Source organism: Eptesicus fuscus, chromosome 21 (genome assembly GCF_027574615.1).
Source record: "Eptesicus fuscus isolate TK198812 chromosome 21, DD_ASM_mEF_20220401, whole genome shotgun sequence".
NCBI lineage: Eukaryota > Metazoa > Chordata > Mammalia > Chiroptera > Vespertilionidae > Eptesicus > Eptesicus fuscus.
In genome coordinates this window covers 49,157,487-49,300,098 of record NC_072493.1, presented here as the reverse complement: position 1 = coordinate 49,300,098, position 142,612 = coordinate 49,157,487, and the positions used below count along the sequence as shown (strand labels likewise).

General features: G+C 50.0%; 3 protein-coding genes across 12 annotated transcripts; 2 read left to right on the top strand and 1 right to left on the bottom strand.

Annotated features, from left to right (window-relative positions):
* Positions 1 to 38,236: 38,236 nt before the first annotated feature.
* On the top strand, positions 38,237 to 88,330 carry PEG3 (paternally expressed 3). Of its 10 annotated transcripts, XM_028138120.2 has the most exons (10): positions 63,393 to 63,561; positions 70,322 to 70,393; positions 74,163 to 74,236; positions 76,773 to 76,938; positions 77,576 to 77,656; positions 78,600 to 78,833; positions 78,917 to 79,026; positions 81,375 to 81,477; positions 82,262 to 82,351; positions 82,679 to 88,330. In XM_028138120.2, the coding sequence occupies exons 4-10, from the start codon at positions 76,911 to 76,913 to the stop codon at positions 86,869 to 86,871; spliced, it is 4,839 nt and encodes a 1,612-aa protein (XP_027993921.2). In that variant the 5' UTR covers positions 63,393 to 63,561; positions 70,322 to 70,393; positions 74,163 to 74,236; positions 76,773 to 76,910; the 3' UTR covers positions 86,872 to 88,330. The 10 variants fall into 10 exon arrangements, with proteins under 10 accessions (XP_054566377.1, XP_054566381.1, XP_054566375.1 ...); XM_054710402.1 differs by lacking the exons at positions 63,393 to 63,561; positions 74,163 to 74,236 and adding an exon at positions 38,237 to 38,270 and having other exon boundaries at positions 76,466 to 76,938; XM_054710406.1 differs by lacking the exons at positions 63,393 to 63,561; positions 74,163 to 74,236 and adding an exon at positions 52,619 to 52,737.
* Positions 88,331 to 104,472: 16,142 nt separating this feature from the next.
* ZIM2 (zinc finger imprinted 2) lies at positions 104,473 to 119,264 on the top strand. The gene is made up of 6 exons (XM_054710096.1): positions 104,473 to 104,767; positions 107,343 to 107,446; positions 108,977 to 109,024; positions 111,408 to 111,534; positions 114,350 to 114,442; positions 118,432 to 119,264. The coding sequence occupies exons 1-6, from the start codon at positions 104,473 to 104,475 to the stop codon at positions 119,262 to 119,264; spliced, it is 1,500 nt and encodes a 499-aa protein (XP_054566071.1).
* A 15,556-nt stretch (positions 119,265 to 134,820) lies between these two features.
* On the bottom strand, positions 134,821 to 135,750 carry LOC103303900 (olfactory receptor 10AG1-like). Its single transcript, XM_008160878.2, has one exon. It carries the CDS (start codon positions 135,748 to 135,750, stop codon positions 134,821 to 134,823), a length of 930 nt encoding a protein of 309 aa, XP_008159100.2.
* Between the last annotated feature and the right edge of the window lie 6,862 nt (positions 135,751 to 142,612).

Genomic DNA, 142,612 nt, shown 5'->3' with positions numbered 1-142,612 from the left:
AGTATTTGCTGTGAGGCGATTCCACAAGGTTATTAACTATTCCTCCAAACAGGGGTAACAGTTATACTACAGCAGCGCACACAGTAGTTATGCGGAAAGGCGCACAAACCCTGCGAGGATCGGTGTCTGTGTGTGTGGACTTAATTTAAGCCGGCACAATAAGGGGAAGCAGTCACAATAAGTTCCTTGGCTTTAACAAATTTATTGGGATGACATTGGTTAATAAAATCACATGGGCTTCAAATGTACAATTCTGTGATCCGTCATCTGTATATTACTGCGTCGCATGTTTTGATCATTTTTGTTTTGCACTAATTACAGAAACTTAGCTCCATAGTGTACTCAGGGTTAGGCAGGAATCAAAGCTGAACATTGGAGAACCAGGAAATAGGAAAAGGGAAGGGCCCTCGCTGGTGTGGCTCAGTGGAAAGAGCATCGGCCCATGGACTGAAGGGTCCCGGGTTTGATTCCGGTCAAGGGCATGTACCTCGATCCCCAGTAGGGTGTGTGCAGGAGGCAGCTGATCAGTGGTCCTCTCTCATCATTGATGTTTCTATCTCTTTCTCCCTCTCCCTTCCTCTCCCAAATCATAAAAATATATTTTAAAAAAAGAAGGGAAGGATTTCCACTCCTCTTCCCCCCAAAAACCCCACTGCCCCGAAATGATTGCTGACGGGGCCGGGACATGTGACCTGCAAACCACAAGCAGGATGAGTCTTTGCATGGTTTGCAAATAGAGGTCCCCACAGCTTGGGCCAGGTCTGTGGCGTTGGGAGGAGAAGACTGTTCCTTCCTGAGTTTGAATGGCGGCATCGCCACTGCTTGGAGCCCGCCTGGCGGTCCACGGGGGCATTGAACGGAGGGCTATCTGTCAGCTGACATTCTGCTTGTTCTCAGGGACCTGGGTATCTAGTCAGAGATGTCATTCCCTTCTGACCCGCTTTTCATTCTTTTTTGTTGTTGTTAATCCTCACCCCAGGATATTTTTTTCCATCGATTTTTAGAGAGAGTAGGGTGGGGGTGGGGAGAGACAGAGAGAGAGAGAATCTGCGTGGGGTGGGAGGGCAGTGTTCGGGTTGAAGGGCCAGTGGTGTTGTCCTTTTCTCTCTCTGGAAAGAGCGCAGGTGAATATTTGTGCCATCTTGGGGTGGCCGAGGCAATGCCAACAATAACGCTGACGTTAAGGCCATAAACAGAAGTGCTGACCCAGGCGACTCCATAGCAGTTGGACATTGACACCGGAGCGGAGGGAAATGTGAACGACAGGCGTGGCCATGGGGAAATGGGTGCCATGTGTGCAGCCATTCAAAGGCATTCTGCGCCGATGCACAGCTGTAATGACCAGGCCCCGAGAACCAGAGGAGCGGCCAAATGGAGAAGGTGCATACATGGGAACACAGATGAGAGTCAAACGCAGTGAAAGGTGAAAGCTGGTCCATCTCATGGCAATCCAGAGAGGGGACAGCTAAATCCATGGGAGAAGTCACTTTATGTTTCTTAAAAATATATGTTTTTATTTCAGAGAGAGGAAGGGGGAGAGAGAGAGAAACATCAATGATGAGAGAGAATCATGGATCGGCTGCCTCCTGCACGCCCCCGCCGTAATGGAGCCCACAACCCCGGCCTGTGCCCTGACTGGAACCGAATTGGCGAGCTCCTGGGTCCACAGGATGCCACCCAACCACCTGAGCCACACTGGCCGGGCAAGTCATCTGATCTCTATGTAGTTGACAGGCATGAAAAGAAAAAGGACAAGACTTGGCAAATGCCTGAGAGAAAAATCTTGAAATGGTGATAGAAAGGTTGGATGTGGATCGCAGCAGTATTCATAACAGTCTGGAAACCACCCAAATATTCATCAATGTATGAGATACAAATAAAATGTGGTCTGTCTACAATAATCATTCACATTGCTTTACAAATAAAAATAATATTTTCAAAACAATAGCACTGCACCTTCCATGTTGAAGTTTTCTGTTGTTTTGGGTTTTATAAGTGAAATTTTGCTCAGGAAGATCCTCAAAGGGATGTGAAAGACCTTGTTATTCAGGAAGAGAAAGTGGGAAGACGCCGGTAGACGGTACATGCAAATTGGCTTCTTGACACCATTTGAATTGCAAGATGCGACATGAAATATTTGTACTAACTGAAAAAACAAGTGGCCTGTCCATACAATGGAATGTTATTAGCTACGAAGAGGAATGAAGTACTGATACATGTTACAACATGGATGAACTTGAAAACATCAAGCTATGTGAAAGAAAGCTACATGAAAGAGAACGTAACGACAGCATAGGGAGTATAATCAATATTGTTGTAATAACTATGTATGGTGCTAGGTGGGTACTAGACTTATTGGGGGATCACTTCATAGATTACGTAAATGTCTATGCTGCACAACTGGAACTAAAATAATATTGAATGTCAACATTAATTGAAAGGTATTTAAAAACATAATTGCATTTGTCCCCTCCCCCAAAGTCATATATATCGCTCAGGTGGTGTGGCTCAGTTGGTTGAGCATCGTCCCATGCACCAAGAAGTCACCGGTTTGATTTCCAGTCAGGGCACGTGCTCAGGTTGCGGGCTAGATCCCCAGTAGAGGGTGCGCAGGAGGCAGCCAATCTATGGTTCTCTTCCTCTCGCTCCTTTCCTCTCTCAAATCAATAAAAAATATATTTAAAAAAAAGTCACACATTGTGTGATTCAGAATAGGAAAATCCACAGAGACAAAAAGTAGATTAGTGTGTTGAATAGGGTTAGCGGGGTTGGGAGGAAACGGGGAGAAACTACTTGGAGGCATAGAATTTCTTCCTGGGGTGACGCGTATGTTCGAAAATTGATCTTGGTAATGGTTGTACGACTCTGAATACACTAAAAACCATTGGAGTTGTACACTTCAAATGGGTGAATTGCATGGCATGAATGATACCTCAATAAAGTCGTTACTAAAAAATAAAACAGTGAATTCTTATCTACTTAGTGTCGCTCCGAATGTATTACAGAATTTTCTTCCATGTGCATAGGCTGGTGCGATGCCTCAGTGTCAGACACTCACCCACAGCCACCTCTGCACACCCTCCCGACAGACCCTGCTGACGGGCCCAGAGAATGAACGGGGAAGGGGGGCGGGTGAGTGATGGCCGGCAGGTACTCGGCCTGCAGAACAGACGGCCAGTGTTGGCTGGTTGTCATGGTTCGGAAATAGAGGAACACTGGCTGGGTTGTGCTCTTTCCGAGAAAGCCGGGCCCTTCCTGAGCCGGATGGCAGCGTCTATATGTTGCTTGGACTCCAGTCCAGCATTTAGCTCATTAATCAGGGAAGCATTCCGCGGTGGGTTGTTGAACTGAGGTTTTATCTGGCAGCAGGGCCAGATGTTGACATTCAGACTCCTTCTCCAGGACTAAGCGTCTCCAGTGAGAGAGGTCTCTGCCATCCGAGCCTCTCTTCTGTTTGTTTAGGTTGGGCCCAAATCTTTCCTGCAGCAACCCAGGCCGTGTTGAAGGAGCCTAAATTTTCTAACAGCTGTGGCTACTCACTCTCTTTATTCTCTTTTTGTAATTAAAAGAGATAAGTGGACTTGATTTTATTTATCTATCTATCTATTTATTTATTTATTTATTAAATACTAGAGGTCTGGTGCACAAATTCGTGCACAGGTGGGATCCCTCTGGGTGGCCTGCAGGGATCAGGCCAAAACCCGCAGTCCAATGCTGCCTGCAGCTCCTACCTGCTGTTCCCGCTCATCCTGGCCCCACTGTGCCTGCCGGGGCTTGCGCCCATTCATTCCCAATCGGGAGAGGCTCGAGCTGCCACAGCAGCGCTTGCCAGCCATGAGCCCTGTGTCTGGCACCTTCCCAAGGGGAGTGGTCTGTGGGATTGGGCTGAAACTGCCTCTCCGACATCCCCTGAGGGGTCCCGGATTGCAAGAGTGGGCAGGCCAGCTGAGGGACCCCCCCTGCCGCTCCCGTGGTCAGTACACATCATAGTGAGCGGTTGAACAGCCTTAGCATATCACTAGCATATTACACTTTGATTGGTTATTCAGGTGTTCTGCTGCTCGATCTATTTGCATATTACCCTTTTATTATATAGGATATTTTATTGATTTTTTACTGAGAGGAAGGGAGAGGAATAGAGAGTTAGAAACATCGATGAGAGAGAAACATCGATCAGCTGCCTCCTGCACACCCCCTACTGTAGATGTGCCCGCAACCAAGGTACATGCCCTTGACCGGAATCGAACTTGGGACCTTTCAGTCTGCAGGCCAATGCTCTATCCACTGAGCCAAACCGGTTAGGGCAGGTGGAATTGATTTTAATACTATAGTTCACTTAACCCAATGTGTCAAAAATATTACCGTTTTTCCCTGGCCGGGCAGCTCAGATGGTTAGAACATCATCTCCATATGCTAAGGTTTCAGGTTTGATCCAAACAAAGCATTGTTCTTTTCCTCCCCCCCACTCTCGCAAAATCAATAAATAAAAAATTTAAAACATTCATTAAGAGTGTACTCTCACGTTCAGTGTCTTTATTTTCCACAATAAAATGATCTGATAGAGAAGTGGGGGAAAAAAGAAACCAAGAGTCAAACTCTTTTCGTTTTTCCAGGTGAAGCCATATTTGAAAGTCTGTTTCATGATGCGGAAATGCTCATGGAGTAAACAAAAAAGGCATTGCATTGGGAATAAAGGACCATGCCCGTTTCCTGGAAAACTGTGTAGCGATGTGCAGAAGGAAAGACTAGACCACGCAGCAGAGCAGAACCAATAGGTTTCCACTGGGCTGTGGGTTAGGGAAGAAAGTGTGATCCCTGAAGGCCAGAGCTCTGACCACGCTCTTTGTCTCTGACCGGTTATTGGAGATTCTATGTGTGGACACACCTGTATGCACATAAACATAAATATTTCCTGTCCCCAGGACGTAGCAGGCCGGGGAGGAAAGCATGATTGGATCGTGCCCTCCCACCCCCTTAAATCACATTGATGGATCCCTTTTACCCTCTAAGCAAAGACTCTGTTCCCCACCGCGACCTGCAAGCGGTTAGTTGTCTGGTGTCCGCGAAGGCAGCGCTGGGGCAGGTGGGGCGCCCCGCTGGGGAGGGGCTGCCTCTAAGATTGATTTGCGGGACGTTTGGACTCTCTCGCGTACCGCCTTAGGAAAATGCAAACACTGCCTTTGGATATACGTGCCTCCACATGTGTGCTCAGAGGCACGCACTGGAATTCTTCGTCTTGACACAGCCGTGATTTAGTGCCCCGAGTAATTTGGTTCAACCGAGCGTATCCGGAACCAGATGCTGTGCACATTCGCATGGTCAGTGCACACACACAAGCGCCAGTTTGGGGCCGGGACCCCCAAAACAGGCAGCCAGTGTCTCAGAACACCGGGAAGCCAGAGTTTCACCCCCAACCCTCCATCCCTCGAAACAAATAAACAAGAAGCTACAGCTAAGAGAGAACACAGAAGAGAACAGCCTAGAAAGGAGATCGCATGTTCAGCATGTTCATGATTGGAAACTCATGTCTGCGAAACGGAGGCCGACGCTGAATTGTTTCCAAGAAAGTCCCCGGCTTCCGGCGGGGGAGGCGAGGCCCGTGCTGCTTGGTTCCCAGCCGAGCCCCGGGCTCCCTAACCACAGGGAGTCTTTGACCTGAAATGCAATCTGACGGTTGGCCCAGGAAGCCACCTCCCAATTACTTCTTTTCCGGGACCACACGTTTCCAATTAGACATGTGCCTCCCAACTGCATGCAGGTCTGGCCAGAACCCCCCCTGCGGCACGGAGAGACGGGCCTTCAGGAAGCGTTTCCGGGTGCAGGGAGTGGGCGGGGACAGTGCCCACAGCGGGGAGGGCTCTGTTCTGAGCCCCACACAATATCACACACGAGGAGGTTTTCGTAATCCTGGGGGGCGATGCCTTATTCAAGACAATCTGCACATCGACAGCGCGGAATGAGAGAGCGTTAAATTAGATTACCTGGACACTAGAGTGAAAGGGCGTGAGAACCACTATCGCAAACGAGGTTTAGTAGTCAGCGGGTTGAAATAATCGCATTGCACACAATCGAAGGAATTTTTAAAAATATGTTTTTATTGATGTTAGAGAGGAAGGGAGAGGGAGAGATAGAAACATTCCCTGTGCACTGACCAGGGATTGAACTGTGACCTCCTGGTTCATAGGTCGAAGCTCAGCCCCTGAGCCACGCTGGCCAGGCACATCTCTGTTTTGATCAAAGATCTTTCATTCATTCACTCCCACATGCTCTAGAAGAGCGCTATTCAATAAAAACAGAGTATAATGTGGCCTGGCCAGGTAGCTGAGTTGGTTAGAGCTCATCCCTACACACCAAGGTTTCGGGTTCAATCCCTGGTCAGGGCACATACAAGAACCAACCAGTGAGTGCATAGATAAGTGGAACAACAAATTCTCTCTCTCTCTCTCCCCATTCCTTCCTCTCTCAAATCCATAAAAAGAGTATAATGTAACAGCCACAGCTGCCAGTCCCTTACCTAATTCTACATTCTCCAGTGACCACACACCCGGTAACAGTAAAGTAAGTGGCACGAATCACCGCAAGACACGTTAACGAGGGGTTCAGACAGACACCTGTTTGCGGTAACGCCTGGAAATCCAGTGCGCACTCTGCCACGGCCGCGCATCCCCAGTGGCACGAGCCACATCCACTGCTCAGCAGCCACGCGGGGCCCGTGGCCGCGTGCGGGATGCCCAGGCCTCGCCTGTGCGGGGACCTTTTTGAGCCCCCATACGGCAACCTTAGAGCCCAGGGGATCCCACCCTCTGCGGTTCTGTCTCCATTTCCACAGCCCGGCTCCCGGGCCTTAGCCGGCTACAGTTTCCATGGCAACAGGCAAAGCCAGCCGGGGCGGATGGTGAGAAAGCTTTTGACGGCTGACCACCGCTAATCTAGGAGAACAGAACAACTGGATTGGGGGCAGGGCGGGCTGGGGGAGGGGCCAGTGGACACCCCCCTCCCCCTTAACACCTCAGGCACAGCATTTCACCAGCTGGTTTGTAAAGGAAAGCAAAGCTGGCGGCTGCCCGCACCCCTGTTAGAAACCACAAAGCTCCAGCAGGCTGCAGCGATCCGGCGCTTTCTGTGCAGCCACTCATACGTTCGTGCATTTGTTCGTGTCGTAGACATGGGCTGGGGGCCCTCCAGTTTGCCAGACTCAGTGCTTGGAGCTGGAATTGCAGATAGAAACCAGCAGGCAGAGGCACGGCCCCAGAGAGCACGGGAGAGAGAGTGTTTCATTCAATGCGTTTCATTCATGATTTGGTGCCCACGTTTTCATGGAGCCTTGGGGTTCTCTGAGGCCTGGGAGAAAGGTCTTGGCTCACCACCTGGAAGTGAAGTTCTAGCGGAGGTGGGTGGTCACCAGATACATAGGGTGGTGATGGAGTGCTGGTCCTAAGGGGCAGGCTGCCTCGGGGTCATGGAAGAGAGAGTGAAGCCAGGGGTGATGGCTTAGGCCAGAGGTCCGGGAAGATCCCTCCGGGGTGGCAAACTGAGAGGCGAAAGAAGCGAGGAAGCGGACCGAGGGAAGGCTTCCCTGCACAGGGCACAGCCGCGCAAAGGCCCTGGGGCCGGGGCTGGCGTCGACCACCTCGGGGAGCCTGCTGGAGTGAAGCGGAACATTAATCGGACTACACAGTGTCTCATCCCCACCCAGCACGAGGGGTGAGTCCTGGCAGGGTAGCTCAGTGGGTTAGAGCATCATGCTGATACCCCAAAGTGGCAGCTTCGATCCCCAGTCAGGGCACATGTAAGAAGCAACCAATGAATGCATAACTAAATGGAACAGCACGTTGATGTTTCTCTCTCCCGCCTTCCTTTCTCTCTCTCAAATCAATAATTTTTTTTTTAAAGAAAGAAGACTGGCAGGGGCGTAAAATAGGAAAATAACTGAAAACCCTATTAGACAACATCATGGTGAAAGGGAGAGAAGCCTGACAGTCCAAAATGGAAGGGAAGCGGCTGCAGGAGGCAGTTCTTTTCTTATAAGAAGCGGGACTCTTCCAGAAAGGAAATTAAAAGCAGAAGGAAGATGGGGATGGCGACAAAAGGAAAACACAGTTTGTGCATCAACCAAAGAACATGGCAGGCGGTGGGCTCCTTCCTGCCGGCCAGACGAGAGCTGTGAGTTACGGTCAGGGCCGGTCAGGGCCGGTCAGGGCCGGTCAGGGCCGGAGGGCGCTTCTGCCGTGATGAGCTGATGAGGATGCCTCCACCCAGCAATGTGGAAAAGCTGGTTTCGGCCTTCCTCACGGCCGGACAGAGACCCGGGCAGGCAAGGACAGCACAGTCTGCGAGGGGCCCCAGGTCAGCCTTTTTGGAACAGGGACGGTTAACGTACCCGGTTTGGTTTAAGGAGATTTCAGCCAGAAGCGCTGTTCCGGCAGGCGGGGGCTCCGGCGTGCGGGGGGCGCTCAGGCCCAGCGGCGGCCTCTCCCTCGCATCTTACTCAAATGGGAACGCACTGGACTGGACAGGAAGGAAACTTACTCTTCAAATAACAACAAAAACATTGGTTTCAGACCAACATGTGTTGATTTATTTAAATGTAGACTTTTTATATATTTTTTATTGTTGATGGCATTACAGATCTCTCCCATTTCCCCCTTCCCCCCTCCTTACTGATTTTTAATTTGTCTCTATTGTTGAAAGTATTACAGATGTCCCCTGTTTTCTCCCCATGGGAGTTAGGATTATACTCATCATGTGTGTTTAGCGGGGGTGGCGGGGGAGTGTCAACATGAGAAAACAAATGGGCCTTATTTCAACAAAACTGGATACAAAGAGTGAATTAGCCCCAGCCAGTAGCTTAGTTGGTTGGTGCGTCGTCCCCATATGCCAAGGTTGGGGGTTCAATCCCCGGTCAGGGCACACACAAGAAGCAAACAATGGCCCGGCCAGTGTGGCTCAGTGGTTGAGCTTTGACCAGGAGGTCAAGGTTTGATTCCTAGTCAGGGAACATGCCCGGGTTGTGGGCTCGATCCCCAGTGGGGGGTGTGCAGGAGGCAGCTGATCAATGATTCTCTCTCATCATTGATGTTTCTATCCCTCTCTCTCCCTTCCTCTCTGAAATCAATGAAAAAAAAGTATTTTAAAAGAAGCAACCAATGAATGCATACGTGGAACACCAGGTCATCGTTTCTCTCTCTTCTGTCTCCCTTTCTCTCTCTCTAAAATCAAGAAATGAAAACTTAAGAAAATAAAAAAGGATCCATTGAAATAGTGGGGAAATGTTGACAAGTGGAACACTCTTGGCCAGATGCTGAAATCCAGCCCCACTGTCGGATTCCTCACCGAGGGACAGGGCGCCCGGGCGCCGTCTCCCGGGGTTGGTTCCGAGGAGAGGTTCCTCTGGGAGCACGGCTCTGCCTGTGGAAAACCGTCTTTGGGGAGCGTTTCCTAAGAGCGGCGAACACGTCCTGAGTGACTGTCCCCGCAGGGGAACGGCCTCTTGGTCACAGGTGACAGCGCAGCTGTCCTCACAGACTGCTCAGCCTGCCGACTGCGGCCCGGCCGCTCCTTCCCTCCGCCGCGGCCGAGGCGAGCCGCCTCCCCGGGCTGTCTGCCTGCTTCCTGCCTCCAGTGTTACAGCTGTTCTGCATTCCCTCTCGGGCTTCGTCTCATTTTGTAAAAATTCTAAATTGTAGTCAGGGGATTGAGCCGCACAGGTGGGCAGCTACAGAATAGTCACCCGATGTAAAGCCCGCATAGGGAACACAGTGATAGGGAGATAGCTGTGTGTGGGGCCAGGTGGGTCCTGGAACGGGGGGGGGGGGGGGGGGGGGGGCTCTGTAAAGTACATGATTTTCTCACCACTGTGCTGCACACCTGAAACCAACACAGGACAATACCGAATGTCAGCTGTACTTGAAAATGTGTAAATGAGCCCCGGCTGGGTACTCAGTTGGTTAGAGCATCATCCTGATAAGCCAAGGTTGTGGGTTCGATCCCCAGTCAGGGCACAACACAGAATCAACCAATGGATGCACGAATCAGTGGAACAACAAGTCGATGTTTTTTCTCTCTCTCTTTCTCTCCCCACCCCTCTCTCTCCTTCCCTCTCTCTCTAAAATCATTCAACAAAAACAAATATATAAATATAAATTAAGATAAAAACATTTTAAATCATGGTAAAATACACATAACATACAATTTATCATCGTAACTTTTTGTTGTTGTTGTTAATCCTAGCCTGAGGATATTTTTTCATTGATTTTTTTTTTTTTAAGAGAAAGTGTAAGGGAGAGGGAGAGACACAGAGAGAGAGAGAAACATCGATGTGAGAGACACATTGATGGAACGCAGGACCCTTCAGTCTGCAGGCCGATGCTCTATCCATTGAGCCAAACTGGCGAGGGCAACCTTTTCTTTTTTTGCTGCAAAAAGTTTTATTTCCATTTGGTCCAATGCATGGGAGAGGCTCCAGGGCGGTTCAAGGAATGGCTGGTGGTTTCGGGGAGAGGCTCTGGCAAAAGCCTGACACCAGGGGATGCAGAGGGGCCCTCACAGGCTCCTCGTCCTGCTCGAGGGCGAGCCTTTCGAAGAGACACTGGCCCAGCTCAGCCTGGGGCGCGGCCTGCGGTGGTGAGTCAGGCGTGGTCCATCTTCTTGCCGAGTTTCACCTGCTCACCCCGGAAGTGGCTCTCCGGGAAGCCACAGACGAGGGGCTGCGCACGTAGACCAGGCCCTGCGGCTCCGCGGGGGCCGGGGCCAGGCTCCCTCCAAGGCCAGGCGGCTTAGCCGTGCGTTTAGTGTCCGACCAGCAATGTTAAGTACATTCACCCTATTGTGCAACCAACCTCCAAGTTTGTCGTCTTGCAAAACAGAAACTCTGACCTGTTAAACAACGACCCCCACCAGGTCAGCTACCGTCCTGCTCTCTGTCTCCAGGAATTTGGCAAGTCCGGGCGCCTCCTAGCACAGGGTGCGTTATCCTCCTCCTGCTCTCTGGAAAAAGAACAGAAACAAACAACAAAGGCCATCCTGCACAATTACCCTCGTAAGAGACGGCAGTGCACCCGGCACCAGACCAACCGCGCGGCGAGGAGGCCTGACAGGCGGGCCGGGGCATTCATGAAACGTTCGTTGTCCTTTTTTGACGTCGTGGAACTTGATGGTGTTTGGGCAGTTGAGTGGTACTTCGAGTGAATTATTGTGATTTCTGGACCCACGCATTCGGAAGCAAATGTCACTTTTGTACCGAGGTTTTGTTCTTGTCACTTGGTGTTCTTTTCGTCCACGTGGCCCAGCCCGGAGAGCGTCACTGGCCCTGGGCCGCGTCCGCGTCAGGTGTGGGCTCACAAGAGCGGACGCCACCTGTCCTGTGTCCCGACACAGACTCCGAACCGAAACGCGGCTCGGTGTCCCCCTCCTGGGGCAGACAGAGAGGAAGGAAGGGAGTCCACCCAGGGGGACCAGAAGGTGACCAAAAGCCATCTTCACCCTGGCCGGTGTGGGTCAGTGGTTAGAGCGTCGGCATGAGCACCCAAGGGTTTGATTCCCAGTCCAGGGCACGAGTCTGAGCTGTGGGTGTGTTCCCTGGCCAGTTCTGGTCCAGGGCAGGAGCAGGGGGCAGCTGAGCCATGTGTCTCTCTTTCTCTCCCCTCCACCCCCCTCTCTCTCTCCCTCTCCCTCTTCCTCCTCCCTCCCTTCCACTCTCTCTAAAAAAAATCAATGGAAAAATACCCTGGGTGAGGATGAGCAACAACAAAAAGAACTTGATTTATCGCATAATGAAAGGAAGTCACAAAGAAGACGCCCGCCCACCCGCCCGCTGCCATCTCGGCTCCCCGAGCCCTGTCCCTCGGGCCCTTGTTGGGGACGATAGATCGATAGGTCGATAGGTCGATGGGTGTCTTTCTCGCCCGCCCACCGCCCCTGGTCGTGGCTGCGTGGAGCAGCTCTGGTGCAGTGAACACGGGCAGGTGAGCACGCCTCCGGGGCAGCCCAGGGCCCTCCCTGGATGTCTGGCCCTCGGTGGAGTGTGTGCTCACTGGGGGCACTGAACTTGCTCCCTCTTTCAAGAAGCGTAGAGACATGACAACAATGTGCTGAGATTTTAAAGAAAACACACCTGAGCCCGGCTGGTGTGGCTCAGTGGTTGAGCATCGACCTACGAACCAGGAGGTCACGGTTCGATTCCCGGTCAGGGCACCTGCCTGGGTTTCGGGCTCGATCCCCAGTGTGGGGCGTGCAGGAGGCAGCCAATCAGTGATTCTCTCTCATCATTGATGTTTCTCTCTGTCTCCCCCTCTCCCTTCCTCTCTGAAATCAGTACAAATATATTGTTAAAAAACAAGCCCTAACCCGTTTGGCTCAGTGGATAGGGCGTCGGCCTGCGGATTCAAGGGTCCCGGGTTCGATTCCGGTCGGGGGCATGTACCTTGGTTGTGGGCACATCCCCAGTGGGGGGTGTGCAGGAGGCAGCTGATCAATGTTTCTCTCTCATCGATGTTTCTAACTCTCTATCCCTCTCCCTTCCTCTCTGTAAAAAAAAATCAATAAAATATATTTAAAAAACAAAACAAGCAAACAAAACACACACACACACACACACACACACACACACACACACACACACACCAGTGCATGTTTACATCTCCACAGCCAGGAACATGGCAATCTCTGAAGCTCTCTACCAAGGCCACGGCTGCTTCCCCCTGCCCACGCCAGCCAGCAGTTTCCATGGCAACAGATCAGCCCCTGTAGGTACTGAGCAGAACAAAGAAAATTGCCTGGGCGGGGAGAGGGGGGTGGGGAGTGGAGGGGTGGGGATGGGGAGGACTTCTGGAGGACGGAGCCCCCATCCCCCCAGCCGCTTCTCGGCTGCTGAAAATCCTAGGCCCTCAGAACAGCATGCGGTGGGAACTCAGTGAATGGAAGGAGGAGGAGGAGGAGGAGGAGGAGGGAGGGAAGGCGGGAGGGCGTTAGTGACGTGGGGCCACCATCAGCTGCTGCACAGTGGCTCCCTCAGGGGAGTGTCTTGAAGCAGCAGCATTGGCACCGCCAGGGAACTTGCTAGAAATCCAGCTTTTCAGTCCCCACCACAGACTTTAAATAAAAAAAAACAAAACTTTATTGATTGATTTGAGAGAGAGAGAAATGGATTTGTTGATTTACTTCTTTAAGCATTCGTGGGTTGATTCTTGTGTGTGCACTGACTTAGTCAATCAGAAAGTCATGATTCTCTTTGGACCAGCAAGGCCCAAAGGTATACACAGGAGTTAAAAATTTCTAGTAGCCATGCCTTTAAAAGGGAGAAAAAAAAACCAGTTAAAATTAATTTTCGTAATGTATTTTATTTCACTCACCATGCCCGAGACCTCTCCCTCATCTGTCCTCGGAAAACCATGAACCTCAGTGCCGACTGTCTCCAAAGCCCTTAGCCGGTGATCCCGTCTGGCTGATCCTGCCTCAGAAACGGGTTTCCCATCCGCCCGCCCTGTTTCTGTCTCACTCTGTTACTGCACGACAACCCGAACTGTTCCTCCTTCTCAAAGGAAATCTGGCCCGTCCTCCCCTTGCTGACCCTTTCAGTCGATTCCTATTGCTCTTCTGGTTTTTATATCTATTGTTATTGACCTCAGAGAGGGAGGGAGGGAGAGAGAAACATCCATGATGAGAGAGGATCATTGACTGGCTGCCTCCTGCACGCCCCCCACTGGGGATCGAGCCAGCAACCCTGGCATGTGCCCCTGACTGAAATGGAACTGTGACCTCTTGGTTCATAGGTCAACACTGAACCACTGAGCCACGCTGGCTGGATTCCTATTGCTCTTAAGATAAGTGCCATCCTCCTCAAGACAGCCTACAAGCCCTGGTGACCCCCGATTTTCTTTTTAGAGGAATTTGGGGGTGCCAGCTATTGTCAGGAGGAGCTCTGTGGAATTTCCCTCCAATTTGGGAAATTCTGAACCATTAGACTCTATACTTGGGGGGGCAAAGAGCCACCTAATAAATATTTTAGGCTTTGTGGGCCATACGGTCTCTGACTCAGCTACTCAACTTTTCCATGAAAGGAGCCATAGACCATATTTGATGAATGGATGTGTTCCTTTATCTGGGACCGATTCTCCGTCTCCCTGGCTGCCCCATCTCATCCACACTGCCATCACCTCTCTCCTGTGTCCCCCTTGTTCTCCTCCATCTCCGTGAATTCCTTTTCCTAGATTTAGCAAAGGGATACCTTTGAAACCCTCAGCAGATTCCACTGCTCCGTAGATACACACCCAGTTAGTTTTTTTATTTAGTATTGATTTTAGAGAGAGAGGAAGGGAGGGAAAGAGAAAGAAGCATCCATGTGAGAGAGACACATCAGTTGGTTGCCTCTCGTATGCGCCCCAACCAGCTGGGGATTGAACCCGAAACCTAGGTGTGTGCCCTGACCGGGAACCAAACCTTTGACCTCCCGCTGCAGGGGACAATGCTCCAACCAAGGGGCCACCCGGCCAGGGCCACCCCAGTTCTTCTTGAGGATTTCCTCGCAGCAGGGGCTTGGGTGGGACAGTCTGGCTGGAGTGGGCAGGCGATGGGACTTCTCTCGCAGGGGGGTTGGTACGCGGATGGTCACTGTCACAGAGGAGGGAAGAGTGAAAGTGGACACACTGTTTGAGTTATTATTTCAGTGTTTATGGGATTTAGTTCAACACGCAGACATGGGAGGAGATTGCCATTATGCACCCACACTTGAAACCTCGTCCGTAAGGAAAACTGTGGGCCGTGGGCTGTGATAGGCACTTGGCACAAACACCCAACTCACCTCAAAACGAGAACAGGAGCCCAGCCAGTGTGGCTCAGTGGTTGAGCATTGACCTATGAACCAGGAGGTTCGATTCCCGGTTAGGGCACAGGCCCAGGTTATGGACTCGATCCCCAGGGTGGGGCGTGCAGGAGGCAGCTATCAATGATTCTCTCTCATTATTGATGTTTCTGTCTCTCTCTCTCCTCTCCCTCTCCCTTCCTCTCTGAAATAAATAAAAATATATTTTAAACAAAAACTACAACGAGAGCAGGAGATTTTCACCCCCAGAAAACCAGAGAGACCCCACCTGGGGAGCATGACCCCAGGACTGGATCTAAAACGGATGGCTGGCGTTCACTATTTTTATGGTTTAGGAATGGACGTCGCCAGAATACTGGCCATGCTGTGCCGTTTCTGGGAAAGCCGTTCGCTTCCTGAGCTGGATGTCAGGGTGTATAGAGCTTGGAGCCGCGCCGGGCGCTCGTAGGCCATTAATCAGGAAATTCCAGGGTGGGCGGCTGCCCTGCGTTTTATTTGGCAGCCGGGCCGCAGCTGACATCCTAGCGGCCAGCGCTCAGGGCCGGGCGTGCTTCTCCCCAGAAACAGTCCCCGCCAGCGGCACCGGCCTTGGTGCTCAGGGTTAGCCCCATCTTGCTTGTGGCACCTGCCTGCTGAGGGGACTGGGCGGGGTCGGAGGGGAGGATGGAAAAAGGTGTTTGGAGCACAGAGAGGGCTCCTATGCTCACTTCAGCATAAGGAAGGGGGAGGGAGGGAGAGAGAGAGAGAGAGAGAGAGAATGAATGAATATGAGCAATCATGGGTGTGTGTGTGTGTGTGGGGGGGGCGGGGGGGATGCCCCAGTAGCTAACCCGGGAGCCAGGGACATACAAGGAAACCTTAAGGAGTCTGTGTCCCCAGTCTGAAAAATGAGGCTGATCACAAGTAAGACTTAATGGACAGCTGAGAAAAACTACCACAAAATACAGATCAAAGCGTATCTATTTAGGCATCGAGCACTCAGAGGGCCAAGAAATTAAAAGAAAAAAGCCTTAAAGCAGAAATGCAGGCAAAAGATAGGCAGAGGGAGAGAAGAGGAGGAGGAGGAGGGACAGAGGAGGAAGAAGGAGAAACTCAAATATTGAAAACCATGGAACGTGCTATTTCCCTTGGGCACAGAGGAGGCCACAGGAGCGCCTGGCAGGGCCGCCTCCGCTCAGTGGGAGGTCAGGGCTCAGGGGGCGAAGGGGGCTCAGGGGGCCTGGGAGACAGATTCCGGCTCAGCCCAGCGGGAGGAGCTGCCACTGCCCCTTGCTCCCAGGTTGCTTGCTCTCAGGGGTCCCTTCGCGGTCAGGGGGCCCTCGGGGTGGGAGGGGGGCGCTGAGAGCGGTGGGGGAGGGAGGGAGCCTTCTTTTTTCTATCTTTTTAAAAAACATCTAAATACCCTGTTTTCAGGCCATCAGATTCTGTCAGACAACTTTGATTCCAATCTGGGCCTGCTCCCTCGGAGCCGCTGGCATGTCCTTATCTCACATGAACTGTGTCCCGGGGAGAAGCCCGCAGATGACGGCCCATCTGCACATCTTGACGAGCGAGCCGAGCCGGGATGCGGGCGGCCCCGTGGCGCCAGCGCCAGCGCCCGGCCCTGCAAACCAGTTCCCAAATGCGGGCTTTGGCTGCGGGCGCATTCCCGGGATGGCTTCGCTCCCCGCCTCCCGCCTCCACGGCTGCACCGGCAGGGAGCTGGTTCCTTCCAGCTCGGCCTCCCAGGTCCCTCAGGCCCGGGGCCCCTCGGAAGGAGCTACGGGCAGCTGGGCCGGCCAAGTGGGCCCCCTGAGGTTTCCGTTCACTGTGGGGGCGTTCAGTTTAGCTCGGATTCCCGTGGGCGGCCGCTGTCTGGTTGTGTCCTGTGTCCTGCGGGTTATTTTTATTTTTATTTCTCAGTAGATGGTCCTGGAAGGCTTTTGTTTTTTCTTGATTTTTATTGTTGAGACGATTACAGGTGTCCCCATCCCCTCCGCCCCCCTCGCCCACCTCCTCCCAGCCTCGCCGCCCCCCTCCCCAGGGCTGTTCTGAGGGTTTTTATAGCTTAAAACGCAGCATTTCTGGGCGTTTCCAGAGGGCGCGTTCCGGGGGCTGCAGTGCCCGGGGCGTGATGAACCATGTTCCCGCCCGTTTTCATGCCTGTCTTTTGCCTTTTAAAACCCTCTTAACATGCAGGCATGTCACCCGGCACGATCGCACACATGTTTTTGACATGTTTTAATCACCGGTCGGGGGTTCCGGGCCTCCAGGGAGAGTCACACCCACAGCCGACGTGAGGCCGAGCCCACCTGCCGGCCCGGGGAAGCGAGAGCGAGGGCGCAGCCAACATGTGGCCTCTCCTCTCCGCCGAAATGAAACCCAAACACTGACCCCCCCCCCCCCCCCCACGGGAGAAGCACTGCCCGGAGGGAGGTGGGGTGACGCCGCCCCCACGGACCTTGTCCGGTGGCCAGTACCCTTTCCCAGCCTCTCCCCACGGCCGCATCCCGCCACTGCTCCAGGTGTTGTCTGGCGGAGCCGGTGTGGCTCAGTGGGTAGAGCGTCGGCCTGTGGACCAAAGGGTCCCGGGTTTGATCCTGGTCAAGGGCATGTACCTCGGTTGCAGGCTCCTCCTGGGCCCGGGCCCTGGTCAGGGCTCGTGCAGGAGGCAACCCATCGATGTGTCTCTCACATGGATGTTTCTCTTTGTCTTTCCCTCTCTCTCCCACTCTCCCTAAAAGTCAATGGAAAAATATCCTCAAGTGAGGATTAACAACAACAACAAGCCCTAACCGGTTTGGCTCAGGGGATGGAGCGTCGGCCTGCGGACTGAAGGGTCCCAGGTTCGATTCCGGTCAAGGGCATGTACCTTGGTTGTGGGCACATCCCCAGTGGGGGGTGTGCAGGAGGCAGCTGATCGATGTTTCTAGCTCTCTATCCCTCTCCCTCTCTGTAAAGAATCAATAAAATATATATATTTTAAAAGAGACAACAACAAAAAAGATGTTGTGGGACAGCGTCTATCTCCAGCGCCAGCTGCGCGCCCCCCCTACCAGGTCCTTCCCCCAGCGTGCAGGCGGCTGCGGCGTCTCCCATAATGAAAAGCAGTGGTTTCGCAGGGCCCCTGTGGCTCAGTGGTTGAGTGCGACTTAATGAACCAGGAGGTCAGGGTTGGATTCCCGGTCAGGGCACAGGCCCGGGTTGCAGGCTTGATCCCAGTGTGGGGCGTGCAGGAGGCAGCCCATCAATGAATTTTATTTTGTAAAAACAGTGGTTTCCACACCCTGAGTCCCTCCTAGCTGCTGCCCCACGCAGGCCAAAGGCAACTCATATGAAGAAGCCCTTGGGTTCGATTCCGGTCAGGGCCCAGGCCCAGGTTTCGGGCTCCATCCCCAGTGTGGGGCGTGCAGGAGGCAGCCGATCTATGTTTCTCTCTCATCACTGATGCTTCTATCTCTCTCTCTCTCTCTCTCTCCCTCCCCCCCCCCTTTCCTCTCTAAAATCAATAAAAATACATACTTTTAAAAATCACACACACAAAAGAAAAGCAAATACTGATTTATATCATTTTAAGAAAAGGAAAGACAATGAGTGCAAAGCTGTCAGATCCCGAATGTCAGCGAGGAAAACCGCCTGAGAACAGGGCCAGGGACATGAGCGCAGAACAGATGGCGTGTTGTCATCTGCTGACGGACAGGAAGGACAGCTCCCAAATGCTGGCCACATGGCCGGGGGCCCCAGGAACCCCGCGCCCGGCCGATTGCACGGCAGTGTCTGTATTTCTTGGAACCGGCCCTGGCTGCGCAGCCGGAGGGAATTCCCAGGGCAGCGCCATGAGCCGAGTCTGCCTCTGGACCCCGGGCCATGTGTTAAGACTCAAACGGCTCCGTCTCGCTGCGCACCAGCGTTCCCGCCCGCCCAGGCTCAGCGAGCGCAGACCCATCTTCCGCTGCTCCGCCGAGATGTGAGAGGGAGGCCCATACGTCTTGTTATCTTCAAAGCTGCGTTCCTGTCACGGCGAGATAGGGAGCGAGGCGCGCAAAGGCTGCGGGAGATGAAAGGGAGGCCTGATGGAAACCACCTGCTCCCTCGTGCCTGGGGGAATGAGCAACGGGGCTCCCTTTCCAGCACCTCGGCTCCAGTGGACAGGCATAATCCTGTCCGCCTAGCATGCGTCTATTTACTTATTTATTTATAACAGATTTTTAGAGAGAGAAGTGATAGGTTTGTTCCACTTAGTGATGCATCCATTGGTTCGTGTATGTGCCCTCAACCTTGATGTATCAAGACACTGCTCTAACCAACCGAGGTGCTCAGCCAGGGCTTATAGCATCATCATCATCTCCTCCTCTTCCTCCTCCTCCTCCTCCTCCTCCTCCTCCTCTTCCTCCTCCTCCTCCTCCTCTTCCTCTCTCCTCCTCCTCCTTCTCTCTTCCTCCTCCTTTTCCTCCTCCTCCTCCTTTTCTTCTTCTTTCCTCTTCCTCCTTCTCCTCCTGCTCCTCCACCTCCTCCTCCCTTTTAATATTTATTGAATTTATTGCGTTCACATTGATGAATAAAATTATATGGTTTCAGGTGGACATTCTATAATACATCCTCTGTGTATTGTATTGTGTGTTCACCACCCCAAGTCAAGTCTCCTTCCATCACCATTTATCCCTCCTTTACCCTCTTCTACCTCCCCTTTCCTTCTGGCAATCACCGTACTGTTGTCTGTATCTATGAGTTTGTTTTTTGTCTTAATCCCTTCACCTTTTTCACCCAGACCCCCACCCCGCTCCCCTTCCTCCCTCCCTCTCTCTACTCAGGGTCAAAACCTCCATCAGGTTCAAAGGCTCTCCCAGCTTCCCCAAGCTTCCTCCTCAGGTCATCCCCACAAGGGTTCCCCTTAGAAATCTCTTGCGTATCTAACACTTTCGCTGTCTACTTGTTGAAGAACCTAAAACTGACAGAGGACAACCACCAAGGCACAGCGTTAATGCTTAAAAGTGAACCTGCGAGATGGTGTCTACCATGTGCCCATGAGTGTGTGTGTGTGTGTGTGTGGGGGGGGGCAAGTATAAGCATGTAGAAAGAGCCCTAACCGGTTTGGCTCAGTGGATAGAGCGTCAGCCTGCGTACTGAAGGGTCCCAGGTTCGATTCCGGTCAAGGGCATGTACGTTGGTTGCGGGCACATCCCCAGTAGGAGGTGTGCAGGAGGCAGCTGATTGATGTTTCTCTCTCATCGATGTTTCTAACTCTCTATCCCGCTCCCTTCCTCTCTGTAAAAAATCAATAAAATATATTTTAAAAAATAAGCATGTAGAAAGAGATATATAAGCTGGCGCATGCTCAGAACATCTCTAAAAAGGTAAACTGATATGGTCAGTTCATGTTACGCATTGCAGTTACGTTCTATGAAACTGCGGTGAGCGCTGCATTAGCCAGTACCGAACCACAGCATCTCCACCCACGGACCCACACAGAAACCGGTGTTCTGTGTGTTGTTATTGCAGGCACCTTATTTAATATACAAGGTTGACTCGTTAATAATGAAGCATGCCCAACAGCACTGTCACTCACGCCTGAATAAGTTATACTTACAGGAACATAGAGAAATGCTATTTAAAACACTTAAAATGTTACAAAGCATTTAGCTAAAATATTAAACAAATATAGAAATGTCATCTGAAACATTTCCTCTGGAAGGCACGTCACGGCCTCCTTGCACTTGGGAATGCTAGACAGCGCTTCAGCCCTACGCTTGGGGGACATTTAAAACAGGCAAATCACCAACAAAAATAACGAAAATGCAAAAGAAACGTGGCACTAAATAGATTGCAGAAAGGACCCGTGTTTGTAGCATGAGAGCTGAAACCGGGAGGCAGAGCGCCGTCACCTTATTCAACCTCGGCTGGGGACGTTCACATGCACACGTCCCTGGAACTCCCAAGTCTTAATTTGGGGGTTAAATACATAACTTATTTATTTATAACAGATTTGTGACGAGGCAAAGTCACAAATGTAGAATCTGAATAATGAAGAGGAACTGTAACCGTATACAGTCAGTGTCTCTGGGGAGAACTAGAGATGAGAAAAATGGACTATTTAATGGATATTCTCTTTTACTTCTTTGATCTTTTTTTTTTTTAAATCCTCACTCAAGGATATTTTTTCCATTGGTTTCTAGAGAGAGTGGGAGGGAGGGAAAGAGAGAGAGAAAAACATGAAAATGGGAAACGTGTTGATTGGTTGCCTCCCGTACCTTCTCCTACCGAGGCTGAGGAACCTGCAACTGAGGTACATGCTTTTGACTGGGAATCAAACCCTCAACCCTTCCACCTGCAAGCCCATACTCTAACCACTGAGAAAAACTAGCCAGGGCTTCTCTGATCTTTTAAAAAAATGTTACTGATTTTTAAAGAGAGAGAAAGAGAGAGACATTGATCGGTTGTCTCTCGTACAGGATTGAACCTGCAACTGGGTATGTGGCCTGACCGGGCATCGAACTGGCACCCTTTCAGTGCACAGGATGATGTTCAACCAACTGAGCCACACTGGCCAGGGCTACTTCTTTGATCTTTATATCCAGTACGAGTAGCCCATCGTGCGATACCACACCCCTTAGGCCACCTGCCGCTTCTGCGGAGGCGGGCCTGCGCTTGGGTGTGGAGGCTGCGGGCCGGCCCCCTGTCCCCGTCCGTGTCTGCTCCGGCTCCGGGTGGGGGGGACAGGACTGGCCCAAGCCAGGGCACGGCAGCTCACCGGTCCCCCGTCTCTGTCTCCATCTCCGCTCTGGGCCTCACCTGCGTTCGCAACCTCCTTCTGTCCAGTCATGACCCGTTACGGCGTCCCAGCCTAATTTGCATATTTCCTCTTTATATATACATGTTTGCTACGTGTTCAAAATTTTAAAAAACGAACAGTTCCAAGAACTTGCAACGGTAAGAAGTGTTAGTTAACTCCTGCAAGATTTCATTCTGCCCTTTGTAAAAGCCGTGGATGATAATATTTCTATGAGTTGGTGGTTGATGATGTTTCTATGAGTTGGTGGTTGATAATGTTTCTATGAGTTGGTGGTGGTGAGAGGGGTCGAGAAGACTAGTTAGAAAAGGGGTCAGGGTGGTGTCTGAGCCCTAATAGGCACTTGGTAAGGAAGAGAGGTATTTACTTAATTCCCTCTCTTTCAAACCTTGACTCCTAAAGTGAAAAGGTCTAGAGACCCTCTCAGTTTCTGTGAACCATACCCAGTTCTTTCCCAAGTTCTCTTCCCACTCCACTCTGGTTACCTATTCGATAGCCATTCTACTCTTAAAAAAACACACCCACAACTCTGATTTTTTTTTTTTAGCACAACAATGTGCTCAGTTAAAAATACTGCCGCCTCAGAAATCCCCTTGAAGCTCCATGAATGGGGCAGGTGAGCCAGTTCTATCCATGAAACATGGCAAAAATAATCTTGGCACTCATTCCCGAATAAAGAGCAAAAGCTTCATGAAGAGAACATATATGGCCTTTCCCACTTTTTTCTGCCTGGGATGTGGATGTGATGCCTGGAAGTGTAGCAGCCATCTTGTGACCATGAGGAAGATGGCCTTACACTACAAAAGGTGAGGAAGACAGAGAAAAGGAACCTAGGTCTTTAATGAAGTCACTCAGCCTTAACAGTCCATCCTCAGTTATGGAAGAAAAGGAAATCCTTATTCATTGAGGTCATTGTCAGGGTCGCTGAAGGAGGAATGCATGAAGCCAAAAGGGGTAAAGAATTATGAATTTGTTAGTTCATCTCGAAAACCGGATGTGCCAATCCCCAAAATGGCACCAGCACCCAGGGACGGGGAGTCAGAGGTCTTAAAGGGCTCTCTGAGGATTTTGTTTTCCCTTTTTTTTTTCTGGACAGAGAATTCTCTGGGCAGGTCCTGAGGGGAAAGATAATGGTCTTAGCAAGTGAATGTGGTCTAAGCAAGTGGAATGTGGTCTTAGCAAGCAGAATGAGGTCTTAGCAAGCAGAATGAGGTCTAAGTGGAAGAGAATGTTGGCTGTGATGGGGTCTTAATGTCAATTCCCAGGGGAGGGGGTGTTCATTCAACTATTTGATCCGACCTCACCGTCATGGTGGTAGGTTTTTCTCGGGTGCACAGTTGACATCAGCCTGAACTGACTGATACTCCTACGAACAGAACCAGGTGTTCCATAAAGGGTGTGGAGGGTCCTTTCCTCACTAGCCTTCCTTCTGATAGAACTCAGCGAAGGCAACAGCTCGGTCACCACAGTGGGTACCAACAGCAGCCCAGCTCTCTCTCCTCGACCCCAGCCCCGAAATACGTCTGACTGTGGGGTCTCAGATCTCTCACACTCAGGTTACTGCTTCCATCCTTCCAGCCCCCCCGATCAACTTCTCTTTGATCCCTCTTTTGGGTCATGGTTATCATTTTCTCTGCAAAACAAAGTGAATGTCACACCCAACCTTGATCTCTTCTTAACAGCTCGGTGCCTCAAATCCATCTATAAACTGAAATGATTAGACAACTAGTTTCACACGGGGTGGGGTGAGGGTTACAAAACATCGTTGGGCTTTTAGCTGATTAACTGGGAAGAGAATGTGCTGACCAAGTGATGCATAGATCCAAAGGGGCTTAGCAGTAAGTCATGTCCTTGGACACAGCTGCCGAGATACATGTGTATGCATGATCTTGGCAGACTTCAGTTGTTCTGCATTTCAAACCGACAGCAGGGGCTGTGGGCTTTGTTTTAGCAAGAGGGAGCTGGGGTTTAGATTTATTCAAAATACTATCTGAATGTCTACCATGTGCCAGGTACTCTTCTAAGTATTTGGGATAAAACAAGAGAACAAGCAAGCAGTCAACACCCACAACCTGTGCTGGAGTGGTTGGGGGAAATAGAAACGAACAAAGAAGTTGATACACAGTGTCAGGTTGTGAGACGTGGCATGAAAGAAAGGAAGCTGGTGAAGGTCCGAGAGAAGGGGCAGTGTCTGCTGTGAGGATGGACTCCGCGAAGAACTCTCTGCGGAGATGACTTGTGAGCCGAGACTTCAAAAGAACCGAGAGAGGCTAGAACTGCCAGTCGCAGCAAATGAAAACACGGGACACCTCGTTAAATTTGCATTTCAGATAAACAACAAACACATATACTTATGGGGACATACTTACACTAAAAATCATTCAGTACGTCGCCACGCAAACTAACTCAGGGTCCTGTGAACCATCCAGAAGGATGTAAACATACACACACACCACATGAGCCAGCCATTCCACTCCCAGATAACTGCCCAAAAGAAAACAAAACTCAGTCCATACAAAGACTTCTACATGAACGTTCACAGAAGCTTTATTCTTAAGTAGCTGGCAACTGGCAACAATTCACATGCCTACCAATAGATGAACGGGTGAACAAATAGTGGTGTATCCACAGTGGAATACAGCAATGGGAAAGAACAAACGATTGACACCCGCAGCAACATATAATTACCTAAAAAGAACTGAACGAAGTGAAAGAATCCAGGCAAGAAGATACACATGAGGTGCTTCCATGTATATAAAACTGTGAAAATCCAAATTAAACATAATGGACTGGTAGTTTCTCGTGGGGGAGGGGTGGGAAGCACATGGGGAGTCTGTAAAGGAGCAAAAAGAACTTCTGAGGGCAGTAGATGAGTTCACTGTCTCGATTGTGGTGAAGGTTTCGTGGATATATTTGCCTCCACAAAAAATACATGTGCATATACTAGTGTGTGTTTGACTACTTTGGAGATCACATATAAATGGAATCCTGCAGAATTCATCTTTTTGTGACTGGTTCACTTAGCACAATTCCTCAAGATTCATCCATGTTTTAGCACATGTCAGACTCCTCTTCCTTTTTAAGGTTGAATAATATTCCATTGTATGGATGAACCATACATACAATGTTATCAACTCATCCACTGATGGACATGAGTTGCTTCCACCCTTTTTTCTATTGTGGATACTGCTGCTATGAACGTGGGTGTGCCAACGTCTCTTTGAGTCCCTGCTTATCATTCCTTTGGGTCTGTACTCCGAAGTGGAATTTCTGGGTCAGATGGTAATTTCATGTTTATGAGGAACCTCCATATTGCTTCTTCCTCAACTCTAAACCTGGTTGCCCGAGCACTCAACAAACTCCAAACCAACACCCACTCTCCCTCCCTTCACCCCAGCCCAGAGCAGCCTCTGCAATGTTTCTGTCACCATCAACCTGAATCATGGGATATCCAGGTCCCTTCCGGTCCCTTCCTCTCCCTCACCCAGTGGGCAGCCAAATCCCCTTCCTTCTGTCTTGAAATATCACTTCTCTCCCTTTCATCTCATCCTCCTCAGAGCTGTCCTTACTCACAGTGTGAACTCTCTCAGATCTAGACATGTCTCCCCATCCCCACTGCTTCCAGTTTAGGCTAAACCATATGCCCCTGGCTCTTGAGTAACTATAGCAGCCAATGGCCTTCCAAACCCTTCCTGAACCTCGAGTTACGATTACCAACCCATTCTCTCTGCTGCCCATCTGCACAGCACCTGTCATACAACGAGCCTTCAAAACACGGTGTATAAAACATCGGAATATTCATAAAATACTTAAGTTGATTGATGATTACAATAATTTCTGAAAGGTATTTTTTGAAGAATTTTTAAATAAAAAAATATATGCAATCTTTGAAAAACTTCAAACTATACGGAAATGTAGAAAGCAAAATAGTGAAAATCTTCCCCAATTCTACAGGGCCTATCACTATTAACGTTTTGTTTATTTTCCTTCTAGAAGTTTTTGTATATTCAAAGGTGCACATGTGTACACACACACAGTTTTATTTTCATAGGGATGAATTCATATTCTAAACATTGTTCAACAACTCGCTTTTTTTGTTTGTTGAATCAACAGGCTGTCCTGGACAATTTTCATCCCATAGTGCTAACCGCTATTAGCATTTCATTTTTCCTGCCAGAAAAATTCTTTTTGTGTACAAAAACTAAGTAAATATAGATAAACATACACATACATATACTTTTTAATAGGATCAAGTTCAGACTCTACATGTGGTTCACCAACCTGATTTTCTCTCTTTTTGACACAACAGTTCATCCCAGGAAACTTCCCAAACATCCCAGACGCACAACTCTGCACCCAACTTTCGGACAGCCACTTACGATTCCACAGTAAGGATGCAACATCATTTGTTCTTCCCATCCTCTATTGATGGAAAGACAGAATAGCTTCAATATTTTGCAATTTTCAAATAAAGTGTGCGCTTCTGTGAGTACTTCTGTAGGATTAACGGAAATATGTTTTCTGTGTCAAAGGTTACGCATATTCAAAATGGTGTTAAGTCCTACAAAATCACCCTCCAAGAGGTCATGCCCTGAACCCTGGCTTACTGTGGATGCTGTCCTCATCAGCCCTGGCCTTTACCAATATTTTAATTTCTTGATTGGTCTTAAAGTTGATTCTGGCATCCTGTTACTTTGATTTCACATTCGATAATCACCCAAGAAGTTGAGCCTCCTTCCCTCACTTTCCTGGCCTTTTTCTCTTCTGTTGTTTATCTATTTATCATTGTTCTCCTCTGTCTTATCTTTTTGTTGTTGTTAATCCTCACCGGAGAATTTTTTTCCATTGATTTTTATTGAGAGTGAAAGGGAGGGCAGGCCGACGCTGTAACCATTGAGCCACTCCGGCCAGGGCTCTTCTTCATTTTAACATTTAGGTACCCATCCGTCTTGTGTCTAAATTTCCCGCCAGTCTTCTCTCCAATTTCCCACTGTAGGCGAACCCACTTGTCACGAATTACAATTTAAACATCAAGACGTAGGAAGGGCCGTGAGACCAAAAGGGCCGTGTTGCGAGTGTCCGAGTGGAAACGGGGCCCCGGGCAGGATCTCCGGAGAGAAATGTGCCCAACAGCCGCGAAGCCGGGGATTAAAGTCTTTCTCTCCATCTGGAACCTGGCGTCTACCAAACAGCGGCCACATTGTGCGTCTTCCCAGAAAGCGCCGCGTTGCCTGGCTACGAGGCAATGTATATATATGACTTGGCAGCTGGCCTGGCTTTGCAGCTCCGAGGAACATTCCAGGGTGGGATGCAGGCTGGGGTTCCAGGGACGAGCGGGATGAAAGGCTTAACCCCTTCTCCTTCTCAAGGACCTTTCCGGGCTCAGATGACCCAGACCTGGTAATCCCACATCCGCGGTCTTCTGTTTCCTTCCTTGCAAAATGGCGCTTCCCAGCATCCAACATGGCGGCGAGCAAGGCTGCATCCGGGAGACTCAGAACCCATCTGGCACTTCCTGTGCCCCACTTCCGGCTTCCGGGACGTGGTATTCCCAAACCGGCATTCGGAATTCAACATCCGAAAGAGGGTCTTGCTAGTTCAGGCACAGCCTGGCTCAGACCCTCGCTGGGGTTGTGGCTTTGGGATGCTGGTTTCTTGTCACAAACCGAGGACAGTTAGACTTACCTTGGTTGGGGTTGTGTGGGACAGGGAACTTACAGGAACTGCCTGGACAGAGCGGGGAGATGAAGTAGCCACGTCCTGCTTCTCTTCCCTCCTCCACGGCTCTTTAGCACACTTACAATGAGGTGCCTCTCCGGTAACCCCCACAGCTTCAGCGACACCCCACTCTACCGATTCTGCTTATGACTTCCCTGTGCTTCCCGTGCTAGTTAATGTTCAAGGAGGGGTTTGCCAGCCCACAAGGTCCTGCCTCCCAGCTCCCTGTGGCTGACCACTACGCTTTGGCCTCACTAGTCTTCATTTTGTTTCTTGATGTACCAAGGTTAATTCCCACCTTATACCCACTGCACCCATCCGAAGCATACCTTCAAGGTCAAGTTCAGGCTCCATGAGGCTCACTGTGATCGCCTCTGCAGCCATACTCCACCGTACCCCACCACGACTACCTCCACACACAAGTTAGAACAAACTACTTCTGGTTCCTTCCACTTTCCCATCCTTAAACTCTTGCACATGCCCAATCTGAATTCTCATTTCTCCCATTTCCTTTTCAACACATTCCTGCTCAGCTTTGAGGCCTCATTGCATAGGTTACTTCCTCCAAGAAAGGGGGTCTGGAGGCCCCACAAAAGAGATTTTAATGGTTTGCTCTATGTAACACTCCTTCTTGTTTTTTGGGGGACAATAACCCTACCCCTTCTTTTGGGGGCTGCTTATCTTCTACCCCTATTCTCACCGAAGGTGGTCTATTGTATTATTCTGTGTTCCCAGGCCACGGGGTTAGAGTGCGGCCCACGCCAGGCCAGTTAACCTTCTTCTTGGGACAAGGGAAGCAAGACTATGCCTTGCAGATTGATAACCTAGGAATAGCACTGTTCTGACCTCATGGGGAAGTCTTGCATGGCAGCACACAGCCAACACGTAGACTCGAGTGGTAGAGAGACAGCTGTTGGCTGCATCCCATCACCCTGAGCACAGCTACACTCCTTCCCTCTCTGGGATTTGGTTACTGGAGCCAAGACATTCCCCCTCTTTGCCTAAACTAGTTTGAGTTGTCATTGTGACCCTCTCTGACCAGCTGCACCCCCGCCATTCTGCAGAGGTTGGCCAATTGAAAACGCTCATGTGTGGGGGAAGCTTAATGTGAACTAAATTGGGCTTCTTACCCTTATAACCAGGAGACTACCCAGCGGGAACCACTGCCACAGTGATGCTCCCTCATTCATGCAAATCAATCTTTAAAATAATTTTTTTAAATTAATGATAGAGAGAGGGATTTGTTGTTCCATTTATTTATGAATTCATTGGTTGATTCTTGTATGTGCCCTGGCCAGTGATTGAACTCACAACCTTGGCGTATTGGGACGATAATATACCCAAACTGAGCTACCTGGCCAGGACCAAACCCATCCTTCTTTAGGGAACTACCTATAAAGGGACATGTTTGCTCTCTGATGCCCTGCTGGATGAGAATTCTGTTTAAAATGAACAGAATCCTAGAGACACAGCATAACATATGGCAGTTGAGGATAGAATCTGGATTTATTCTGTCTGGACCTCAATTCTGGCTCCATAGATTACTCGCTATGTGCCTATAAGCAAGTTACCAAACTTCTCTGTACCTCAGTTTCTTCTTCTGTAAAGCAGAGGTGACAATTAAAAGTATGACCTCATGGGATTGTAAAGAGGATAAAGTAAGAAAATCTATGCAAAACACACAAAACCATGTCTCACGTTTAGTCAGCCCCAAATAAGTGCAAACTTTGACTAGCCCCCACATGCTGAATGTCGAATAGAAGGAACTGGGCAGAAATATTTGCTACTCCATGAGAAACATGTGAGGAAAGAGAGAAAGCATGAATGTGGATCTGAATTAAGCTGACCTGTGTGTTTCAGTATCTGAACCCAGCTGCACTCCTTGGCTTTCTTATAACAGCTACCGTGTATCCAACCGCATATGTTGTCTTTACCCACAAAGCATTCACTACATCTCTTCTGAGATGACCCCGTCTCTCACATTCATTTCATGTTGCAGGCAGGGTTAATTCCCCCCACCCCCGGGTGACTCCAGGAGTGGGCAGAGGACCCAGGTCTGGCCAAGGAGAGCCATATATCCTCTTGGCCCCATGATTATTTCAAGGATGGGCCAAGCAAGGCCACCAGGGAGTGAATACCAGGAGGTGAGGATTATTGGGGGCCATCTTGGACACTGGCTACTACAGTGAGAAAGGAAGAAAGTCAGGGGAGAGCATCATCCAGGGGGTCTGGTGATACCAATCCCCATTGCATCCTGATTTTATTAAGAAGGAAGGGATGGGCCCTGGCCAGGTAGCTCAGTTGGTTAGAGCATTGTCCTGATATGTCAAGGTTGAGGGTTCAATTCCTGGTCAGGGCACATACAAGAATCAACGAATGAATGCATGAATAAATGGAACAACAAATCTCTCTCTCTCTCTCTCTCTCTCTCTCTCTCTCTCTCTCTTTCTCTCTCCCTCCCTTCCTCCCTTCCTCCCTCCTTCCCTCCCCCTTCTTCCCTCTCTAAAATTAATAAATAAATAAAAATAAGAAGAAGGAGGAGTACTTGATAAACTATCAAGTACTTCTAAGTGCTGAAACTCAACCATTGTATTTGTCACTGTGGCGTTATTGGTGATGCAGGAAAGGAGAAGAATGCTATAATGATGCCCTTGAACAGAGAGGAGAATGGGATCCAAGTGGAGAGGGTGGCCTTACAGAGGAGCATGGCAGCTCACATGTGGCAACAGGAGAAGGAGGACTCTCAGGGTCGTGATGCTGGTGTGAAGGTAGCGTTGGAAGAATGTGACTGTTCCCTTTGGATTCCAATGGTATCTGAGAAGAAGGTTCTGGCACCAAGTGGAGCACCAAGTTGCAACACCTTGAATACTGGGCTTCAACTAACGCAACTCCTCAGGGATGAGGCAATACAATGCTGTGGTTTAAGAACCAGGACTAGCATTCCCAAACCAGCTGGGTTCAAATCTGGGCTGGGCTGTGTATCCACCAAAGGGTTATCGTCAGAACCCACTGTGAGAATGCTTAGCTCACCTACTCATCTTTTTTTAATATAGTGTTTTTTAAAAATATATTGTATTGATTTTTTACAGAGAGGAAGGGAGAGAGGATAGAGAGTTAGAAACATCAATGAGAGAGAAATATCTATCAGCTGCCTCCTGCACACCCCCTATTGGGGATGTGCCTGCAACCAAGGTACTTGCCCTTGACCAGAATCGAACCTGAGACCCTTCAGTCTGCAGGCTGACACGCTATCCACTGAGCCAAACCGGCTAGGGCTCACCTACTTATCTTTGATGAATGGTCCTTACTGCGAGAATGAGACAGTATTCAGTGACATTCAAGAAGCAAGGTATCAGGAATGTGTAGGGCTTGCAAAAACATATGTCCCTTACTTATTGTATATTCTTATTATGTTATAAATAACATACATAATTAAATATATAATATTATATACTAACATATAAATAAATGTTTTTTTGAACCATTTACTAGGTATTTATATATTTTTATTCCACAATGTTTATATCCATACAGTGAAACTAAATTTTAATGACTGGATGTCACTAGTTTATTATAAAAGAGAAGCTGAAATTACTTACATGATAAAAGATTTTAGGACTTCAATGGATTGGGCAGCTTCACATGATGCCATTTTCTTTTTTAAATTTAATTTTATTTCTCCTGTCACCATTTATCCCCTGTATGCCCTTTTTCACTTCCACCTCCACTCCCACCCCCGTGATGCCATTTTCCACTGTGATTTATTTCAGTCTACATACTTTCCAAAAAGGTCACCATCACTAAATAAGAAAGAATCCTTGTCGTCCAGCCCTAGCTGGTTTAGCTCAGTGGATGGAGCGTCGGCCTGCGGACTGGAGGGTCTCGGGTTCGATTCTGGTCAGGGGTACATGCCTGGGTTGCTGTCTTGATCCCCAATGTGGGGTGTGCAGGAGGCAGCTGATCAATGATTCTCTTTCATCATTGATGTTTCCATCTCTCTCTCCCTCTCCCTTCTTCTCTGAAATCAATAAAAATATATATATTAAAAAAAAAAAAAAAGGAATCCTTGTCGTCCCAAACTTATGGGTGCCTCCGTATTCTGGAAGAAGAACTTTATCTCCAACTTTCACGCTAACTGGAAAGCTCTCCGCCCTTCCCTGTGGAGCTGGATTCAACAGCTACATCCTACTGTGGCTTGCAATGTTTTTCCTTGAGACTTTTCTGGAAGCATAACGCCTCCTTTGGCTACCGTTTCCAAAGCACGCCTTTCAACTAACGCTCAAAGTGGGGAAGAAACGCTCTAAACACCCGTCTTGCCACATCCAGGCCACCACAGCTCAGAACTCTGCTCTCGAACCCCGGCTGCAGGGAGGGATTTTGCAGCCCCGCCCGCTGGACACGTGGACTTCTAGATGTGCTAATCTTTTTCTAAAATTCATTTTTATTGTTGAGGGTGTCACAGATGTCCCCCATCCCACCCCATCTTTGTCCCCCCTCTGACCAGCTCCCATCCCACCCCATGCCTTCATCGAACTATTGTCTGTGTCCATGAGCTATGCATTATATACACACTAATCTTACACACAATTATATGTAAGTAATGTTCTACATAATAATAAATATTAGCCCTATAGAGTAATCTTGTTGTAGAACCCACACATGGTCGCCATGTCGGATGTGGAACCCTGTTAGGCAGGGGTACACCAGCAGAGAAACGACTCACAGCGAGTTGCAGATTGACTGATATCGAAGAGGGAGCTACAGCACTCGATTATCTCCTGTCTTTCACCGAAAGCTAGCGAGAGCCTCTCTCCCACATAAATGTCCTGGGAAACAGAAGACCCTGCACGATCGCCAACGTGTGCCTTCTATTGGACGAGTTAACCTTCCTGGGCCAGAAGCAAATCCTGGCATGTTCACTCCCTCCTAATGGTCTGGTTTGGGGATCCCGAGGATTTAAAAAAAAAAAAGAAAAACTTTTTTTTTTTTTTTTTACGTCCCAGGACAATGCGCCTCCCTAAGATTAGGGGGTCGGCGAGCCGTCTGCCATTCATTTGCAAAGTGGCTGAAGGGCCACCGCGAAAGGAGAACCAGAGGGCCCCTCGCTGGGAAATTGCTTCTCATAAACAAGCCTCCTTTCTTCCGCCCTCGGAGGGCGTGCACGCCTGCCTCCGGGTTACCAGCAACCTAATTTGAAGGCCACCGCTCTAATGACCTCCAGGCCCCAGATTGATTTGGGAGCCTCCAGCCCTCTGGCCCACCCCGTCTCTCCTGGGACGCTCCCCGGCAGCCACCCCAGACTGAGGGACGCCAGGAGCCTCCTTGCCTTAATCCCTCCAGCTGGGGCGAGAGGCCCTCGCGAGGGCTTGGAAGGAAGCCGGCCTGTTCCCCTGACCCCTCCACCCTCGGTCTTCCACCTCGGCGGAGGGGGGCTGCCCGAGCTCCCTGCGCCACGTGCAGAAGGGACGGGTGCACCAGTGAGGCAGGGCACGCGATCTTGCTTAGGAAGGCAAAGCAAGGATGACTGTGTCCACATCCAAGAATGGGGGAGGCCTCGACCCGAGGAATGTCTCCATATTCGGGAAGGGAGTGAGCACCTAGCAAATGTCTCCATATCCAGGAAGCGGGTAGAGACCTTGCCTCTCCTTACAGCCCCCCCCCCCGCCCCGCCCCCCGCCCCCTTTCTGGAGCAGGCCACCCAATCAAAAGCTGTCTCCAGCTGCAGCGAGAAAGATTCAGGAAGGGTTCAGGCAAGAACCTGACCTTCCCACCTCCCCGCCTCCAGCCTCCTCCAGCCCCAGCCTCCCCTAAGCCCCCAGAGGCCTCAGGTTTCTGCATACCAAAGGAGGGGTGCGGGGAGCGAGGGGCGGAGGGGTTTCACCTCATTAACCCTGCAATCAAAGAGCAGGAAGGCTCCCACGCTCCCGCCGGGCGCAGAGCCCTCCGGGGCACCTGGAGCTACTTTCTGTTTCTTAGATGCCATATTGCAATACGGGGACTTGGTGGGTCTCCCCGGAAGCTCCCTTTCTCCCTTCAGGGTGTCGACCAGAAGAACTGAGAGACACCCCCCACCCCCACCCCCCGTCTTGGGAAAGTTAGGTGTAAACTATGAATAAAATTCTATGGGACACCAAACAATGGATCATTCACTCTTTCAACAAGTATTTTGCACGCCGACTTCCCAGGACTCAATTCTGGGGAGGCATGAGAGCTCATGAAGATATATGTTCCTTTTCCTCTACGGGGGTGGAGCAGGGAGTGAGGATCTGACTAAGGAAGTCAAGGTAATTTTTAAAGATAATTGGAGATAACCAATGATTTCTTGGATATGACACCAGAAACACAGGCAACAAAGGCAAAAGTAGACAAGTGGGACCTCGAACAACGTTTATGCATCAAAGGAAACCATCAGCCTGTGGAATGGGGAAAAATATATTTGCAGCCCTGGCCGGGTAGCTCAGTTGGTTAGAGCATCATCCCTAAACGCCAAGGTTGCAGGTTGGACATACAAGAATCAACCAATGCTGCCCTAACTGGTTTGGCTCAGTGGATAGAGTGTTGGCCTGCAGACTCAAGGGTCCCAGGTTCGATTCTGGGCAAGGGCATGTACCTTGGTTGCAGGCACATCCTCAGGAGGGGGCGTGCAGGAGGCAGCTGATCGATGTTTCAAACTATCTGTCTTCCTTCCTCTGTAAGAAAATCAATAAAATACATTTTTTTAAAAAAGAATTAACCAATGAATACATACATAAGTGGAATAACAAATTGATCTCTCTCTCTCTCTCTCTCTCTTTTCCTCTGCCTTTCTCTCTCTAAAATCAATAAGTAAAAATTTAAAAAGAAAATATTTGCAAATGATATATCTGACAAGGAGTTAATATTCAAAACATATAAAGAACTCCTAAACTCAACACAAATAAGTAAACCCGATTGAAAAATGGGCAAAGGACTTCAATAGGCATTTCTCCAAAGATGATATACAAATGGCCAACAGTACATTATGCTCAACACCATTAATTATCAGAGAATGCAAATAAAAACCACAATGAGATATCACATCCATTAGGATGGCTATTATTAGGAGGAAAGACAGAAAGGAAGGAAGGAAGAAACAAAGAAAGAAGAAAGAAAGAGAAAGAGAAGTGTTGCCAAGGATGTGGAGAAATTGAAACCTTGTGCACTGTTGGTGGGATGATAAATGGTACGACTGCTATGGAGAACAGTACGGAGAGTCCTCATATGGAGAACTGCCGTATGACCCAGCAACTCTACCTTTGGGTATCTATCCCAAAAAATTAAAGGCAGGGTCTCAAATCCACGTTCACAGCAGCCTTATTCACAACAGCCAAGCGATGGAAGCAACTCAAGTGTCCATCAATAAATGAATGGAAAAACAACATGTGGTCCATCCATACAACAGAATTTCGTCCAGTCTTACAAAAGGAAGGAAATCCTGACACGTGATACAACATGGATGAACCTGGCGGAGATTATGCTAAGTGGCTTAAGCCAGACACAAAAGGACAAATATTTAATGAATCCACTTATGTGATGTATTCAAATTCATAGAGACAGAAAGTGGATACTGGGAAAGGGGGAACAAGGATTAGTGTTTAATGGGTTTATAAATAGAGAATGCATCCATTATCCACAGCAAAGAATGGGTGTTAATTATGGAGATGGAGGGAGTCGGGCATTCTCGGAAAAGACCCCAGGAACGAGGTGACATTTACGCTGAAACATGAATGAGAATTCGGGTGAAGCTCGGGGGAAGAACATACAGCAGATGTGGAGATGATGGAGAGAACAAGGTTGGAAGGATGGAGAGAAACCTAGGATGGACAGGGCTCAGCATGTGAAGTGGAAGGTCGGAGGAGAGGAGACTAGGGTAAGGGTATTGGCAATATTACAATCCATCATAACATCTAGAATCATTATTTCTATCGTAATTATCATCGATTTCCAGAGAGACAGACTGAAGTGATGGTGTCCATCAGCAGGGGGCGGGGTGAAGCAGGTCCCCTCTACACTACACGCCGCTCCCCTCCTCCCCCCACTCACCAGCTGCACCCCCGCCCCTGCCTTGGTGAAGTTTACAGTCTAACATGGATGAGTGATGTCACAACAGCCTATGAATGACCTGGAGGGTAGGGTACTTGAGTAGCACAGAAGGGGAAACCACCCAATGGGTAGCTGTGGCTGGGCAGAGAGCTCCTCCAGAGAGGGCCACCCACGTGTTTCCCCATTTGCTGACCCTCCAAAGTGTCCTTGGATCAAATGACAGCCGTGGGGGTGGAGAGGGCTCCAGGCAGGAAGAATCAGGAAGAACGAAGGTAACCGAGTCCATCCCTAATCCACCGCAGTTGTCCTGGCTTTGAGAGGAATAGGTTATCGGGGCTGGCCTGTCCCCCACAAGTTCTCTCTTTTAGATAAGATTGTTTTATTCTCTCACGCTACTCAAGGAAAATGTGCCCATTGTGGCTACTTTAGAAATTACAGAAAAATATAGGAAGGGGGAAAAATATGGAAGTCACCAGCAAGCGGACCCAGCAGGGGTAGTCTGGAAATAGTAGTTTCACCCATTCGTTTCAATGCAAACATAGTCATGAAAACCACTTTTTAAAAATGTATTTTATTGATTATTTACATAGAGGAAGGGAGAGGGAGAGAGAGTTAGAAACATAGATGGGAGAGAAACATCCATCAGCTGCCTCCTGCACACCCGCTATTGGGAATGTGCCCGCAACCAAGGTACACGCCCTTGACTGGAATTGAACTTGGGACCCGAGTCCGCAGGCTGACGCTCTATCCACTGAGCCAAACCGGTTAGGGCATGAAAACCACTTTTAATGAAATTGTGAGCATACCATTCATTCATTCATTCATTCAACATTTTTTTAAGTGAGTGCTTCCTATGTGCAAAGCATTGTTTTAGGTGCCAGGTCTGTCTACAGCAGCGAACAAAGCTAAGTTCCCAGCTGTTACGGAGCTGGCATTCTGCATGATGTGCATGTCAAGTTTTTAACTTAACATAATCTCATCAGCACTTACACCTTTTAAAAAATAAACTTTAGGGAGAAAGGAAGGGAGAGCGAGCGAGAGAGAGAGAGAAACATGGATTTGTTGTTCCACTTATTCATGCACTCATTGGTTGGTTCTTGTATGTGCCCCGATGGAACCCGAAACCTTAGCATATGGGGACGGCACTCTAACCAATGAGCTACCCAGCCAGGGCTAACCATTCTTTAGAGACGTAACTTGTACTGACAGCTTAAATATTCATCTTTGGGATACACCAAAATGTATTTGCCATTCAGAAATGATGGGGCTTTCAGCTTCTTTCTAAATTTATTTTCATCAATTTAAAGAAGAGCAGAATGACAGTGCTTGTACATGCATTGTTTGGGGCCCTCCTTGTTGTTTCTTTCCTAATGAGGACTCCCCAGGAGCACAATTATTTGGTCAATGGGAAGAAATCGTTGCAGATTCTTGATATAATTAAACACCAGAGGGTTAACTGCTCTTAAGGTTTAGGGGTACTTAGTCCACCTTTTTTTCTTCTATATTACAATTTTTAGCCCTGGCTGGTTTGGCTCAGTGGACAGAGCGTTGGCCTTCGGACTGAGGGGTCCCAGGTTCACTTTCGGTCAGGGGCACATGCCTGGGTTGTGGGCTCGATCCCCAGTGTGGGGTGTGCAGGAGGCAGCTGATCCATGATTCTCTCTCATCATTGATGTTTCTATCTCTCCCTTTCCCTTCTTTTCTGAAATCAATTAAAAAAATTTATATTAGTCATAACTAAAGATAGAGTATTTCCTTGTTAGAGTGCTGCTACATTTTAAAGTTGTGTTTATTAGTTAATAACATTAATTCTGATGGTATAGTAGATCTTATTGTCTTAGTTATTCAGTTTATAAACATGAACTGAGTTCGTGGCATGTGTCAGGTATGGGTTAAGTTAAGTTTTTTTATGTTTGCTAGTTTTTGTTCTTAAACAGTTTTTTTGGGGAAGGTAACAGACAGCTAAAAAAAAAAAAAAAAAAAAAGTCCAAACTTCTGAATGTTTTCTCAGACTATAACCACATTTTAAAAACTTAAAAAAAATAAAATGAAACAGCTTTTAAAATACTTAAGGTTGAAAATATGAAATATTTTCTAAAGGAAAACAAAACTGATTTTTTTCAGTCCGTTTAACATAAGTAACTGAAAGAGTGTTCATTCATGCAACTAATTTGATTGTCGACTTCCTTTTCTTATTTATTCAGAGACTAGAAATGAAAGGCGAACTTTCTTGCCTTTTAAATTGCCAAGCAACTGATTAGTTTAGAATGTCTTATTTTTTTTCTATGCGTATCCATCCATCCATCCATCCATCCACCTGTCTACTTGTCTATCTATCTATCTAGACTTTGTCACAGGGGAGGGTGGGTGGGAAGAGATCAACCAATGAACTTGTATGCATATATGCATCACCCAGGGACACAGACAACTGGGTGGTGAGAGCCTGCGGTGGGGGATGGAACGGGCTGGGAAAGGTTAATGGGGGGAAAAGGAGGACCTATATGATAGTTTCAACAATAAAGATTAAAAAAAAAAAAAAGAAACTGCATTGTGTCTGCAATCTTGATATTATATAGTTTTTTGTTTTTTCTCATCACTAGCCCCTGTCCCTCCAGGTCTTCCCTTCCCCCACCCACCCACACAATTCACACACAAAATTCTGTGACCTTATTGGCACACTCAGTCTACGACATCTGAGTTTACGTCCCTCCTTGTCTAATTCAGATCCCATGGTCCAGTCTGACAACAGCTCTGTATTAGGGTTCTATTTGTGTGTGACAAATTACCACAGACTCAGTGGCTTCAAACAACACCCATTTATCATCTCACCGTTCTATAGGTCAGAAGTCCAGGCACATTCGATTGGACTCTTCGTTTAGGATCTCACGCCTTGAGGCTGAAATCAAGGTATGGGCTGGGTTGAGCTTTTATCTGGCGGCTTCGGGGAAGGATCGCCTTCTGAGAATCCACGTTCACACCCCTCCGTCACCATTTCTGATTGTAATAACCAGCCTCCAAGATGGCGCTCGGCCATCTTCACCTCCTTGTAAAGTACTCTCCCACCCTGAGCAGGGATGTGTCACCAATTGCAGAAATGACCAGGTGGGACTGCCCGGGCTAAGTCGGAAAAGACACTGAGGCTCCTGCTTCGTGCTTTCTTGGATCAGACACTCTGGAGGGAGCCAGCCGCCATGTTGCTAGGACACTCAAGCAGCTCAGTGGCGATGCCCTGAGTGGGAGAAGGGAGGCTTCCTGGCTGCAGCCGGCATCCACTTGCCAGGCACTTGAATGAGCCATCCCGGAGGTGGATCTCCTTCCCCTCATCATGCCTTCTGATGACTGGAACCTTGACCTACATCTTTTAAAAAATATATATATATTTTTATTGATTTCAGAGAGGAAGGGAGAGAGTTAGAAACATTACGATGAGAGAATCATTGATTGGCTGCCTCCTGCATGCCCCACATCGGGAACTGAGCCCGCAACCCGGGTCTGGGCCCTCACCAGGAATCAGACCGAGACCTCCTGGTTCATAGGTTGATGCTCAACCACTGAACCACACTGGCCAGCCTTGTCCGACATCTTTTCTCTTGTCATTTTTGTTATTGTGGCAAGATACATGTAACGTCAAATTTTCTATCTTAACCATTTTTTAAAAATATATTTTTATTGATTTCAGACAGAAAGGGAGAGGGAGAAAGAGATAGAAACATCCATGATGAGAATCATTGATTGGCTGCCTCCTGCTCGCCCCACACTAGGGTTGGAGCCTGCAACCCTGGCTTGTGCCCTAACTGGGAATCAAACTGCGATCTCCTGGCTCATGGGCCAATGCTCAACCACTGAGCAACACTGGCTGGGCACCACCTTCACCATTTTTAAGTGTACAGTTCAGTGGTGTGAAATACATTCATAATGTTGTGCAGCCATCACCACCACCGTCTCCAGAACTCCTTTCATCTTGTAAAACTGAAACTCTGTCTCCATTAAACCGTCACTCCCCTTTGTCTCCTCCCCAACCCCTCCTGGCACCCCCACCACCCACCATTCTACTCTCTGTCTCTGTGCAGCCAAACAGAAAGAGAGTTCCTCCGCCCAGCACACAGCAGAGCCAAACACTGAACCTTGACCATCGCAGTGGAGGAATCAGGGTTGCTCTATTGTGGGAGCCACACAAGGAAAATGGGAAGCTTTTGCTTAAAACCCAGACCCGACCCCCCCCCCCACCAATGGCTTACAATGTGTGTTGGGGGGTGTTGTTTATAAAGGCAAAAAAAAAAATCATGAATAATCATGAGTAAAGGGTTCAGGGTCATGGCTGTGTCGATCGGTTCGTTCTTGTGCAAGCTTCAGCAATTTCACCTGATTTATTTAGTGCTTAGTGGCATGTTGTCCGGGGTCTCATGACTATGGCCAGGTGGTCTTTCGTGCTTACAGAGTTCTGCAAGACATCTTGAGGATTATAAGTCAGTGATGTTATCTTAAGGGCAGAAAAAAACCAGAGCTATACATCCTGTGTTTAAAAGACTACATTCTTCTGTTATCTTAAGCGAAGTATATTTTTTATGCTTATCCCTGAAACTTGCTTATCCCTCAGGGCCCCATGACAGGACTACATTCCAGTGCGGTTACAACCCTTAAGGGAACCAATTTAATAATTTTCGCTAAAAGCTAAGTTCTGGTTTTCCTAGTCTCTTCTGCTTTGCTATCAGTTTCAACTGTAAGTACCTCATATAAATGGAATCATACAGTATTTGTCTTTTTGAGATTGGCCTTACAAGGATTCCAATTTCTCCACATCTTTGTGAACATTTTGTTACTGGTTTTGTTGTTTTGTTTTGATTTGACAGTAGCTATCCCTGTGGTGTGAGGGGTTGGGGCAATACTTTGCTGTGGAAATGTGTGTATGTGGTGTTTATTTTTTAATTTTTTTGTTAATCCTCGCCCGAGGATGTTTTTCCATTGGTTTTCAGGGAGAGTGAAGAGAGAAGGAAAGACAGAAACATCGATGCGAAAGAGAAACACATCGACTGGTTGCCTCCTGCACAAGCCCTGACCAGGGCCCAGGCTGGGGAGGAGCCTGCAACCAAAGTACGTGCCCTTGACCAGAATCAAACACAGGACCCTTTGGTCAGCAGGCCAGCACTCGGTCCACTGAGCCAAACCGGCTAAGGCTGTGTGCGTTTTTAATCCTCACCAGAGGATATGTTTACTGATTTTAAAGAGAGAGAGTGAAACATAGATGTGGAGAGAAACATCCATCAGTTGCCTCCCGTACAAGTCCTGACAGGGATTGAACCTGAAACCTAGGTATGTGCTCTGACCAGGCATTGAACCTGCAACCTTTTTGGTGCATGGGACAGCATTCCAACATGGCTGGAGCTGCTATGGAAGGGTTTTGTTTTTGGTTTGTTTGTTTTTTTCATCCTCACCTGAGGATACTTTTCCATTGATTTCTAGAGTGGAAGGGAGAGGGAGAAACAGAGAGAGAGAAATATTGATGTGAGAGAGACACATTGATTGGTTGCCTCCAGCATGTGCCCAGACTGGGGGCAGGGATCAAGCCTGCAACCGAGGTATGTGTCCTTGACTGGAATTGAACCTGAGAACCTTCAGTCTGTGGGCTGACACTCTATCCACTGAGCCAAACTGTCTAGGGCTGTGAAAGGGTTTTAAGATGGAGAGACACGCATGTGTATTCACATTCATCCAAAAGCTGATTGGAGAATGGCTGTGAGGGGTCTGGGAGGATGCTGGGAGGCACCTAACATAGCGGTCACCAGAGAGAAGATGGCAGTTGCCTCCACAGTAGGAGGATGGGGATGGAGAGCAGTGAAGAGGTTTGAGGGTGATCTTGATGGCAGGGATAGAAAGAAAAAAGACTGCAGTTGGGAGAGAAATTTATGTCTGGAAATCTCACTAGAACATGAACACAAGGCCCAGTGTCCAGATGAAAATTTTAGGTCAACATCCTCCCATGGAATTTCCCCCTGATTCACGAGCTGACTGCCGGCTGGAGTCCAAGCTACGTATACATCAATGTCTAATAATTAATGAAGGGACCTGTGTTCTTGGACGGGCACAATGTGCCCAGTATTCCAGAAAATGCCCATTTACAGAACGTAAGAAGGTGTGAAGACCAACCCTCTGCTATGCAACTGTGTCCGTGGTTCCTTGTTTTAATATGTTTTCCCTCAATAGTCAGGGTACTGACCATCTTACACCAGCATTTTCTAATGCATTGAGTGTGTTTCATTTCACTTAGCACCAAGTAGGTCTATAAAGGATGTTTCTCAAGCTCAATATAAAGACAAATTTAATTATAAACCAACGAAAATAATTTCACTTTTATTGCTTTGTCATCTCATTCTGTGACTATGACTCTCAAAAGAGGGGCGATTTGGGCCCCCGGGGGACAGTTGGCAATGTCTGCAGGTAATTTTGGTGGGACAACTGAGTCGTGCTGTTGGGTGGATGCCAGGGATACTGCTCAACATTCTATACCTCAGAACAGCCCCCACAGCAAAGAGTGGTCCCAAATGTTAGTAGTACTGAGGTTGACAAACCCAGCTCTGTGGCTACCTAAACACACACACACACACACACACACACACACACACACACAGCAATATTCATAGCCATGGTCTGTTTTGCAATGAATTATATGGCATCATAGTTAGAAAAAACTGTACAAACATGGCTTCAAGGAAAACTCTACAACTCCCAAAGCTTGCAAGCCTAATGGACGTTAGTGAAGGAGCTTGGTTTTTTTGTAAGGGGACGTGCTGGTTGCTTTGACATAGAGTGGTAAAATCTTATTTTCGTAGGGAATTCATTGTGGGGTGGGCAGGAATGGGAGCAGAATACCATCAGGAGACCAGTGGAGGAACCCAGGAGAAAGATGGGGAGGGGAGAGGTAGACTGGAAGTCCTGCAAAGGAGAGGGAGAGAACTGGTCTGAAGGTGGTGTTTGGGGGAATACAATCGACAGGACCGTGGCTTGTGGGATAGGGAGACTGTGGACAGGGTTTGCACTGACATCCATGCTTTTGCCTCCATCCATGCTTTTCCCTCCCCCAGGAGACGGGTAGGTAAGTCTTGGATTCCCAGAGACTTTGGAAGTTAATGAGCAGCCAAGGTTTTACTCCCCGAGAACAAGAAAGTCATTCCTTACAGAGTAGGAAGACCAGCTCAAACAGGATAAGTCTGGAAGCAGCTCAGGCCATTTTTACTGCGCTCCTTCTCCTACACTCCCCTCCCCAGGAGGCAGATTTGGGGAGAAGATTGGAAATGGCCAAGAACAAGTTTCTCCTGGAAGTGTGAGCCAAGGCTTGGCCCCAGAGGGGCCAGGGTTCCCGCTGTCACCCTACCGAGCTTGAAGTACCCGGGGGCCTGTTTTGCATTCATTGTGATTTCTAAAAACCTTGGTTGAAATATTATTTCTCTCGACCACTGAGTTCTTTGGTGCCTGCTTAAGCTTTGGGAGACCTGGCTCACCCCAGCCTAGACGCTGATGCTGTGAGAAGTACAGCGCACGCTGATTCTTACTTTTCAACTGGGAGGGCAGGATACGTGGACAGAACTGACCCAACTCTTTAGGAATCTATAACACGCTGAGGCAAAGGCTGGCTAGAGCACCATGTATCCAGAGCCTCACGATTCTCCATTCCGCCTTTGCTCAAGGAACATTAGGTTCCCCACGTTGACACTGTCCCTGGTGGGAGGGGCAGTCCAGCAATGGGTGGGCAATCCAGAACATAGAGAATTGATAAGAAATTGGTTCATATGGAGAACTCCTAGCATGTATCCAAAATCTAGAGATAATAAGGACTTTGCATCCCCCATTGGAGGAAAGAAACACATTCCCAGGAAAGCACAGAGAGCTTAGAAATGCAGAAATAATCTGAGCCATATATGTAGTTGTGCATTTACTTTGTCAAGATACAAAAAGCCCTAACAGATTTGGCTCAGTGGATAGAGCGTCGGCCTGCGGACTGAAGGGTCCCAGATTCGATTCTGGTCAAGGGCATGTATCTTGGTTGCAGGCACATCCCCAGTGGGAGGTGTGCAGGAGGCAGCTGATCGATGTTTCTCTCATTGACGTTTCTAACTCTCTATCCCTCTCCCTTCCTCTCTGTAAAAAAACCAATAAAATATATTTAAAAAATAAAATACAAAAAAAAAAAATACAAAGAGACTACTACTCTGCTATAGGCTGAATTGTATCTCCCCGCTCCCCCAAATTCATATGTTGAAGTCCTAACCCCTAGGATATCAGAGTGTAACTGTATTTGCAGTTAAGGTAAAATAAGTCACCACAGTGGATTCTAACAGAATGACTGGTGTTCTGATAGAAAGAGGAAATCTGCACACATTCAGGTTCACAGAGGGAAGAAGTCCCTCACATGATCTACCCTCTGTGAGGACACAGGGGAAGACAGCCACCCACAAGCCAAGGGTAGAGGCCTCGGGAGAAACCAACCCTGCTGACACCTTGATCTTGGACTTCTCGAACTGTGAGGAAACAAATTTCTGTTGTTCAATCTGCCCAGTCAATGGCACTTTATTATGGCAGCCCAAGAAGACTGAGAAAAGAAAAGAAAAAAGACAGTGCTGAATTTTTAAAAAATGTACACACACACACACACACACACACACACACACACACACACTAGAGGCCTGATACACGAAATTCGTGCAAGGGGTTCAGCTCTTGCAGCCCCGGCTTCGTCCTGAAGGTCATCCAGACAGTTGTTCTGCTGTTTGGTCTAATTAGCATATTAGCTCTTTATTATATAGGATTATATAGGATATATATATATATATATTTAAATGATTTAAGAGAGGAAAGGAGAGAGAGATAGAGATAGAAACATCAATGATGAGCTCTAGCCAGTTTGGCTCAGTGGATAGAGCGTCGGCCTGCGGACTGAAGGGTCCCAGGTTCGATTCCGGTCAAGGGCATGTACCTTGGTTGCGGGCACATCCCCAGTAGGGGGTGTGCAGGAGGCAGCTGATCGATGTTTCTCTCTCGTTGATGTTTCTAACTCTCTATCCCTCTCCCTTCCTCTCTGTAAAAAAATAAATAAAATATATATTTTTTAAAAACACACCAATGATGAGAGAGGATCATTGATCGGCTGCCTCCTGCACCCCGAACATTGGGGATGAAGCCCGCAATGTGGCCGCGAGCCCCAACGGGGAATCAAACTGTGACCTCCTGGTTCATAGGTTGACCCTCAACCACTGAGCCACGCCAAGCTGGGCACAGTGCTGAACTTTATTTATTTATTATTTTAATCCTGACCGGGTGATATGTTTTTTCATTGATTTTAGAGAGAGGAAAGGGCGGGGGGTGGGGTGAAGAGAGAGAAACATATATCAGTTGTCTGCTGTAAGTGCCCGGACAGGGGATCAAACCCAAAACCTAGCTATGTGCCCTGACTGCAGCCTTTTTGGTGTATGAGATGACGTTCCAACCAACTGAGCCACCGGACCGGGGCCTGGATTTCATTTTCTGTCGCAGTAAGGGAGATCTGTGCTAGCCGGGCAGTATCTCTGCAGGTGGGCCCATTTCACAGGGGGTTTGGAGGTCAGAGGTTGGAAGGCCTTCAGACACGTGGACCGGTTGACGTCATCTCTGGAACTATTGGTCTCCCCAGGGCGGCCCTTGATGATTGGTTGGCGCCAGGGAGGCCCTTGTTGATTGGCTGGCGCTCAGAGGCTGGGTATCCTCACTGCTGGGCTGGCAAACCCGCGTCCCCCGAGGGGCGCCCTCATTGATCAGCTGAGCGGGTTTTAGTGGATTCCGAAGGCTGTTTGTTCCCTGGGCTGCAGGCCACTCCGTCTCTAAACTTGTGGGAACTTTCTTAAATCTCAACTAATTTGACAATCGACGCCCCACGGGACTGTCAGCCCCAGGAACACAGGAACGTGATCTCCGTTGCCCGTCTACATGTATCCCGGTAATGCCCGGCAGGCTGGCTCAGTGGTTGAGCTTCGACCTATGAACCCGGAAGGTCACGGTTTGCTTCCGGGTCAGGGCCATAGTTGCAGGCTGGATCTCCAGGGTGGGGTGTGCAGGTGGGGAGGGAGTGGCTCATCCATGGTTCTCTGTCATCATTGATATTTCTGTCTCTCCCTTTTCTTTCCTCTCTGAAATCAATAAAAAACAAAATAAAATAAAAATAAGTAAATTTTAAAAAAATGTGTCCCAGTAACTTGAACATGACCTGCATAGATTAGCCACTCAAACACTGGGAAATAGTATTATTCTTGCTCAGTGCTATTATTATTCCCTCAGAGTAGACATCTAGGTTCCTCAAATGGGAATGGGCAGGCCTAAGGACGTGTACATCTTCAGTTTCAATACCTAAAAGTAGAAGTGGGCAGGAGACAGAGAGAGAGAGAGAGAGAGAGAGAAGGAAAGGTTGATCTGTTGTTCTATTTCTTTATGCATTCATTGGGTTGATGCTTGTATGTGCCCTGACTGGGGATCGAACCCGCAACCTTGGCATATGGGGATGAAGCTCTAACCAACTAAACTACCCAGCCAGGGTCTTGGAGGATTTTAGGTTGAGGAATGACAGAGTCAGGTTTTCAGTCTTAAAAGGCTATGGAAAGCCGGGCCGGCATGGCTCAGTGGTTGAGCATCAACCTATGAACCAGGAGGTCAAGGTTCCATTCCCAGTCAGGGCACATGCCAGGGTTTCGGGCTTGATCCTCAGTGGGGGGTGTGCAGGAGGCAGCCAATCAATGATTCTCTGTCGTCATTGATGTTTCTAACCCTCTCTCCCTCTCCATTCTCTGAAATAAGAATATATATATATATATTTTAAAGCCATGGAAAATGGACTACAAACGCAAGGAGACAGGATGTGATTGGAGGGATCCAAACTGAGGTAGTGGTGGCCTTCGCAGTATGGGACACAGTGATACCGGGTTTGGGTAAAGAGCTATTTCAGGAGGCAGAATTGCCAGGGCTGGTGATTGATGGGCCGTGTCAGGTGGGGAGGAGATTGACAAGGGCAGCGAGTCTGTACCCTGGGCCCCCGAGAAGAGGCACAGTTAAATATACGTGGACGGCGGGCGAGTCCTCGGCAAGGCCAGGATCACGTTACCACGTCCATAACTGGTCCGAGGAGTTCGTGCAGAAGGTAAAGCCAAGTGTGTTCCCCTCCGGGTAGAAGGAGATTATCTCCTGCAAGCAGGACTGGCTACATGGTTTACATAACTCAGTGCGGAATGGAAACTTCAAAAAACATCAGAGATTTGCCTTGAAGATACTAAGATGTAATGCTTTTTCCTTGCGTCTGTGGTCTCTCTCATGACCGGTCCTGGTATTTGTCCTTTGGCTAATTAATGCCCGGCTCCCTGGGGTGCGGGGATAGCTGTGGGGGGAGAGCGGGCCCTCCCAGGCGGTTGGGGGTCCTCTCTCTGATTCAGACACATGTGCCTAGCCCACCAGCAGCTAGGTCCCTCTTCCCATCGCCGGCAGAGTGAAGCTGCATGCCCCAGACAGGGCAAGGGCGCGCACCAGGTAGTTCTCCTTCCCAGCCCAACACGAGGCGGGTGAGCAATTCTCAGAGGTCTGAACCAGAGGTGGGTGAGTCCTCAACGAACTGCCCCCTGCCTCTACCTCCACACCACCTCCTCGTCTGTGTGTCCAATCGCCCTCTGCCTCACTCTCGTAAGGATACTTTTCATTGGGTTTAATCAGGGAATCCGGGACGGCTGAGCAGGCCTTGGTCAGATACCAACTAGTTTCTCATAGAAAAGAGGGTTTTGGCGGCAAGAAGCAGGAAAAAGGAGTGCGGAGCAGAACAACGATAGAGGTCTGCCGTCATATAGAGTACGTTTATAAATACCGATGCCACTAACTATGCCTTTGCCATTTTCAATGAATTAGGCCAGTGGTCGGCAAACTCCTTAGTCAACAGAGCCAAATGTCAACAGTACAACGATTGAAATTTCTTTGGAGAGCCAAATTTTTTAAACTTAAACTTCTTCTAACGCCACTTCTTCAAAATAGACTCACCCAGGCCGTGGTATTTTGTGGAAGAGCCACACTCAAGGGGCCAAAGAGCCGCATGTGGCTCTCGAGCCGTAGTTTGCCAACCACAGAATTAGGCCAATACATTCTCCTTCTTATTTAAGCCCATTTGAGTTAAATATCCTGTTTACTGTCACGGAAAGAACACTATCTGATTCATTCACTCATTTTTCCTTTTTTTCTACCAGAATGTAAGCGCCATGAGAATGGCTATCAAGTCCCTTTGCTTTATCGGTGTAGTCCCTTTGCCTAAAACAGAGCCTGGCGCCCTAGCAGGTGCTCAGTAAATGTTTGCTGTGATTGTGATTATCCGTTTAACATCTAACATCAATCTCACCAGGTCATTTCCAATATATTGTTCTATTTTTTAAACTCATCTCTGTATCCCACACCCCCCCCCCTCCCCAGACTCTAATATAGGTCTCATACATAATGGGCTCTCAGAATATGCTGAGGAATAAACAAAAAAATAAATGTATCCTTGTTGGATTCTAAGAAACAGGAAGGTAGAGAGGTTAAAGGGGCCAGAACACCAAGGGGCCTCTTGGACACGTGGACGATTTTGAGCTGAAGGCAGCAATCCAGATTCTGCACACTCAGGGGAAACTTCTGCTCTTCCTTTAACTACCTACAAGAATTTAAATTGCAGGTCTTTCCCATAATAAGCATGATCACCAGAAATAACCTTTTGTGACCTATCTATAGGGCAGGGCAAACTTCTTATGATGGAACATCTGCTGTTCTGATCATCCTTCAAATGACCTCCTCCCTTTCAGAAGGTCCAGGGCACCTTACCTCATTCCTTAGCCCAGAATGCCATACTTTAAAATATTTTATTATTTCATTATTTTTATTTTACAAAGGAGGAAAGAAGCTCCGAGATAGGAGGTCGCTTGTTCAAGTTTCCACATTTCCGTTCAGTCACCCCAAAAAATATTCATTGAGAACTGTGTGCTGGCCTTTTTCCTTTCTGTCCTGGAACCTCTTATGTATGTGGGGTTCCCATATGTATGTGTGTAATCAAGTCTAGTTGATTTCCTTTGTTAATCTGTCTCATGTCTATTTAATAATTAGAACAGCTGGAAGAATCTAGAACGGTATATCTAAAACTTTTTAAATTTTGTTGATTTGAGAGAGAGAGAGAGAGAGAGAGAGAGAGAGAGAGAGAGAGGAAGGTAGAGGGGGAGAAACATCAATTTGTTGTTCCACTTAGTTATGCATTCATTTGTTGATTCTTGTATGTGCCCTGACCAGGATTGAACCCACAACCTTGGCGTAACGGGACAACAGTCTAATCAACTGTTGAATCAACTGAGTTACCTGGCCAAGGCTAGATGAAAACTTCTTCCTTCCCCATAGGCCATGAATATTTTGATAGCAATTATATCTTCAGGGTTTTTCTAGCATTGTCTAAAACAGTGGTTCTCAACCTTTCTAATGCCGTGACCTGTTAATACAGTTCCTCATGTTGTGGTGACACCCAACCATAAAATTATTTTCGTTGCTACTTCATAACTGTAATTTTGCTACTGTTATGAATTGTAATGTAAATATCTGTGTTTTCCGATGGTCTTAGGTGACCCTGCTAGCAGTTCTCAACCTGTGGGTCTAAGACCACTGGTCTAAAACATGGAAGGCCACCTTCCCTTCAATTATTAGTTGAATGATAGATTAATGAATTAATAAATGGTAAGGATGCATAATGTGTCACTGGTGTTTGCAGCAGCTTCTGAACTGAAAACCTATGCCTCTGTGGAGTCTGCTGGGACTCACGTAGGCAAATTTTTGTTCTGTAGAGATCCCATCAGATCTTCACACTTGCACAAAACGCTGATGGAGAAGGCTTCAGGGCTTCTGGCAGTTCCCCCATCCCCCAGCCAGGCTAAGGTCAACGCTAATGGTTCTGGCTTGTTCCTCTACAAGTGCTCTTAACTCTTGTTAGCTACAGAAAGCAGGTAGCTCTGTTACCACGGAAACTGCAGCTGCAGTGGGGAAGGGGAGGGAAGCTGAGGAATGGGCAGAGACTGGAATTTTCCAGCTCTGGAGGCCGACTGTGTGTGAAATCAATAGACCAGACCAGCACACAGTTCTCCATAAATATTTTTGGGGTGAACTGAATGAAAATGTGGAAACTTGAACAAGTGACCTCCTATCTCTGAGCCTCTTCCCTCATTTGTAAAACAAAAATAATGAAATAATAAAATATTTTTTTAAATGGTCCTATTGCATAGGATGTTTCCATTGAGATCATGTAAATACAATCCTTGGTACAGGGCCAGGTACTTTATAAATCAAAATTTCTCAAGTGTGGTCTTCAGGCCTGCTTCAGAATTGTTTGGAGGTACTTATTTGTAAAATCCAGATACCATTTCCCCGCCAGTCTCTAGTTTTCTTTCTAAGAGGTATGAAATCATCTTTCTTTCCTACCTCAACACTATGGTGCCAGATAAAATATAGGAAACCCAGTATGCCCTAATGGGACATACCAATGCTAAAAAAATATTTGTTCACCCAGCCAGTGTGGCTCAGTGGTTGAACATTGACCTATGAACCAAAAGGTCATAGTTCGATTCCCGGTCCGGACACATGTCCAGGTTGCAGGCTAGATCCCCTGTAGTGGGGGTGCGGGAGGTGGCAGATCGATGATTCCCTCTCATCATTAATGTTTCTATCTCTCTCTCCCTCTCCTTTCCTCTCTGAAATCAATAAAAAATATTTTTAAAAAGTATTTGTTGATCATGGTTGGGTAGCTCAGAGTTTCATTCTGATATGCCATAGTTGTAGGTTCCATCCCCAGTTAGGGTACATACAAGAATAAACTAATGTAGGCATAAATAAGTGGAACAACAAATCCACGTTTCTCTCTCTCTCTCTCTTCTCTCTCTCTCTCTCTCTCTCTCAAATCAATCAGTAAATACATAATTATTTGTTAATCTGAATTCAAATTTAACTGGGTTATCCTGTACTTTTACTTGACCACACTAGGCTAGTTTGTGACAAATGAAAAGTTGATTTTTATCAGCTAACCTAGCAGATGATTCAACTTGAACAGTAATTCTAACTCCGACACAACCCCTTTTTAAAGTCTTCAGTCATTCACTTGAAAAATATTCACAGATCACACACTCTGTACCAGGCACCTTTAAAGGTGGGGGGGGATGTTTGCAGTTGAAGTGCCTGCCTTCTCAGCACTTGTTTTCTTGCTTGTCATAGAATTATATCTTTCCCCCAGAACATAATGAAACCTAGTCAAAATATGACCTAATAGAATTCTGAAATGGAAGAATTTTTAAAAAAATGTGAGGGAATGAAATCCAACAACTTTATTTAATGAGATGCATTTCCTAAATTTAAAAAATTTCTCGTTTTCATAGTTTTGAAAACAAAATGTGGCACACTCCCATTTCCCCATTTCCCAGAGGAACTATAAAGATGATCTCTACAAGGGTAAACGTTGTAAAGCCTGAAGCTCAATCAATTGATGTTGAAAACTCTCAAAGGGATAAAGGCTTAATTTGAATGGTAGAACATTTACTGTAATTTAATAGCAGAGATGGTCGTCTTAATATTTAATGATTTAAAAGAACTTCCCAGTCCATGGGAAATGTACAGTCCAAGAATAAATCAAATTTCTGAGTGCATTTTATGCTACATATGTGTACTTTGCAATCCTCACATGTTTGTGGTGAATATCCTCTCAGCAAGTCCAGACGTGAAATTTATTTTTAAAGAATTAGCTCTTGCCCTGGCTGATGTTGCTCAGTGGTTAGAGCGTGGCCCCACACACCAAAAGGTCACAGTTAGATTTCCAGTCAAGGGCATCTAGTCAAAGGCACCCACCTGGGTTGCAGGTTCTATCCCGCCCTGTCAGGGCACATGCGGGAGGCAACCAACCAAACATCGACCGTTCTCTCTCTGCCCACCCCCCCTTCACTCTCTCTCTAAAGAAAAAAAGAAAAGAAAATCATCAATGGAAAAAAAATCCTTGGGTGAGGATTAACAAAACAAAAAATAAGAATTAGCTCTTCCAGCATTCCCAACTTTCCCCAACACTATACAAAGAAAGAGGGAAAATAGAATTAGTTCATTGCCTAGATCAGTGGTCGGCAAACTGCGGCTTCGCGAGCCACATGCGGCTCTTTGGCCCCTTGAGTGTGGCTCTTCCACAAAATACCACGGCCTGGGCGAGTCTATGTTGAAGAAGTGGCGTGATAAGAAGTTTAAAAAATTTGGCTCTCCAAAGAAATTTCAATCGTTGTACTGTTGACATTTGGCTCTGTTGACTGATGAGTTTGCCGACCACTGGCCTAGATCATAATTCCAAAGTGATGGGTCCAGATACACTGTTCACCAAGCTCTGTGACAGACAGCTGGGCATAGACAGCGGGTGTAGACATGTTAAGTTTCCAAATCCGGCTGTGCGCTCCGAGAGGGAAGGATTTGACTCCCTTTACTGACTGTTTCCCAGAAGCCCTTGCGCAGGGCCCGCAGAGCGCGGTGAGGACTGCACAGGCAGGTGGCTCGCTGACCAGGAAATGCCTATTCCTGGGTCCCACCCCGTCCTCTTCCGTGGGTGCGGCCGGGCTTGGAGACCTGCGCCTCTGACACTGTCCTGAGTGGAGGCCGTGGTCCTCCTGAGGACCCTCCACGGAGAGACTGGGGTCGGGTTCCCAGCTCTGGGAAAATCCGGGAACTCGACGCACGGGCGCGGGCCTAAACCGGAAGGCCGGGCCTGGCGCATGCGCAGCCGGCCTCAGGGCCCCAGCACCGCCATCTTGGGACATTGCCGGAGGCGACCGGGCAGTCTCGGTGCCTGAGAGGCAGCGAGGCATCGTCCAGGTGCCTGTGAGGTGGATGGACTCGCGTCGCGGGGCCTCCTCAGGGCACGGGACATGGGCTTCCTTGCTCTTCCGGCGACCTCCAGACTGCGGCCCGGCACGGCCTCCCCGGCGGGCCTCGGGCCTCGGGCCTCGCGCGGGGCAGGGCCCGTCAGACGCCAGGGCTTCGCCGATGACCTCACAGTCTGGCTTTCCGCGCCGTCAACGGTCTGCGGGGCTGCCTCTGGGCCGAGCCCCCCGAAGGCCTCCAGGTGTTTTAAAAAGTGAAAAGAAGGGGGGTTTGTGCGTGAGAAGAATCAGAAACCCCCGGGAACCGAGGGGGAGGCCGGGGCCCGCCCCTGCGCACGGCCCCTCGGACACGCGTTTGCGAGGAGCGAGGAGCGGCTGTGGGGCGTCGATGCCCGTGGGCGGCAGCCGTGAGGGCAGCGCCGAGTCTAGGAACCGCCAACCCGTGGCTGGAGCACCGGCCTCCTTGACGGGTAATGGTACGTGGAGCTAAGACGTGTCCATTGTGAATGCGCCCCTTGGCGGCTTTCAAAGCCCTTTTCGGTGTGTGTGTGTGTGTGTGTGCAACCTTCACCCCAGTCCCATGTGGGGGCGTCGCCATCGTCCCTCCACAGTCCCCTCCAGCCCTTGGCAGTCGCGGTGGCTCCCAACCCCAAGCGGCCACTGCTCTGTTTGGTGTTCCCTTCAGACTCTCCATGTGAAAACGTTCTCGTTTTCATACATTTTTGAAAAACCAAATGCGGCCCATTCCCATTTCCCAGAGGAGTTGCCTTTTCCTGGACGCCTCAGGAAGATGGACTAGCACCGTGGTCGGCAAACTGCGGCTCGCGAGCCACATGCAGCTCTTGGGCCCCCTGAGTGTGGCTCTTCCACAACATACCACGGCCTGGGAGAGTCTATGTGGAAGAAGTGGCATTAGAAGAAGTTTACGTTTAAAAAATGTGGCTCTCCAAAGAAATTCCAATCGTTGTACTGTTGGTATTTGGCTCTGTGGACTAAGGAGTTTGCCGACCACAGGGTTAGTAAAATATGGGATCCTTGGATGCGGGTTCTAAAGTTAGCGTCACGCGTTTGAGGTTCGTGGGTGTTGTGGCATTTTTGCCAGGAGTCGGGTCCCGCCTCTTTGGAAGGGTCGCTAGTTGGGGTCCAGAACCGCTCTGCTGGGGGCTTGGGTGAATTGTGGCTCCGGAGGAACGCTTCGGCTCGGTTTTGCCCGTTTCTGTTCCCTGGGCCCAGCAGGTTGCGTTAGGCTTTTCAGGGGATCGCCGTAGACACGCAGGGAGCCCGTGAGGGACGCGGCTTTGTTGACCGCTTTAGGCTCTGGGCCCGGGTCCTCTCGCTGCCGGCTGTGAGGCTTTGGACCACCCTCCAGCTCAGCTCCCCGGCCCCGTTTCCTGCGGCTGATGGTTGCTAGGGGAGGCGAGCGCCTGCTGGGAAAGGCTTAGAATAGTGCCTGGCACGCAGTGCAGCTGAAATGTTCGCTGTCTTACCTCACAGGGATTCTTTCTATGGGGGGAGAGAGGGTGATGGGTAAAGAGGCGTATGCTAATCTAATCCACTGGACCCCAACCCTATATAAAGTTTGTTGAGAAGTCTGTTGTTTTTTTTATGACTCTGATCAATTTGTGGGACATCATAATTTGCTCCCTGAGAGTTGGTAGGATGTTGATAAGCCACCCTCTCCCCCATATTATTTTGATACTTGGTTTTGGTACTGTATATTTTCTCAGGAAATTAGGCCTTTCCTTCATATTTGCAGATTCATTGGGTTCAAGAGAAATGGTGTGTGGTTAAGAATTTAGTCTCTGCAGGCAGAAACAAGGGTTAGTGGCCTGAGCTCTTACCAACTGGTGCGATGGGAAATGTGCGTATCCTCCCTCGCGAGGCCCCGATTCCACCCACAGAACTGGGTGCCGATTTCCTTTCCTGATGGTCAGGAGGATCCAACGGGAACCTTTTCCTCAGCACAGCACCTGGCAGCACGGGAACAGCCTTCAGCTGTTACTTTCATTACGTCGAGTTCTCGCCAGTAAAAACAGCTCAGGGACTGTAACCCTCTGAACCAGGGAGAGGAGTGGGAAGCCCTCCACTGTTTTCGAGGCCTTGGAACACAGGCTGGGACGGAGAATGATCTGTTCCTTGAAAGTTGGAAGTAAGTTTCCATCCCTACTCCAGTCACCCTTAGAGCAGTGCTTCTCAACCTTCCCACCCACAGGGTGAGAACCCTAGCAGGGTCGCCTAAGACCATCGAAAAACACAGATATTTATACTACAATTCATAACAGTAGCAAAATGACAGTTATGAAGTAGCAACGAAAATAATGTTATGGTTGGGGGTCACCACCACATGAGGAATATATTAAAGGGTCTCGGCATTAGAAAGGTTGAGAACCACTGCTTTAAAGCCGTGCCTTTTCTTCCTTTTTTTGGGCGGGGGGGTACTTTTTATATATTCCCCCTCCGTGCCACGAAGAGTTTTAAACTTAACTCTAAAAACAGGAGTCGGTAACCTTTTCTGTGAAGGGCCAAAGAGTAAATATTTCAGGTTTTGTGGGATATACGGTGCCTGTCGAAATTCCTCAGCTGTTGTAACGTGAAAGCAGCATAGATAGTGTGTAAACGTGGGTGTGGCTTGTCCAGTGAAACTTTATGGACATTGAAATTTGGATCTCATGTAATTTTTGTGACATGAAAAGATTATTCTTTTGTGTGTTTTTTTCCCCCAACCACTTAGTCATGTTTAATTCAACTGTTTGGTATGCGCAGTGTACGAAAACAGACAGCGGAGTGGATTTGGCCTGCGGCTGTAGTTTCCTGACCCCTATCAGAGAATTTCATGACACACAGACTAGCCATGTGATGTGGTCAGAAAACTTGGTTCTGATGTGTATTAATTGGGTATATTTGGGCAATTTACTCAGCACTCAGCCTCATGTTCTTCATCTTGCAAACAGGCGTTATACTAACATACCTACCCCTCAGCTTGTCGGGTTGAGATCATGTGAAAGGTCTTGCACACTGTTGGAGTCTAGTGAACTACATACTAGCCATCTCAATGATTTTTTGAGAGTTAGTCAAATAGAATAAGTGCTAGAGGGTGGAGATAGATGACTGGATTTAAGTCCTAGCCACTTATTAGCCATGTGACTTTGCTCACATGGTCACCCAATTTCTCTTTGCCTCTCTTTCCCCATCCCTGAGATAGAGATTATAATCATACCTCCTTCAGACAGTTCAGAAGATAAATGCCCAGTCCTGGGCATTTAGTCTTCAAGATTAAATAAGCTAACACTTTGTAAAGTGCTTAGAAAACCCCCTGGCACAGATACATTATGAATATTAGCTGTTGTAATTTCACAATAAGATATATTTGGGTTTTTTTTTTAAAGGTGTATTTGGGGTTGAAAACCACTGTGCCATGTTTTTAAAATGAAAGACTTCTGTTTCCTTGCGGAAGTGGTGTAATTTAGAAAGCTTAGGAATTATTTGTTCCTTGGAAGTGTGAAGAAAATTGCCCATAAATGGCAAGGGCTTAGAGCACTTCTTGAAGAAAACACTCCCTTGACATTTGCCAAGTTTTTATTATCTGCCTTCCTTTCAAGAATGATCGATTTCATTATGGCTTTCAGATGGAATAGTCGACAAATGCACCCATTGGCGGTTGAGAGCTCAGGCGTCTGACAGATTTGGTTTGATTCCTGATTTACCGCCTGCTGGCATGTAGCTGGGACGATGCACCGGCCTCTCAAGGCTCGCCTCTGGTCTGTAAAACGCGGATAACCATAGTGTCTACCCGTAGAGTTGTTACGAGTATCCAACACGATGCACGTAAAGTGCTTGGTGCCAGGCCTGGCCGGCTGTAAAAGTTTAATAAATGAAAGCTATTTTATTAGCCTCCGGGGCACTCTTAAAGTGAGACCCATTTGAGATTGAAAACCATTTGCTAGGTTCTTTCGTGCGCAGCCTTCCCTCTTCTTCTAGCTTTGGAATGCTTAATAGTATTGTCGGAATTAGTGGTCTTTAGGAGATGGCCTTCATGAGCCATTAGCCGTAAGTTTATGTTTTCTTAAAAAAGGGAGCCCTTTCTTAAAGAGGCTCATTGTATTTGTGTAGGATTGTGTTAGGAAGTGCAGGGTAAGCAGTGTAGACAGAAAGACCTAGCTTTGAACCCTTCTCAACCAGTTAGATTAGGACCTTGAGTAGATGACATCCTCTCTAAGCTCATCTATAAAATAAGTATATTCGTTGCAGTTTCACTAAGATTACTGGGAGAACTCATATATACATATATACATATGTAAAATAGCTTTATTCAGGTATAATTCATATATGATACAGTTCCCCCATTTACAGTGTACAGGTGTTAAGTATAGTTACAGAGTTCTACAACCATCACCACAATCAATTTTGAACATTTTATTTATCCTAAAAAGAAACCCTCACTCTCCATTTCCCTCTCCCCATGGCCCAAGACAACCATCAATCCACTTCCTATTTCTACAAGTTTTGCCTACTCAGAACATTTCATGTAAATGGAATTACACAACCTGTGGGCTTTTATGCCTGGCTTCTTTCACTTAGCATTGCTGTAGCATGTGTCAGTGCTTTATTTTTATTGCCAGATATGCTGCTGTATGCACAGAACACATTTCTTGTAGCCAGTTACCAGCTGATGGGCATTTGGGTTGTCCCACTCTGTGACGATAATGCTGTGCACAGTCATATACGCGTTTGTATGTGGGCATGTGTTAATTTCACCTAGAAATGGGACTTCTGGGTCCTGTGGTAACTCTGTTTAGCCTTTTAAGGAACTTCGGGCTGTTTTCCAAGTGCCATCCAGACTGTGTTTAAAGCACTTAACCCAGTGCCCGACTCAGAGCAAGTGCCTCACGCAGACAGCTGTTTGGGTGACACACATTCGCTGTGAGAAATGTGTCTGGAGAGCCACTCTTCTAATTTACTTCAATGAGTGGGCAAGCCTTCTGTCTGTTTGAATGCCTTGGAACAATTTGTGCAGACCAAGGATAATTCCTCCCCTTCTTGGGCATTGGAAAGACACTTCCAGTCCAACTGAAATTTCACGTCATTTCTGCTTCCCTAGCAAAGGTTTTCTGATTTGTTGGCATAGAGTCATGTAGCACAGTTGAAGGGTCTGACCTCTGGAGTCATTTGCCAGGTAGGCAAGTAAGTTCGAGGGCGATTCCATGAACTCAGTTTCCTTGTGTGTAAACCAGGTGATGAGGGCACCTGTCTCGGGTATTGTAAGGATGAGCTGCAGACATATGTCATGCTCACAGCAGTATCTGGCACACAGGTTGTGCTCAATGAATAGGAGTTTTTAAGCTTGCGTGGCTGAAAATTCCTGTGCTAGGTTGTTAAAACGCACTGGAGAGTCTTAACACAGGAATTCTCCATAAGAAGATTTTTTTTTCCTATTCCTTTAGTCATCAGTTTTGTCATTTTTATTTTCCTTGAAAATGTTCCTTTTCATTAAAATTTTCATATGTATTGGTCTAAAGTCTGACCTAACATTAACACGTTTGCTTTAATTTGTAATAGGTAATATGTTTGTGTGGTTCAAAACTTAAAAAGGAGAAATGGAAATACATTTCATCTCCAGCCACCAGTTTTCCTCCCTGTAGATAACCGGTGTCACTATTTTTTTAAAAAATATGTTTTTATTGATATTTTCAGAGGGAGAGGGATAGAGAGCTAGAAACATCAATGAGAGAGAAACATCATTGATCGGCTGCCTCCTGCACACCCCCGACTGGGGACTGAGCCTGCAACTAGGGCATGTGCCCTGACTGAGAATCGAACCGGCGACCTCTCAGTTCTTGGGTGGATGCTCAACTGCTGAGCCCCACCAAGTGGGCCAGTGTCACTACTTTTGTGAATAGTCTATTCCAGGGGTCCTCAAACGTTTTAAACAGGGGGCCAGTTCACTGTCCCTCAGACCGTTGGAGGGCCGGACTATAGTTTAAAAAAAAACTATGAACAAATTCCTATGACACTGCACATATCTTATTTTGAAGTAAAAAAACAAAACGGCAAAAACACCCACATGTGGCCCGCGGGCCGTAGTTTGAGGACGCCTGGTCTATTCAAAGTTGTCCCATGCCTAGTGAAGCAAATATGCATATGTGCACATTTCTCTTTTTATTTAACAGATAAAACATACATTTAGCACCTCTTTAGATTTGGCTCCTCAGTGGGACTTTGACAAAACCAGTTACATAAGAAGTGTGTTTTCTCCTGCCTTGATGAGCTGCCTGTGAAAGTCAAATCACCTCTCCTTATATTTCTAGTCACATCCTGAGCTGTTGACATGGTAAGTGTGGAAATCACGCCATTTTTTAGAGACTTCAGTGAGAGTTGAGTGCAGAATTCTGTAGCTAGAGGTTGTTTGTCAGGAATCTGCAGTCCTTAAATGACCTACGGGCCCGGCTAGGTCTGGCCTCTGTCTCCGGTGTTGGTCTTATGCTAGCTTGTATCCTCACCCCCTGGCTCTCCATATTCCTCTGTACACGCTGTCAGTTAGGCAGGGAATGGCCCAGGTCAGACCCTCTTTTTGGACATGCATACAGCACAGTCTGCTACTCACTCATATTATTTATATGGTTATTGGATTGTTTGGCCTCATCCATGGACTTTTCAACCCTATGGAGATAGAGACGGAGTCTCCTTGTTTATCAGCGTGTCCCTAGTGTCTGGATGGAGTTGATAAACTTAATACCTATTTGTTGAATGATTGAAAAAACGAGTGTCTACCATTTTGCCAGTTCAGGATTAGAGCTTTGTGGCTGGTAAACCAATGTGAGAAAAAAACAAAAAAGTATGTGAATAGCCCTACATTTGCTAAGTATTTTGATTAGCATGTGATAGCTGACTTCTGAATTTCTTTTAGTATTTTGCATTTTAAAAATATGTACATTATTTCAGAGAGAGAGAGAGAAAGAGAGAGATCAGTGATGAGAGAGAACCATTGATTGGCTGCCTCCTGCGCGTCCCATCGGGGATCAAGCCTTCAACCCAGGCTTGAGCCCTGACTGGGAATCGAACTGTGACCTCCTGGTTCATAGGCGGATGCTCAACCACTGAGCCATGCTGGCCAGGCCTGACTTCTGAATGTTTTGCTTCCTGTGAGACAGGGTGCCCAGTGCCCTCTAGGACAGGGACATGTGAGCAGATATTGGGTATATGAGCCTTCTAGCTTACAGAAACTCTTGTAGTTCTGAACCTTACCTCTCTGCCAAATGGTTGACCTATTTCCCTTTTATAACATCTGGTTTGTGACAGAGTTGTCATTTGCTTATCTTTAATCTTACAATGTAATTAATTGCTTTTAGGACCTGTTCTTTTAATATTTGGATTTAGGAGCAGTTTTGGTGAGAGTTGGTGGTCTTTAATAGGAATGATTGGTTTTTGTTATCCTGCAATTCCTTGTGAAAATTAACAAATAAAAGTAAGTTCACCCTAAGGAAAATTGGTTAGGTTTGAATTACTGAGGAACTACATACACATTTGTATCCGAAGGTATTTACCTGCTCAGCACTGAGTGTATACACAACAGTCCTGAAGAACTGATCTCTCTATTTGGAAAGTAGCATTTATTTTAAACTGACTGTTTATGTAGCACCAGCTCTGTGCAGAGGACCCCAAGTCAGAACTCCAGAAGAGGCCTCTCCAGAACCCTTACTCAGCATCTCCACTTGCTTGTTCATAAGCTTTTCAAATGTAACAGATCCCAAAGAGAGCTCTTCACTTTATTCTCTTCCTCTGCCCAAATTTGCTACTCACAGACTCACCAAATAACTCTTCCATCCAGCTACCATGCTGCCCAAGTCAGAAGTAGGAATCATTTCTTACACCTTTTTCTTTGCCACATGTACACAAATTATCAGCAGGATTTGTCCGTTTTGGCTCCAAAGTGTATCTTGTATTTGTTTACTGCTTCCTGTGTCCACTGCCACCATCCTACCTCAGAGCACTGTCATCCTTTGTCCAGGCACTGCCGCCTCACTGGCCTACCTGCCTCCTCTTACCTATCTCCAGCCCCCCAGTTCTCCCCACAGCAACATGAATCCTCTCACAGTGGATGCTGTCAGATCTTCTGGAAAGTCTTTAATGGCTCCCCATCACATTCAGGTCATTGTGAACGAAACTGAAATGAGCATTATCTTGGCCTCTGGTTTCGAAAGAGATGGCTCTTGCATACCTGAACAATCTCATTATGTGCCCTGCAACCCCATTCCTGCTGCCCTCCAGCCATTCTGGCGTCTTTTCTCTGTTTTTCTTTTATCATCTTTGTACATTGGTATTTTATCTTTCTAGCATGTTCTTTTCTTTGATTTTCCCCAGGATAGCTCTTTTGCACAATTTAGTCTCAGCTTTTGCTCCCTCAGAGAAGTCTTCACTGACTACTCTATGGAACCACATACCAGCACAGCCCTCCTCGTTTCAACAGAGCCCTCGCCACAATTTTTTAAAAGTTCATTTTTTCAACTTATTAAATCTGTCTTCTCAGCTAGACTGAAGCTTGAAGCTGTTATCTATCAAATTAATTAGTGTGGGGGCCATTTCAGTCTCATTCGCAATGAACTATGCCTAGCATTGGCCTTATATGTAGTAAGCATGCAAATATTTGTTGCAAGAATGGATAAATAAACATTTATTGGGAGACTCCTATGCATTAAGCTCTGAGCTAATCCATGGGCTCATAATACCCAGATAGCCTGATTTATCACAAGAGAAGTTTTAACAAACATCAAATAATAACAAGCCATATCATTTGGCAAGATGCAATTAAATGAGAAATCTACAATCCAAAGCATTTTTCAGAGCACTTGGAAATCTAAACACATTCCTAATGTCGCTAAGAGGAAATTTAATGGAAAAATGGAATGTGGTTCAAGTAGCACATGGAGGGAAAGCCATAGCCTTAAATATATCTGTTAACGTTTAAGAAATATTAAAAGTAAATGAGTTAAATACACAATTCAAGATGCTAGGAAAAGAAACCCAAATAAGTAGAAGGAAGCAAATAATAAAAAATTAATTAAATGGAAAAGAAGAAAGAATATAGTAAAAAAAAAAAAAAGCAAAAGTCACTTTAAAAGACATAAAATTGTCAAATCTTCAGCAACAGTGATGAACAAAACAGATGAAGAATAGATTAAATGACATTAATAGATAAGAGGACATAATTACCAGTGAAGAATAAATTAAAAATCAAAAGAATACTCTGACTAATTACATGCTAATAAATTTAAGTGACATGGACAATTTTATTTTAAAATATAAATGACCAAAATTGACTCAAGAAAAGCAGAAATATAAGTCCAAAATATTCCATGCAAAAAGACATCAGATTTAAGTAATTTCATAGTGAGTTGTATTAAATTTTTATAAAGTAGAGCTCAGTGTTTTTGTATGCTGTTGTGGAAAGTATAAGCGGCAAGGTAGCAATCCAGATCATCTTCTGAGACTAGTGTAACCTTGATACTGGAACCATACACGGAGAGCATAACAAAGTAAGACCTTAGGTGCAAAAAACAAAAGTAAGATGTAACCCAGTAGTATCCCGCTGCATGTGTGTTTAAATCAGACCCTCATCATCTCAGCCAAGTAGGGTTTAGGAATTCAAACATGTTTCGCCATCAGAAAGTCCACCTTGATTCTCTACATCAACAGTTTATGTAAAATAATAAACTACAGTTTTTCCAATAGATGTAGAAAAGATACTTAGAAAGGTAATTTTTATGATAAAATGTTTAGGAAACTATAACTTAAAGGGATTTCCTTACCCTCCAATAGAGAGACTCTACAAGAAAGCTTGTTGTGAACCTTTGTACTTGATGGTCAAGAGTAAGACCCCCTTTCACGTCTAGAACAAGACTTATTCCATGTCACCCTGAGCCCTAGCCAACGTGCTGTGATAATGAAACGAGGTGTGACGGCCAAATCCAGTAAAAAATTGTCAGTAAAAAATCCAGTGAAATCTATAGACAAACTATTAGAATTAACATGAGAGACCAGCAAGTTCAATGTGTACAAAACCAATATACAAAAAGCGATAGCAGATCATTTTTCTCGAGAACTCCTAACCCAAGATATTATCATGAGAAAATATTAGACAAACTCAAACTGAGAGACTTTCTACAAAATGCCTGACGAGTGCTTCTCAAAGCTGCTAACGTCCTGAAAAACCAGAAAATACTGAGGACACGTTACGGCCCAAGTTGTGGGATGGGGCAAAGGCTTTTATGGGAAAACGGGTGAAATCCAAATAAAGTCATTTCATCAGTAGCTTTACACCAATGTTAACGTCTTCATTTGACAATGTACCAAGGTTATGCAACGATGTTAAGTAAGGAATCTTCATAAAATCTTCACAACTTTTCTGTGAATCTGAAGTTATTCTCTCCCCCCAAAAAAATAAAAAATAGCCAGGCCGCTGTAACCCAAAAATAACCCATTGGATGAGCAATCAGCAAAAAGACCTCCCAAAGGCAAATAGGATCTTTGTAGACCCGTGGTTGGCAAACCGCGGCTCGCGAGCCACATGCGGCTCTTTGGCCCCTTGAGTGTGGCTCTCCACAAAATACCACGGCCTGGGCGGGTCTATGTTGAAGAAGTGGCGTTAGAAGAAGTTTAAGTTTAAAAAACTTGGCTCTCAAAAGAAATGTCAGTCGTTGTCCTGTTGATACTTGGCTCTGTTGACTAAGGAGTTTGCCGACCACTGTTGTAGGGAATAAAGCTGCAATCTGTTGGTGGCCATAGAAGACATGCGCACACGGGGAGTGGGGGTGGCGTAGACCATCGTCAGAGGTGGGGGCTTTGGCATAACACTTGCGGGTTTCTCTAAATTGCTTTATGGATTTCATGTCAGTTGAAATCCCAATAGGATAGTTATCAGGCTGGACAAGCTAATGCTAAAAGGAGTTTCGAGAGAGAGGGCTCAGCAGAGTTCACGACACTTTTGAAAAGGTGGCGCGGTTGCCCTTTCAAATACCCGGATAATGTAAACCCGTAACAATGAGTGTGCGAGGCCAAAGCACAGAGATGGGTGGGAGCCGCTGGGACAGGCGAGGGAGTGCAGGAAACATGTCGGGAGGGAAAATAGATCCAGAGAGCACCTTCAGAAGTAAACACAGAAACCCAAAACCCGAGGCTCTCGGCCGTCTTTACAGCTTCCGTGCGGGAGAGACTGCTTACGGTATGAAGAGGTGAAAGGTCACAGCACCGGTGCTTACCCCTCGGCCATGACAATGCTGATGGCTTTCCTCCGGACCTTGTTCATGGTAAGGGTTTTGGGCATGTATCGAAGTGTGCCTGGGGTAGGGGCAGGAGGTAGTTCAAGTCAGAACAGGACCTTTTATTCTCCTTTAAAGAAGATCCCCGGATGCTGTGTGGAGAGGACCGGAGGGAAGGGTTTGGAGTGGGGGCCGCCGGCGGGGGGTAGGTGGTCAGGCCGGCCCTGCCGCGGGAAGCCCGGACAGGTCTCGGATGTGGCTGCGATGGAGAGGCAGCGGCACTTGCTGATGGATCGGATATGGGTGGCAGGGAAAAGGGGAACTGGGAACAATCGTGAGGTTTGGGCTCTTTATAGAAATGGGGAAAGGGAGATTCTAGTTTGTCTTAGGGCTTTGCGTTGCCGATAGGCCGTTGAGCGGACAGTGGATGGTGAGATGGGCCTTGGCGGAGAGTCCACGGCAGGAGAGTTAAGTTGGAGAGCAGAGGTGTGTGGGGGGTCTGAGCCCTGCGACCAGGGGGACCGCGACTGGACCTGGTGGAGGCGTGTGGGGACCGCGCTCTGCGCGTTCCTCGGAGGCCGGGCGGCCTGGAAGCAGCGAAGATGACAGGGAAGCGCCCGGAGCACGGGGCATGCCAGGGCAGCGTGGCGTCACGGAAAGCGAGCCGCGTGGGCTGGTTATCGCTGCTCAGGAGGCTGTGGGAAGGCCGGGGCGAGGCGGAGAGCAGGCCCCCCGGCCGCCCGCCCGCCGAGGATTGCTGAAGTTTCCGAGTGTGGCCGGCATGGAATGTGCGGGAGCCTGTGGCCAGTGACGGAGATGTCCAGGAGGCTTTTCATTCCGGGGGGGGGGGGGGGGGGCAGCTGGAGGAGCTCCGAGGACGTGTGGTGTCTGATGGGAGCCGCCTCTGAAAAGGAGAGGGCGCGGGCGGCTAGAGAACGTGTTAAAATCACCCCAAACCACAACCAGACCTTAGTTCGTGTCACTTGGGGAGCTCAGACAAGCACGGCTGAGGGACCCTGGGCACGTACCGGGATTCGCAGCTCCCCAGGTTCCCCTGACGTGTAGCCGGATTGAACACCTCTGCCCTAGGGGGCAGTGCCCCATTCCCTTTTAGGGGTGCCGCTCACCTTGCTGGGGTGAGAAGAGACTATTGAAGACTTGGGTGTAGATCACCGCCCCCACCCCAAGCCGGGAGCTTCTTAATGTAGCAAGCAGCTACGGACTATGTGTACTTACTGAGTGGAAATCTACCTGTGTTTCCCTACAACTTACCCAATACGCACTGTAACCTGGGTCTCACACTCTGTGGCTCTCAGGTAAGCTGCCTTTTGTGATTAACCGCATCTTAGGAAAAAAGTTCCCCTTTAAAATTCGTACTGGCCACACAAAATTGCCGAGTGTGATTTACGAGGACACAATTGGATTCTTCCACCGAGCACATTTTCCTAACAAACATGCTCCGTGACTAGGCTTGCGTACAATCCTTTGCACATCTCCGCCTTTCCCCTCTGCTTTCGTTCCTTGAAAGCGAATAATTGGACTCCGAGGCTACATTAATGAGCTTTTTTATAATTCATTGATGTTACTACTAGAAAAGAAATACACATTTCTGGCAGGAACATTCAAACAGGATGGGTTGGAGAAGGGAAAAAGCCGTCCTTCGTCCCCCCCCCCCCCCATCCCCTTTCCCTAGAGGTAACCGGCCCGCTTTTCCAGAAGTCTGACCTGCAGGTGGGTGTGCGTGCTTCACAAACAAACGGAACACTTACCAGCTCATGCCAACGTGTGTGTGTGTGTCACCACCCCTGCCCGAGCCCCGGCCGCCGAGCCAGCCCTGCCGCCGAGCCAGCCCTGCCGCCGCCCGCCCGGTCCTGCGTGAGCGAGGGCTCCTCGCCACCTGTCGGCCCGCCGTCTGCCGGCCGCCGCCGCGGGGAGGGCGCCGCGGGCCGCACTTGCGGTGTCGCTTTGGCGTCTCTCTGAGCGGAGTCGGGATTTTTGTCCCTGTGAGGCCGGCCAGCCATGGGCATTTTCCTGCGAATTGCCAGTTTCCTCCCCTTCCCCCCATTTTTCCTGGCGTTTGGGTCTTTTATGTCCCTGGTTTCCGAGATCTCTTCACGGACGGACACGCGAGCCCCACATGCCTTTCGTGTGTCTCAGGCGGAGCAGGCTTGTCTCCCGCTTTCTTGTCTTTAGAATCCAACATACATGTTTTTTTCGGATTTACATTTTTAGACAAATATACGTGGTCCCCACCACCGCCGCCTTTTCCTTCCTCGGCAGTGGTGCACTCGGGGGCCATTAGTGGCGGTTTCTCTGCACCCCGTTTCTTTGTGTCGGGGGCGCACAGCCCCCCACCCCTTTTTCCAGACCCCTCTCGGGGCCCCTCGCGTGGGCTCAGTTGACGTCAACCTCCGGCCCTGGCGCCAAGCGGTAGCTACGGCAACCGTGTTCTGATTGGCAGCGCCCGGGGGCACTGGGGGGGCTGCCCGGGGTGGCGCGCTGCCGCTGATTGGCGCGCGCCGGGGCCCCGCCTCTGCGGAGAGCCTCACAAGTAGGCGCGGGCAGCGCTGCGCCGCAGACGCCCGGAGTCGGAGGACCTGGTCGGAGCGGAGGAGCCGAGGAGCGGACATGTCCACCTGGAGCTGGTGGCGCCGCCGGGCGCCCGGGTCGGTGCGGGTGCGCTAGCCGGAGCGCGGGCTGCACCTCGCTGGCCGTGCGGCCGGCAGCTGTGCCTGCGGTGCGGTGAGGTGAGTCCGGCCGCCCGCCTGCGCCTCCGTGCCGGGCGGGCGCGTCGGTATCACGCCGCAGGTGCGGTCCCCTCGGCGGGCGGGGGTCCGCAGCGGACGGCAAGCAGGGGGTGCGCGCTTGCCGCAGCGGCACCAGCTTGTGGGGCCGGCTGCCCAGTGGAAGCGGCCGCGGAGACGGGGGGTGCCGCGCTATGTTGCGGCGATATAGGTGGGAACAGGCGGGAGTTAGGGGGTGATTGCCGCGATATTGGTGGGGACAGGCGGGAGTGTGGGGTAGGGGTATTGCCGCGTTATAGGTGGGAACAGGCGGGAGTGGGGGGGTTGCCGCGATATAGGTGGGATCAGGCGGGAGTGGGGGGATTGCCGCGATATAGGTGGGGACAGGCGGGAGTGGGGGGATTGCCGCGATATAGGTGGGGACAGGCGGGAGTGGGGGGGTTGCCGCGATATAGGTGGGGACAGGCGGGAGTGGGGGGGTTGCCGCGATATAGGTGGGAACAGGCGGGAGTGGGGGGATTGCCGCGATATAGGTGGGAACAGGCGGGAGTTAGGGGGTGATTGCCGCGATATAGGTGGGAACAGGCGGGAGTGGGGGGGGTTGCCGCGATATAGGTGGGAACAGGCGGGAGTGGGGGGGGATTGCCGCGATATAGGTGGGAACAGGCGGGAGTGGGGGGGTTGCCCGCTATGTTGCCGCGATGTAGGTGGGGGACAGGCGCGCGATGGCTGCAGAGGTGACGGGCTCCTGTCCCTGCCAGCCTGCCAGGGTGGGCGTCCAGGCGGCGGCCGGTCCCTGCCGAGCGTGGGTGGCGAGGTCTCTGGGTCTGCCCGCTCTCCCGAGCTGGGGCTGGGGCTGCAGAGCTGGACCCTCATCCCAGGAGGCCCCTGGTCCTTGGGCCGCCTCGCATCCCTGCCGCGCTTGGGGGCGGTGCTTGTTTTGCCGCAGTGGCCGTGGGAGGAGCTAAGGGCTGAAAGGGGCGGGTCCAAACGGTGTGACGCCTATGGGTTCTTGTCTTGTGACAGCGACGGGCTGGGGAGCCCCGCCCACCATGGCAACCTGATCGCTATAGGCGAGCTGCTGGGCAGGCGCTGTCCTGATTGGTTAATTGCATATTGGGGCGGGGCCAAGGGCTGTCATCACCAGGCACTGTGGACTCTGACGCTCTTGGAGCCCCGCCTACCTCGGCGCCATCTTTGATGGGGCAGCTGAGGTTTGCCGCGCAGGCGCAGTTTTGCTGGCTGGCCGCAGGGGCGGGGCCACGGGCTGTGGCGGCTGCAGTGATGAAAGGCTGCGCGGGTCCTGCCTGTCTCATACCTCTCTGGCTGTGACGGTTCCAGCCTGACTAGGATGGGGTCTGAGCTCTGACTCAGACTGAGCCACGAATAGCGTCCGATTTGTCGGCGGGGCCCATGTGGCATCGGGTGACCAGGCACAGTGCCTGCAGTTTGCCATGGCTGTTGCCGCTGTGGAACTGTCTGTCTGGAGCGACAGGGATCCAGGCTGTCAGTATGCCGGTGTGTGTGGGGGGCGAGCTTCAGAGGCCCACCGCGTCCCTGATAGTCTTTTCAAGACTTTTTACCCTGGGGTGTGTCTGGCTGCATTTTTTGGCTGGGGGGGTGCTAGCGGCAACATGTATCGTATAGGTGGCTCTGTGGTCGTTTGGGACCGATGCCCTGCAGCTCTGTAAGTTGGCTGATAGGTGGAAGCCACGGCTTGTTGCTCAGGAGCCGTCATGAATGACAGCAGGGCTGGCTGCAGGGGCGGGCCCGAGGGCGGGGCTCCTTAGCCCCACCTACTCTAGCGCTATGCTGGCCCACAGGTAGCCGGGAGATTTATTGCGCACGCGCCATCTTGAGTGACAGCATGGCTGGCTGCAGGGGGCTGACCCAAGGCAGGGCTGTGTGTCTTGAGTGACTGATGGGGGCTGCAGTCCTGCGTCTCCCGCGCTAGTTGGGCCGACAGGTAGCCGTTGAGGATTACTTCGCAGGCGCCATCTTGAATGATGGCGGGGCTGCAGAGGGCGGGACTGGTAGGATGACGTATTTTGAGTGATGGATGGTGGGAGGTGCAGACCCAACCCATCTTGTGGTGCCTGTTGGCCAGTAAGTGGCGAGGCTCACTGCGCATGCGCCATCTTGTGGCCCTGCCGGGGTGGGCCCAAGGGTGGGCTGTCCTGTCCTGCGTGCCTGGCACTATACCGGCCGGTGATGAGTAAATGACGGTGATGCTGCAGGGGCGGGCCCTGGGAGGGCCTGGGAGCCCCGCCCACCCGGCACCACGGCGGCCAGGCCATCTTGAGTGACGGTGGGGCGGGGCCAGGGGCGGGGCCACCTTGTCCTGAGTGACGGATGGCGCCGAAGACCCCGACCCGTCCTGGCGCTGTTGGTTGGAGGCCACAGAGGCTTCCAGTGCAGGCCCTCCCCTGAGTGGTGGCGGGCCGCAGCGGGCAGCCCGGAGCGCAGCCAAGGCTTACTGCACAAGGCGCCTTCCGGAGGGACAGCAGGGCTGAGGGGACCGGCTGAGGGGCTGCCGGCTCCGACCCCCCCCCCCCCGCCCCCCCCCCCGCGGTCTCTGCTGCGCAGGCGCAGAGCGGCCAGCAGTGCGCTCGCCGCAGTGGCGCCATCTTACGTGGCCGCGCGATGTGGCGGCCAGAGCTTCGCTTCCTGTGAGGGGCGCCAAAGCCGCGTCAGAAGTGGGCACCAGGTTCAACTGCCCAGTCCTGGGGGCACTTAGGAGAGAACTGCGGTTCAGAATTGAGGAACGTTAAGCCATGTGGGGAAAGGCAGGGTCTTCAGAGGAAGAACGGGGCGGCGGGCTGTGGGTGTGAGGTGTGGGGGCTGGGGGACAGGGCAGGCCTCGCGGGAAGGGGTGGTCCTGCATCCTGTGGGGCAGGAATGTGGGGCGAGGATGGCCACCAGGGGGCGCGGCACGGAGTGAGGGGAGGAGGCGGCTCTCTGCTGGGGGCGGGCCTTGGGGCGGGGGTGGCCCTGGAGGCGGGGGCGGCCCTGGGGGCGGGGGCGGGCCTGGGGGCGGGGGCGGGCCTGGAGGCCGGGGTGGGGGCGGGGCCTCTCAGCATGGGGCGGGGTTTCCTGCTGGGAGTGGGGCCGGGCGGGCAGGGGCCACGCATGGGCACAGCCACGTGTGGGTCTGCTGCAGGACCAGTTCCCCGGGCTGTTTTTTTGAAGCATACATTCGCCAGTGACAGCGTTAGCAGAGCCCACCGGGAGCTCGCCGAGAACCTATGCAAGGTTCTGTAAGATTCGGTGATGATAGCACTGCCCAAAAGTAATGGTCACCATAGCAACAAGGGCCTATGGGAGCTGGCTCTTCCTGTTACTTACATACACGCAGTCGAGTTCAGTTTCTGGCCCTGCATCACCAGCTATTAAATGGCAGGACTGGAGCCTCACCTCCCTTCTCTAAGGGGTACCCGTGTCATCCGACGTGGTGTCCATGGGAAACAGAAGTCGATGTACTGTTTTTTCTTGTTTTTCCAAAGGCTGATCTGTAATAGTTTGCCATGAGCTCTGAGATTGAGTCCTCAGAGCCTCTGCTTTTCTATGAAACAAGAGGGTGTGGTGAGGATCAACAAGAGACAATAAAAGTGAGGTGCTACGTGCTGTCCCTGGCCTGTCATTAGCAGTGAATAATAGTGCCTTCTCAGCCACTTGCCCCTCCTGCCCCACGGCCCTTGCCTGTAGCGAGTGGCCAGTGCCACCTAGCCAATAGGTGTGCTTCTTAAGTTGCCATAAGCCCACGCCCTGTGTCTTCCTCAGTTTGCTCTGCTTGTTAGAGACGTTCTGACACACCCGCAGGCTGCCTTGCGTGCCCACTGACTTAGCCAAGTTGAGAAAGGCGCAGACTACAGCCCAGGGGACAGCCTGGGCCTCGGCGAGCACGTGGCCCTGCCATCAGGGAGGGCTGTTCTTCCTGGTCTCCTCTGAGTCCTGCGAGTGCCCAAGAGGAAGGTGCTGCTGCGGCTGCGGTGTCATCGCCTGCCGGAGGAACCCGGTCACGGCAAAGCAAACGTGATGTCTCATGTTTTCCTTTCCTTCCCCAGCTCTGCCTTCTCCAACCTCTACCCTCTTCCCAGACGGCTGACTAGATCCCAGCACCAGGTGGCCGAGTCCAGGTGAGCCGAACTTGACTTATTGCCGCACAGCGCCACACCCTTCCTTGGAGTGGGCGCGTCCTTCCTCCTCCTGGCACCCGTGGCCCACCCACACGGCCACGGCACCCTTTGTGCTCTCGGAACACGCACACACACACTCCTGGTGGATCCCGTGTTCGCCAGACACTCTCCCTGGCCTCGCGCCATCCTTCTCAGTATCCTCACTCTTCCCAGCACTCAGCTGCCACTTCAGGCCACTCTTTCTCTCTTATTGGGCGATTAAAGAAGCACGAGAGTCATTAGTCACCAATAAACATGGCCCCCGTGGGAAAGGAAGTGCGTCCCTGGAGCTCATAACGTGTTAAGTAATGAAAGACATTGAACACGTGATTGTGAGACTCAGGCATTTGCTGCAGGCAGTTACCTTAATCTGGAAGAGGCCATATAGGGCCTCCCTGAGAAAACCAGAGACATGAAAATTGAGCCCTGAAGGGCAGTGGATGGTAGTGTGGGAAGAGGAGTGTTGGGAGAGGAAACATGGACATTCCTAAGGTAACGAGAGAGGAGCCAACAGTCCAGGACTCCCGGAGCAAAGGAAGGACTCGGTCAGCATTGGATGGACGTGGGGGGCAGGTAAGCACGTGGCTTGGTCTGCAGCACATGGAAACCCACTGCGACCTTGAACCGTGGAAGTGACATGATGATCAGATTTTTGTTTTTAACATGTCATCTGGTTGCAGGGTTCAGAAGGGGAAGGTTGAAACAGTGGGTGCCAGGAGGCCACCCTCAGGTCTGAGGGAAAGATGGTGGCTTGGATTTAGGGTCACGGCAGTGGGTAAGTGCACCCCTACAGTGAATAATAGTGCCAGCCGTGCTCACGGCTGGTGAGCGCAACAGCGGTGACAGGAGCCTCTCCTGCCTCCGTGGCAGTGCTGATGTCTGACTGCTCACAGGCAGCAGGCCTAAGCTATCAGTAGGACATCCCTCAAGGGCTCCCAGACTGCAAGAGGGCACAGGCTGGGCTGAGGGCCCCCCCCAATGCATGAATTTCATGCACCGGGCTTCTAGTCTATATGTATATAAAAGGCTAAGCAACCATGATGTGCACTGACCACCAGGGGGCAGACACTCAGACCGGTATCTATATATATATATATGGCTAAGCGATCATGATGCGCACTGACCACCAGGGGGCAGACGCTCAGACCAGTATCCTCCTACCTAATAATAGACAAATATGCAAATTGACCGTACCTTCGCTACGCCCAAGGCACGCCCACCAGCCAATCAGGACGAGTATGCAAATTACCCCAACAAAGATGGCGGCTAATTTGCATATCAAGACAGCGTAGAAAGAAGCCAAGAGTTGCAGAAGGGAGCAAAGCTGCGGAGAAGCAAGCAAGCCGGGGGGGAGGAGAAGGGAGGAGTGGAGGCGGGGCCGGGGGAGAAGGGAGGAGAGCAGGCGGGCTAGCAGAGAAGGCGGGGCGGGGAGAAGGGAGAAGAGCAGGCAGGCTGGCAGAGAAGGCGGGGTGGGGGAGAGGGGAGGAGCGGAGGCGGGGCCAGGGGAGAAGGAAGGAGAGCGGGTGGGCTGGCAGAGAAGGCAGGGCGGGGAGAAGGGAGGAGTGGAGGTGGGGCTGGGGGAGAAGGGAAAAGCAGGCGGGCTGGTGGAGAAGGAGGGGCGGGGGAGAAGGGAGGAGCGGAGGCGGGGCCAGGGGAGAAGGAAGGAGAGCGGGTGGGCTGGCAGAGAAGGCGGGGCGGGGGAGAAGGGAGGAGCGGAGGCAGGGCCAGGGGAGAAGGAAGAAGAGCGGGCGGGCTGGCGGAGAAGGGAGAAAAGCAGGGGGGCTGGCAGAGAAGGCGGGGCGGGGGAGAAGGGAGGAGCAGAGGCGGGGCCAGGGGAGAAGGAAGAAGAGCGGGCGGGCTGGCGGAGAAGGGAGAAAAGCAGGGGGGCTGGTGGAGAAGGCGGGGCGGGGGACAAGGGAGGAGAGCAGGCAGGGTGGAGTAGAGTGCAGCAGGAAACCCTATTGCAGGATTTTTCCTGCAATGGGAACGCTAGTCTATATATATAAAAGGTTAAGCGATCATGATGCGTACTGACCACCAGGGGGCAGATGCTCAGACCGGTAGCTATGGCATGCAGTGACCACCAGGGGGCAGACACTCAATGCAGGAGCTGCCGAGCTGCTGTTACTTGGCAGCTGTGGTTCTCGAGTGACACACCCGGAACCAGAGAGGAGGAAGCCTGATTCTAGGGTGCATCACCTGAGAACCGCCCTCTCACAATCTGGGACCCCTCGGGGGATGTCGGAGAGCCGGTTTCGGCCCGATCCCTGCAGGCCAGCCAAGGGACCCTACCAGTGCACGAATCTGTGCACCGCCCTCTAGTATATTAATGTTGATCAATGTCACCCCAATTACTAAGATGAAAATTTAAAAATAAATAAAAAATTTTAAATGCTCATTCTAAAAAAAGCCCACCTTTTCCTGCTCCTAGATGATAAAAAATTTATTTCATTTTTATTTTAGATTTAGCATTTTTATATATGGTATGATCTCCTCCCTCAAATTAGTGATTGGCTAGTTTTCCTATTCCTACTTATTGAAATAATTTACATATCCCTTACTCTGTTCCAATGCCACTTTCATAGACTACTACATACTCAACTATGTATAGTGAACTCAGGATTCTTAAATGAATCAGTCTTTCTGTCATAAATTGCAAGTGGTTTTTTTTTGTTATTTTCTTTCTTTGGCTTTGATGGTGTAGACAAGACCATCACTTCTTATTTTCATGTCATCTTTCTGCCTTTAGGCATCATACTGTAAAATAACTTTCTTACCCCAAGATTATACCAAACTATTTCTTGGTGATGAAAAAAATAAAATAAAAGAATTCCATGGTCAAATACACTTGTAAAACACTGAACTTTACGCCCCTCTCTTGAAGAGTCACAATAAGATGTGTTACTGCTCACTGTTTTACAGTGATTTACGACATACACCTGCTCTAGAAGAGTATCAAGAACAAAAAATATATATTTCTTAAATTTTGTGTTTGGCTTGTTGGCCTTTTGACATATGAATTCTCAAAATATTGATCTAAATGGAATTCTTCCATGTTACCTTAGAGAAACTGTCCAGTTACCATTATTATTCTTGGAAATTCCATTAGGTAATATACATTAATTTGGGGAGGATTTAGAACTTGAGTGTACTGGATCCATACATCTCCCAGGACTATCTTGTGTTTCTAGCTTATTGCAGTATAGTTTGTAGCTTCATTTATGTAGGTGCTATTTTTTTTATTGGAGCTCTTCCCACTTAAAATATTGTTGATATGTATTTAAGGAGTCTGTTTTTAATTGTTTCCTTATTAAATTATAACATCTCCCTATTGATTCATAAGGGAATGATAGTTTTACATCTTTCTTTATGCCTCAGATTTGTTTTTCTTGTCTTGTAATTAGCTAGAACTCTAGAACGATGTTCAGTAATGACAGTGTTCAGACTTTTATGCCTCTTTCATTAAGCGAGTGATCAGCGTTTGTTAGTGCTAATCTTCGCCTTGGGTTTTGAGTTCTGGTTTCATAGAAAAAATCTGAAGGTTTTCTGTTTCTTTCTCCTGGTTGGTGTATATGACACTGGAATTGGTCTTTTCTTGGAGGTGATCGAAAAGGCCTCACCCCTAATGATCCCCGAGTCTACAGCCACTTGGAGGATGGGTCTCGGACACTTTTTTTACGTTTCTTCTGTGTTCATTCGTCATGTGTTTCTTCCTGTGAAATGTCTGCAGGTCCCTGGCATTTTGACTCTGTTCCTGTGCGTAGTGGCTTGTTCGGAAGTTCCAGAAAGGATCTGTTCCAACAGGTGATTTGCATACCTGAGCGTGTCCTGCTGTCTCTGAGAGACTGGACTGGATCTTGTCGGGGACCCAAGTTTTGTCTCTGGCAGGCGCGGGCTCTGTGCTCTCCCTCCCCCCTCCCTCCTGTGGGGGCGTGTTGGCTTCCGAGGCCTCTGCCCGCGCCGGAGGCCGCCCCTCTGAGCCAGGTCCTGGGTGAGATTGTGCTGTCGTCCGGAAGATCAGTGCTCAGAGCCAGGATACTTGCCTGTCCGTGCTTTGGAAGCTTCCGCTCAGCAGGTGGCACCTAGTGCCTTCTCCGCTGTCACGCCTCCTCCTGAGGAGGGCAGGGCCGCCAGGGCGGGGCAGGGCACCATGCTGGTGCCACAGCTCCAGGGGGACAGTGGAGGACAGTTTTCAGGAGCAGAGTGCAGCCCGTCACAGCAGGAGAGCATGGGACCACGCTAACCGCCTTTACTCCCAAGCGATAAGTCTACTGTGAAACTCTAAATAATTGGAACACCTTTTTTTCCCTTTAGACGTATTAAAACAAAATAATTTTTTTAAAAAATACGTTTTTTTAATTGATTTCAGAGGGGGAGAGAGATAGAAGCATCGATGATGAGACAGAATCATTGATCGGCTGCCTCCTGCACGTCCCACACTGGGGATCGAGCCAGAAACCTGGGCATGTGCCCTGACCGAAAATCAAACCCTGACCTCCTGGTTCATAGGGCAACGTTCAACCACTGAGCCACACCAGCTCAATTTTAAACATGTAGCTTTCCTTTTAAAACAAAAGAACGTGTGCTGTGTGTGGTTTTCTTCTTCTCTAGAAGGGAAGCCCGCAAGTTCACGCAGCCCCCAAACCGAGATTTTGTCACGTGTTGCCCACTTCACACCAGTGTGGCCGATGGTAATAAAAGGCTACATGATAAAACCTGGAGGCAGGGAGATGGTGTAATGGGAAGGGAGCTGTTTGGCCTTCACTGGCTGCGTGAGAATAAAGAAAGGGAAAAGAAACAGAAAGGAAAGAGACCCAGGGGAGTGGTGTAGGTGGGGTTTGGGGACAGACAGGCACTCTCTCCAGGGAGGGGTCTTGGGCACACCTGCCGCCTTGGACCCTGTGCAGCTGCTCAGCCCAGCAGAACTTCCCACGACTGCGGGGTGTGACGTCCCGTCCAGGACGGAGCCCCTGGCACTGGAGGTGCGGCGGGTGTGACCGAGGGCTGGACTTGCACTTGGATTGCATTGCCGTTGAGCCATCGGGTCACAGCACGGTGCAGAGAGAGTGGTCACGGCGGAGACACCGGCGCCTGCACTCCCCGGGGCTGAGCACCGACGTGCCACGCAGCCTTCATTGCGTTTCGGGGAGAAATGCTCAGAAATGGCAGGATTGGCCCCGCCCCTAGTGCCCTGTGTCCATGTTTGCTAAGAAAGGAAGTTGCCACCCAGGTTTAGTAATGGCTGGCATCTTGGGCATATGCCCTGGGCTGGGCATTGGGTAGTAAGGACTTTTTGTAAATTTTATTTCAGAGGAAGGGAGAGGTAGAGAGAGAGAAACATCAGTGATGAGAGAGAATCATGGATCGGCTGCCTCCTGTACGCCCCCTTACTGGGGATCAAGCTCACAACCTGGGCATGTGCCCTTGACCGGAATCGAACCCGGGACCCTTCAGTCCGCAGGCCGACGCTCTATCCACTGAGCCACCCCGGCCAGGGCGGATGGTGAGCCTTTCAGCCATATTGGCTTGTGGAAGCGTCGTGGTCCTCAAAGGGGGGTTGGTCTGTTGTTCCTTATTTGCAGATACGGGGACAGACGCCAGGACATAGAGTAAGTTGCCCAGGATCATAAAACCAGTCAGCAGTGCCTGACTGGTGTGGCTCAGTGGTTGGACATCCACCTATGAACCAGGAGGTCATGGGTCGATTCTTGGTTTGAGCACATGCCTGGGTTTCGGGCTTGATCCCTAGTAGCGGGCGTGCAGGAGGCAGCCGATCCATGATTCTCATCATTGATGTTTAAACATATATATATGTTTAAAACAAAACAAAAGCCGATCAGCAGTGACCTGACTCCTTCAGTGCATGTGGTGCCCGGAGGCATGCCTGTGCCTTGCGGTCCTGTGTCTGTGTCTGTGGGGGGGCGGGGATAATGCACCGCTTGCCCCCTCGGCCTGTTCGCAGAAGCGTTGCTGACGCCCTTGCAGGCTGCCAGGCCTCACCCCCCGGGACGTGTGTCTCCTTGCGCTCTGCAGGTCCCCACTGGCTGGCACGGCTGCTGCGTCCTTCCCGTGACCCATTTCGGTTGCTCCATTGACCGCTTTCCCTAGAAAGATGCTGTCTCCACGGCGCTTTTACTACGGGAAACTCCAGAAGCCCTGGGCCTCAGGCCCGTATGAGCTAGACAGAAACTTGGCTCAGGACCCGGATGCCATCGTAGGAGGAAGTCCGACTGACTCTGAATTTTCTCATCAGAGGTTTCGGAATTTCCTCTACGTGGAATTTGTCGGGCCTCGGAAGACCCTGCTCAAACTCCGAAACCTCTGCCTTGACTGGTTGCAGCCGGAGATTCACACCAAGGAGGAGATCATCGAGCTCTTGGTCCTCGAGCAGTACCTGAGCATCCTCCCCGAGAGGATCAAGCCCTGGGTGCAGGCCCGGAGGCCGCAGACCTGCGAGAAGCTGGTGGCCCTGCTGGAGATGTACAAGGAGATGTATGGGCCCGAAGGTGAGGCGGGGCGGCCGGGCCACGCCCTCTCCCCGGGGACAGCCCACGTGGGATGGGGCCCGGGTGCCCCGGGGAGCAGAAGCACAAGGTTACAAACCAGCCACCCCCCTGAGGTGGGAGGGAAGGTGACGCTCGGGGCAAGGGGCCATGAGGAGCCTCACGTGTCTCGTGCTGTGGCCCCGACTCCCTCTTTTTTTTAATCTTCACCCGAGGATATTTTTTCCTTAGATTTCTAGAGTGGAAGTGGGGGGGGAGAGAGAAACATGGACGTGAGAGAGAGACATCTATTGGTTGCCTCACTCACAAGCCCCTACCGGGCTGGGGAACCTGCAATGGAGGTGTACATGCCCTTGACCAGGAATCCAACCCATGACTATCCTGTCCTTGGGTCGATGCTCTAACCACTGAGCCACCGACCAGGGCCCGGTTCCCTTTTGGAGACCGAAGGGTGTGGTGCGCCAGGAAGTCGTGTGTGGCTGCAGTTGTTGGGGGCGAGGTAGGAGAGGTCACAGCCAGTTTCCACCAGGAGTGGTCGCGGCTGAGGCGTCCCGTGGAGGTGGATGTGCGGTGGGGCGCGGGAGACGAGAGAGTGGGCAGGGGACGGCCAGCACTGAGTGGGCGCGTGGTGTCCTCTTAGACGACAGTGACAACCAGAACGAAGACAACATGAACCGGAGTGGAGCAGACTGTCCCCTGCTGCGCCCCACCTGTTTCTACAGTGAGTACCGATCGGGTCAGACTTGAGCCGCAGCTGCCCGTGGCCTGAAGGTGCACAGTGGGCAACGGGGCCTCTGAGGGCGCCCCCCACCCCACCCCCCGTCCCCAGGGCAGCCGCTGCTGCTCCGAGACCTGAGGGGGGCACAGGGCCATGATAATAGACCCAAGCCGGCGCTAATGCAGAGTGCAGCACAGGGCGGCAGCGTTTGCTGTTGGAAGGTGGCAGTGGGCTGTTCAGGCTGCACCCACAGCCTCCCCAGGCAGGGCGAGGCTCCAACGCTGTCTCACTGTAAAACAGTGCTTCAGTGAACTTGAACAATTCTTTAAAAATCAGTTCTCGTTTTTAATATATTTTTATTGGTTTCAGAAAGGGAGGAGATAGAAACATCAATGATGAGAGAGAATCATTGATCGGCTGCCTCCATGCCCCACATCAGGGATTGAACCCGTAACTGGGGGAAGGGGGCATATGGCCTGATCAAGAATCGGATTGTGACCTCCTAGTTCACAGGTCAATCCTCAGCCACTGAGTCACCCCAGCCAGGCTGCTCAGTGAACTTTTAAAAGGAGCGTTGCTTCGGGGGAGGGCATATGTTTTGTCAGTAGAGTAGTGTGCACATTGAGAGAGGCTTGGGTAGCTGGGTGGCAGAGGGGCTCATGTCCATCTTCTTGGAGGTGGACTTGACCGTGTATGACCTAGGGAACCAGCGGACCTGTCTGGAGGGGGGCGGAGCTTCTGAATAAGCATCAGAACTTGCTTTAGCGCAACCTCCAGGTAGTCGAAGCCTCCAGAAACCGTTCCAGGCCAAGGGCGATGGCAGGAGTCCAGGTTGTGGGATGTGATTCCTGAAGGCAGGAGCAAGGACCGTGCTCTTGTGGAGGGGGCTCTGCACGTGGGGGGACACGTGTCAGCACTGCTCACCCCAAATGTCTGGCTTTCGCAGGAGAACGGGACCGGGATTGGGACCAGGACTGGGATCAAGACCGAGCCTGGGACCGGGATCGAGACCGAGCCTGGGACCGGGCCTGGGACCGGGCCTGGGACCGGGCCTGGGACCGAGCCTGGGACCGGGGCCGGGCTTGGGAGCGAGCCCGGATGCGGGAGCGGGAGCGGAGGGCCAGAAGCAGGGACCTGGCCTTGCGGGAGCGCTGGCCGTACGGCAGGATTGCCAGAAGCAGTAAGTCCTGCGTTCTGACCTCCCACTGTGCCTGCGAGGCCGGCCAGGCCTCTCGGTGAATTCACGGGCCTGTCTCCCCCCAGGGCTTCCTCACCGGGACCTTTCCCTGCCCGCTGCGATGGAGAGAACCATGGCGATGGAGAGAGGGCGCCGCCGCCGGAGCTTCATGATGCAGTGTGATCTGCAGTCCCAGGTGTGTTTCGGTTCCCTCTCTTCATTTCATGGCAGAGGTGCCTTTTTCCCCAAGAGAGTGTGTGTGTGTGTGTGTGTGTGTGTGTGTGTGTGTGTGTGTGTTCATCTGCCCCCTAAAATCCCACCTGGGCAGGGAGCCCCCATTACTCCTGAACGGATCCCAGGTCTGTCCCCAGAGGGGCAGGTGGCCAGAGTGACTGCTCCCGTTTTCCTGACTCCTCCCGTGGTCAGAGACACTCCTTCCTGCTCAGGAAGCGCTCCTCCCTGAGCCTGAGGAGCAAACCGCTTAGTGCCCTGTTTGCCGGCCATGGGGACGTGCAGGGGTGCCGGCCCCGCTCTCCAGCAGCACCCGCTCCTGCGGGACTGGAGTGTAGCTTGTGCAGTTGTGGGGACCATTGGTGATCACAGATGCAAAGGGAACCGCTGCTGTAGGGCTACCCACGGGTGCTAGGTGAACAATTTCACACCAAAGCAGCATCTTCCTTTCATAGGAAATTGCCGTTCAGAATTTAATGTACATTTATTATCCTCCGATTAGGCAAATGGAGACAGATATGGAAAGCGCCCCTTCCCTTTTGCCATGGCCCTCGGGGCCTGTTAACAACAGAAACAGCCGTGGTGACCCTTCTGCTCCCTCAGTCCACCACGTGCTTGGCCCGTCTGTTCTCTGCCAGCCCCAGGCGAGGAGCTGGTCTCCCTGCTGCCTCACAGGTGCCACTTCGCTGCGACAGGGAGGCAGGCCTGAGCCCAGCTGACCCGCCAAGTGAGGCAGCTCGGCCAGGCAGGGTGGTGACTGCCATTCTGCGGCGCCTCCTGAGCTTTCACAGCTCGCTGGTGTCCTCACAGGCCTCGGCCCTCACCGGGTTTCATCTTGAAGCTCCGCATCGTCTTGGTGGTTTTGGTGCTTCATCCCTGGGCACGGCCCTTGCTCTCCTCTGAAACCCCAGTGCCTGTGCTCCTGCGTCTTTCCCGAGAGAGACGCACCTCATTGTGCAGCTACCTTCTGTGCTGCGTTTTCTCCTCTCTCTGGAGGCCCATGGGACAGACTCCGGTGAGCGCCCCTGTTTGCCGTTTAGGGTGCAGTGTCACACCAGGACGTGTGGAAGCTCGCTGAGGGCAGGAAGGTTCAGAGCTCAGTTAATGTCCATGCCGCTTCCCAGCAGTGGAACTATCTAATACATTACCCAAGTATCTTTCTAGAAGAGCTTAGAGCCATGTATGTTTCCTTCACATACTTTTTCCTGTTTAAACCACACATCACATTGAAGAACAGCCTCCCCCACAATATGGCAAGGTGGGCTGATGCCCTTCTCCCCATTCGACAGACGAGCCTGAGGCTCCAAGTTTTCTGTTCCCAAGGCTGCTCGGCCCAAACATGGCGCGGTCCTCCCTTCACCCACTTTTCCGTGGCTCTGAAAACGGGTGGGCTCCCCACAGTCCCGTCTCCCTCCTTCAGCGGGCCTCAGCCTTGGTGCTGTGCTCCCGGGACCTCCGTCCTCTGAAAGCAATCATGTTTCAGTGCAGCAGTGAGAAAAGGTTCTGGAAGATTCTGTATAGAAGACTCTGAGTAATTCAGGGAATTAAAAAATTTTTTTAGGAAAGGACCCATTAGAACACAACAGAGCGCTGTGAAAGGAAGGCACTGAGCGCTTAGAACGCCCCTGGGTATGGGGACTTCTGCACGCCCAGAGGAGCCCGCAGTGGGCTGTGTTGTGCAAAGCATGTGTGTGCAAGACATGTGTGTGTGTGTGTGTGTGTGTGTGTGTGTGTGTGTGTGTATGCGCGTGCGCGTGTGTGCAGGGGTGGAGGCTTCAGTCACACTCCTGACCAGATGTCTGCTGACACACATGTTCTTTCTGCTCCCCACATATGCCACGCACAGTTGATAGTTAGCCTGGTGAAGCTTTCCCACCAGCCCCCTCTCTCTGTGTCAAAATATTGCCCACCCCGGAATGCCCCACCCAGGGCTCTCTACAAAACCTTTGCTCACTAGTCCAGCCCACCCTGAACTGTCCCTCTGCTAAGCCCTTTAGCACTGATTATCTGTTCCCCACTTTATTGCTTATTGTTCTCTAATTGTTTCACGAGTCTTTTCTCTCCAACCAAATTATAAGCTGCATGAGGGCAAGGAATGTGTGTCATACGTCTTTTGGATCTTCCTCAGACTATAGCGCCAAGGTAGGTACAAAGTAGGTCCCTAGTTAAACTTGACCTGGACCACTCAGAACCCCAAACGCTGTGAGCACTTCCTACATACCTTTGTATGTTGTAGCTCCCGTGTCGCCAGCGTTCTCTCTCTGCGTGCCCCTCGGACGGACCCCACTGAGCGGTCTGTGTTTGCTGTTTCAGGACACGATGTCATACCAGGACATGGTGAAGCTCACCGAGGACAGGAAGGCTCAGAACTCCATCAAGGACAACATGGAGAACTACAGGAAGCTGCTTTTCCTGGGTAAGCCGCCGCCCCGGCAGGCACCGGAGCATCGCCACCTTCCTCTTTGCACCTGCAGGGCGGTAGCCAGTAGCATCCACGTTGGTCTGTCTGGACGTCAAGGGAAATCAGAAAGCTTTGAAAGCTCTCAAAGCAGAGACATAAATGAAGAGATTTCTGTTGTTCAGAAATCCTCTGGCTCTGGGTGGAGAGCATATTGGGGGGGACACGGAGATGGCACCTGCCACAGAGTTGATACTCTCACAGGTGGTGACAGCAGAGACTTAAATACACACTCGGAATGGGACGCTGACGCCCGTGTGCCCGCCTAGAGTCCCCCAGCTCTGTCAGAGCAGGCCACTGGCCGTTCAGGTCTGCGCGGTGGAGAGAGCTGTGCCGAGAGTTCTGTGTAAGGCAGTGGAGCCTTGAGGAGCTCCAGTGTTGGCAGAAGAGGCAGGGAAAGAGGCTTCAAGAGGGTCCAGGAGGACACCCCTGAGGCCAGTGAAACAGGACATGGCGATGGAGGAGGTGGTGAGGAAAAGGTGGAGCCTGAAAGGATGCAGTGAATGTAGGGAGACGAGGCCTCTCTGTACAAATGTGTAGGTGGAGTCAGGAAGATTGACCGCCTTCGGATGAGCAGAGCTAAGGAATGGTAGGAAGGAAGTGGAACTGAAAGCACAAGACGTTCAAAGGATTGGATTTGGGCTGCTTCCTATTTAGTGGCCCAGCGAAAGGCAGACCTCAATTTATAGTGCTGAGTCTTGGTCCCCAACTTGAGTATGAGCTGTCGTATCATTGTGAACAGGGCTTCAGCTTGCCGAAGATGATGGCCACTCCCACATGACACAAGGCCATTCAAGGTCAAAGAGAAGTGCCTACCCAAGCACCAGTCGAGGTAAGCACTAGGTAGATCATGCATAGTGGCCACTTTAATCGGTGAGATGGGCACAAATATATACATACATACAGTGAGTCCTCACTTAACGTCCAGAGGTTCTGGACTGAGTTATGTGAAATGAGCTTTACCATAGGCCAATGGATGTCAACAGAGTTAAATTCCTACAGCATCTCATCAATTAAAATGAGACGATGTTACTCGAGGACCTGCTGTACTGATAGACCCTTTAACAATTTATATCCACACCACCGTCACGGAAGACCTACTGTTACTTTGCACAAGTACAGGAACTAGGGAGCATTTACATTCGGTGTTTCTTTCCAGGTCTGAGAACTACGCCTGAAGCCAAAAAGTCAACCCATCGCCGGGGAATTTGTGAGGAGGAGCCTTCGCATGGAATGATAATGGAAAAATTCAACAAGGATGCTTCGCGCAACTCCAAACCCGGAAGAGCGAGAGAACCCAATGACCGGTTCCTGAGGTTCCCCAGAAGGCCAGACCAGGACTGGAAGGAAGCGTCCTCAAACAGAGAGTCAGTGATCCAGGAGCGGGGCTGTGCGGGCGGTGCCTTTGGGGGAGGAGGTTTTAATTGTAATTCAAACCTTGTTTCCAAAAAGAGGGTTCTGGAAAGAAAAAGGCGCTATCAGTTTGACACAGATGCGAAGGGTTCCGTTCAGGATCAGAGAGGCTCTCCGCGCAAGAGGCCCTTTGAGTGTAGTGACATGAGAAAGGCCATGAGCATGAGCGGCCTTAGCGCCCCCGGCGCCGAGTCGCAGCCGCCTGATTTTGCAGCCATGCCCTATGTGTGTGATGAGTGTGGGAGGGCTTTCGGTGTGATTTCCGAGTTTGTCGAGCATCAGATCATGCACACTAGAGAGAATCTCTATGAGTACGGGGAAGCGTTCATCCGCAGTGTGGCTGTCACTCGGAAAAGTGCGGCTCGAGGGAAGTGCTTTGAGTGTAAGGAGTGTGGGGAAACCTTCGACAAGACTGCCGATCTTGCTGAGCATTGTAAAATCCACTCTAGAGAGCATCTCACAGAAGGTAATGAGGAGGAGTATGAGGAGCCCTTCCTGCCTAGCCCCACCTTCAGTGAGCTTCAGAGAATGTACGGAGAAGAGAAATTCTACGAGTGTAAGGTGTGCAAGGAAACCTTCCTTCACAGCTCTGCTCTGGTCGAACACCAGAAGAAAATCCATGGGAGAGACGACAAAGAAGATGAAGTCTTTCAACCCAACCCAGCCTTTAAGGAGCTGCAGAGGATGTATGCCAGAGAGAAGATGTACGAGTGCAAGGTGTGCGGGGAGACCTTCCGTCACAGCTCGTCTCTGAAAGAACATCAGAAGATTCACACTAGGGCAAACCTGTTTGAAAACAAGGGCAAAGTGTGTGAGGAAACCTTTATTCCTGGTCAGGCCCTGAGAAGGCGTCAGAAATCTTACTTGCAGGAAAAGCTCTATGGCATTAAAGATGGTGGCGGCGCCTTTGGGCAACGCCCTTACTTCGGTGAGCTTCCCACAATTAGCATTCAAAATAATCTCTATGAAAGCAAGGCGTTCGGGAAGTCTAATATCATTCATAACATGCCCTTGATTGAGTCTCAGAAGAGTCACACTATAACAAGACCACCTGAAAACGAAGACGAGAAGGCATTCACCATTAGCTCTAATCCTGATGACAACCAGAAAGTGTCCGCTAACGACAATGTCCTTGAGAAGAAAGCAAACGAGAGGTCTGTTATTCATAGCTTGTCTTTTGCTGAAGTCCAGAAAAGTCCGAGTGCCGTGGGGCCCAATAAACCAAAAGTGATCGCAGAGTCTACCATTACGAGCTCAAATATTACTGAACAGAAAGTCCATGCTGGAGAGAAGACCTCTGAAGAAAAGAAAAATGAGAGGTCCGTTATCCATAGCTTACCTGTTTTCAAACTTCCCAAAATTCCCAGTGGAAACGAAAGTAATGAGAAGGGAGGATCCTCAAATCTTAATGATAAGCAACAGAAAACTCCTGCCAGAGCCAGCCCTAAGGAAACGGACAAGAATAACAACTACAAGGACTCTGTTATACGCCGTGTATCTGGTACTGAAGCTCCAAAAAGTCTTGCTGCAGAGGGAGCCAGTGAGTTTAAGAAGGATGGCCAATCGCCTGTTTCCAACGCAAATGTCCCTGAATATCAGAAGGCTCGTGCCAAGAAGAAAAACATTGAGCGCAGGAACTGCGAGACTTCAGTCATTCACCCCCTACACATCGGTGAACCTGAAACATTTCGCCCTCGAGAGAAACTCTATGAATGTCCGGAGTGTGGAGAGGCCTTTGTTCGCAGCTCTGACCTCACTGAGCATCAGAAGATTCACCACAGAAAGAAGCCCTTTGGAAACGACAACTACGAACGATCTGTTATTCGCAGCTTGGCCTCCGCTGACCCTCAGAAGAGTTATGCTGACCAGTCAGTGCAGGTGAATTATGATCAAGAGCCAGAGGGGATGACTTGCATTCAACAGCCAGTGCAGACTAGTTTTCTTGACGAGCTAGTGGAGATGAGTTACGTTAAAGAGCCAGTGCAGAATTACGCTAAAGATCCAGAAGGGCTGACCTGCATGCAGCAGCCAGAAGGGCTGACCTGCATGCAGCAGCCAGAAGAGATGACCTGCATTCAGCAGCCAGAAGAGATGACCTGCATTCAGCAACCCATGCAAATGAGTTTCCTTGAAGACCTGGTGGAGATGAATTACGTCCAAGAGCCAGTGCAGACGTACGGTCAGGAGCCAGTGGGCATGATCTGTGCTCAGCAACCAGAGGGGATGACTTGCATCCAACAGCCAGCACAGACAAGCTATCCTCGACAGCCAGTGGGAATGAGCTATGCTGAACAGCCAGCACAGCCAAGCTACGCCCAACGGCCAGTGCCGCAAGCATGTAAGGACTGTGGGCAGTCCTTCGCAACCATTGAAGCCCTCAGTGCGCATCGCAAAATCTATGCCCGAGAAGAGTTCCACGGAGGTTCTGTCATTCGGGGTGCAGGCCATGGCAGGCCTGAGCAGGAAGAGCCGGAGGAGGAGGAAGAGGAGGAAGAGGATTCTGAGGACTCAATCTACGGATGTAAGGACTGTGGGCTGGGCTTTGCAGATCGGGCCGACCTTAAGGACCACCAGAAAGTTCATGGCAGAGAGTACCTCATCGACACTCGTGAGTACACGCAGTCTGTGATTCACACCCATTCCATCAGCGAGTACCAGAGAGATAACACTGGAGAGCAGCTCTTCGAATGCCCAGCATGTGGCGAATCTTTCGTCCATAGCTCATTCCTTTTTGAGCATCAGAAAGTTCATGAGCAAGACCCATATTATGGCCACCGGAGGTACGATGAGCCTTTTGTGCACCCCTTCATCATCAACCCACAGAGGTTTCGGGCCCCACAGGCGAATCCTACAGGGATGTATCTTCAGTGCCACGTGTGTGGGCAAGATTTCATTCATGGCTCTGTCTTCAATGAACATCTGGCACTTCACATGGGAGAGGGTTCGCCGGAGCAGGCCCCGAGAAGCAATGGCGCTGTCCATGCAGGCTTGGCCCTCGCCGAGTTACAGAGAAGTCAGGCCGAAGAGAAGCACTACGAGTGCGGAACGTGTGGAGAGTCCTTCCTCAGCCAGTCAGACCTGAAGGAGCACAAGAAAATTCACGAGAAGGATGACGAGCCCTACGATTATGGGGCTTCCTTCGTTCATACCTCATTCCTCACTGAGCCCCCCAAAGGAGAGTCTCCGTTCTTTGAGTGCAAGGACTGTGGGAAGTCCTTCATTCACAACACAGTTCTCACCAAACACCAGAAGTTCCACGTGGAAGAGGAAGAAGCAGCAGCCCAGGAAGTTGAAGCCAATGTCCTTGTTCCACGAGAAGTGCTGCGGATCCAGGGGTCAAACATGGAAGCTGCCGAGCCGGAAGTGGAGGCCGCTGAGCCGGAGGTAGAGGCTGCTGAGCCCAATGTGGAGGCCGCTGAGCCCAATGGGGAGGCTGAGGGGCCAGAGGGGGAGGCTGCGGAGCCAAATGAGGAGGCAGAACAGCCCAACGGAGAGGCCGACCAGCCCGACGGCGATGCTGATGAGCCAGACGGTGGAGGAATCGAAGACCCTGAAGAGAGAGAGGAAGAGCTGGAGGGGAAGGCTGAGGAGCCAGAGGAAGGCGCCGGCGAGCCAGATGGCGCGGGGATCGAAGACCCGGAAGAAGACGACGGAGACCGAGAGATTGAGGTTGAAGAACCATACTACGACTGCAGGGAGTGTGGGGAAACCTTCCCCACCACCTCGGCCTACGGGGAGCACCGGCAGACCCACGCCAGAGTGATAATATTTGAGTCTGGAAATGTCTACGGGGAAAGCTCACACTACACTGGGCACGCCAGCACCAGCACTCACGGCAACGACAGGGCTGACGACAAGTACTTCAAATGTGATGTCTGCGGGCAGTTCTTCCGCGACCGCCTCTCCCTCGCTAGACACCAGAATACCCACACTGGCTGAGAGCACAAGTGGAGAGGTCAGAAAACCTCCCCTTCCTTAGGACCTGGCCCTCACAGAGAACCCACAGCAACCCATAACCATGTCAGGAGGACACTTAGCTCAGCTTGGACACACTGACTTTTAACAACAGATACCTGGACTGGAAAGGAACCGGAGGAGGAGGTGGTGGTTCCATTGGTCTTAACTTCCCCCGTCACACGCCAGTGCGTGCCTGTGGGGAAGCCACAGCACATCCCTTCCCCTTCATCGTAGTGATCAGCGTGAGGGACAGTCCTAGGAGGTCGGAGACTACAGAAATAGCCCCAACCAAATACTTCTGTAACCTATCTATCATTTTCCTGAGCTGTATATAAAATAGCAAATCATAGCAAACAGTAGTCACAGGTACTGGATTTTAATGACACAGAGTTACAGTTTACTGTGCAGAGATACCTCCGTGGTATGCTTCGATTGTTTTTTTTTTTTTTTTTTTGGAAGAGGAAATGAGCACCATACTTATAAATATCTTAGTTCCTGTGAAAGATTTCTTGTGATTATTTTAACCCCTTGAGTATCTTTTTGAGTAACTGTGTGTTGTCCCTTACTCTTAAATATTCCTGTAAGGTGTAGGCATGCGAGATAAATCTCCTTTCCTCTGTGCTGTTTGAGAAGAGAAGTTCTTTGAGCTTCCTTTTCAGCCATCATGTCTACACCAACACCTTGGCACCTAATGCTGTATAAGCCTTTTGCAATCTGTGGATTGACCTTTTGTGACCCCAGGTGATCCCTTGCCATATTGTACCTTGCAGTGATCCTCATGCAAAAATACTGCAAGTTTGTGTTTGTTTAACCAACTTAATGTGTGTTCGATAGTGAATCCCCAAACGCCCAGCTTTTCCCTGTAAATCTTGCTTCTTTGCCTTTAAGAGAGTGGGTTGCAACCATCACTAGATCACGACAGTGCCTAATGAAGGTTGAAACCGTGAGCAGAGCCTCTCATGCTGTAAATATGGATGCAGGTGACAACTTTCATCGCTTTGTGTGCGCTTCTGCCTTAAGTGACAAGTAGCAGCGTGGCTTTGTTAGTAGGTGCCGCCGCAAGTCAGTTTGCACCTGGGTGCCCAGGAGCGAGTATCCTTAGAGCTTTCTCTTACTGAACCTAATTCTTGGCTTCACCTGTCTGACCCTCAACCCCCTGTCTAAATTGCATTTTTTTTTTAAGAAATTTTTTTTTTTTAAAGAAGAGCTTTCTTTACAGTCAACCTAAGCTTAACATGGACTCAGGTTCCCAGCAGCCTTAATTTGTTTTGTTACCATCTGTTCTCGCCTCTTTTGGCCCTCCTGAGTACTTCGGAGCTATCCATTAGTGTCTGGTTGGTCTGATTCCCATCGATTACAGATCGACCTCATAGCTTGTGGTTTCCTGTGCCGTCTTCTGTGGACCACTTGTGCTCCTTTTGCTTCCCCTCCCCCTCGCGTCATGACTATTGAAATTTCTTTCTTTTTTCTTTTTTTTTTTTTTTTTTTTTTTGGCTTTGAGTTGACTGGAAAAATAATTTTAAAAATTTTTTTAAAAATTCAAAAGCGGATCTGATGAAGAAGTGAACAAAAGATAAGAGCAGTTAATTTGAGAAAGAAAATGCCAATACTTTCTTTGGGAATGTGCCCAAATCTCACTCTCCTAGATTTGCGTGGTTAGGGCTGGAGGAGAGTGTGTCAGAGCTGCTGGGAGTGCCACAGTCCAGAGAGGCGGTGGGACTGAGAGCGTGGAGCAGAAAGGAATGAGCCAAAGAAAGGAGTCCTCACCCCGCAGCAGACCTAGGAGGGTGAGGACGCAGACAGAGGGAAACATCGGAAATGGATTGGAAGGCCAGGCCGGTGAGGATGTGGCCTGGGCCGTTTAGAAGGGGGCCATCTGGATGGCATGGTGCCGTGAGGGCCCGCTGCATCAAAAGACCGGAGGTTGGAACGGACATCCGGAAAAACGGGAGCAGTGAGGCACTGCGTCCGAGCGGGGCCCCGGAGAAGGGAGCCATTGCTGATGTTGGGGTGAACTTGGGTTCATCCCTGTTGGCAGCGTCAATCGGTAGCTCCTTCTCGGAAAGCAACTTGCCAAATGTCAGGGTGTCCGTTCCAACCTTGTGCTAGTGAAAAATGAGGAACAACTTTGATGCCAAACGATAGAATGATTAAGTGAACGTATCTGATTCTTATTCAGCTGTTTTAAAAATGATAATCATGCAGAGTTATGTAGTAACATGGAAATATATTTACAGAATATTAAGTGGAAAAAGCAGGACACAGAATTATATTTATACTACAATTATAACTGTTTTAAAATGTATGCTTTTAGTCAACAGCTGTTGTAGTGTTGTTGTAGGCTTCTAGTTGAGCATTATTTTTCTTAAATTCCTTGATGTTCTTAATGGTAGTGTTACTAAAAAGTTTATAGTCATGTCTCCATTGTGAACAAAATTTGAACTCATCATCAAATACTTGGAAAATAAAAGTGGAGGAAAACAAACAAACCATATTCCCACCATCCAAAGACAGATACACTCTTTAATATATCGTTTCCTGTTTCTGTGCACAGGGTTATGATTATAACTGTGTCAAAATGTGTATTCAAAGTTGATGTTCTATTACCTTTGTTTTCAAATGTTCCTTAGTAATAGTGTTCTGATTTTAAAAAAAGTTTATTATGCTTCTATTACAAGCATAGTACATACCCAGAGGAAAAAAATTGGAAGATACGGTAAATTAGAAAAGAAAAAAACATCACTCATATTCCCAACCCCCAACAACTGAATATCTCGATCTGTTTCCTCCATCTTGTTCCAGTGCACAAACTTGTGGTGAGTGTTGACTATGTACACATCAAGTCTTCAGTGAGAAAAAGTGTGGAGAATCATTAACATAGTGTTGTTGTAGTGAAATTATGGTTAAATATTCTGTCTCAAATCCCTTGGGTGATCTTTGGTGTTTTGCTATTAAATCTTATGTATGTATTTTCCCATTGCAAATATAATACTCAGAATTTGGGGGAATTCAATCAAATAGAAAAGAAATCCACCCATATTCCCAGCACCTAACAGCTCCTATTAACATCTGTCTGTACACCAGTCTGTGATTGTTAGGGTGTTAATGATAAGTATGCATAGAATCAAAGATGGGAAGAAATATGGAGAATAATTAAGAAATAGTGGTGTGGTTGTGGGATTACGGTTAAGTATCTTGTCTTGGTTTCCTTGAATGATCTTTATCATAGTGTTTTGGTAATCACCTTTATTCTATATGTTTCCATTGTAAACACAGAATGTGTTCATTATAGAAACTTGGAAGTTGCAGAAATGTAGAAGAGATACACCCATATTTTCTTCATCCAAAGATTGTGGTTAACATCTTGATTGATATATTTTTTCATCTTGTTTCTGTGCACAGGTTTTTAGTTTAATATGGTGGTGGTTGTTATATCTATCTGTAATAGTGTCAATAAAAATAAAGTTAAAAATAAGATCTTTCTCAGTCTCTTCTTTTATCCATTTTAAGTGTCTGGGATTATTAAATATAGTTCTTTAAATTATAAATCCAAAAACTTAGTGCCTTCTTAGGCCTTAACATTTGCCTTAAAGCTCTTATTTCAGTTTTAAGTATTGCATATTTTGATTCGAAGGGTTTTTCAAATGCACGATTCCACATTTTTAGCTATGTTTATACAATTAAAACATTTTTAATAGTGTTTAATAAGTAGATGAGTGGATAAAAAAGCTGTGGTACATTTATACCATGGAATACTATGCAACCGTAAAAAAGAAGAATCTTTTACCCTTTGAGACAGCATGGAGGGGCCCGGAGAGTATCATGCTAAGTGTAATAAGTCAGTCAGAGAAAGACAAGTATCACATGATCACACTCATGTGGAATCTAAGTAACAAACTGATGAATGGATGGAACCAGAGACATGGAGCATGGAACAGAGTGTGGAATCTGGGAGGAAAGGCGGGGGAGGGTGGGTGGGTGGGATGTAATCAACCAAAGACCTTGTATGCATATATGCATGGCCCTTGGACGCAGACAATAGGTTGCTGAAGGCCTGGCGGGGGGGATGGAGCGGGTCACGGGGTGGGGGGCGGGGGGGGGGGGGAGGGAACATATGTAATACTTGTAACAATAGAGAGAAAAAAACACACTTGATAACCACAAGTGGATTTCAGTTACTTGAGTCGGTATTTAAAATTTTATTCTTATTTACATATGAGATTCAAATAAGAATGATCCTATAATATAAAAATGTAAATATTATGGTATAGGATCTCTTTTTTTAAAAAATATATATTTTATTGATTTTTTACAGAGAGGAAGGGAGAGGGTTAGAGAGTTAGAAACATCAATGAGAGAGAAACATCGATCAGCTGCCTCCTGCACACCCCCCACCGGGGATGTGCCCACAACCAAGGTACATGCCCTTGACCGGAATCAAACCTGGGACCCTTGAGTCTGCAGGCCGATGCTCTATACACTGAGCCAAACCGGTTAGGGTTAGGATCTCTTTAAAGTTTGTATTCCTAAATCTTCCCTGAGGTTAAAAGGTGTTTATTTTGAAGAGTCATTTCCCTTGTTTTAAACCTGACCTCACCGCCAGAAACACCCCAGGCAACTTGGCAGGTTGTCCTCCCAGATACATTGGGAGGTAATCCTATCTAATAAAAGAGTAATATGCAAATTGGCCATCACTCCAACACACAAGATGGCCACCCCATGTAGACACAAGATGGCCACCGCAAGGTGGCCGGCAAGGGAGGGCAGTTGTGGGCAATCAGGCCAGCAGGGGAGGGCAGTTGTGGGGGGACCAGTCCTGCAGGGGAGGGAAGTTGGGGAGGGGGACCCAGGCCTTCAGGGGAGGGCAGTTGGGGGGCACCAGGCCAGCAGGGGAGGGCAGTTGGGGGTGACCATGCCTGCAGGGAAGGACAGGGGCAATTGGGGTGGTAGCAGAGGGCAGTTTGGGGTGATCAGGCCTGAAGGGGAGGGCAGTTGGGGCAACCAGGCCTGCAGGGGACGACAGTTGGGGGGGACCCAGGCCTGCAGGGGAGAGCAGTTAGGGGTGGCCAAGCCTGCAGGGGAGGACAGTTGGTGGCGACCATGCCTGCAGGGGAGGACAGTTAGGGGTGACCAGGCCAGCAGGGGAGAGCAGTTAGGGGCAATCGGCCCGGCAGGGGAGCAGTTAGGTGTTGATCAGGCTGGCAGGGGAGTGGTTAGGGGGTGATCAGGCTGGCAGGTAGAAGCAGTTAGGGGCAAACAGGCAGGCGAGCGGTTAGTTGGGAGCCGGTAGTCCTGTACTGTGAGAGGGATGTCCCAGATTGGAGAGGGTGTAGGCTGAGCTGAGGGACATTCCTCCCCCCGTGCACAAATTTCATGCACCGGGCCTCTAGTTTTTAAATATGCCTGTGCATCCATCATGACCAGAGATGTCCAGCCAGGTTGTCTACAGGGTCAATGCCGGCCACTGCAGAGGGTTGCCCCATCCCCAATTTGGGATTGTTGTGCCCCTGATTCCATGACACAAAGGAGATGTCCCGTATTTGACATCCTCCTAATCCCCTGCGTGTCACGTGATCGGAGTCTACTCTTAGGATAGAAGAGTGTACTTTTCATTTAGCTACGTCCTCTGGAATTTGGCAGAGCCCCGCGTTCTTCCGTATTCTCAGAACTTGTGTATATTCCAATGGAAGTCCATCCTGTTCTGGTCATGTCCTGTGGTGTCTGACTGGTCACAGCGCCGATGGTCCTGTGAGAAGGAGCATCAGTCCTGGGGAGAGGGTCGGTTCTTACGTAAGATTGATTTCCCGAAGAGTCTATTATGGAAGGAAGTAGACGAAGGGAATGCAGTGAGGGTCCCCTGGAGCTGCCCGACCAGCACTTCTACTCTGGTGTGGGGAGCCGGCACGGCCATGGCAGACTCAGCTCCAGGGCGCCTGATGTGCCACGCCCGCTCAGCCAGGTCCAGTGACCCTGAGTGGGGGCGGCTGAAAGGCTTAGAAAAGGCAGACAAGAGAATGAAAGCTGGGTCTCGGTGGGACACTGCTCCCTCATGGAGAGACAGCGCCACGGACTACAAGCCGTGTCTTTATTTTACAGCAGATGCCACGAGGCAAAGTAAGGGCGTGGTCAGATGTTTACAACATTCTCGTGAGTTTTGATCCTACTCAACGACATGCACCTGGTCAAGCTTTGTTTACTTCCAGCCTATATCACTCAGGCACGTGGGGCTATGTGTCCGGACCATAGGTTCAAGCTCACAACTAGAGCTGTTGGCTATCATGGTGCTGGGAGGGCTCTGCCCTCCAGGCTGGGACTTGCACGTGGCCACGAGAGGACTGTGCCCTCTCGTCAATCCAAGGCTTGGACCTGTCCAAACACGGTAGCCGCGCCCCACACTCTGGGGAATGTTTCCCCTCCCATCTCTGTTGTAGGGATAACTACTCCCAGGCCACCAGGTTTATTCTGCAAGACTTGACCCCTCTCTGGCCTCGGTGGATGGGTGCTCATGGGTCCCCAGTGTCCAGACTCAGACTAAGGGCCACCTGGATGGTCACATAGCTTGGGGCTGGGCGTGCGGAGGAACAAACAGACCTGCGGTAAAGCCACATGGCCAGAGGGAGGCTTGGCTCCTGGTGCCTCAACCACCCCTGTGCCCTGTGAATCCACGCGGAACTGCCTAACTTTGGGTTCCCTAACTCTTATGTCTTGAAGGCTACCCCCTCTCACAGGAGACGGCTTTAGGATGGGTGTCGTTCATGCTGTTTTCACCAAACCCAAATCGCTTCCCCTTTCTGGGACTGCTCGGTCTCGTGAGAACGCCACAGCACCCTGCCCTGCCCCTTCCGGAGGCTGAGCTTGGTGCCAATCAGGCTCCCCGCACATATGGACACAAATCACTCCAGTGGCAGCACTGACCGTGACGGTACTAGTTCCTGCGGCACGGGTTAGCCAGAGCTATGCCGGTAACTTGTGCTTCGTGAGGTCCTTTGAGTCTCTGAGCCACCCAGTATGCTTCCAATCGATGTCATGTTTGCTTTTTACATGGCTGGAGCGAGTTATTTGCAACCCAAAGGAGCCCTAACTGATATAGGAGTTGACTCCAGAGAACGCGTTGGCGATAATCAACCCTGAGGGAGATGTGGGGTCTTGGGCTAGGCAGCTAGAAGACCGACGCGTGGGGCAGTGGAATATCTAATGATTGCCTGTGGTCAGTGGTCTGTAATCATCTGCTTCCTGGGATGAAAGGCTCGACAGCTGCTGTCAGAGACAAATCCAAAGACGATAAAGAATGTCTAGACAGAGGTGTCCGAGGGTATCTACAAGTACCCTGATCCTACAGCCAAATCCATAGTCTTGCCCCATCTATACGCAACCGGTCGACCACTCGACCAGTCGGCCGGTCGCTATGACGTGCACTGACCACCAGGGTGCAGACTCTCAATGCAGGAGCTGCCCCCTGGTGGTCGGTGTGCTCCCACAGCTAACCTCCCTTGGCCAGCCAAACTCCTATGGTCCCTCCCCCTGGCTGGCCGCCCCGATAGGCCCGATCAGGACTGGGTGAGACGGCCCCAATCGGCCCCAATCGCCGACCAGGCCAAGGGACCCCACCCGTGCATGAAGTTGTGCACTGGGCCTCTAGTTCCTACTAGAGGGAACAGGTATCCCTTAGGCTTTTATATATATAGATGGCTTAGCTATGTACAAGGCTGTAGGTCCCACTGCAGGAAGTGAGGGGGAAGGCAGAAGTGTAATATATGGAGGGCCTGTCCTCAAGGGTCCCTGGACTCTAAGTGGTCTCTGTTTATAAGCTGATTCAAGGAGGTTGTGACTCTAGTGTGGAGGCCCTAGTCCACCTCTTTCCAACCTAGACTTTCACTTATTTTGCAATAGAAATCAAGAATCTGTGTCAGAATCTGCTTATACCAGCCATGCTTCCAAAAGAAGTGGCTCCCTTTTCAATACTTGAGTTCCCCCATGGGAGATCAGCAAGCATTTCAACCACTGGCACAACCCCCACCTCCTCAATTTTCTCTGGTATGGAAGTGGTGAAATGAGTACCTCAGTGGGTTTGAAGATTCATAGTTGTTGTGTCCATCTTTCCCAGTTTCCTAAATTCCACCATTTTTTAAAAGTCCTCACCCAAGGATATATATATTTTTAAATATCTTTTATATTGATTTCAGAGTGGAAGGGAGAGGGGGAGAAAGAGAGGGAAATATCAATGATGAGAGAGAATCATTGATTGGCTGCCTGCCGGGGGTCCTGTCCAGCATCTAGAAGGGTTCAGGAATCTGGAGAAGGGCTGCGTGTAAATTATTAAAGCGTCCAGAGACAAAACATAAATTTGGAAGGCATTTTGGGGAGCCAGAGGAGCTTGGCTGTAGGAACCAAGTTCTCTTTGTCTCAGGACCCCTTGCTTTTTATTAACACAAATTGTCCTAAGGCAAAGTAGATATACAGATCAAAGGCAAGGTTTAGTATACAGAATCCATTGTCAGATTGGGGGAACTGCCTACAGCTGTTCAGGTGTTTGGCCAGTAAGAGGCAATAACATGTAGATTGAAATGCCCTCAGATGTCTGGCAGCAAGCAATCATCTATGCCTCTGTCGGCAAACTGCAGCTCTCGAGCCACATGCGGCTGTTTGGCCCCTTGAGTGTGGCTCTTCCACAAAATACCACAGCCTGGGCGAGTCTATGTTGAAGAAGTGGCGTTAGAAGAAGTTTAAGTTTAAAAAATTTGGCTCTCAAAAGAAATTTCAATCGTTGTACTGTTGATATTTGGCTCTGTTGACTAATGAGTTTGCCGACCACTGATCTATGCAAATCTTTAGGTGTGGGGAAATGCCCTTAGCCATTTCCAGCAGGCAATCCTCAAGGTTCCATCAACCTTTTGATGAGACTTCTTGCATTTATGACATGCTGGAATTAGCTTCCGGCAGCTGCCTCCTGCACGCCCCCTCCTGGGGATCCAGCCTGCAACCCGGACATGCGCCCTTGACTGGAATCGAACCTGGGACCCTTCAGTCCGCAGGCCGACGCTCTATCCACTGAGCCACACCAGCCAGGGCTCAATGAGGGTTCAAAAGGAATGTCAGTCTCCTCAGTGCAGGGGTACTTGGCTCCTTTGGGCCGTGCCTCCATGTCTGAGCACTGCAGCCTGGCCAGCACTCCTGGGCGAGTGATCCCCAAGACAGGGACCTCTCTCGGTCCTGGATTATCCAGGGGTTCCCTCTCGCACCTGGGCTGAGCCCCTGAATGGCCAGGGACGGATGTGAGTTTGAGTCTTCCCCCAATTTCACTTGCCTGTGGCTCTGGGCCATGTCTCTGAGCCCGCATTTCCTCATCCAGGAAATGAGTCGACGGTGAGGGTGGAACGCATCCAACACACATGGATTCCCATCCCCGCCATCCTGTACTTCCCAGTAGCAGCTCGGGCCTTCCTGGGGGCCAACCAGTTAACCTTCAGAGCCTCCATTCACGCGGTTGCTTCACCCTTTCATGCCTCAGTTTCGTCATCTGTAAAATGGTGATGGTAATAGTACCTACTTTATCTAAAAAGGCTTCGGCGGGGGGGGGGGGGGTGTCATTACACTTGTGTTAAGGCTAAGAACAGGAACTGTACGAAGGGCAAGTGTTCAAGACTATTAACCAGCCCTGGCTGGGTGGCTCAGTGGGTTGGAGCATTGTCGTCCTGTACACTAAAAGGTTTCGAGTTCAATTCCTGGTCAGGGCACATACCTAGGTTGGGGGTTCGATTCCCATTTGGAGCGCATACGGGAGGCAACCAATCCATGTTTCTCTGTCCTCTCTCTCCCTCCCTCTCTCTCTCTCTCTCTCTCTCTCTCTCTCTCAAATCAATACAAACATATCCTCATGTGAGAATTAAAGAAATAAATTAACAATATATTGTCATCATCATCATCGTGAGTAACAATTGTTATACTGTTCTCATACATTTCAAGCCCTTGTTAAATGTGCTTTCATTAAACATACTGGTCCCTAAACACAGGAAAGCATGCTCTATCTTGCTCATGAAAAGAGAAATGTAAACTAGAACTACCCTGAAATATCGTTTCTCCCAGACCTCACTTTGGGAAACATTAAAAAAAATAAATAAATAAAGCATAATATGACACTGGGGATGCAGATATTCTCTCTCGCACAGGCTGGTGGGGCCCAAGATGCAACAGTGTCTATGGACGGCAATGTAGAAATCTCTATCAAAACGACACAGCCGATCAGACCATCGAACCTCAGAGGGAAGGCAGGGGAGGGTGGGGGTAAGGGAGAGAGATCAACCAAAGGACTTGCATGCATGCATATAAGCCTAACCAATGGACACAGACACCAGGGGCGTGAGGGCATGAGTGGGAGGGTTGGGGGGTGGTATGGGGGTATAAGGACTCATATGTAATACCTTAATCAATAAAGAAAAAAATAAACCAAAAAAGAAAATGGAAGAAAGAATAAAACAAAAAAACGACACAGGCACATGTCCTTTACATCAGCAATTCCACCTCAGGGGACGAGCCCACCAACGCACACGCCAGCGGAATGACTGATGATCCGGGGATGGATCAGCCCTGGTTGTAGGAGCAAAGGGCTGAAAACACCTCGACAGTCCCACCGTCTGGAACGGGTTAAAGAAATTCGGCCCCAGCCACACCACAGAACCCAAAGAGCTGTTCGAAAATGGTGAGCAAATTCTCGTCATCCCAACATGAGAGGCTCTCGGAGGTATACTGGTAAGTGAAAAGAAATGAAGGCATAGAACAGTGTGCAAAGTGTGCCACCTTTTGTATAGAAAAAGGCAGGAAATGAGGAGTAGGTAAGCAAAGGAAAAATACATGTATTACATTTGTACAAAAACATAATTCTGTAGCATAGTGAATATGTATTATGACAAAGTGTTGCATATTGGATAATTACATTTATATTACATATATCATACTGTACACATAAATGTTGTATTATACCTTACATCTTTAAATTCTTAAATATGAAATATCTCTTATATTTTAAAATATATTCGTTCATATTACTGATGTACATATGTACAGAATATATATTCCAGTGGAGATATAGGTGCATAATACATATCAATGATAATCACACATGTATGGATATGTGCATGTGTATAATATTCATACACTATCTATATACTAGAGGCCCAGTGCACGAAATTCGTGCACGGGTAGGGTCCCTCACACTGGGGACCGAGCCCACAACCCTGGCATGTGCCCTGACGGGGAATCAAACCATGACCTCCTGGTTCATAGGTCTATGCTCAACCTGAGCCACGCTGGCCTGGCTCTATATATTATTATCTGTGCATAAAGAAACTGTGAGCCGGGGCCGGTTTGGCTCAGTGGATGGAGCGTCGGCCTGCGGACTCAGGGTCCCAGGTTCGATTCCAGTCAAGGGATACCTTGGTTGCGGGCACATCTGTGCGGGAGGCAGCTGATCGATGTCTCTCTCGCATCGATGTTTCTGACTCTGTCTCTCCCTTCCTCTCTGTGAAAGATCAATAGAACGTATTTAGAAAAAAAAAAAAAAAACTCTGAAAGGACCCAAAATAATTACAGTGTGTGCATACGCAATTAAAACATTCTAAATATGGGAAAGCCAGAAGGAATTGGGTGGCATAAAAATGTGGTGGGTGGCACACCACACACACATGAATACACGCGCGCGCGCGCGCGCACACACACACACACACACACACTGAGGGGAAGCCTGCTCACTGAATACTGTTTATTTCCCTAAGAATTTATAAGTAGACCGTGGGGAGATCGTTTTGTAAGTTGTATAAATAAGGTGTATAAATGCCTAATCACTGTTGTATGCCTGAAAGTCATATACTAGTGCACGCCAACTGTAATTGAAAAGTAACTTAAAACAATTTTAAACCATTGTATTCACCATCCAAAACCAGCCCCGGGGTCCTATCTGCTCCCCTCTCCCCTCCCCTCGCACCTCACTTTGGTCCGCTCCTCATCCAGCCGTGGCCTCGCGCGCCCCCTAGTGGATCCCGCCAGCAGCGGCTTTCCTCGCAGAGCGCACGCGCAGACCGGGCCCGGCACGGCTCGGCTCGGCTCGGCACGGCACGCACGGCGCATGCGCCGCCAGTTTGAGCGCGAAGTCTAAAACCCCGCGGCTCAGTCCGGCCGGGGCGTGCGGCTGCGGCGGACGAGGTGAGCGCGCGGGCGGGTGGCCGGCGCCGGGCCGCGGCGTGCCGGGGGGGAGACACCACGGAGGGTCGAGCTCGCAGGCAGGCGGGGGCACCCTCAGGGTTGGGGGGTCCCCCTGAGAGGGACGCCTCGAGGGGCAGGACGAGGCGGGTCTCCCTGAGAGGGACGCATGGAGGGCAGGGGTGACGCGGGCCCCCCTGAGAGCAACACATGGGGGGCAGGGGTGACGCGGGTCTCCCTGAGGGGGGCGCATGGGGGAAAGGGGTGACGCGGATGGGGAAAAGGGGTGACGCGGGCCCCCCTAAGGGGGGCGCATGGGGGAAAGGGGTGACGCGTGTCTCCCTGAGGGGGGCGCATGGGGAAAAGGGGTGACGCGGGTCTCCCTGGGGGGGGCGCATGGGGAAAAGGGGTGACGCGGGTCTCCCTGGGGGGGGGCGCATGGGGGAAAGGGGTGACGCGGGTCTCCCTGCGGGGGGCGCATGGGGGAAAGGGGTGACGCGGGTCTCCCTGGGGGGGCGCATGGGGGAAAGGGGTGACGCGGGTCTCCCTGGGGGGGCGCATGGGGGGCAGGGGTGACGCGGGTCTCCCTGAGGGGGGCGCATGGGGGGCAGGGGTGACGCGGGCCCCCCTGAGAGCAACACATGGGGGGGCAGGGGTGACGCGGGCCCCCCTGAGGTGGGTGCATGGGGGAAAGGGGTGACGCGGGTCTCCCTGGGGGGGGCGCATGGGGGGCAGGGGTGACGCGGGCCCCCCTGAGGGGGGCGCATGGGGGGGCGCATGGGGGGGCGCATGGGGGGCAGGGGTGACACGGGCCTCCCTGAGGGGGGCGCATGGGGGGCAGGGGTGACACGGGCCTCCCTGAGGGGGGCGCATGGGGGGCAGGGGTGACGCGGGCCTCCCTGAGGGGGGCGCATGGGGGGGCGCATGGGGGGGCGCATGGGGGGCAGGGGTGACACGGGCCTCCCTGAGGGGGGCGCATGGGGGGCAGGGGTGACACGGGCCTCCCTGAGGGGGGCGCATGGGGGGCAGGGGTGACGCGGGCCTCCCTGAGGGGGGCGCATGGGGGGGCGCATGGGGGGCAGGGGTGACACGGGCCTCCCTGAGGGGGGCGCATGGGGGGCAGGGGTGACGCGGGCCCTCCTGAGGGGGGCGCCTGGGGGAAAGGGGTGACGCGGGTCTCCCTGAGGGGGGCGCATGGGGGGCAGGGGTGACTTGGGCCCTCCTGAGGGGGGCGCATGGGGAAAAGGGGTGACGCGGGCCCTCAGGCGATGAGCGGCGGGGGGTGCAGGGCTGGCCCAGGCCCCGGTGGGGTGAGGAGACCGGGCCCAGGGCATGGGGCGGCAGGGCGACCTCTCCTCCCCGCGGGCCGCTTCCCCTGCGCAGGACCGGACGCTGCGAGTCCACCTGCTCCGCCCTCACCCCTCACCCCTGACCCGACGTCCTCATCCCTGACCCTCACCCCTCACCCCTGACCCGACCTCCTCACCCCTGACCCGACCCCCTCACTCCTGACCCGACCTCCTCACCCCTGACCTGACCCCCTCATCCCCTGACCACACCCGGACCCTCTGGCTCCAGCTCGGACATTTCTCTGCCCCGTCCCCTCCTTGCTCTCAGACACCACCTCATCCTCCGCCCGCCCCCCTCTACCTCATCCGCCTCCCCCTCCACGCCTGTCCCCTTTACCTCAGCCCCTCATTCCCCTCCACCTCAGCTCCCTTGTACCCTCTAACTCAGCCCCCCATTCCCTCCACCTCAGCCCCCCTCACCCACCTCCACCTCAGCCCCTCATCCTCCTTTACCTCATTCCCTCATCCCCCTCCACCTCAGCCCCCCACTCCCTCCACCTCAGCTCCCTTGTCCCCCTCTACCTCAGCCTCTCATTCCCTCCACCTCAGCCCCCCTCACCCACTTCCACCTCAGCCCCCCTCACCCACTTCCACCTCAGCCCCCCTCACCCACTTCCACCTCAGCCCCCCTCACCCACTTCCACCTCAGCCTCCACCCCATCCCCTCCACCTCAGCCCCCACCCCATCCCCTCCACCTCAGCCTCCACCCCATCCCCTCCACCTCAGCCCCATCCCCTCCACCTCAGCCCCCACCCTGTCCCCTCCACCTCAGACCCCCGTCCCCTTCACCTCAGCCCCTCATTCCCCTTCACCTCAGCCTCCCTCACCCACCTCCACCTCAGCCCCACCCCGTCCCCTCCACCTCAGCTCCTCATTCCCCTCCACCTCGGCCCCCCATTCCCTCCACCTCAGCCCCCTGTCTACCTCCACCTCAGCCATCTGTCCGATCCACCTCAGCCCCTCGTTCCCTCCACCTCAGCCCCTCGTCCCCTCCACCTCAGACCCCTGTCCCCTCTACCTCAGCCCCCCATGCCCCTCTACCTCAGTCCCTCCCCTGCTCTGTCTCTGCCCCGCTTCTCCTCCTGGCCTGCCCTCTCACCCCTCCTCCCCATTTGTCTCAGTCATACCCTCCTCTGTGCTGTTTCTCCCTCTTCCACCCTGCCGGGCTCTGCTCCACCTTCTCTACCTGGTCCCATCCCTCCTCTCTCTGTTTCTCCCCCGGCCCTACCACTTCTCCCTCAACCCTGTTCCTTCTCTTCTCCCTGCCCCACTCGTCCTCTCTCTGTCCTTCTCCTTCCTCTTCCCCTTCCCCTTGGACCTGGCTGTGGACCCCTTCCTCTCCCTCAGTTCTGACCCTCCTGTCTCAGGCCTCCTCCTATTGTCTACAAAAGAACTATAATTAGACTCAGAGCTAACTTTTAAATTTCAACAATAGAAACCAGAAGACAGGAATGATCATCATAATTGGCTGAGAATTAAATGTCAACCTACGGCAACATAGCTAGTAAAATTATCTTTCAAATGTACATATATTGAATCATTATGTTGTACACCTTAAACTAATGTAATGTATGTTAATATACCTCAATTTAAAAAATAAAAATTGTAAAAAGAAAGAAAAATTTTAAAAGTTTATATCTTTTGTCCAGGTGATTTCACTGTGAGGAATCTGTCCTAGAGGGGAAGTATCAGGGATGTGAACAAATACACACTGTTACAGTGATGTTCGCTGCATTATAATTTATAATAATGAAGAACAAAAATGCCTTTAAACAAAAATGGTTAAATTATGCCATAGAAATAGCAGGTGTGTTTTAGTAAGGAGAAGAAAAGGAAGAAAAAGTGTTTCCCTCAGCCCTGGCCTGTGTGGCTAAGTGGTTAGAGCGTTGGCTCATGGACTGAAGGGTCGCAGGTTCAATTCCCAGTAAAGGGCATGTACCTGGATTGCAGGTTCCATCCCTGGCCCCTGTCCAGGCGCCAGCGGGAGGCAATCAATCAATGAGTCTCTCACATCAATGTTTCTCTCTTTTTCTCCCTTACTCCTTCCTTCCCTTCCACTCTCTCTAAAAATCAACGGGGGAAAAAATATATCCTTGGGTGAGGATTAACAACAACAAAAAGTGTTTCCCCCAAATGGCAGTTTCACGCGTGGTTTCATAGAGTGAATGTAACTAATAGAATGAAGTGTTCTTTATTTTTCTGATTGTAGAAGAAATGAAGGTTCATTGTAGAGCTTTTGAAATCAGGAGATAGGTTTTAGGGAGGCTACAAAATCACCTGTAAAAGTCCCTTATAAACTCACTATTCATACATAAGCCCCTGGTGCAGTATTTTGGTTTACTTTTCAATGTCTTTTCTAGTGCTTTATATGGTTAAGCATATATTCTATGTACAAGCTAGTTTCCTGTTTGTTTGTTTTTTTTCACTTAATACTATAACCTAGATGTTTCCCAACAACTATAACAGCTAAACATTTTTTTGAAAAAATATTTTTATTGATTTCAGAGAGGAAGGGAGAGGGAGAGAGATAGAAACATCAATGAGGAGAGAGAGCCATTGATTGGCTGCCTCCTGCACACCCCCTACTAGGGATCGAGCTTACAACCCAGGCATGTGCCCTTGACTGGAATTGAACCTGGGACCCTTCAGTCCAACGCTCCAGCCACTGAGCCAAACCAGCTAGGGCACAGCTAAAAAACTTTTAGTGAAGTATATGTGCAGAAAAGGTCACAAACCCTAAGTGCAGAACTCAGTATTCACAAAGGGAACATACTGTGTCTATGCCATGAGCTCGTAGATTAAGAAATAGAACATTTCCAGCTTCCCAGTAGCCCCTTCGGTTGTCTCCTCCCAGGCATCACCACTGCTGCCCCTAGTCCCAACAGTAACCACTATTCTGACTTTTTTTTTTTTAAGATAAATTTTTATTGATCTCAGGAAGGGAGAGGGAGAGAGAGATAGAAACATTAATGATGAGAGAGAATCACTGATCGGCTGCCTCCTGCACGCCCCCTACTGGGGATTGAGCCCGAAACGCAGCCATGTGCCCTTGACTGGAATCAAACCGTGAGCTCCTGGTTCCTAGGTCCATGCTCAACCACTGAGCCACACCCGCCAGGCCACTATTTTGACTTTTAACACCTTAGACTCATTTTGCCTGTTTTTGACCGTTATAAAAATAGAGTCATTGAATGTGGGCTTAAAAAAAAAAAAAAAGCTTGGTTTCTTTTGCTCAACAGCAGGATACACCCATGTCCTCAATTGTTCCTAGTCCCCGTGCATACATGTGCCGTTCTATTGTGGCTCTGTCTCCTCTTGAACACTCACTAATGTCTGATTTTTTTTTTTTTTTTTGAGCATTGTGAAGGATGTGTAGTGATAGCTCATTGGTTTTAATTCCTATTTCTCTGCTAACGAAGTTGAGCCCTGTTTCATATGTGTGGTTTTTTGGCCATTTTTCTCAAATCTCTTAACCTTTTGCCCTTATTTTGTCTGCTTTTTTCTTACCAATTTGTATGCGTACTTTATATATTTTGCATATGAATTCAGGGCGTATGTATGATAAAGCTCTTTCTTCATCCTGTATAATGTATAGTTGTTTAAAATCATTTATATTTTGAAATGAAATTCTTCCCTGGCTCATCAGATTTGTTCAGTTCCTTGTGGTTTGGGAATCCAAGTCTCTTTTCCGTTCCATGCCCTTTCTGAATTATTTCTAGCCTGTGGCTGTGGCTTTTCTGGACCTGGGAGTGGGGCTGAGGCAGCATGATGTCTGTAGAAGTGCACATGTTTGTGAATATATATTTGTGTGAAATGAGCTAGCTTCCTTTGCCTCCGATCAGCTCTCCCCCACTGTCCAGCCCTAACTATGCAGGCCATTTGTAAGTCTGTCTCTGTCATTCCTGCAGGTCCTGGCGTTTCTGTATCCTTTCTTCCTATCTTTATCCTGCAAAGGACCAAGCTGTAAAGATGGCGCACAGGACAACCGTTTTGGATATCTTGAGGAACCCTCAGCTCCTTTGTGTGCGTGGTCCGGAAACCATGCCCATGCGAAACCCAGGGGTTCTGAAAATGTCTCATGAAAAGCTGAGGTATGTTCAGTCCCTCTCCGTGACGGGGACGCAGCAAGCTCTGAGCCAAATCCGGGAGCTCTGTGGTCAGTGGCTGCAGCCCGAGACCCACACCAAGGAACAGATGATGGAGCTGCTGGTGCTGGAGCAGTTTCTGAGCACCCTGCCCGAGGAGGTGCAGAAGTGGGTGAGATCCAGGCGGCCCAAGAGCAGCAAGGAGGCGGGAACCCTGGTGGCCAACCTGATCCAAGCATGTGGGAAGGAAGGTGAGACAGGAAGGAGGCGATTTGCCACTTCCACTTATGGAGCATCTGCTGTATGCCTGGCATGTTATCGGAGATGAATAAAAATGTGTGGGATGAATGAGAGGCTGCATTGCATAATCCTGTCTAACCTGCCTCCTACGACGTGGAAGACATGCTTGTGTTTGGGTTTTGCTTTTAATATTATTTCTCTGAGAGTGCCCCTCTCTCCAGGGTTGTCCTCCTCTCCTCCCATCTTCTTTTAAAAAAATATTTTGTTGATTTTTACAGAGAGGAAGAGAGAGGGATAGAGAGTTAGAAACATTGATGAGAGAGAAACATCCATCAGCTGCCTCCTGCACACCCCCTACTGGGGATGTGCCCGCAACCAAGGTACATGCCCTTGACCGGAATAGAACCTGGGACCCTTCAGTCTGCAGGCCGACGCTCTATCCACTGAGCCACACCAGTTAGGGCTCCCCCCATTTCTTTTTTTTTTTTAATATATTTTATTGATTTTTACAGGGAGGAAGGGAGAGGGATAGAGAGCTAGAAATGTCAATGAGAGAGAAACATCGACCAGCTGCCTCCTACACACCCCGCACTGGGGATGTGCCCGCAACCAAGGTACATGCCCTTGACCGGAATCGAACCTGGGACCTTCCAGTCCACAGGCCGACGCTCTATCCACTGAGCCAAACCGGTTTCGGCACTCCCCCCTTTTCTTATCTAAAACAACACACCCAGCCAAAAATACAGGGTCTGAAATGTGGGGAACACAAGACCTAGAGGTTTAATCTCTGCTAAAATGTGACTGGTCTGGAAACTGATTGGAACGAAGGGCGTTTCAGTAATGAGAAAAGAACGCCATTTACTCCTCACAGTCCTCTGAATGCAACAGAGAGGCCAGCGGACAACAAATGAGGATTCAAGGCCGTTGCTGTCTCTGGTTAGAAGGCTGGGTGTGGCAGGAGAAGTACACGGGTAGATGTAAATTAATTGGGAATGTTCTCCTTTGGGGGTTGGGTAGTGAACTTATAGGCTTTATAATTAAAAATGTAAATGAATCCATTTAAAATAAACATGAGAGTCGTGCATGGCTCAACGCTGATGCCAGAACAAGAAATAAAGGATTGCCCTAACACCATGGTCGGCAAACTGCGGCTCGCGAGCCACACGCGGCTCTTTGGCCCCTTGAGTGTGGCTCTTCCACAAAATACCACGGCCTGGGCGAGTCTATGTTGAAGAAGTGGCGTTAGAAGAAGTTTATGTTTTAAAAATGTGGCTCTCAAAAGAAATTTCAATCTTTGTACTGTTGATATTTGGCTCTGTTGACTAATGAGTTTGCCAACCACTGCCCTAACCGGTTTGGCTCAGTGGATAGAGAGTCAGCCTGTGGACTGAAAGGTCCCAGGTTCGATTCCAGTCAGGGGCATGTACCTTGGTTGCAGGCACATCCCCAGTAGGGGGCATGCAGGAGGTAGCTGATTGATGTGTTCTCTCTCATCGATGTTTCTAATTTCTAACTCTCTGTCCCTCTCCCTCTCTGTAAAAAATCAATAAAATATATTTTAAAGAAAAAAAGAAATAAAGGATTGTGATTAATGCAGTTATATGCATTCCTTAAAAGAATTTTGAAGATACAGTGAACAAGTTCAGCACTTCAAATTCTAGATGTTTTACGCATAGTCATTTATTTTGTTTCTCTTAGTAGCTCTTGTTCTATAGACAGGGAGACAGAAGCACAAAGAGGCTGAATAACTTGCCCATGGCCCCAAGATTAGTAATTGACCTTTGCGATCCCTGCCCTTGCCCGGTCTGTACTTTTACTCACAGTATATATATATACATATACATATACTGAGTGGCCAGATGATGATGATCTCTGAACGCATAATAATCTGGCCACTAAGTGTACTTGTATCTCAAGTGGGCACCAAAAGTATTCTAGACTTTTGCTGGAGATCAACCACCTATTTGCCCTGAGCTTTCTGTCAGCCAGTGCAAAGGGGAACACTGATCAGGTGCACGGTTTATAGTATCTGTGATATCAAATAAATGAGGTGCTCAGGAGAAGAACACGGAGTGGCCAGATGAGTATGCGTTCAGAGATCATCATCATCTGGCCACTCAGTGTGTGTGTGTGTGTGTGTGTGTGTGTGTGTGTGTGTGTGTATCTTAATAAGAGCTGCCATTTTTTCATGCCTACGATGTGCTTTACATAGTAATGTTAATCCTTACAAGAGTCTTTATCAGTATAAGTACTTACATTTTACAGTTTAGAAATGGATTCCCTGGTGATTCTGAGTGTATTGTGGCACTGGGAACTGCTAACATAGAGGGAGCTTTCGTTTTATTCGAAAGGCAATGGGGAGCCGTCCAAGGACTTAGAACTGGGAAGTGACTGGAGAGCGTTGGAAGACGTGCTGTATTGAACTGAGAAAGCATCCCTACGGTCTTCCTCTGTCATGGAAGTCCGGAGCTGCTGTTAACCTCCCAGGGCAGGGCAGGGTGCTGTGGGAGGGGCAGGCCCCGTGCTCTGTCTGTGATTGCTGCCAGACTAGACTCGGTTCCATGGTCATTTCCTCCGCCCTTCTAGATTTCCCTGCTCGGAATCCCATCCTTGCAGAGGAGAGGAACGCCAAAGAACACCTAAAGGGGGAACCAGACACACGTGATGCCTTGCCCCCTGCTGGACGCCAGGTGAGTCAGGCTTGCTTCTGAGTCGGTCTCTACGGGGACCTCCCCTTCCCGGCTCCTGCACCTTTCCTATCCAACTGAACCACACCCTCATTTCCTTCACGTTTTCATCCTATCTAATAAAGAGGGAATATGCTAATTGACCCTCACGTTGTCGCAAAGCTGGCGGCAGCCACAGCCAATAAGGAGGGAATATGCTAATTGACTGCCCCACCCTCAAAGATGGTGGCACCCACAGCCACAAGATGGTGGCGCCCAGTCCCCTCAGCCCTGCCAGAGTGGCAGGCACGCGGCAAGGCCAGGCCTGCCCCCAGGTGGGCCAGCTGCTCAGCTCAGCTGCCTCCGGAGTCCCCCAGTCCCCTCAGCCCCCCAGCCGCCCAGGGCCGCCCAGGACTGCCCAAGGCTCAGGTAACTGGGGCTGGCCAAGGCTTGCGCTGCTGTCAGTGGCAGCAGCAGAGGTGTGATGGGGGCGTCGCCTTCCCCTGATCGCCGGGTCCCCTCCTGCTGGGAGGGCTCCTGGACTGTGAGAGGGGGCAGGCCAGGCTGAGGGCCCCCCCCTCCAGTGCATGAATTTTCATGCTCCGGGGCTTTAGTATAAATATCACGTAACTATGCCTTTCCCTGACTACCCCATGTGAAATCTTCGTCTGGCTCTTGTATCCCCCTTTGCAGCTTTGTTTTTCTCTGTTGTAATTATCGCTGTCCCACACACTAACATCTTTAACATTTTTTCTCTTTCTTACCTCTTTTTGTTGCTGCTCATCCTCACCTGAGGATATTTTTCCCATTGATTTTTAGAGAGTGGAAGAGAGGGAGGGAGGGAGAGAGAAATATCAATGTGAGAGAGACACATTGATGGTTGCCTCCTGCACACGCCCTGACCAGGGCCGGGATCAAACCTGCAACCCAGGTACATGCCCTTGACCAGGAATGAAACTTTGGTTCAAGGAATAACCGCTCTAACCACTGAACCACGCCAACCAGGGCAGTGGCGGCTTATTCAAATCAACCCTGTGGTTTGCGCTATTATTATGCTCCTTTTTCTTTAAAAAAAAATATATATTTTATTGATTTTTTACAGAGAGGAAGGGAGAGGGATAGAGAGTTAGAAACATTGACGAGAGAGAAACATCGATCAGCTGCCTCTTGCACATCCCCCACTGGGGATGTGCCCGCAACCAAGGTACATGCCCTTCACCGGAATCGAACCTGGGACCCTTCAGTCCGCAGGCCGACGCTCTATCCACTGAGCCAAACCAGCCAGGGCTCCTTTTTCTTTATGAAGCAAATGGCAGCTACTTCAGGGATAGGATCCTGATGTGGGGTTTTCTTTCTTTCTTTCCCCCTCCCCCAAAATCCACTCCTGAAGGTTCTTGTTCCGTCACATTCTGAAACCTCACAGACAATCCAATGCATACACTGCTTTTCCTTTAGAACCAGAAATAATTCACGGGGGGTGGCGAAGCGGGAAAGGGGTAGAGAAACTCTGTTCCAGGAGAACATGCTCCTGAAAGCCGCCCTCTGTTCCGACAGTGCCCGTCTCAAGAGTCCCGAGTGGAGGCGCCCGCGGGAGCTGCCCAGGTACCGTGAACAAGGGGGTTACAGAGGGGCGGGGTGTGACGAACGGGCGTGCCTGCACCACCCAGGGGCGGAGGGCAGCTGCAGCTGGTGGTGCCGTGTGAGAATGTGGGTCCAGGCCTTCTGATTTGTTAAAAAGAAGCCACAACTCCAGTTAGTAATACGAAATATACAAAATTTGTTGTGTTGGTAGCTAATATGAATTTTTGTAAAATATATCGTTATTGGTTTCAGATAGGAAGGGAGAGATAGAAACATCCATGATGAGCGTGAATCATGGATCAGCTGCCTCCTGCATGTCCCCCCACTGGGGATGGAGCCCACAGCCCGAGCATGTGCCCCTGACCGGAATCGAGCCTGGGACCCTCCAGTCCGCAGGCCGACGCTCTACCCACTGAGACAAACCAGCCAGGGCTAATACGAATTTTTTAAAAAGAATAAAAGACTCCTGTGAGCCACATAAACTCTGTAGGAGCTGGGCAGCCAGCGCCTGGGCTCACGTTTATTTGTTTTTGTTTTGTTTTGTGACCTCTCGTTTAAATCACATGCTCATTGGTTTGCATGATGTTTCCCTGAAAACACGAATGGTGGAAATTAGTTAAATGGTCTTATATCGTCTCCTAACATCTGCTTTTTAAATGCAACCTTAAGTTATACAGGTTGGCGTGTGGAACTGTAGATAACTAGCTTGTGTTGCTGGAGTATTAAAACCTTTTGCACTCAGATGTCGAGTGTGACTCGACACGGTTAGCATTAAAATAAAGGAATCGAGAAAAAAGCGAGCGAGTGCAAAGGGTTAATCTATCGTGTGACTATACCAGCGTGTATTTATCTCTTCTGTAAGTGGACGTTGTTTCCCAGTTTTAGCTGCTGCGAACAGTGCGGCTATAAACATCTCTGTCTCTAGGCACATGAGCAGATATGTACTTGGGAACAGAATTTCTGGGTCCAAAGTGGTTTCCCCATTTACATTTCCCTTAGCATCTTCTAAGATCTGAGGGTCCACATTTGGTATTGTCAGACTTCTTTTCTTTTCTTTTTAAATATATGTTACTGATTTCAGAGAGGAAGGGAGAGGGAGAGAGAGATAGAAGCATCAATGGTGAGGGAGAATCATTGATTGGCTCCCTCCAGCACACCCCCTACTGGGGATCGAGCCCGCAACCCAGGCATGTGTCCTTGACTGGAATCGAACGTGGGACCCTTCAGTCCGCAGGCCAACTCTCTATCCACTGAGCCACACCAGCTAGGGCTTTGTCAGACGTCTTGATTTTTGTCAGTTGAATGGGTCTGAAGTGGTACTTGGTCATTTTGATTTGCATTTCCCTGTTTATTAATTAAGATGGGATATCTCTTCATATTTATGAGCTTTTGGTGTGTTTTTTTTTCTTTACATTTTTAAAATTTGTTTATGATTTGAGAGAGAGAGGGGAAAGGGGAGAGAAAGAGAGGAACATCAACTTTTACTAGTATTGTTCCACTTATTTATGCATTCATCGGCTGGTTCTTGTGTGTGCCCTGCCAGGGGATCAAACCTGCAACCTTGGCGTATCAGGCCGATGCTCTAACCCCGTGGTCGGCAAACTGCGGCTCACGAGCCACATGCGGCTCTTTGGCCCCTTGAGTGTGGCTCTTCCACAAAATACCACGGCCTGGGCGAGTCTATTTGAAGAAGTGGCGTTAGAAGAAGTTTAAGTTTAAAAAATTTGACTCTCAAAAGAAATTTCAATCATTGTACTGTTGATACTTGGCTCTGTGGACTAATGAGTTTGCCGACCAACTGCTCTAACCAACTGAGCTACCTGGCTGGGTTCTGAGCTCCTTGTGTTTTACAGGTGAGTCACTAAGGCTTACCCTAACCCACACTCACAACGCTGACAAGGAAGAACCAGAGCCAGGATTTCAGCCCAGCTCTGATGCCTGAGGGTGGGGTATCCTCCCTCATAGTACCCAGCAGCAGGATCTGGCTCAGAAACGTTCTTCATTCCTTCAGACTACAAGACAGAGGCATGCCCTGGCCGGTGTGGCTCAGTGGATAGAGCATCAGCCTGTGAACTGAAGAGTCCCGGGTTCGAGTCCATTCAAGGGCACATGCCTGGGTTGCGGGCTTGATCCCCAGTAGAGGAGGCGTGCAGGAGGCAGCCAAGCCATGATTCTCTCTCATCATGGATGTTTCTCTCTCTCTCTCTCTCCCTCTCCCTTCCTCTCTGAAATCAATAAAAAATATATATATATATTTTTTAAAAAAGACAGAGGCACATTGCCAGGTCCCTGTCACCCCCTGCTGGTCTGCACATCCGCTTCCCATTCAGTCGTCTCTCATCGGGCTCCTTCCCCGCCGCTCGGATCATTTCTGGGTTCCCAGCGTTTGTGACTGTCGTTTTAGGAGCTGGTGACTTTCCAGGATGTGTTTGTGGACTTCAGCCAGGAGGAGCTGACCTCGCTGAGTGCTGCTCAGCGGCGCCTCCACCGGGAGGTGACGCTGGAGAATTACAGGAGCCTGGTCTCCTTAGGTGAGTCCGCCTTCTCCCGGGCGCCTGGCCTGGTTCTCCGCTCTTGGTTCTCGACGAGGGCAGTGGTCCGAAGCTCTTCTCTGCCCTCCCGTGAGTCAGTGAGTCTCAACCAGGTCAGAGACAATATGTCCATGTCATGTCAAGTTCGTGAGCAGTTAATATGTGTCAAGCATTAATCTAAGAACTTTACATGTCTCTCTCTTTTTTTAATCTTTATTGTTGAAAGTGGCCCTGGGGCCACTGGAGTTGACACTCCAGGTATTTCTGCCCGCTCTTTCCCTCCCCTCCATCAGCCTTGGCAAACGTACCGGCGTTTTCGGCTTCTGTGTTTCTGAAAGAGAAAAAAAATCAGACACAAACATAGACACAGAGAAAACATAATACGTGTCTGACCTCAAAAGAAGCCGTACAGCCAATGTTCATGGATCAGGAGACTTCGTAGTGTAAAGATTGCTGTACCCCCCCCCAAACTGATCTAAAGATTCACACCATACGTCTTCTCCCCGGGACCACCTCTGTGCCTTGAAATTGGCGGAATAAACCCGTTTGACCTTTGCAGCCCTTGTGCCGTGACCTGGAGCGTTTCTGGCTTCCGGTGTCACAGAAAGCTTGGGGTGAATAGGGATCTTACATATCACCCAGGACAGTGGTCGGCAGACTGCGGCTTACAAGCCACATGCGGCTCTTTGGCCCCTTGAGTGTGGCTCTTCCACAAAATACCACGGCCTGGGCGAGTCTATGTTGAAGAAGTGGCGTTAGAAGAAGTTGAAGTTTAAAAATTTGGCTCTCAAAAGAAATTTCAATCGTTGGACTGTTGATATTTGGCTCTGTTGGCTAATGAGTTTGCCGAACACGGACCCAGGACATGGTCCTCCCGCGTGCGGGGTGAGGGCAGTGGGTTCCGTGGAAGACTATTTTAGGTGGTACGTGAACAGCGTGAAATAACCCTTCGGTCAGTTGGTGAGAAAGGGACTCCTAACGGTCTTTCCAGCTTTCTGGTTACCGCGGGGAGAGTGTCAGTTTGGTGCTCGCACGCCTCTGCATCTTGTTCATCTTCCGTTTTAGCGGAGAGATATCCAGCTCTGAGCCTTAGACAGGCAGCGAAGCTAGAAGCTAGCCAGAACTCAGGGGCCTTGTTTCTGTGGTACCTATTGCTATGTTAACCTTCAGCGTTTGTTCTTAATCTTTCCCCGAGGATATTTTTCCCATTGGTTTTCAGAGAGAGTGGATGGGAGGGAGAGAGAAGGGGGGGGGGGCGGAGAAAGAGAGAGAGAGAAACATCAATGATGAGAGAGAATCATGGATCGGCTGCCTCCTGCACGATCCCCACTGGGGAATCCAGCCCGCACCCAGGCTTGTGCCCTGACCCAGCATTGAACCACGATGGATCTGGACCTCTTGGTTCATGGATCGACATCAACCACTGAGCCATACCCGCCAGGCTAGGGTTTCAACCTATGAATTGGTGGGGGAACACCAGCATTCGGACCGTAGCAGGTGGTATGCAAACGATGGAAGTTTGGGGCCCACAGAACTAGCGGGAGGGAGGTGGGGCGGGAAGAAGCGTTCTAAGACCGAGGGGCGGAAAACAGGCCTGCTGTACCCCTCTCAGCAGCTCCAACATCAGACCCCGGGCAGCCCTCAGGCCCCTCCCCCGCTTCAGCTTTGGCTCTGGAGCAGAGGGCACCAACCTTGGCACCACGGACACGTGTCAGGTTCCTCCGTGTTGTGGGGCGTCCCTGTGCACAGCATCCCATTAGATGCCAGTAACATGCCCCCCCCCCAAAAAAAAAACAAAAAATCTGTTACCACAAAAACGTCTCCTGCCCCAGCTGAGAGACCAATGGGAGCCGAAAACCAGGACGTCAGGCTTTCTGAGGGGAAAGAGACCTGCCGGGCCGTCTCGCAGGGGAGAACAGCGGCCCGTGCAGGGGAACCCGCCTTCTGAGGGAGGAATGGGAACGGATGGGGGTTAGGGAACTCGGCACGCGCTGATGGGTGGCTTGAAGTATGGTCTGTATAAGGTACATTGTTAGGCACTCAGGTACTTAGGGACAAGGGCTTAAGGCCATGGTCGGCAAACTGCGGCTCGCGAGCCACATGCGGCTCTTTGGCCCCTTCAGTGTGGCTCTTCCACAAAATACCACGGCCTGGGCGAGTCTATGTTGAAGAAGTGGCATTAGAAGAAGTTTAAGTTTAAAAATTTTGGCTCTCAAAAGAAATTTCCATCGTTGTACTGTTGATATTTGGCTCTGTGGACTAAGGAGTTTGCCGGCCACTGGCTTAGGGTATTTGGCAGGTGCTGATTGGTGGTTCAATGTATAGTCCGTATAAGGTGCCTGGTTAGGCACTCAGGTATTTCCAGGCCGCAAGTTACCTCATACTCCGCCCACCAGTTGGGGGAAGGGAGGATCTATCACTAGCCAGTTCGGCTCAGTGGATAGAGCGTTGGCCTGAAGACTGAAGGCTCCTGGGTTCGAATCTGATATTGGGCACTTACCTGGGTTACAGGCTCGATACCTGGCCCTGGTCAGGGCGTGTACGGGAGGCACCCAATCAGTGTGTCTCTCTCACATCCATGTTTCTCTCTGTGTCTCTCCCCCTCCCTTCTACTCTCCCAACATCAATGGAAAAATACCCCCCCAAAAATGAAATAAAATGTCTCCAGACGTTGCTGGAAGCGTCCTGAAGTCATACGTGTGCGAAACAGCCTCCGTTTTCCTTGTGTGTGAATCTGCGCCTTCCTTATTGTCACGGAGCCTTTAGAGCCCGGGCTGGGAGGCGCCCCTAAGTCTCGAGTCTTCTTCCTCCTCAGGGTACCAGTTCCCTAGACCCGACATTATCGCGCAGCTGGAAGAGGAGGAGTCATGTGCGATGGAGGAAGGCAGCGATACAAAGACAGGTCCAGGTGAGGAGGGAGGGATAAGCCCGTGGAGGTGGGGGCAGGGGCTGTTCGTCAGGGAGCCTCTTCAAAGCCGCTCAGGTCAGGGAGGAAGCTGGTAAGTGCTGTCCCCTCGGGCTCCAGAGGCGTCGCCGTCTCCCGCACGCTCGGTCCTTCCTCTCCTCTCCTCTCTGACGCTTGCTCCTCTCGCCCTGTTGCCCAGCTCCTGGGAGGTCGCGTTCCCTTTTCTCTAGGGCCCCGCGCCCTCCGTTCATCTGTGCCTTTGCTCTTGCCGCTGGAGATCACTGGTCTTTCCTCGTGAACCGAGACCACAGGAAACACGCTGTGAGGCGGCCTCTCTGTCCAGCTGCCGCCGCTTTCTCTCGGGGCAGCGCCCCCGGCTTGTGGAGGAGGCTCCCTCCTCCTTAACCCACAGCCTGGTTTCCATCCCCTGCCCCTGCCTGCACGCGCTCTCTCCCTCTCACTGTGCACCTTCCCCAGCGGGCTTCCCCTACCGACATCCTCTTATGACTCAAGAGGAAGAACCTTCTAGACCGAGCATGTCCAACTCAAAGGCCAACACGGGCCGAATAAACAAGGTGGAAGTGGATGTGGCTGCAAAAAAAACAAAAGCTTCCATTTTCTTTTTTAAAAATATATTTCATTGATTTCAGAGAGGAAAGGCGAGGGGGGGAGAGAGAAACATCAATGATGAGAGAGAATCATTGATTGGCTGCCTCCTGCACGCCCCACACTGGGGATCAAGCCTGCAACCCAGGCCTCTGCCTCTGGCCGGAATCGAACCCGGGACCCTTCAGTCCACAGGCCGACGCTCCATCCACTGAGCCAAACCAACCAGGGCAGAAGCTTCCATGTTCATAGAAGCGTAGGTTTATTTCAATAGAGACGTGCTGAATGCAAAGGGCTGAAATAAATGAGTCGTCATTAACATAACATAGTGGAACATTTTAATAAACATTAATTTTTTTCTTGAACATGAAATTACCAGACGCTGAACAACTGCACAAATGAATAAGCGTCACGCAAATAAACCTATTTTTTTCTTGTTCTCCAAAAGCAAAACATTTCCTGTTGCGCACTCCAAATAAGTCCGAGACTAACGACGTGGCCATCGGCTGCTAGAACATTCGCAGCTGGTGTTAGTGGAGAGAGATGGTGCCTCTGCGCGTAAGGGACACGAATGCCACACGATGACAGTCATCAGTCATTAGCGAACTATTGTAGTTCGCTATTAACAATTATGTATAACAGGATATGGTAAAAATTAAGTTACGAAATTTTTATTAAAACGTTTCTTACATACTGTTCCATTGTCTGGGCCACAGAAATACTCGTTGTGTGCCGCAGGCAGCCTGCGGGCCGCGAGTTTGACATGCTTGGTGTACAGCTTCCCCAAAAGGTCCCCACAGACATCCTTTCACGATCAAGGAGAAGATCCTTCTAGACTTTGCCTTCTCCAAAGTCTGTGGCTCCGGGGTGGTAACGCTTTCCACCTTTATGAAGTCCTCTCCTGTGAACCGGCCCATCAGCCAGCTGCTGTTAACAGAAAACCATACCCACACTGGCATAAACCGCCGAGGGATTATTAGCTTCGTCCTGGTCACGGGATGGTTGAGTTTAGGGGCTCCGTGATGTTTTCAGACATCGTTTCATTTTCTCCTTTCACTCGGTCCGCAAATCCAGGCTGTGCTTTTTGTCCCTGTCCAGAGGGAGCGTGAGAGAGCCCAGGGGTGGCCAAAGAGCCTTCTTCATAACACATTGCGGACGGATCACGAGAATTCTCGCTGCGTATTACACAGTGTGTTGCGAAGTATCACACTTTAAAAAGAGATTAGCGTGAAAGAACATGTAATAAATAACTTCAAAATGCAATGGGCATTCCATTTTAAAGCGTGCCTTTGACATGCACGTAGGACGTTTTTTGTACGCGTCCCATAGAAACTCATCTGGCCACGGGGCAAAGCCAGCAATTACACGACTGGTCCGCCGTGTGTGAAGAGCAGGGAAGCTTTTCCCACAGAAGCTCTCGACACCGCCTCCTCCTTTTCCACATGGTCCATTTTGGGTCCCATCCCCATCCCTGAACCTGCAGCTGTGCCTGGTGCAGCGCTCATCGACACAGGCCTCCTGCCTTTTCCTGGGTGGATGGAGAAGTGGGTCCCGCCCCCCCCCCCCCAGCAAAACATAAATTTCAGGGACCACCAAGGGGACTCCTCTGCCTGCCTCTCTGTCTTCCCCATGGCCTTCTCATCTTTCACTTGTTCATTCCTTCTTTGATGCTTTCAATCATTCCACGGATCCCTCCTGAGCCTCTGTGGTGGGCGAGGCACTGTCCCAGGTCTGCGAAGACAGTATAGACCGAATCCCACCCGTGCTGCTGGCGGTCTGATGGGGGTGGGCGGTGACGGACACACAGACAAGTCATAGAGGACGGGTGTCAGCAGCCAGAGCGACGTGGGGAGGCCAGTCAGGAAAGAACTCCCTGAGGAAGGTGTGAACGAGGGACAGGGGAGCCAGGCAGTCACGTGAGGGAGAGGGAACAGCAAATACGGCGGCCCTGCGGTTGGGAAGCGCTTGGGTGTTCCAGAAACGGCAGGGGGCGGGGGAGAGGGAGATGGTCTGAGTGAAGCGGAGGGGGCAGGAGGTGAGGTTGTGGAGACAGAGGCGGGCCAGCCCACGTAGGGATAGGTTACGGCAGTGGTCGGCAAACCGCGGCGCGCGAGCCACGTGCGGCTCTTTGGCCCCTTGAGTGTGGCTCTTCCACAAAATACCACGGCCTGGGCGAGTCTGTTTTGAAGAAGTGGCGTTAGGAGGAGTTGAAGTTTAAAAAAAAAATTGGCTCTCAAAAGAAATTTCAATCGTTGTCCTGTTGATATGTGGCTCTGTTGACTCATGAGTTTGCCGACCACGGGGTTAAGGGATGTGGATTCTGTTCCAAGTCAGAGGCGGAGAAGGCATGCGGAGGTTTCGAGCCAGGGAAGGAGGTGACGTTATTGACAACGCAGAACTGTGCTGTGCGGCGTGGCTGCCACTCTCCACGTGTCGCTACTTAAACGGACCCCCATCCACATTACATACAATTTAAAACTTAGTTCCTCGCTCACAGCGACCGCGTGTCACATGCGCATTTGCTGCAGGTGGCCAGTAGCTACCGTGTGGGATAGCGGAAACAGACGTTGACGTGATCACAGGGCATTCTGCTGGGCAGTTCCGTTCTAGAAAGATCCCTCCGGCTCTTCTCTGGAAAACGGGCTTTAGAAAGGCCAGCAGAGCACACAGTCGGGCGGCTGCTGAAGTGGGGCGGGCCGGAGCTGGTGGAGGCCGGGCCGTGGCGCAGAGGGCTCAGGGGGTGCGGTCTTCTCTGAACGGGGACCACGCGGAGACACTGGCCGGTGGCACAGCAGGGCGAGGAAACCGCGGGCTCGCCCAGGGCTTCCTCAGAGACCATTTCCCAACATCACCTCCAAGGTGGCGGGCCCGGTGACCCTCTCCCGGTGGCGACCCGTCCATTTCCTCGCTCTGCTGCTTCCTCCGCGCTCTGCTCCCGGCGGCGGCGTTGGAGTGTCTGCCGGGCCGCGGCCACGGTGTTCGCGATCGTCTCTCCCGAGCTACAGTCGTCTTACACGTCATTTCCTCGACTTCAGGTTCTTTCCCATCCGGGGAGTTGCCTTGATCAAGCCCGACCTTTTGACCAGCTCCTTCCTCCCTCAGAAGGAAACCCACGCGGTTAGCAAGACTTTCTGTGTCAACCCCTCCCCGACCTCCGAGAGGCCAGTCCTGTTCTCGGCGCGCCCCTTCCTCCTGTGTCTGCTTGTGATGATGATGGTGAGGTGTCTCTGTGAGTCCAGCGAGTCGAGGACCTTCTACGTTTCTTTTAGATTGGGGCACAGGACCCGGAGCCACAGAGCTACCTCCAGAGCAACGCCTGCCTGTACAAAAGCCACCCGCGGGGGCAGGAGCGGAGGCTCTGGAAGTAGCTGACCCCTGCCCTGTAGGGCCCACGGGAGAGTCTTCTCCCGGCGATCCACTGGATTCCCATCAGGCCCACGAGGAGAGACCCCTGTGCCTTGTGGTGAGCGAGCCCCAGACCCTCGCTCCGGAAAGGAGCCTCGACAGTGACGCATCGGAGAGACGTTCGACTCTCCCGGAACCACCAGAGGGTCCCCTGGGGATGGCCCCCCGGGAGTGTTCCGCTCCTGGGCTCCGCCCCAGCGCCCCGCCGGCCGTCAGCCAGCCCTCCCCGCACGAGACCCCAGTCCACACCTGTGACGTTTGCCGGAGAGCCTTCAGCACCCGAGCGGCCCTTCGGAGACACGCGCAGACCCACGCGGGGAAGAAGCCCCCTCCGGGTGAGCCGTGCTGGGAAGACCTCATCCTCGTGCCCTGCCTCAGCGGACGTCGCGGCGCTGCCTCGGGCGACCAGCCGCCCGCGTTCCCCAGTGTCCGTGTGAGAGCCGCCGAGCCGCCCGACTACCACGAGTGTGTCCACTGCGGCAGAGCGTTCGTCCAGCACGCGCACCTGCGGCAGCACCTCCAAGCGCACGAGGCGGCGAGAGCCCGCCCGCCGGCGCCGCCCCGCCGCCGGACCCACCTCATCCGCTACCGGCAGACGCACGACTACGTGGGGGCGAGGGCCCACCAGTGCTGTGACTGCAGCCGAGCCTTCCGCCAGAGCTCCCAGCTCGTCTCGCACTACCGGACCCACGCTCACGAGAGGCCCTTCCAGTGCCGGCTGTGCGGGAAGTGCTTCAGCCGGCCCTCGCAGCTCACGCAGCACTACCAGCTCCACCCTCCTCGGGAGGAGCCCGGGGCCTGCAGCTGCTGTTGAGACACCTTCGGGGGACATTCCCAGCGTGCCTGGCGCGTCGCCCTGAAGAGAGACCCTCTGGGTGTGAGAACGCCTCCCACCAGCCCTCGCACTTTCTGAACCACTTGGAACGTCACCATCACGTGCTTAAAACACAGGGAATGGTTGCAAGGATGTGCCAGTACAGCAAGCGTGTCAAACTCGGGCCGGCGGGCCGCAGGCCTCATTTATGTATGCGGCCCGCTGGCCGCGAGTTTGACACGCTTGATGGACAGCAGTCTTTTTGCAAAAGGAAGTTCAACATTCATCTCCGTAGTCACACAGGCCGAAAAGCTCACAAAGGGTATTTGTGCTGCATAGGACAGAAGCTAATAGATTTCACCCTTCTTTGGTGGTATTCATAGGATCGGGAACCTTGATTTTGACAACCTGACCCCCCCCCCAAAAAAAAAAAAAAAAACCAACACAAACAAACTTGTGACCAGTGGTTGGGCTCCAGACAGACAACCTGAGGCCGGGGTTTGTATAGAAGTGTTTGCATACGGCATTTTCACCGCACCGATGTATCAGCACAGGGCATGGCGGGAAGATTTTCCAGGCGTACCTGTCTTGATTCATCCCACAAAGCTGATGCAATTGGTAATATACAGGGTGTCCCCCCCCGCCCCCAAATGCAGACACGCACTTTTTTGTTGTTGTTGTTTGTTTGTTTTAATATATTTTATTGACTTTTTTACAGAGAGGAAGGGAGAGGGATAGAGAGTTAGAAACATCGATGAGAGAGAAACATCGATTCAGCTGCCTCTTGCACACCCCACACTGGGGATGTGCCCGCAACCAAGGTACATGCCCTTGACCGGAATCGAACCTGGGACCCTTCAGTCCGAAGGCCGACGCTCTATCCACTGAGCCAAACCGGTCAGGGCCAGACACGCACATTGAATAATGATAAAGGCAGCGCTTATTAAAACACATTTCATTTTCAAAATTGAGCTGTTAAAGCGTGTATGCAGTTTTTTGGGACACCCTGAATTTGCACGGCACCTCATAATAGACAAAACATTGCCATACGTGTTATTTTATTTGCTCTTTTAAGACTGTTGCTGTGCCTCTAGTGAAGGTATTTATTCCATTTTACAGATAAAGCAAATTTGAAACCCCGTTGTCACTTGATTTCCCCTAGGTCGTAAATGCGGGAGCAGGAACCTGAGTCCAGGTTTTTTGTGTGTGTGTTTGTTTTTTGAGGTTTTTTACTTTGGTTCTTGATGCTCAACCCAGTTTTTTTCTTTAAATTCCTGCCATGTCCTCTCTGAAGAAAAGGCATAGTGTTGTACTGACGGCAGCATGTCCCTCGTTAGTCCTGCCCAGCATTGTTTCACATCCAATCAGGGGAGGGCACTCACAGTACTCAGGTCCGAAAGCTTTCTTAGGGTGAAATCTACCCATTTCTCTCACAATTTAGGTTTAGAGGATGACTTTTGGAGACACTAATTCAGGGAAGTTTATTTTTGCTAACCACTTCCTCCTTACTGATCGCTTTTTTTTTTTGTAGTTATTTGTTTGAAGGGTTGGGGTTTCTTTTTTTCCTTTTCTCTCTTTTTTTAAATTCCCATTTGAAAGCAATATTTTTGCTTTCTTGGGCTCTGGCATCATCTGCATGACCAGCCTTACCTCAAATCCTAGTCCCGTGCTGGGCAAACGTCACTCCTTAAAGGTCGGAGCCCCCAGTTGCACTAAAAATCTCTTTCGTAGCTCGTTGCTCTAACGTCCAAAGCCTTCCATCACTGCCTTGCAGGGTGGTCAGACACAAAGGCACGTGAACCTGGAGTCGCCGACTTGATGCTTTGCCTGGGAGGGTGGGCTGCTGCTATTGCTCGTCACTGCCCTGCTTTTCCTCGTCCAGGCATTTCTAAAGATCTATGACGGTGGCTCCCAAGTCATGAAATGAAGAACAAACATGACTTGTCAGAACCTCCCAGCCAGTTGAACGCTCACTACACAACCCCCGTTCTTGCCTTTAGGATGGCTCCTACCTCGTCTTTGTCCTGTGAATTCTACTTCTTTCCAAAGGGTCCTAGGTCTACTCAGGCCCTCACTCATCTCAGTCATGTCATTTCTCCCTTCGCCATTTTTTTGCTAAATCTACATTCTGCCCTGATAACGTTTTATTTCAACGGCCTTGCCTCTATTTCCTTAAACTTCAAGACATCTACTTACAAAGAAAAATTTAAATCACCTCAAAGGAAGGCATATAATCAGATTTCCTTGATCATCTCTGAGATGTGATGTTTTTTTGTTGTTGCTGTTCGTTTGTTTTTTGCAGTTGGCTCGTTTGAATCCGGATCCAAACGTGGTAACTGGTACACCGATTGCATTTGGTTGATCTCTTGAGTCTCTGTTCATCTAAAGACGTCTCGATTTTTTAATGCCTTGTGTGACCCCAAGGATAATGTGGAGATATACTTCCCTCCTCTCCCCACCCAGTTCCTGATATGTCTAACTGTTTTAGTACTTTTCTAATATTCAGGTTTAATATCCAGGTTTTATATCCAGGTTTAATATTTTTACCTTCAGGTAAAAAGACAGGTTTACTATCCAGGTTTAATATTTTTTAAGTTTAGAAGCACTTATTTTAAATTAAATTTTATTCTAAATTGGGGTTTAGAAAAACGTAATATAACATTTGTCGTTTTTAAGTGTACCATCCAGTAGTGTTAAGTGTAGTCACATTGTGCAATAGATTCCCCAGGACGTTTTTTTATCTTACAAAACTAAAACTCTCTGCCCATTAAACAATAACTCCCCATTTCCCCCTTCCCCGAGCCCTGGCAACCGTGGTTTTTCCTTTAAAGCTTTGTGCGATTGTGTGAGCAATACTACTGGAAGAAACTGGGTCCGGTGTCCTCGCGAATGCCCCCCATGATAAATCTGTTTGCTTTCTGTGGCGTCCTTAAGCTTGTTCCTCTCTCCTCTGTATTTTCTGTCAAATATAGAAGCTAGTTCTAAACTCTGGAGACTTAGATTCACCTTTAACTTCTTTGGCAAGAGCCCTGCATAGCCCTGGCCGGTTTGGCGCAGTGGATAGAGCGTCAGCCTGCCGACTGAAAGGATTCTGGGTTCAATCCTGGTCAAGGGCACATGCCCGGATTGCAGGCTCGATCTCCAGTAGCGGGTGTGCAGGAGGCAGCTGATCCATGATTCTCTCTCATCCCTGACATTTCTATCTCTCCCTCTCCCTTCCTCTCTGAAATCAATAAAAATACACACACACACACACACACACACACACACACACACACACACACACACACTGAGTGGCCAGATTATTATGACCTCTGAACACATAATAATCTGGCTACTCAGTGTATGTGTGTGTGTGTGTGTGTGTGTGTGTGTGTGTGTATTTTTACACACACACGTTTCACACGTGCCTCCACGTTTCACACGTGAGCTGACCGCGGGGTGGACGCTCGCCTGTTACTCTGACTCGGCTTGCTGCTTTTCTCGCTGCTGCCCCAGCGGGCTCCCGTCTATACTGCTGTTCCTCGAGCCTCCTTTCCCACCCAGTTCCTAACACATCTGACCGTCGGGGCATTGCTCTTCTAGCCAGATGTTTTTTCTTTAGAAACACTCACGTTTTAAGCACTTTTGGCGATGCTGCAAGTAAGACACACTCCTTGAAGATTATATAAAATAATGTGGGTTTTTTTTCTTTGAATGTTTGTATTTCCCTCTCCCAGAAATACTTGCTGCTAAAAGGGATGTAAAATTGTCCTCCCCGCCCCCACCCCCAAGATGAAGATGGTTTTATCAAATAGTATCCTACTGTTAGCACTGTTTGGAAAGTTGCTTTTATTCTGCTGTATCTTCTCACATCAATAAACATACCCCTCGATTTCATCTCTCAGGTGTGGCTGTGTCTTCCATGTATTTACTAGCCTTCTAGGGCTGGCAATGGGAGGTTGCCGGTGGTTTATCTCTCACTGTATATCGCTGCGATCATTACACTTCCTGCTCTCTCTTGGGCCTTAGCGCTTCCCGTATCCATGTGCTCTAGGCGTGTGGCCGTGTTTCCTCAGGGGAAACTCCCAGGAGTGGAGTTCCTGGGCCAAAGGGACGTGTGTCTTGAAGGTCTGGAAACACTCTTGACCTCATCCGAGCCAGGCCTAAAAAGTGTGCTGATTGCCCTGGCTGGTGTGGCTCAGTGGATAGAGCGTCCGCCTGCAGACTCAAGGGTCCCAGGTTCGACTCCGGTCCAGGGCATGTACCTTGGTTGCGGGCACATCCCCAGTAGGGAGGTGTGCAGGAGACAGCTGATGGATGTTTCTCTCTCATCGATGTTTCTAACTCTCTCTCCCTCTCCCTTCCTCTCTGTAAAAAATCAATAAAATATATTTTTTTAAAAAGCCGGCATCCCAGGAGTGGGAGTCACGTCAACTGTCAACTGCATACCCAGGCTTCTAGAATCAGTTGCGGCGGGGAGCGGGAGGGGGGTAAAAGATGCTCTTGCAATGCTGAGGAAAGCTGGGGACCCCCTCTCCAGGAAAATGCCGAGAAGCCTAAGGTGGGGTGGGTATGTGCGTCTGCGCACACTTGCATACGTTTATGAAAACCACCTCAAGGAGTCAGCCATGCCCCGCCTTGGCCTCAGCCTGGGATCGAATCTCTCCTCCCACTGAGGGTTCCAGCTGGGAAGCTGGGGTCCAGGCTGGTGCCCAGGCCATCAGACAATTAGGTCTCCTCCGGATGGGACCTCTACATGAGGAAGTACTGGACCCATGACATGACGTAAGTATAGGGCCCATTGCCATGGTACCTGGCCCATGTAAGCCCTTGAGGTAAAAAGACAGGTTTGACCCTTGACCGGTTTGGCTCAGTGGATAGAGCGTCGGCCTGCGGACTCAAGGGTCCCAGGTTCGATTCTGGTCAAGGGTGTGTACCTTGGTTGCGGGCACATCCCCAGTAGGGAGTGTGCAGGAAGCAGCTGATCGATGTTTCTCTCTCATCGATGTTTCTAACTCTATCCCTCTCCCTTTCTCTCTGTAAAAAGTCAATAAAGTATATTAAAATAAATAAAACTATTTTTTTAAAAAAAAGACAGGTTTGAGCCCTGGCCAGTGTGGCTCAGTTGGTTAGAGCATCCTTCTGTGCACTGAAAGATTGTGGGTTTGATCCCTGGCAGGGGCATGTGTGGGAGGCAACGGATCAATGTTTCTCTCTCCCATCGATGTTTCTCTCTCCCTCTCCTTTCCTCTCTTTTAAAATTGGTAAAAGCACGTCCTCGGGTAAGGATTCAAAGAAGAAGAAGAAAGATCAGTTTGGAATAAAGAAAAGGGATGGATAGAACCAAGATGGCGGCACAGTTAAACAACTAATCTGCTGCCTCACACAACAATTTCAAAAACACAACTAAAAGACAAAAACGTCTACCACCCAGAACCACGGGAAAGCTGGCTCAGTGGAAGATTTACAGCTGAGAAGAGAAAGGAGCACAATCGCTGAAAAGCTGAGGTACGGAGGCACGCGAATCGGGCCGGCGGCGGCGGGCGGCTGGGTGCGCAGCTTTTCTTCAACCCGCAGGGAGACAAGCTCCCGATCACTCTGAAATCCAGTTTCTGGGGACACTCGGGGGGCCCAGACGCCTACGGGGAGAAGCTGGACTCTCGGCCATCGGGTCGGAAAGTGAGAGTGACTTTTTTGCAGAGGTGCGCCCAGCAATCATTGTTTACTGCGCTGGAGCGCGGGGCGCAGGGACTTGGAAACGGGAAAGGCAGAGACGGCTGACGGCAGCCATCGCCGTTGGCCACGCCCCAGCCTAGTGACGCCCTGAGGCCCCGCCCCACACATTCTACAAACCCGCCCAGGCTCCACACAGCGGCTTTTGCATATAAATGGCCTGTTCTGTGGCAGCTTAACCAACTGCAGCTCCAGTCAGACTGCTCCAAAACCGCCCAAGCAAAGGAGGAGAAAACTAGCCCTTGCTGTAGCTCCTGCTGGGGGACACACAGTACACAAGGGTACACCAAGAGTGTCCACCTCAAGTAACTGGGAGGCTGACCCGTTGAACCAATAGGACACCTAGTAGACAAAACTACCCTACCAACTCAGGGAAGCAGAGAATATGAGAAGCCAAGGAAACAGATCACAAACCAAAGAAATGGAGGAGAATAAGCGACTGGACATAGAGTTCAAAACCACGGTTATAAGGTTTTTCAAGAATTTCATGGAAAAGGCCGATAAATTCAATGAGACCCTTGAGGATATGAAAAAGGACCAACTAGAAATTAAACATACACTGACTGAGATAAAAAATATTATACAGAGACCCAAAAGCAGACTAGAGGATTGCAAGAATCAACTCAAAGATTTGGAATACAAAGAGGCCAAGGACACTCCTCCAGAGAAGCATGAAGAGAAGAGAATTCAGAAAGTTGAAGATAGTGTAAGAAGTCTCTGGGACAACTTCAAGCGAACCAACATCAGAATTATGGGGGTACCAGAAGAAGAGAGAGAGCAAGATGCTGAAAACCTATTTGAAGAAATAATGAACGAAAACTTCCCCCACCTGATGAAAGAAATAGACTTACGAGTCCAGGAAGCGCACAGAACCCCAAACAAAAGGGATCCAAAGAGGACCACACCAAGACACATCATAATTAAAATGCCAAGAGCAAAAGACAAAGAGAGAATCTTACGAGCAGCAAGAGAAAAACAGTTAGTTACCTACAAGGGAGCTCCCATACGATTATCAGCTAATTTCTCAACAGAAACCATGCAGGCCAGACGGGAGTGGCAAGAAATATTCAAAGTGATGAATAGCAAGAACCTACAACCAAGACTACTCTACCCAGCAAAGTTATCATTCAGAATTGAAGGGCAGATAAAGAGCTTCACAGATAAGAAAAAGCTAAAGGAGTTCATCACCACCAAACCAGCATTATATGAAATGCTGAAAGGTATTCTTTAAAAAGAGGAAAAAGAAGAAGAAAGATAAAAATTATGAACAACAAATACATATCTATCAACAAGTGAATCTAAAAGTCAAGTGAATTAAAAATCTGAGGAACAGAATAAACTGGTGAACTTAATAGAATCAGAGGCATAGAATGGGAGTGGATTGATAATTCTCAGGGGGAAAGGGATGTCTGTGTGGGGAGTATGGGAAGAGACTGGACAAAAATCATACACCTATGGATAAGGACAGCGCGGGGGGGGGAGGTAAGGGAAGAGGGGGGGTAGGAACTGGGTGGTGGGGAGATATGTGGGGGAAAAGGAGAAACAATTGTAATCTGAACAATAAAGATTCATTAAAATAAAAAAAATAAAAAGAAAAAGAAAAGGGATGCCATCTCACGTGCCTCAGGGAGCCAGGTGTGTAGGATGAAGATGTGGGGAAGAGAAGAGCCGTAACCAAAGGATCTCCTGTTCCCAGGTCTTTTGATTTATCAAGAGGATCTGGAATGCCTCGTTTTTATTGGAAGTCTCTCGATATTTTTATGGGAGCAAGTACCATACTTTTCCGTGTATGAGATGCCTTTTTTTCCCCTAAAATCGTTAGACTGGAAATCAAGGGGCGTTTTATACACGGAAGTCAGCCGAGGAGGGAGCAGGGCCAGTGGGTAGCTGCCCATCCCTTCTCAAACAGGCTTCCTCCAATCAAGCCTTATTGTTACCCACGTCAGCTGATGCCCTAACTGGAGGTGGAGGTGGAGGGTGTGCAGATGCAACAGGGACGGGAGCGTTCTGAGCCCATGAAGAGGTCAGAAAATAAAAAGTTAAATACCGGTAAGCGATGGTCTTAACTCAAAATTCAAACTGAATGTCACCAGCTCTGCAAAGGAGCATGGACATGGAGCTGCAGAGAGACCGTTTGAACCCCCTCCCACTGAGCGTATGACCAGACAGTGGAGAAAACAGGAAGAACAGCTCCTTAAGATGCCAAAAAACAAGAAGGCCTTGAGAGGAAAACCAGCAAAATGTTTAAAATATTGATTTCTTAATTTGGGGTTGGAAAAGTGGGGGCCATCTTATACATGGCCATCTTATACATGGGGCGTCTTATACACAGAAAAATACGGTAATTTTTAAAAGGCCAACCGTAAAGTTGTGGCTCAGTTGGTTGGGCATTGTCCTGCACACCGGAAGGTTGTGGGGTTTTTTTGTGTTTTTTAAGGAATACTTTGTCTTTTCTTTTTTTTAATATATATTTTTAATTGATTTCAGAGAGGAAGGGAGAGGGAGAGGGAGAGGGAGAGAGAGATAAAAACATCCATGATGAGAGAGAATCATGGATTGGCTGCCTCCTGCATGCCCCTAGTGGGGATTGAGCCCACGACCTGAGCATGTGCCCTTGACCGGAATCAAACCTGGGACCTTTCCGTTTGCAGGCCGACGCTCTAGCCACTGAGCCAAAGCTGGCCAGGGTGAAAGGTTGTGGTTTTGATTCTGGGTCAAGGGCACATACTTGGGTTGGAGGTTCGATGCCTGGCCCCCCGTAGGGTGTGTGCAGGAGGCAACCAATCGATGTGTCTCTCTCACATTGATGTTTCTCTCTCCCCCCACCTCTCTGTCCCCCACTCTCATTCCCTCCCACTCTCTCTAAAAATCAGTGGAAAAAATATCCTCAGGTGAGGATTAACAACAACAAAAAAGAGATTGCTCTCTCTTCCTCTCTCTCTCTCTCTCTCTCTCTCTCTCTCTCTCTCTTCCTCTCTCTCTCTTCCTCTCTCTCTCTCTCTCTCTCTCTCTCTCTCTCTCTCTCTCTCTCTCTCTCTCACACACACACACACACACACACATACACACGAGATTTGAAGACGGGAAATAATTCTGCTGACACCTGGTTTCGGCCCAGGGATACTGATTTCGAACTTCTGGCCTCCAGAACTATGAGGGGGTGGAAAATCTGTTGTTTTAAGCCACCCTGTCTGTGGTGTTTTGTTAAAGCAGCAACAGGAAACCAATACACCTGGAAGCTGTTCAAGAAATTCAGATTCCGCGTCTACCCCAGACCTCCTTAATCAAATTCCGGAAGTGGGACCCACCATATTGTGTTTTAACAAATATGCCAAGGGGTTATGTTGAAAGATAAAAGTTTCGCCCTAGCTGGTGTGGCTCCGTGGATAAAGCGTTGGCCTTCGGACTAAAGGGTCCCAGGTTCGATTCTGGCCAAGGGCACATGCCTGGATTGCGGGCTCGATCCCCAGTGGGGGACGTGCTGGAGGCAGCCGGTCAATGATTTTTATCATTGATGTTTCTCTCTCTCTCTCTCTCCCTCCCCCTTCCTCTCTGAAATTAATAAAGAAATATATATATATATTTTTAAAAAAAGATAAAAGTTTCAAAAATGCTGGTTTCAGGGAAAGATTGAAGACTTAGGTGCCTACAGGGACCAGGCACTTTGGGCAAATGTGTGAACTGAGCCAAATCAGCTAGGGCCTAAGTCACTGTCTTACTGTCCTCCAATATTTTCTTCAGGGCACTTATCAGTGACATATCTTACTAGAGGCCCAGTGCATGAAATTTGTGCACTTGGGGGTGGGGGGATGTCCCTCGGTCCGGCCTGTGCCCTCTTGCAGTCCAGGAGCCCTTGGGGGATGTCCGACTGACAACTTAGGCTGCTCTGGGGGGAGGGGGCCTAAGCCGTCAGTCTGGCATCCTTAGCGGGGAGGTGGGAGAGGCTCCTGCCACCACAGCTGCGCTTACCAACTGTGAGCCCGGCTTCTGGCTGAGTGGCACTCCCCCTGTGGGAGCACACTGACCACCAGGGGGCGGCTCCTGCACTGAGTGTCTGCCCACTGGTGGTCAGTGCACATCATAGCAACTGGTCATTCTGCCATCTGGCCGAAACTGGCTCTCTGACATCCCCCAAGGGGTCCAGATTGGATTGGGTGCAGGCCCGGCTGAGGGACACCCCCCACCCCTGCATGAATTTTATGCACTGGGACCACTAGTTGTTAAATATTCAAGAAGGTAGAAAACCAGTTGTTAAACTATCAATCCATAGCTTGACATCAGCTATGGTGAGATTATTTACACAAGGGCAATTGGCAAATGCTACAATTTTTTTTTTTTTCAGAAACCTGGTTTACCAGCACATCATTGGATAACAGTAAACAAGTTGTCAACAAAAGTTTGCTGCCACCAACCCAATGCAAATAGGAGCCCCCAGTCTGAACAGGAGTCCCCGGTCTGAAGGGCAGAAAAGGAGAAACTTCAGGTAAACAATTTGCTAACCCGGGAAATGGCACTTCAGGGAGGAAATTGTGTGCTCCAAGGGGACAAAGGGGAAGCCGCCTTTTATAAACGTCTCTGCCCAGGTTCCTGATTGGTCCACTTTTATGCAAATGAGGAATACGAAACCGTCCTGATTGGTCCCAACAGCACTGTTTGGTTGTTATGGAGTCCCTCTGATTGGTCAGTAGAGCTGCAAATGATGATGTAGCTGTGCAGTTCTGATTGGATGGAGCATGTCTCATCCTATTTAAATGTTATTTAAGAACTTTTTAAATAAGGGTTGGCTCAGCCGGCAGGGACACGGTACAGGAGGCTGGCAGCTCGGTCTGTGGTTTTCCCCTGAACCGCGGTGTGCGTGGGTGATCCCTCTCAGCGATGGCGGCTAGATTCTGGTTATGACTCTGAGCCAAGTGAAGAACAAGGAGTCCCTTTTGGCATGTGTGTTCCTCCTTGGGTTCCACAAAGCCGATGTCATCTCTACCTTCATTCAGCTTTTATTCTAGTGTGGAGCACAGATTCTAAACAAACCATCACACAATTAATAAAAACCACAATACATGTTTTGGAGAAAGAAGAGAGCTGAGAGAGTACAGAAGGAAAAATGATGTAGGCTGGACAACAGGGGTCATCAGGAAGGGATAGTTGAGCTATGATATGAAGGCTGAGCACCCCATCTAACATGGGAAATCAGAATGTGCTTTATTGATGAGCTGTCATAGTTTGATTGGCAGTGTTTTTTTTCCCCCTTTCTTTCTTCTTTCTTTCTTTCTTTCTTTCTTTCTTTCTTTCTTTCTTTCTTCTTTCTTTCTTTCTTTCTTGGTGGAATGTAAAATAATGGGGTATCTGGAAATCAGCGGTGGTTTAGATTTCATAGCATTCATGAATCTGATTAGGGGGAGTGTGTCTGAACTAAGTTTGTGGGGCCCCAAATACCATTCAAGTGTTGCACAAATGACTATGGAAAGAGGGATATGAAACCACCAGAGCTCTGGGATCCCCTCATTCCAGCTCACACCACAGCAGCTCTGGTTTCCGCTTTTTAAAAATCTTTATTGTTGAGAGTATTACAGATGTCCCCCTGCCTCATTTTTCCCCCATTGCCCTCCTCCATCCAGATCCCACCCACCCCAGACCTTCACCACCCTATTGTCTGTGTCCATGGGTAATGCATATATGCACGTAAGTCCTTTGATTAATCTCTTCCCACCCCCTCCACCCCTCTGAGATTCATCAGTCTGTTCCATGCCTCTGGTTCTGTTCATCAGTTTATTTTGTTCATTAGATTCCTTGTTCGTTTACTTTTATTTTTAGATTCAATTGTTGATTGATATGTATTTATTGCCATTTTATTGTTCATATTTCTTCTTCTTCCTTCTTCTCTCTATTCCCTCCTCTCTATCCCCTCCTCCTCCTCCTCCTCCTCCTCCTCCTCCTCCTCCTCCTCCTCCTTTTTCTTCAAGACCCTTCAACATTTCATATAATACTGGTTTGGTGTTGATGAACTCCTTTAGCTTTTCCTTGTCTGTGAAGCTCTTTATCTGGCCTTCAATTCTGAATGATAGCTTTGCTGGGTAGAGTAATATTGGTTGTAGGTCCTTGCTTTTTATCGCTTTGAATATTTCTTGTCACTCCCTTCTGGCCTGCAACGTTTCTGTTGAGAAATCAGCTGACAGTCGTATGGGTGCTCCCTTGTAGGTAACTAACTGCTTTTCTCTTGCTGCTTTTAAGATTCTCTCTGTGTCTTTAACCCTGGGCATTGTAATTATGATGTGTCTTGGTGTGGTCCTCTTTGGGTTCCTCTTATTTGGAACGTTAGAGCATCAGCCTGCACACCAAAGGGTTGCAGTTTCGATTGCTGGTCAAGGGCACATACCTGGGTTATGGATTCCATCCCTGGCCCTGGTCGGAGCATGTAGGGGAGGCAACCAATCAAGGTGTCTCTCTCACACAGATGTTTCTCTTTCTCTCTCCATCCCCTTTCACTTGCTCTAAAAATCAATCCTTGAGCAAGGTTTAACAAAATCAATCCTTGGGTGAGGATTAACAAAAATAAAAATAAATGTAAAGTCCTGGAAAATTTAGGTAATTTCACAAGGGCTATAAATGAAATGGAGATAACATTGGAGGAGGGGACTTAGAGTGACCTGGAGGGAACCTGCTTTGAATGGAAAGGTCAAGGAGAGTCCCTCAGAGGAGGAGACATTGGAGCTGAGCCCTAAAGGATAATAGGAGCCAGCCACTCATAGGTCTGGGGGATATGCCAAGCACTGGGATGTTTTCTTTTCTTCTTTTTTTTTCATTTATTGAATTTATTGGGGTGACATCCTATCTCATAAAGATGGAATATGCTAATTGACCTTCACACTGTCACAAAGATGGCGGTGCACACAGCCAATAAGGAGGGAATGTGCTAATTGACTGTCCCGCCCTCAAAGATGATGGCGCCCGCAGCCACAAGATGGCAGCGCCCAGTCCCCTCAGTCCTGCCGGAGCAGTCCCCCAGTCCCCTCAGCCCCCCAGCCGCCCAGAGCCAGCCTGAGGCACAGGCAAGCCTCGGATGGTGGCTTCCCAGCTGCCCAGGGCCACCCAAGGCTCAGGTAACCAGGGCCGGCCAAGGCCTGCGCTGCCAGCAGTGGCAGCAGCAGAGGTGTGATGTAGCGTGGCCTTCCCCTGATTGCTGGGTCACCTCCTGCCCCTGAGGGCTCCTAGACTGTGAGAGGGGGCAGGCCAGGCTGAATTTTCATGCACCAGGCCTCTAGTTGGTTAATAAAGTTATACAGGTATCAGGTATACAATTCCACTGTACATCATCTGTATAGTATATTGTGTGTTCACCTCCCCAAGTGATGTCTCCTTCTGTCACCAGGGATATTTTCTATCTCGGAGGTATATCTTAGGTAATTATGGGAGTGACATATTCTGTTGGTTAAAAGTAAATCACAGGTTACCCTGGCCAGGTGGCTCAGTTGGTTGGAGTATCATCCTGTGCACCAAAGCGTTGTGGGTTCCATTGCCCATCAGGGCAAGAACAATAGGCAACCAACCAATGTTTCTCTCTCACATTGACGTTTCTCTCTCTCTCCCTTCCTTTCTCTCTGAAATCAATAAACATCCTTGGATGAGGATTTTTCAAAAAGCCAATCACAGGTTCTTTCCACACTCAAGGGACAACAAGGATCATCTTAGGCATGTGATCATCTTAGGGCATGTCTGACTCACCCCTGTAATCACCAAGGACTAGCACCGGTGACCTGAGAAGAAAGGAAGAATTGGAAGCGTGACAGTAGGATGGAATGAAAAGGTAGATGGAGGCTCACTGAGAGGTCAGATGTGGAGGAGTGATCATAAATTCGTCAAGCATGTTCTCTTCTTTCTGGACTTCTATCTGGGCCTATGGCAACCCGGCTTCCTTTGCAGGTCCATGTGGCCATGTGACTAAGCTCTAGCCAATGGGATATCAGTACAACTTCCCAGTCACATGTCGGAAGCACACTGCTGGCCTTCTGCTTGCCCTGTCCCCCTCCCCATAGCTGGGCGGTGAAGGAAGTACCCAGGAGCCATCTCCTACCAGGTGCATAAGGCCACCGTAGGGGATGGCAGGGCAAGGAGAAGGAGGAACCCGGTCTCAGGATGACTTTGTCATGTAGACACATTCAGGACCACCTGTGAGCACAGATGTGTATATGGAAGAGAAATACACCTTCTGTTATTTGGCCTCTGTTAAAGTAGGTAAACCCCAAACCCAACTCATATGCTGCTACTAGGTAAATGCTACAGAAAGACAAGATTAGTCTTCTTTTTAAAATATATTTTTATTGATTTTAAAGAGGAAGGGAGAGAGAGAGAGAAACATCAATGATGAGAGAGAATCATTGAATGGCTGCCTCCTGCATACCCCCTACTGGGGCTCGAGCCTGAAACCCGGACATGTGCCCTTGACCGGAATCAAACCCAGGACCCTTCAGTCCACAGGCCGATGCTCTATCCACTGAGCCAAACTGGCCAGGGCCAAGATTAGTCTTTTTTTATTTTAAGTTTCAGACCTACAATTTAATAACTCAACACCTGTGTACAATACAGTGTGCTGGCCACCAAAAATCTAGTTTCCATCTGTCATCATGTGTTTGACCCCCTTTACCCACTTCACCCTTCCTCCACCGGTTCCCTCTGGTAGCCACCGGTCCATTTTGATTAGTTTGTGTTTGTTAGGCTTGCTTCTTTGTTTTATATTCCACAATATGAATGCAATCGTACAAGGACATACTGTACTTACTCTTTTTTTATAAAAATACATTTTATTGATTTTTTTTACAGAGAGGAAGGGAGAGGGATAGAGAGTTAGAAACATCGATGAGAGAGAAACATCGATCAGCTGCCTCCTGCACACCTCCTATTGAGGATGTGCCCACAACCAAGGCACATGCCCTTGACCGGAATCGAACCTGGGACCCTTCAGTCCGCAGGCCGACACTCTGAGCCACACCGGTTAGGGCCGTACTTACTCTTGACATCCCCCATACAGGAAGGGGCCACGTGAAGACTGCAAACCGTATCTCTGTGAGTCCAACGTGCCTGTTTTTCTCCTAGAAGTCTTTGGCTTGTGTTGAATCACATCTCAGGTGGAAAATAGGTACCCCCCTAAACATTAGAGCCGGGCTGAGTAGGCCAGCGTGCTCCTCTTGTGGCCCATGGAAGCTGAGCTGAGCTGAGAAGAGACTGTCCTTCTGGGCTCACACTGCAGGATGTGGGGGTCCTTGAGGGGGGCTGTTGCCTGCAACGACCTCCCACGATTTAAGTTATTCGCTCCCTCTCTTTCTATATTCCTCTGTGTCCACCTAGTGCCATTTGCCTCAGTGAAAGGCACACTGAACATGTCTCTATTTTGTCTGGATATCCACTAGGGCCTCCTGTGTGGCTCATTGTCATTCAACTCTTTAAAAATATATATTTTTATTGATTTCAGAGCAGAAGGGAGAGGGAGAGAGATAGAAACATCAATGATGAGAGAGAATCATGGATCGGCTGCCTCCTGTACACCCCCTATGGTAGATGGAGCCTGCAAAAATAGATTTTTATTGATTTCAGAGAGGAAGGAAGAGGGAGAGATAGAAACATCAATGATGAGAGAGAATCATGGATCGGCTGCCCCCTGCACGCCCCCTACGGGAGATAGAGGCTGCAACCAGGGCATGTGCCCTTGACCAGGAATCCAACCGTGACCTCCTGGTTCATAGGTTGATGCTCAACCACAGAGCCACACCAGCCAGGCTGTCATTCCACTTTTGGGGTGCGGGGGTGCTCCTGGCCCCTCAGGGTGGATCTCTGCGTCCTTCCCCCCGTCCTAGGACGGCACCTGCAGATAGAGCTTCCGCAGGGCCGCCATCATGTCCTTGTTCCTCAGGCTGTAGATGAGCAGGTTCAGGGTGGGTGTGAGGATGGAGTAGAAGACAGCGGCCAGGCGCCCCTGCAGCGGCGAGGAGCGGGCGCTGGGCTGCATGTAGGCAGAGCTGCCGGCGCCGTAAAACAGTAGCACCGTGGCCAGGTGGGACGAGCAGGTGGAGAAGGCCTTCCGGCGGCCGCCCGCGGAGCGGATCCGCGCCACCGTGGCCAAGATGCGCACGTAGGACAGCACGGTGAGCGCAAAGCAGCTCATGATGACGCAGCCGCTGGCCGCGAACCCGGCCGCCTCGTGGGCCTCCGCGTGGGCACAGGCGAGGCGCATGACCGGGGGGATGTCGCAGAAGAAGTGGTCGATGACGCGGGGGCCGCAGAAGGGCAGGGAGAAGGTGTTGGCCGTGTGGAAGGCGGAGAACAGGAGCCCGCTGCCCCAGGCCGCCGCCACCAGGGAGACGCAGATGCCGGGGCGCATGGCCACGCCGTACACCAGGGGCCGGTAGATGGCCAGGCACCGGTCGTAAGCCATGGAGGTGATGAGAAAACACTCCGTGGACCCGAGGCTGACGAACGCAAAGAGCTGGGATGCGCACGCAAGGAGGGAAATCTCCCCCGAGCCCAACATGGTGGCCACCAGGGCCCGGGGCAGGGTGGTGGACATGGAGCAGATGTCCACCAGGGAGAGGTGCTTGAGGAAGAAGTACATGGGCGTGTGCAGGCGGGGGTCGAGCACCACGGCAGCCACGATGGAGACGTTCCCCAGAACGGCAGCCAGGTAAACGAGAAGGAAGAAGGCCGCGCTGAGCAGCTGTAACTCGGGGGAAGCCGAAAAGCCCTGGAGGAGGAAGACGGATACCGTCCCCGTGAGGTTGGCCATGTTCTGTCTTTGGAAACGCTCGGGAAGCGGTGCCAGGAGCGGAATTGCAGAGGGCGATTCAGGAGCGGAATTGCAGAGTGTGCGCCAGGAGAAGAATCGCAGAGGGTGATCCAGGAGCAGAATTGCAGAGGGTGATCCAGGAGCAGAATTGCAGAGGGTGATCCAGGAGCAGAATTGCAGAGGGTGATCCAGGAGCAGAATTGCAGAGGGTGATCCAGGAGCAGAATTGCAGAGGGCGATCCAGGAGCGGAATTGCAGAGGGTGAACCAGGAGAAGAATCGCAGAGGGCGACCCAGGAGCGGTGCAGTAGCTAAGACCTAGGAGGAAGTGGGTAAGAAGCTGGGTGAGCGCAGGCTGGAAAGGAGGCTCAAGCATTTGCTCATTAAACCCACATGCACTAGTGTCTTCCCTAGAAGTCTCAAAGTCAGATACCTTACAGAGGCCGGGCAGGGACACAAATTAGTGGATCCAGGCCCTGGCCGGGTGGCTCAGTTGGTTAGAGCGTCCTCCAATGTACTGAAGGGTCACAGGTTTGATTCCTGGTCAGGGCACATACCCATGTTCCGGGTTCTGTCCCTGGTGGGGGCACATCCAGGGGCAACTGATGGATGTTTCTCTCCACACAAATGTTTCTCTCCCTCTCTTTCCCCCTTTCCCTCTCTCTCTGGAATCAATGAAAAATATATCCTGGGGTGAGGATAAAAAAAAATTTAGTGGTTCCGGCTGAGTGTAAGATAATAGGGAATGGTGGGGACTGCGGAGAAAGGGTGTTCTGTCCAAAGGAGACTGACGGCTGCTCTAAGCTCTTGCCAGCTGTTGTTGCTGGACCGAGACCTGCCAGATTCTGATTTATTTATTTTTCCCCAAGAGAGCCAGAATTCCAGGTTGCTGTTATTTTGTTTTGTTTTGTTTTGTTTTGTTTTGTTTTTAACATGAAACCTCCTGACATTTGTATATTGGCAGTTAATTCAAATTTAAAACACCGTGTTCACAGCAGCATTCTTTACAATAGCCAAGATCTGGAAACAGCCCAAGTGCCCATCAGCAGATGAGTGGATGGAAAGCTGTGGTACATTCACAAAGTGAAATGCTACATGGCTATAAAAGGAAGGGACTCTCACCCTTAGGGGCAGCATCGCTGGACCTGGAGAGTATTATGCTACGTGAAATCAGCCAGTCTGAGAAAGGCAAATCCCATATGATCTCCCTAACATGTGGAATCTAATGAACAAAATAAACTGATGAACAAAATAGAACCCAGAGGCATGGATGCATGGGACAGACTGACAGCTGTCAGAGGGGTGAGGGGTGGGGGGACTGGAGAAAGAAGGTGAAGAGATTAGCCAAAGGACATACACTGAGTGGCCAGATTATTATGATCTCTGAACGCATAATAATCTGGCCACTCAGTGTGTGTGTGTGTATATGTGTGTGTGTGTGTGTGTGTGTGTGTGTATGTGTGTGTGTGTGTGTGTGTGTGTGTGTGTGTGTGTGTGTGTATACTAGAGGCCCGGTGCATGAAATTCGTGCTCAGGTAGGGTCCCTAGGCCTGGCGGGTGATCAGGGCTGATCGGGGCCTTCCAGCTGCCGGCCAGAGCCTCCCTTCGACAGCTGCTAGCTGCCAGCTGCTGGCTGGGGCCTCCCTTCCCCGGCTGCTGGCTGGGGTATTCCTTTATTCCACGCTGCCCCCTGGTGGTCAGCACACATCATAGCAAGTTATTGAACTCCTGGTCTCCCGGTCAAACTCCTGAGGGGACAATTTTTGTGTGCCCCCTGGACACAGCATCCAGCCTCATGGAGGGGCTCACAGGCCCAGACACTCCAATGGTGGTGGATCCAGCCTCGCTGCTGGGCTTCCACGGCCCCTGGCCAGGCTGACAGGCCTGGACACTACAGCAGAACCATCTTTGTTGAGTTGGTTTGCATACTTGCTCCTGATTGGCTGGTGGGCGTAGCGGAGTGATGGTCAATTTGCATGTTTCTCTTTTATTAGTGTGTGTGTGTGTGTGTGTGTGTGTGTGTGTGTGTGTGTATTAGAGGCCTGGTGCATGAATTTGTGCATGGGTGGATCCAGCCAGCCTGGCCAGGGGAAGGGGACATGGGCGGTTGGCCAGCCTGCCTGCTGGTCGAACTCCAGGTTGAGGGGACAATTTGCATATTAGCCTTTTATTCTATAGGATACACACTGAGTGGCCAGATGATTATGCGTCCAGAGATCATATAATCTGGCCACTCAGTGTATATGCATCATAGCCTATGGTCATAGACAACAGTGTGGTGGTGGCCAGAGAGGATGGGGCTGGAGGCTGGGCGGAGGTGGGCAAAGGGGAAGACAGAACTGGGGGGCATCTTGTAATAATGCCAGCAATAAAAAAAATAAACACGGTACACATGCAATGCGGCCACCGTTTAAAGCTTTTGGTCTTACTATGCATATCGCTACATAACTCCATAGCATCTTTTTGTTGTTGTTGTTCTTAATCCTCATCCGAGGATCTTCTCCCATAGATGTTTTAGGGAGAGTGGAAGGGAGACGGAGAGACAGAGAAACATCGATGTGAGAGAGACACATCGATTGGTTGCTTCCTGCACACGCCCCCAACCAGGGCCAGGGATGGATCTTGCAAATGAGGTACATGCCCTTGACCGGAATCAAACCCAGGACCCTTCAGTCCGAAGGCCGAGGCTCTGTCCACTAAACCAAACCAGCGAGGCCAAGCTCCATAGCATTTTAATTGTAGTCTGCAGCCCCAAGTCTCCCGGTAATTTATTCCCCCTCATTAGACATGGAGCCCTCCATCCCCACCCGAGGGCAGGGCCATTTCTTGCTCATCTCTTAATTTCCCTGCGTCTAGCAGAGGAGGCGGTACACAGAAGGAACATGGGGTCTAAAAACATTTTCTTTGCCCTACCTGGTGTGGCTAAGTGGATAGAGCATCGGCCTGGGGACTGAAGGGTCCCAAGTTCGATTCTGGTCAAGGACATATGCCCGGGTTGCAGGCTCGGTCCCCAGTAGGGTGCATGCAGGAGGCAGCCAATCAATGATTCTCTGTCATCACTGATGTTTCTATCTCTCCCTCTCCCTTCCTCTCAGAAATCAAAAAAGAAATATTTTAAGCCCTAACTGGACTGACTCAGTGGATAGAGCGCCGGCCTGCAGACTGAAGGGTCCCAGGTTCGATTCCAGTCAAGGGCATGTACCTTGGCTGTGGGCACATCCCCAGTAGGAGGTGTGCAGGAGGCAGCTGATCGATGTTTCTCTCTCATCGATGTTTCTAACTCTCCTTCTCCCTTCCTGTAAAAAATCAATAAAGTATTTTTTTAATTCTAAAAAATATATAAAAATATTTTTAAAAATAAAATATATATATATAAATGTTTTCTTCAACCCAACAGCCAGGGTTTGGATTCTTCGTGACTTTGAACAAATGCCTTCACCTCTCTGAGCCTCAGTTTCCTCCTCTGTAGAATGGGAGGATGAGGGTCACATACTTCCCTTAAAGGTTGGCCCTTACTGCCCTGGGTGGCTCAGTTTGTTGGGGCATCATCCCTTACACCAAAAGGTTTTGGGTTCGATTCCTGGTCAGGGCACTTGCCTAGGTTGTGAGCTTGATCCCCAGTTGGGGCACGTGCGAGAGGCAACCAATCAATGTTTCTCTCTCTCTTCCTGCCTTCCTGTCTCTCCGAAATCAATTCAGAAAGAAGTATTTAAAAATAGATTATAATCAAGTTCTTTGTAATGCGTGCCCCTTATCTTTCTTTTCATTGGGGCCCCTGGGCTGCTGGGATTGTGTCACAAGACAGGTATGAAAACGTATTTTTAAACTCGCGGCGGGCGTGGCTCAGTGGTTGAGCCTCGAGCTATGACCCAAGAGATAAGGGTTCGATTCCTGGTCAGGGGCACATGCCCGTGTTGTGGGCTCGATCCCCACAAGGGGGCGTGCAGGAGGCAGCCGATCCATGATTCTCTCTCATCATGGATGTTCCTATCTCTCTCTCCCTCTTCCTTGCTCTCTGAAAGCAATAAAAATATTTTTTAAAAAAAATAAATAAATAAACTTGCCCTAACTGGTGTGGCTCAGTGGATAGAGCATCAGCGTGTGGACTGAAGGGTCCCGGGTTCGATTCCGGTCAAGGGCATGTACCTTGGTTGCGGGCACATCCCCCAGTAGGGGGTGTGCAGGAGGCAGCTGATTGATGTTTCTCTCTCATCGATGTTTCTGACTCTCTCTCCTTCTTCCTTCCTCTCTGTACAAAATCAATAAAAAAATATTTTTGAAAAAATAAACTTAATGGAAAAGATGAGCTACCAATTCCTTTCTTTCCCTTTTTCACACGCCCTCAGCCACCTGCGTTGTTTCCCTCCCTTGCAGGTAGCTGGGCGCTGGCCGGGCTCCCCCCGCGCCCCCCCCCCCAGTCTGGGTTGTCTCCGTGAGCTATAACCTCAGTGCGGGGCGCAGAGCCATGTCACCCCTCAAACATGCCCACGCCCCAGTCTCTGAAACCCCTCCTGTGGCAAAAGCAACTTCGCCAACGTGAGGAAAGCTTTCCACGTGGGGAGACTATTTTGTGTCCTCTCCCCTCCCCCCACCCCACCCCCCAAAAAATGAGGATGCCCATCTAACCCGGAGACCTCAGAAGGGACCCTCCTTTGGAAACAGGTCACTGGAGACACCTAGGAACTCGGGGGGCTCTGGAAGCTGGAAAAGGCAAGGGCATGGATACCCCCCGCCCCCACCCCGGAAATCCTCCAGGAAGGGACACAGCCCGGCCGGCCCTCGCTGTCAGCCCCGGGAGACCCCGGGAGGGCCTCGGGATTCTGAACCTGTAGGGCAGCACGCGGGGGTTGCTTTTTGGAGACCAGGGTGTGGGATTTGCTACAGCCCACCCCCAGCAGATGCCTCAGCCTCCCTCTCCCTCCCCTCCCCCTTCCCTTCCCTCTCCCCCTCCCTCCCCCCCACCCCCAGCATCCGAGTAAAAGGAATAGCTGATGCCCTTGGTCCCCTCTCGGCCCCGCCAGGTCCTGGGGGACACACACTATGACCGGGCCGGGTGAGAGCGTTTCCTTGGGTACCCGGGCCCCCCTCCCCGACTTTGCAGGTATTACGCTCAGGGAGGAGGTCACATGTGGGCTGATGTCCCAGAAAGAGCCCACGAGCCCAGCGCCACGGAGGTAGGGGGGCTCCGTGGTTGAGCATCGACCTGTGAACCCGGAGGTCACGGTTCCATTCCCGGTCAGGGCACAGGCCCGGGTTGCAGGCTCCATCCCCAGTGGGGGGCGTGCAGGAGGCAGCCGATCCATGATTCCCTCTCATCATTGATGATTCTCTCTCTCTCCCGCTCCTTCTTCTCTGAAATCAATAAAAAAAAAATTTTTTAAAACAAAAAACAAGAAGAGCCGATGAAAAGAAACACCTGTTGCCCCCGGAGCGCATTGCGGTGTTCCCACAGCACACGGCTCTCGGGAAATGCAATTCCTCAGCCGTGGCCAACCCGTCCTGCCGCCTCTAGACAGATTTTTCCCTCCTGTGTTTTCCAAAAGTTTACTTAAAAAGAGAAATATGGGCCCGGGCTGGTGTGGCTCAGTGGATGGAGCATCGGCCTGCAGACTGAAAGGTCCCAGGTTCGATTCCGGTCAAAGGCATGTACCTTGGTTGCAGGCACATCCCCAGTAGGGGGTGTGCAGGAGGCAGCTGATCGATGTTTCTCTCTCATCGATGTTTCTGACTCTCTGTCCCTCTCCCTTCCTCTCTGTAAAAAAAAAATCAATAAAATATATATTTTTAAAGGGAAATATGGACCCTGGCTGGTATGGCTCAGTGGATAGAGTGTCAGCCTGCAGACTGAAGGGTCCCGGGTTCGATTCCTGGTCAGGGAACATGCCCGGGTTGCAAACTGGATCCCCAGTGGGGGGCGTGCAGGAGGCAGCCAATCCATGATTCTCGCTCTTCATTGATGTTCCTATATCTCTCTCCTTCTCCTTCCTCTCTGAAATCATTAAAAACATATTAACAAAACAAAAAACATTTAAAAGAGAGAGAGAGAGAGAGAGAGAGAGAGAGAACCATGGCGTGCGTGGCTTGGATGCGGCCGGCCCTCGCTGTTGTTGTTGTTGTTGTTATTATTATTATTATTATTATTATTATTATTATATTTGTTCCCACTTTCACACCTACAAACCCTGGGGCTTGCAAAGGCATTTCCACGCGGTTCCACGGAGCCCTCAGGGGCCACCGAGACATGGGGGGCCTTGCCTGGCAGGGATCCGGCCCCTTCCCTTCCGAGGGAGGCAGACCTGTGATTATTATTAAATTGTTGTTGGATGATCAGCTCGGCTTTCCTGGGACGTCAGGATCTGGCCATGAAAAAAGTTTTAACTTCCCCCATGCCCGCCGGCGCTCACAGCCAAGAGGCGGGCAGTTTGTGTCACAGTTTACAGCACTGACCAGGAGAGAGCCTGCCTGGGTTCAAACCCCAGCCCTGCCCTGGCCGGTGTGGCTCAGTGAATAGAGCGTCGGCCTGCGGACTGAAGGGTCCCAGGTTCGATGTTTGAAATATATTTTTAAAAAAGCAGTCTGTGAAATTTATTTTAAAAAAACAAACAAGAAAAACAGCCCTGCCACTTGCCCGCTGTGTGACCTTAGGCAAGTTACTTAACCTCTCTGTGCTTTGCTTTCTTTTTTTGTTTTTAAATTTTATTTCATTGGGGTGACATTGGTTAATACAATTATATCGGTTTCAGGTGTATAATCCTAAAATACATCATCAGTATGTTGTGTTGTGTTTACTACCCCAGGTCAAATCTGCCATCACCATTTATTACCCCCCCCCCCCCCCACCCACCCCTGCCTTTTCCCTCTCC

Bases quoted from the DNA above. Each gene is read 5' to 3' on its own strand.
- PEG3 (XM_054710402.1), top strand. From the start codon at position 76,545: ATGCTGTCTCCACGGCGCTTTTACTACGGGAAACTCCAGAAGCCCTGG. The intron at 78,834-78,916 runs GTAAGTCCTGCG...GTCTCCCCCCAG, and splicing joins CGGCAGGATTGCCAGAAGCA to GGCTTCCTCACCGGGACCTT. The intron at 79,027-81,374 runs GTGTGTTTCGGT...TTGCTGTTTCAG, and splicing joins AGTGTGATCTGCAGTCCCAG to GACACGATGTCATACCAGGA.
- ZIM2 (XM_054710096.1), top strand. From the start codon at position 104,473: ATGCCCATGCGAAACCCAGGGGTTCTGAAAATGTCTCATGAAAAGCTG. The intron at 109,025-111,407 runs GTACCGTGAACA...CTGTCGTTTTAG, and splicing joins CGCCCGCGGGAGCTGCCCAG to GAGCTGGTGACTTTCCAGGA. The intron at 114,443-118,431 runs GTGAGGAGGGAG...CCTGCCCTGTAG, and splicing joins CGATACAAAGACAGGTCCAG to GGCCCACGGGAGAGTCTTCT.
- LOC103303900 (XM_008160878.2), bottom strand. From the start codon at position 135,750: ATGGCCAACCTCACGGGGACGGTATCCGTCTTCCTCCTCCAGGGCTTT.